General features: G+C 43.6%; 2 protein-coding genes across 12 annotated transcripts in view; one reads left to right on the top strand and one right to left on the bottom strand.

The window, feature by feature from the left end:
* VIPR1 (vasoactive intestinal peptide receptor 1) overlaps positions 1-40,961 on the top strand; it is a 114,664-nt gene extending 73,703 nt beyond the window's left edge. Inside the window, exons 4-13 of the mRNA XM_075044364.1 lie at positions 1,127-1,230; positions 5,699-5,799; positions 7,731-7,863; positions 24,000-24,153; positions 26,237-26,297; positions 28,686-28,755; positions 31,745-31,836; positions 36,702-36,831; positions 38,249-38,290; positions 39,806-40,961. Coding sequence (XP_074900465.1) covers positions 1,127-1,230; positions 5,699-5,799; positions 7,731-7,863; positions 24,000-24,153; positions 26,237-26,297; positions 28,686-28,755; positions 31,745-31,836; positions 36,702-36,831; positions 38,249-38,290; positions 39,806-39,997 — 1,079 coding nt within the window. The 3' untranslated portion in view covers positions 39,998-40,961. The remainder of the gene's footprint in view (positions 1-1,126; positions 1,231-5,698; positions 5,800-7,730; positions 7,864-23,999; positions 24,154-26,236; positions 26,298-28,685; positions 28,756-31,744; positions 31,837-36,701; positions 36,832-38,248; positions 38,291-39,805) is intronic.
* A 37,938-nt stretch (positions 40,962-78,899) lies between these two features.
* SEC22C (SEC22 homolog C, vesicle trafficking protein) lies at positions 78,900-143,188 on the bottom strand. 11 transcript variants are annotated; one of them, XR_012652676.1, is made up of 13 exons: positions 143,094-143,188; positions 137,756-137,853; positions 136,982-137,191; positions 134,637-134,800; positions 132,567-132,749; positions 127,394-127,512; positions 126,730-126,795; positions 119,319-121,002; positions 117,506-119,173; positions 116,827-117,413; positions 116,152-116,464; positions 79,281-79,572; positions 78,900-79,159 (listed from the first exon to the last, which is right to left on the bottom strand). XR_012652676.1 is itself a non-coding variant. In XM_075044318.1 (9 exons), the coding sequence occupies exons 4-9, from the start codon at positions 137,161-137,163 to the stop codon at positions 124,757-124,759; spliced, it is 915 nt and encodes a 304-aa protein (XP_074900419.1). In that variant the 5' UTR covers positions 137,164-137,191; positions 137,756-137,853; positions 139,362-139,428; positions 143,094-143,149; the 3' UTR covers positions 121,496-124,756. The 11 variants fall into 11 exon arrangements, 3 of the variants coding, with proteins under 3 accessions (XP_074900419.1, XP_074900429.1, XP_074900410.1); XR_012652675.1 differs by lacking the exons at positions 78,900-79,159; positions 79,281-79,572 and adding an exon at positions 112,821-115,106; XR_012652648.1 differs by lacking the exons at positions 78,900-79,159; positions 79,281-79,572 and having other exon boundaries at positions 112,821-116,464; positions 117,506-117,701; positions 117,944-119,173.
* Between the last annotated feature and the right edge of the window lie 991 nt (positions 143,189-144,179).

Raw genomic sequence — 144,179 nt, 5'->3', positions numbered from 1 at the left:
TGATTCACATGAGATGGACAGGGTAGGGACCAGTGGTCAGAGTGGGTGCTGAGGGAATTCCAATGTACTGCTGGAGTTATTGCTTCTTTGTTATTTCTGTCTGACAAACATCTGTCTTGGCCTTTTAGACTATGAATGTTTTAGGGTAAGGCCTATCCTAATCAGATTGTTGGTGTCTCCTTCTTTTGCTTGATTAATGTCTGTACAGCCCCTAGCCAACACGGGTTTGAGGTCCAGCTGGGACTGGAAGCAGAGATGTCTTACAAAATGAGAAATGCTTTTGCACTGGACGGGCCCCTTACAACCCTGGATGGACCAGGAAGCGCAGAGTACCAGAGAGGCATGTGAACTTCACAGTTCTGTCAGTTTTAGCCAAAAGAGAGAAACATTCTTATGTTAATTAAGGCGCTTTTTAGCTGGTTGGAGGCCCTAGGCACTCAACTTGCTTAAGAGTCCAGGAAATCTTCCTGCCTTTGAGTATACGTGTTAAAACAGGCAATACAGGTTGTCAGTATCTGGTTTTTCTCCCCTCATAGCCAAATTTTGAAGTGTTTGGTTCTCAAATAAGAGTGCAGTAGATTTTCCAGGAATCACATTTGATCGGGGCTCATCTTGTAGGCAAGGTCTGGGGTTTGAGGACCGCATTCAGTTCCCAGACCTCAGACCTTACCTGCGTAATGTGAAATGAGCACTTCATCTATCCTCGTCTTGGCTTCTCGCAAGCAAAGTGAAAGACGTAAATACTTCGCTGCTCTGTTTAGATGAAAAATTTTCCAGGAACAAAGGCAATATGACAATAACACACTCAAACAATATTGGTGCAGGGCCAACAACCAAAGGTCTGGGTACAACTGGCATTATGGTATCATTAGAAGAGATGCTTTGTGGGCACCTCAGTATTAAAATGTACTTGTTTTTGAGGTCTGAACTTTATGACCCAATGGGTCCCTCCCATTTGTGTGTTCTCTGTAATATGAACACTTTGTAACAGAGAAAAAGTATGAGAATTTTACTCTTCAGTGTTACAAGAAATGTGCTCTGGCATTTGAATCAACAAAAGGCAGACATCTGTTTAACAGCAAGCTGAATGTTTCTTTTTAAGTCATCCTTTTCTCTTTTCTTCCAGGGAACGTGACCAGGAATTGTACAAGCCAGGGCTGGACGGACGTGTACCCTGCACCGTATGCCATAGCTTGTGGATATGATTCCAACAGCACTCCAGGGGAAGAGGTTTGTAAACCTGGATGGATAGACGTCAAGATTTACCAGGGATCAATACCAGAATCACATGATCTTCCCGTGCCCAATTTTTTCCATTCCCACTCTGATTCCTCAAGAAGGAAGGATCCTCTTGAGGTTCCCTGGAAGCAGAGATCAAATGTCTGGTAAAAGAGATGATCATCCTTTGATTTCCAGGGGGTTGGCAGGAAATCAGCAACTGAGAACATCAGACCAGTGTCTTTGTGATGCCCAAAGATAACTTCAGGTGCTTGGTTTTCCATGTTCAACTTTGAAACAAGCCCTCCACATTTATATTTATCCTTAAGTAGACATGGTGATTCCAGTATTTCTAGGCCAACATAAGCACCAAAAGATCAAAAGGCATAAAAGGATATAACTCACTTGCCATCAGTGCTGCTCAACAGCTAAAGATCTAGAAAACTAGGGAACACAAAAAATTTTCATAGAATGCTAATGAATTTCGTAAAGAAATCCACAAACTCTCTGGGATACTGCCTGTGTGTAAATGAGTAATCACTGACCTAGGTATAATTAGCTTTATGGAGTATTGTCAGTACACAGGAAGGAGTTTGTTATTGGTTTGCTGCATGCTGAGACATGAAGGGTAAAGTCTAAAGAAGGTAACAAGTGTTGTTATGAGCAGGTTTCACCTCACCTAAGTAAAAGTTCAACATCTAATGTAAACTAGTCACATATAGCTGTCCCATAGTCAACAAGAAAAGTTTGTGCTAGAAAAGAACTGTATTTCACTGCAGCCGTATCTTTTTGTTAAACCTATGCCCATGCTTTTTTTCTGTTGTATGATGTATGTCAGCGTTTGTGAATGTTGGACATAGGAATCTCAATAATGAATAAATACATATGGTGACAGGTTTTTGTGTAAGGTCACACATTACCAAGGCCCTCAGAGACTTAACGGAGAATCTGAACAGAACTGAGCCAGCCTTAATAGTGAAAGAATACAGAAAATAGCAAAGGGAAAGTTGCACAAAGGATTTCAGGGCTCTACTAGAGAGAGCCTTAGTCTGCCTTCTAGGTCAGCTGTGACTTCAGACCCTCGAGTGGCCTATTTCTCAGATCGAGCTATGTGGCACCAGTTGCGCATCGCGAAAGCCATTATTACAGGTCTGCTCTGGGAAGGTCTTCCATTGAGAGCTCTGGTTTATGTTCCAGCTGCAAAGGGGATTTGGGAATTCCTGGGACATGCTTTGGCGACGCAATGGATTGCAGCGTTGCCAGAGTGCCTCGTTACCAAGAGAACATGTATTGTGTTCTTTTAATTCTCTCTTAATTATTTTCTCTCGATTTCCGCGGTTTTGTCATGCTGTTTAAGTCTAATTTGTGTGAAAGGTGGCTGAGGGGGGTGAACATGCAGTCCTAGCCTGTGAAGAAGAATAGATTTTTGTTGTTGTTGAATTGGCTGTCAGTTTGGGGAGGAAGAAGTAAAGGGAATAGAAAAAAAGAACAGCAGGCTGTATGGGACATGAGGTCCAGAACAGACTGATAACCTTCCACGCTTAAAACACTTCATGCACTTTTAATGCCTGCTGGTCTCAAGTCAGAAACAACAAGAAAAATATGAAAAATAAATAAGGGCATGTGTGTAAGATTTTAGTTGTGAATTCTGGCAGTCCCTAAGAAGCAGATGATGTAGGCAACAAAGTAGTGCACTTATGATCTTTGCAGTGATAATGATTCCTTCTCCAACCTGACCTTTAAAAAACACATATTAGCAAATGGGGGTGGGGTGGGGTGTTTTGCTGTCCCGTTGTCAGACATGATGCACAACTTGTCCCTTGTGTGCCTCCATCTGGTCAGAGAGGGGCCACCCCAGGCATCCCTACAGGCTCTGTCGGAAGATGGTGAAGAAAATAGACATCTCCACAGGTCAGCTCACCCCGCATTTCTCTCCAAAGGGACTTATTTGCTTTTACAGTGGGGGGAGCCCAGATGACTTTAGGCTAGGTGACATGAACCCAAAATATGTTTGGATGCGGGGCTACTGGAAGACTTGGTATCAGTATTTCTGTTCTTTTTCTCTTACAAATGTAAATGTTTCACATTCTAATCTCAGTTACCAAGGGACAAATATATGGTTACTGAAGAGAAACCAAGGAAGCTAATTTTCAGTTAATCTTAGTTTAGCATCTACCTTAACTAACTGTTCTTATAATGTTCCTGTGAAATTACGTAGAGGCTTTTAGAAGGTACAGAGAGAGTGATGAAATTGCCTAATTTCACTCTGTAAATCAGTCTAGCTAGAACGCAGGCATCCTGGAATGTATTTCCTTCACTTCTCTAAATCCCTCTTTTTCCTAATAAGAATATTTTAATAATCTGAGCTCTGAGTGAAATTCCAATTCCATTTATGATCTTGGGTCAAATTCTCTGCTTTGATATCTGTAAAATAGGAAGCGATTGTCATTAGCAAGTACAAATGAAGAGTGAGAACTCATTATGTGCTGTTTCCAGAACAGAGATGACCCCACGTGCTACATTAAAGCTGAATGCAGAGCCATCTCTCTGTACGGAAGAAGGATTGGTCATCATAAAATATAAGGGCAGGGAATTGTTTCTTGAATAACACCAAGATCTTTCTGTGCATAACTTGCTCCTGTGAATAACTCTAAGAAGCGAAAGGCCTATACCTGTATTCACACTGGAGAGTTTCCATCCACCACCCCACTACTGACATCTTCTATGATATCTCTTAATTTCCTTTCTCCCATTTCTCTGGTCTCCTAAATATAGTGTGGGACAACCTCTTCCTCAGACTCAGTCCCCTACCACGAGCTCCCTCCTTCTGCTGGCCAGGTCTTTCCTGGAACACTTCTGCTCTGGTGCCATCAAAGAAGGAAACTAGATGATGAGACAAAGATGAAATCAACATGAAGGAAGTTGACTGCTTTTATTGGGAAAGTCTCAGCTGCCTTTGGGAGTCCAAACTCAAACAAGACTGGAAACAAAGCTATATTTAGTTAGCTTTGGGTGGAATCTGCAAGACAGTGGGGTAGAAAGGTGGAACCTCCGCTGTTCCTTACTGCAGTGCAAGTCCCTCCATGCAGTGCAGATGAGCGAAGCTTAGTCATGACCATACCATACTGGGTGACTCCATCACCATAGCAGCCTCCTGGCATCATATGGGCGAGATCAGGTAAATAAATTTGCCTGAAACTCTTGCTATGAATTATGTGTTCAGAGTTAGTGACCCAAAGCTCTTAGTGAGGTGGATTCATTGAATGGGGCTGTGAAGACACCATGGTTTTGGCCATCTCTGAGATCTGTGGTCTGAGGAGCATTATAGATATGACCAGTGTAACCTTTGCACTCTCTGAAAGCTCTGTCTTGTTTTAACTCCAAGCTGGCTTGTGCAAATGCTAGAGGATTACTACTCGTCTCAGCCTCACTGGTTCTGTAAAGTACCTAGTACTTGTCAAGGACTATGAAAATAGCATATAAAAATGTCAACCCGTGCTGTTATTAAAGAGTGTTTTCCCAGACAAGGTTGGGTTTAGATTTTCTGTCTAAACTGCTCTTTGCGGTTTTGGTTGTTTGGGTTTTTTATAGAAAATGGTGACAAGGAGAGCAGAGGAGGGTCAATCAAGGGCTGGAAAAATAAGATTTTCCACAAACTGAGTTAGACTCTCATAAAAACTTGGATTTTTCATCGATAAAACAAATGTCCAAATACCAACTGATCTTTTGTCCTTTTTTTAAGCTGAAAATCAAAATATATTGATTTAGAGAGTTGCTGCAGAGCCTTAGGAGAGCTGGAGTTTTGTTGCCTTACTTCCCCATTTTATTTAGACCAGGATTCCCTGTTGGATTTAAGTCCCATGGTGCCTCATGCTCAGAGATTCCCTCTGTGTGCTGTCAAAGAGAAAAGTCATGAACTAATTTCCAACTTAACATATATTTCTGACTTAACATAGCTGTGATTTCAGTGAGAACATTTTGATTTTACTTGCTGAAACACAATGTCTGGCTTCCACAAAAGCAAACCAATTTCCAGACCAGTTCTGTGCTCAAACTTCCTTAATAAGATGAAGCTCGTCGTACTCACCACCTCAGAGACGACGTGTCAGTGTGCTGTTTAACTGAACATTAGTCATTCTTGTTCCACAAGATTATAACCATGTAGCTGTCTCTGCAAGTGTCAGATCAGACTCCTTCCTGCATGAACTTTTCCCTTGCGTAGCTGTAACCTGGTTTTGGAGTGATCCAAGCTCTACTGTAAGCGGACATGTTCTTCGTATTCACACCGGTGGTATTTGAGTCATGTACTCTACTGGATGTGATTTTAAAGGGTGAAGGAGCTGGAGGTTTTTTAAGAGAATGGAGTAGATAATTTCCTTGTCTCACCAAGAAAGTCAGTAAAAGCTCAGTGACAGTGTATTTAGGAATGCGTGTTGGCAGCTCTTCGAAAGACCTGTTTTGTTTCTTTCCTTCACATTAGCAAACGGCGTTCTATGGCACAGTCAAGACTGGCTACACCATTGGACATACCTTATCGCTCATTGCTCTCACGGCTGCTATGATCATTTTATGTCTCTTCAGGTAAGTCCATGAGCAAAAAAAGGTATAGGTAAGGGGGTGACTCAAAGGACATAGTGGCTGTTTAAGTTACAGGCTATGAGCGTTACAGGTGGATGGAAAAGGCTTCGGTCAAGTCAGAAGGGGACAGGGGAGGAAAGTTCCTCCATCTTTCAGTACCACAGTTTTCTGGTGTATGATTTGTGGCCTTTGTGTGAGAGTTATAACCCCAATCCAATTATTTAGGTGGGATTCATCTCACTAAATGTACATTGTTACGTGATGGATCTCTGTATTGGAGGCCATTGTTCCGTAATCTTGTTATAGTCCACAGAGACCTAGTCGGTATGGTATATATGGATACTATGGAGTGATGCATTTCTACTAAAGTAGGTATTCAAAATGGTACAGGTGAATCACACCCCAAAACTACCTCCCAAAGTCTATTGCAGAAGCACTTTCTGCTATAGCTCTGTGGTAAGACATAGACACCCAGAGCCATTTTAGACATGTTGGAGCCTCTGAGATGTGCACAAGCATAGCAGATACGATGCAGGACCTTCAGGAGACCCAAGCCCATATGGATTGATGGGCAGGTACTCTACAGCATATCAAATGTCATCAGATGCCTAGATTGCAGCAAATGAATTAATCCTCAGTCTCTGTTGTTTATAATAGATTCAGGCATCTAAATTTGGGTGCCTCCAATGAAGGAAGTCTGTATATAAGGTAATCTATTATAATGTTGTTTATGTATAGGGAGAACAGCAAAAAGCAGAACTCTGTGAGATGGAAGAACCTTCTAGATGTGATTTCATCTCCTCATGCCACTCTAATGGCTTCCCTGAAATGTGTGACATGGTTGTCCAATTTATGACAGTCTGGTCCAGACATCAGCCCCACGGCAAACTGTAGGAAGCAGCACACCTTCTAGGGTAATTCTCACACTCATACCAAGACTGACCTCACCCTTCAAGATCTTTGCACTTCTCAGCACACATGCTGTCTCCACTCCTCTTAGAAGGGAAGAGTGAATCAGACACTCATGCAAATTATCTCATCTCAACAAGGCACAAGGTGCCAGCCAAGCTGGTGAAACTGTCGAGATTAACACTCTTCATTTGCAGGAAACAGAGTAATTTAACTTGCCTTCACCTGCAAGTACAGTGGACTCGGCTTGGTCACATTATCTTGCCGTCGTCAGAGATTAAGAGCATAAACTCTGCCAATGCACAGTGACTCACTGAGCGGTGGTAATTTGATCATGTTGCTGAGTGTGGTCTGTTGTGGTTCTGATGATGACTGTACAAAGTACCCATTTCCAGAGTATTAGGCCTTTCACTTTAGCTGATGTAAAGTCTCACTTGAAAAAAAAAGACCCACTTGATCAGAATTCATCTTAAAATTATTAGTGGGCAAGGGACAGAAAAACCCTGATGTTATTCTCAATATCATTAATAACTAGCCATTTTAAAGTGAAAATATAGCTCATGTTGCTCCAGAAAGCCTGTAATATGTGTTAATTTTGGCAGCAGCTGCTAAGAATTTCTCTTCCTGAAGGAACACTTTTCTTTGAAAAGAATTATTTAAGTACAAACATTCTGTAGAAAACAGACCTTTATCATGAGTGCAGTTTGCTCAGTCAAAACCATTTCTTTTCCAGTGGAGAGCAGTGTGGTGGACCTGTTGTCTGTCATTCTGTATTTGGACCTTTTGTTCTGAGAATTGGAAAAGCTGTTGCTACACTGCTGCAGATGTATGGATTGCCACATGTTTTGTGGATTTAAAAAGGCTTAAGTGGATTTGCAGTGATTTACATCAGAACATAGTCTGTCTCAGGGTTTCTAATGTTTAATTGTAAGTCTGTGTTTCAGCAGAAGAAATATGTAAATAGATAAATAATGCTTTTGAGAAGACTTGCTATTAACAAATGTTGTTTCATCTCTTCCCGACAGAAAACTACACTGTACTCGAAATTACATTCATATGCACCTCTTCATGTCCTTCATAATGAGAGCTATCGCAGTCTTCATAAAAGATGTCATCCTATTTGAAAGCGGAGAATCTGAACACTGCTTCGTGAGTTCAGTAAGTAGTTGTGCACATTGAAGTTTCCACCTTATTCTGTTGCCCCTTAAACAATGCACCAAAAATTACCTTGCAAATGCATGAGACAGTACTTTGGGAAGACTACAAATTTTTTTTCTTACTTGAAAGAAGAAAAAACATGATTGCTGCATGTTAATTTGTATGGAAAAGGCATAAAATAAATTAGGAGGGTTAAAAGTTTATAGGCAGTTGGTCCCTTCTGAGGTCAAACCCCCAACTGGGTCTCTACAAGATTTTGGGGCTCCTTTCAGTCCTGTGTCCATCTCCCAGTCCCATGCTAGTTTCTTGGATATCCTGGTCAAAGGAGACTTGCAGTCCTGTGTTTAGGGATTCAATAAATCCTTTCCCTTCAGTGAGGGTGGGAGTCAGATCCAGATTCACATAACTAACTTCAGGTAAGTACCTATACATGAGCTACGCGTGTAAAGTGCAACCATTGTCAGCTGAGCTCTAATTAATATACTTACTGGAGTCTGGAGAGCTGTTCACCTCTCTTTGAAGAGGGCACCTGCATTTGGATAGTTCTCTGGGCTCCACTGATTGCAGTGACCAGATCCCTGCAGGAGTTTAGGCAGGAAATCTGTGTGTAGACATCCTTGTCTATTTTTCATCTGGATCTGTAGCCACACAAGCTGTCTGCAACTGAGATTTCCCCACTGGGATGATAAATGGGGAGAATAAAGGAGTTGGGATATTTTTTTCTCTTTCAAACTCAGTGTTGTCAGCTGGAGCACACATTAAGGAGGGAGAAGAGCTGTTTATCTAAAGGCCATATTGACGTAAGAGGACAGTAGTCATGAATAAATTTAGGAAGGAAATTGAAATCACCAAAATAAAGAGATGTGATCAGAAGTCAGCCAAAAAAAGAAATAAAAAAAAAAATAAAGGAACCCTCCATAATAAATTCATAACATTAGATGAGCTGCTCGCTGCTAATAGCAGGGGACTGGGCACAGCAGGCCAGCAGATCCCTTCTGGACCTGTTTTTCTATGTCATACAGCACCAGAAAAAGATTCTCTTTCCTCTTCCATTCACCCAGTTTCTTCCTTGCCTTCTGGCTTTTCTGTATCCTTACCCTGAGTCCTGTCCCTGCTGTTATAATGACCTTTCTGCTTGAGCACCTCTCAGTTGATACCAAAGAGCAGCCTGCTCCCAGCTTTTCCCCAAGAACTGTCTGCAGCACAACATGTTCCCATTGCAGTGACCCTCTGGTGGTTTTTTTTTTTTTCTCCTCTGTGGTTCACTGGGATCTGTATTCTTTAGCAATGGGGTTTTATTGTGAAGGTCCGTGAATGGTTAGAATGACATATAAACCGGAATAAACAATTGCCCGGTGTCTGCAGCCACAGATAACTGCCAATGCTAATTGGCAGAGGAGCCAAGAACCCAATGAGCCACGGAGTTCAAACTAACCTCTCACCCTGTGGGGCTTTGCACTGGGTCGTAACTGAGGCAAGACTGCAGAAAGCTGTATGAGAAGCGTTTGCTTCAACCGTCCATCCAGAAACACTTCTGTGTATTTGACTTTGTCCTGCAGAACCCGCAGCTCCTGGAAGCCAGTGTGCTTTCAGGCAGACCCATGGCTACCACCTTTGTGTGTGTTTCTCCCCATCAGAGGATTTTCATGGTAAATGCCAGCTCAGGGTGAATGGCTGCATGATACCCAAGGGTTATAAAAATATGTGGAACAAATCTGTCTCCACCACACGAGGCTGAGCATACCCCTCGCAAAATCTGCACCTGTCTTGACCCAACATTTTGGAGAACCTTTTAGGTATAGGGAAAAAGTACATACATGAAATGCAGTCAAAATGCACCTCCTAATATTCATCTATTTGCAGAAATAGTTATAAAATCCATTGTGTTTATGTGGGTTTGGTTGGGTTAGGTTGGCTTGAGTTACATTAAATAATTGGTTTGTTTGTGCTTTGAACTTGCAAGATAAAGTTTTGACTTGGGAGACCTGGGTTCTAGTTCATATACCAGGGCCTAGTACACAATTTACTGAGGGTTTTGTGTAAAATGGCTAGATAGGGCCTTGAGCTCATTCAGTCTGAGGAGAGATTTGAACAAACAGTTCAATTTACTGAATGGTCCTACCCCCACGCTGTCTTAAAAGAGGGCAAAACCAAAGCAATAACAGTGTTTTATTAGAAGAGAAAGTACTGCACTTAGTTCCTTTAAGGGAAAAAGGATAAAGGCACCCCTCTTCTACAACAGATTCAGGGCTGTAAAAACCAAATTAACAGAGACCTCTCCCAGCATTTCTGATGAAGGGACCAAATTCCTGAATTTGGCATTACCTGTTGCAGTAAAAAGACTTAAAATTACGTTTTATGCGCCAGCCATACAAAAATATTTTAAGCTCTCCACCAACAAATATGTCAGTGCTCCAATCAAGTAGGAACTCCACTACATGTAGGTGTATATGTAATCAAAAAAAACTTGTTTATAGGCTTTGCCACAATAGCATTTTTACTTAATTTTTCCTAGTGTGGGAAACCTCACTTAAGGTGTTAACTCTATGCTATTTTAAACTCAAGTAGTTTTGGATTACCATTGGGTTCAGCATGACCACCCTGAAAAATTTGTTGGGCATTTCTATGGGCCACAGACGCTGACAATGCAGCAGTAAGCATTTGGGGGCCAATGCAGCCAAAATACATGTGTTGAGCATCAAGGAAGCCGTCGTGTGAGCCAGAACATGCACCACGCACTGGGTGATGTTTACAGAGTGATGTGTGGCACCCGTAGCCTCCTTGAATTCCTTGGCCCTTCTTTTTTGATAAACCCACTCCTAGGGGGAAAGAAAACTCTTGCTGCTTGGGTGAAAAATTCAGCCTGTTTTCATGGGGCAGAAACCCTGAGTTGGCAAGCGAGGCTTGTTTTCAAAACTAAATGTAGCAGGCTTAAATTTTCATTGATCCCAGGACCTGCACAAGGTGGCCCAGGCTCTTTGTCCTGCACCAAGGCAACTCAGCAACAGTAGCTTTACAGATGTCCCTCACACCTTCTCCTCTCCCCAGCCGCCCAAATCAATTAATTAAGCTTGTTCTTAGGCACCATGGGGATGCCTCAGCTCATGTAGAAGCATGTAGACTGACCTTCAGAGAAAGCTGGCCCTCCAAAAGCCCGCTTTGGGATTTTCCAGTGGGAAGGAAAGCACTGCAGGGATCTTGAATTTTCTAGAGGGGTAGAAACAGCAGAGGAGGGTGATGGCCACATATACACACGGCATATTGCCCAAGGTACCAACAGTCCTTAGTAGACCAAAACCACTTTCTCTCTCTCTGTCGTGCCTTCAGTCATAAAGTATGTCGGTAATTATGTGTAACTGAATCATCCTGTTGTCTTAAATTGCTTAAAAATAGGCATATACTCAAGTGTATTAGTCAGTCTGGGCTTTAAGCACGGAGATGTAGAGGTGGTCAGGCTAGGACCATCACCAGGTGAAATCACCTACTCCGACTTCTTCAATAACTATTCATTTTGATTCATTCAGAATCTGTTCTGTCTCAGTACCTCAGTACTAGGTCATTTCTGATGGAAAACTTGCCACACATGGCTTTATTGCATCCAATGATTACTCATAGTGCATGAAAAATTGCGCCACTTTACAGCCTGTTTTTGCTTGCATTCTTCTGGGTATTTTTTTCACTGCCAGATTCAAGAGGCCTCCTTACAAGTTTTAATTTTTCACATTAGTTTTCTTAGGTCTAGTGACCTTCTGTCTTGGCATTCCCATGCTTTGTCTTCCCCTTTCCTTCTCTCCCTGGAGAAGACCTTGTGAAACACAGTAGCCAAAGCAGCAAACCTGGTAGAAGGATTGAACTTAACACTTCAATTGTCATTTCATTTGATTTTTGGTGGGTTTATGGATAGGTTTTGATATAGTTTCATTACTGTAATATCTGGATAGCATAATGATGATCCACTTAACCTTTCCAGCCTCGCTAAAGACAAAGAAGCCGACAGTTTGATATAAACAAAGATCAGGTTCTACAGATTGAATTCAGGCTGACTTTTTCTGAGCTCTGCAAATTTGCCTTTGCTGAGGATTCAGCCAAGGGACACTACATCATTTATCTTTTTTCCTTTTGCTTTCCAGTAAGAAAATCAAATTCCAACAAAAAATTCTTCTTTGCAAAGTAGGGTGGGACTTTGAGCAATTGTGAACATATACAACATATCTCATCTTTTCAGTGTGAAAAATCGGGGGTTTTCACGTGAGCTTCCTCAGGCCAAATTGATAACAGCTACAGGCCCCTAAATGAACTTTATATATGGAAGTTGAAGACAGATACATTTTCTTTTCCGGTGCACCCCCTCTGAGGCTACTAAAATCCATATTCTCTGCCTCATGTGGGAGTGCCCTGATAGGCAGGCTGTTGGAGACGTGGAAGAGTAGAAGCCTTTTTTATGCACTTGTATAAAAGTGAAATGAATATTAGAGACTTAACCCTTTCATTGGTTTACATCCTCTGGGGAAGACATCCACTCCCAGTCCCACACAGAGGAGGGATGAGCTCTTCTTAGCAGCACAGACCAGCATCTGCTGGACTTTGGCTGACTGGCTTGCGGAGAAAAGCCTGGCAGAACTCTGTCTGAAGACAAAGTGAATCTTTCCCTTGACTTTAACTGGAGTTGGGTCAGTCCCCAAAATGTGTAAATACGTCAGCTGACACTTTTTCAGTAGCTCAGCCCATTCCTGCAGAATTATACCTCTTCCCCTGAATTCAACGGGACCAGCCAAGTGCAAGGTGCTGCCTGAGATAAGGAAATGCTTTACAGTCTGTCTTGCCGTGGAAATGAGACCCAATGTGAAATGAGGTTCACCTTCTTTTGCTCGGCTGTGTAGAGTGAAGGAGACCCTCACTCTTCCCACCTAATAGGTAGCAGCCACATTTGGTTTTCATCCCAAGGAGCAGCACAAGTAGCAAAGGAAAAGTCACTGCTGATGTGAAGTATAAGTTTCTCACTGTGCTCTTCCACTCACGTCTGACCCGAACCACCTCACCCTGTCCACAAATTCCTGTGAAACCCGGCCAAATGGTTCCTGTTGGCTTCAGGAGATGGTTGTTGCAATGGAGTGGCTTCAGTTCTTTCTGAGCTTTTCGACAGCGTTTGGTTTCTACTTAGGATTCTTCGAAAGATCTCTACAATGTTGCTGTCACAACACAAACCTAACACACCCATCTCCTTGGTCTACATTTTTACCATAAGGTTAGATAAAGGGATTTGCAACAGCCAAACAACTTCTGCGCATTCTTCCCGTATCTGCTGATATACCCATATCTGCTGATATCTCCACATCTGCCGATCACTGCTACAATCTAAGTTTTACAGCAAAACAAATGACAGAGGGGAAGCAAACCCCTCCCTCCCAAAACTAGAGAAAGCTCCTGTAAGTGATACAAAGACATAAAAACAACAGAAAGAAAGCAGAGGGAAGGAATGGAGGCATTGTATGTTTGCCAATTCTCTTTCAAATATCACACCAGCGCTTTAAGGTTCACTTCACCAAAGGTATTGAGACACTTCTAGAAAGGACCAGAAAATGGAGAGGAGATGGGGAGAGAACAAGAGACAAAGAGGCTATAGCTACATTCCTTAGCAGAAGCCCTAACAGTGAAAATATTATGCAAAAGTAAAAAAAAAAAATAATTAAAAATATTGCCTCAGCTATGTTTCCAAAAATCAGTTCTAGAGTTAAATTAAGGATTTAGCAGCAAGTTCAGTGAGTGAAGGTTGTGTAAAGTAATGAGAAGCTACACATAAGAGGTTTGGGATGTTAACTGCCCATGGCCAGTAGCAACCACGTGCATGGGAAATGGCACCTAAAGTGTTTTAACGTTCTTGTTTGGATTTTGAAATTGTTCAGAGATTCCCCATCCAAGAACACGTTATCTCATCATCTCTTCTAGAACAGGTGTCTACCTGCCTAAGCCCTCACTGACATTTATGAAGTAGGCCTAAGTCATCATAATTGCTGTGGAGGTTATGGCAAAAAGTATCTTCCTTCTGTATTGGTGGGACAGCAGTTTACAGCTGCCACGCTTGACGCCTTGGTTGCTGCACCGTATCCTGCACAGGGACTCAACCACAACTGGGGCTGGCAGTAGCAAGTAAAGAATAAAAAGGATTGGGTAGAAGAGTTGTGGAGTTTGGAGCTGAAACTCTCTTAAAAGGATGTGGGATAAGAAAGAAACGTGGGGTTCAGCTCTGAGCTGGGGAGGAACAGAACACGCAGTGATGGAGAGTGAAGGAAACCTTGAGTGTCAGAGAAGCTAAAGGTGAAACATCATCATTCTGAGAATGAGAGGCAAAGAATGGCGCTGGGGGATGAAGATAGGCACTTGGTGTGTGGTGCTGGAAGCATGCCGGGCTAGGAAGTGAGGAAGGTTTGTGCCACGGGATGGGGATTCTGCTTTAGAGAGATGGGGTTTGTAACAGAAGGTGGGAGAAGCAGGGGGAAAGGGCCATGTTTCAGCTATGAGTTGGCCAACGTGGGCATCCCTACACAGAAGAGAAACAGGATAGTCACCAACTAGTCCCACAACAGAATGAACAGAAAGCAACGGAGGGAGAGCTCGATGGGAGCTCTGGCTGGGCTCCCTCCCTGGCAGCTGGCCACAGGTCAGGCCCCCAGAGGATGGGTGAAGGGACCATTCCTCCAAGGAGAAAGTATCAGATTCTGGGTTATGCCCCTCCTGCTCCTTGGACTGTTCGTATCAGGCAACCCTTGAGAGGGTCTAGACCATGGAGACCAAGCTCTAACATGCTTTCAGACAGTTTTGCTTGGATGAGTTGTCTCCTTGCCTTCTCCTTTGCTCCTGGAAATAACCCAGGAGTGAAGGCCGAAAGTTAGACTGTGGAAGAGCTCTGGAGCAGGAACTTTCTTTGCATAAGTGACTCCATCATTCCTGACACAGCGGTGCCCCAGTCACAGGTTGGCACCTTAAAGCAATGCATCATTGCCAATAATGAGAGAAAATGTGATAAGTGTGGGGAAGGGCATTATTAAAACTCTGATCATGTTCTCTCTTTAGTTGCTGCCTTGTGGTTGACTTGCCTTATTACGGAAGATGTGTTTAGAAGTGCCATTATTCTGTGATTGATGAGCATGAAATAGGGATATTTACCCCATTTACCAAGATAATTCTATTTTCGTGTCTAAACTCAACTCTGAGTCATCTCATGCAGAGGCTAGACCAGCTAGAGCTAATCACCATCTCAGAAATACTCACAACACTGCCTCCCAAAATCAAACGAGTATTCCTGAGAGACAAAATAGAAGGCCCAAGTCCCTCAAAGACTGACAGTTACATAGCCCCTGTTAAAATCACCTGAAGAGAAATGCTTAAATAGCCTTGAGGATCACAGTCATGGGGCTTAAACTTGCTTCTTATATGAGGAAAAGTAGACATAAGAGCTTCCTACTGAATTTGACAGATAGCATATTTGAGGAAGCCTGCGTGGGTAGTGGTCAAGGCGTAAAGTGCAGTCAAGTAGACAACTTTTTTTTTTTTATGTAAACTGGTACAGCTCCATTTATTTTAATAAGAGTTCGCAAGGTTTCTGCAAGTGCAGGGTCTGACCCTGCCATGCTGTGCTGTGTTGCAAGCACATGAAATAAAGATTGTCTCATATAACCTCCATAATAGCAAAGACAGACTTTTAAATGCCTTGCCATTTTCAACCGGCTTTCAGCTGTCATTAAAGAGGTGAAAGCACAAAGAAAGGCCAAGGTTATCTCATGGGACTTTGAGGTCCATATGGGCTGAGCTATTGCTAGAGAAATGATACTCTAACCAGAGAAATAATACTCTATCCAGGTTCGGTAGTGGTCCAGCCTTGATGCAAGTGGAAGTGGTGGCACAGGAAAGAGAGGTGGAGAGTAAGCCCAGTAGCTTCTTCCTAATGTCTCCAACCTTCCACCGTCTTGATGGGAGCAGGCAAGACTTAGCTTGCTGAAGCAGTGTGTGTGTTCATGTGTATGGCTGCACAGCACAGTTCATCAGTCTAGAAATAGCCATTCTGCTTTATGAAAGCGGTAACTAATCAACAAGCTTAGACACAAATCCAGGTTATAATGGCTTAATAAATTGCCTAATGACAGCTGACATGGAGTAAGTATTCCAGTGTGCGTTCTTAGGCAATGATGGGTGCATGAAAATGTAATGTATTGTGACCTGGAGGAAAGGGGGTTAAAATAAATTGAATTAATTTGCTATCGCCAAGGCTTAAGAGCACTCTTGCATAATGTTTCGGGGGCACCATTGATGCAGAGCAGCATGTTAACAGTGAAAATGTGTGTTTGAGGCCTCTTATCCCTGTTCCCGAGATAGATGGTGACCGTGAATTCAGTTATGTTGATCTGTCTGCCGTACTTTTTATAAGGTTGACTTACAGTTGAAGCCACTAAGGGCAGCAGAAGCTGAAGGGTCCGTCATCAAGACATAAGATTATTATTCCCATGAAGGTCTTTTCTTTGTTATAACTCATAGATGAGAAATTGCTTTAACCGAAGCTTTGAACTTGACAACTTAGGCCGTCACAAACTGAAGGCTACGTACCTCAATCATAAGCTATTTTGTTTCTATCAAGGTGGCATTTTAAGAATTTGTTTAGTCAAATTTCTTTATTCACAGATAGTCTTAAGTCCTCAACACCCAATATTTCCATGCATCTTCCAGGAAAATTTGCAGACCCACCCACCAGTGTAGCAATTTATCATTTAAAATTACTTGCTTGTCAGACTCCATGATAGGGAAGGAAGGAAGGAGTCAAAGGCACCCAGTTGATTTAGGAGGAGATTTCTTGTTTGAATAGACCTCAATTCCCCTTCATGGTAGAACATAAATCTTGTGTGGCTTTTTTATTGCTAACTTGTTTGAATCTAGTCTACAACTGCAATTAAATTGAGGGAAGAAATGAAAGTGATAGCATTTTGCCAGGCAGTCTTGTTTGTTTGTTTTTAATTTGGGTTTTTTTCTGTTGTTACACAAAAGGTTGAGTGTGCTAAGAGTAAGTTAACACTAAGAATAAGTTAACACTTTTTTCTTTCTCTTTTCCTTTTCCTTTTCTTTTTTTTTTCCTGTGGCTCAGCAGATTGGTTTGACCTAAGGGCTGATTTTTGTAGGAACAGAATCACCCAGTAAGAAGCTTTTTTATTTCTGTCAACAACTTCCATTGACATCATGCCAAATTTCTGCAAATTAGGCCTCCAGCACGAAGCCCTGTTGAAGTCGGCAGGGGCTTTGCCGTTGGCCTCCGTAGGGTCAAACCATTACCCTGTGTAACCAAATTGTCTCTGCAGAAGACTAACAACAGTAGCAGAAAGCTGAGATAACAAACTGATATTCCCATTTTCAGTTTGCCAAGTCAACTTCTGGAAATGTCTTCTCTACAGCAGTTTCCCTTGCAGGAGCATGGATGTGGCATGCTTTTCCACTCTTCTGTCAAAGCCAACTAGAGTAGTGAAAAGACGATATGTAAAAGCCAATAGTCTTGAGCATGGGAATGAGACAAGAAATAACCTGAGGCTATAAAAATACAACATTATATCTTAGCCACTTCCTCAGGAGAGGTCCAAGCCAGGATCAGCAGTCACTACTGAAAAACCACCTCTCTTCTCTCTATGAAGGCACCTTGTAAAAGAAGGTTGCTCTAGCCCCTAGTTGGAACAAAGATCCCCTCTTGAGTGGGCAAGAGAAGTTTTCTTTTTGTTCTCAGTAAACAATACTGGCTTGGGCAACAACTTCCTAGGGCAAAGCTCATTGAATATCCTCACCCTTCCTTTCTTAACAGAGGCAGTAATACCTAGGCCAGTACAGTATATCCACTCCTCCCATCAACATTTTTTTCTCTCAGAGAGTAACCAACCTTGTAAGAAATAAGTCTTACTCCTTATAAGAATAAGTCTTAAGGAAGACTTATGAGATAAGTGTCTAAAATGGCACTGTAGTTACGGAGATGTAGGTTTAGGCTAGTCCCTGTGCTTGAAGATCTTAATTTCAGGATTTCCAAAGCAGGCGGCACTTGCTCAGTGCTACCCCACCTTCCAGGTGTGCCCCAGCAACAGGATTATGAGTGGCATCTATCAAAAACTTTTAAATAAGATCGAGGAAGCCTCCTTGACCAGGCTGGGGAGAAGAGCAGCTGTTTCTGTGGGCAAATTCAGCATGAGTCACTCAGCCGCTAGCCCTTCGGATAGGTCGTGTCTTCTGGGCAACATAAAAAAAAAAGTGCTGGATAAACCTGTCACTGAGAAAATGAGTTTTCATCTCTCTTCTGTTGAAGAGGCCTGCAGAAATCTCTGTGTAAATCTCTTCTTCCTGCATCCGTGGTGGTAGCCCAGGTAAAAGGACCTAAGTACCATAAAGGGGATTTTGAGGCCTCCAGGTTTCATGCTTGATGATTGTGGCAAATCTGAGCCCACGCATTTGTCGAAGGCACTGGGGACTGGGCTGAAGGCGCTGTCTCAACTTCATCAATAATACCAGGAGCTGCAGCATTGCATGCGATGTCTTAAATATATCTTTAAGATGACGTAATTATGTCTTGGTGCCCTGGAACAAACCTTCCACACCACAGGAAGACGCAGAGTTTAAGGGTACAAGGGGGGAACGCAGGGTCTACACAGGGGTCACATCCATGTACAGGAGCGGTCACACATGGGGACAGGTCAGGGGTCTGAGATTGGGATTCCCTTGATTGGAGTGAGGAGACTCAGGCAGCCTGTTTACCTCGCAATGTATTCCCAGGCCAGCTACGGTGGGTCGGATGGGAATATGATCAATCACTCAAGTGCCCCTTTATACTTCTTTGATCTAAATCCTTCTTTGACCCAAGTCCTAAATGTGTAACACACACCATATCCCCAATAAAGAAGACCAGAGAGACTTGTGTTAGTGCAGCGATGCTCTGTGATGCGCTGCAGTGTTACTGTGAAGTTATTTAAACTTTTTTTTAGAGTTTTGTTGCATTTACAGGAGGCTGATGCATGCACGTGTGTTGGTTATGTGTGTCTACCTCCCACAAAACCTCAGACCAACTCCTGTCCATCTAAGCTGCTTATATTGAGCTAGAGAAATTCAGCAGCTGGTCAAGACTGACAATCCTTAGCAGTTATTAATGAGCAGGGATACCTTGAGCCGAATTATTACCACTGAGGAGTATGACGTATGTGTATTTAATATAATGCCAGATTCACGTCTGAGTTAATTACTGCCTCCAGCACCTGAACTGCATTTTTCTGGGCAGGTCAGCTGGTCACTACATCAGTTTTAGGAGAAAGATGGTTTTGTCGGGGCTAACATTATTTGAAAATATAAGGTGCTGCTAGGCACAGGGAAGAAGCCTGGTAGGGTTATTGCTCAGTCTTGTTTTTCCCACCCTAATGTCCCTTCTCTTTGCCTCTTTCTCAGAAAGTCTGGTTGTATCTTGAGTGCGTTCTTCCTATGATCTGACAAAGTGGGCTGTGTTTTTCACAGCAGCAGTAGCGCACGTATGCTGTGCTATTCCATAAAGCTCTGAACTTGACCCACTATTGACACCCTAAAATTCTTGCCCAGCTTCTCAACTAAGCACATTTCAACACCACACCAGCTTTCTAACCAACAACGTGCTTTGTTCCTACTCATCCGTCTCCTTATGGAAAGGACAGTGTACATTCCTAAGTATCAACAGCTCATTAAATATTTGCCCTAAAATGACTGCAGGAAGTACCCTTCTCTTTCAAAGCAAATGCGATGTCTTCTGCCCTTCTCTATTGCCTTGTTAGGCAATAAATAGGTGTATGCTCAGGGCAGCTCTGTCTCAGAGGGTAATAAATGTTGCTCATTTGGAAATGAAGTCATTTCTTTGAGAGCCATAGGCCTGGTTCCTATCCAGAAGGTAGGCATTCACACACGTGTTCAGGGGATGCTAAACACTCCATGACCAGCAAGACAGTATTTTGCATGCACTTCATACAGGTGTGAATATCCATCTAAACTACAAAATAATAGGAATTATTTCAAAGCTTTGTTTACATTTGAGGAAACCAGCCTTTCAGGGCAGTAGTACAGTGCAATAGGTACTTTTTTTCCGTGTCTGCCTATTTCAGCAAGGATTCTCCATAAAGGGCAGCCTTCTGCCATCTGAGCATGGGCATCTCATACCCCTTAAAATCTCTGCGAATATCCCAAAGGTCTGCACAGAAAATCCCCATGCTTCTGGAGCAACAGCTGGAAGCCCAACACAATACATGGCAGTGCCTAAAATGAGACTAGTAGTCTACTTTTAAGCAGCTGACTCTTGCACAGTGTCTCCTTTTCAGATAGTCCTCAATTAAACAGTCATAATTGTAGATGTGTACAGCATAGATGGTTGGGCACACTAAGGCAAGGAAGGGTTGGCCCATACAGTAGGTCTAAGACATGCCTCATCTCATCCTCAAGTGAACTTCTACAATAATCAAGATTAAATTTTCTTATTGATTATGAGGAATTTAAAGTGTTTGCTGGGGTTGAAGAGGTTTCTATGCTTCATTGGCTGGAGGCAGAATCCGTCGCAGTGGTGAGTCACTGACCTTCATTTGAAAAGTAAAGGGCCCATGTCTAATGGAGTCCCAAAGAGGGGAAGCAGAGATGATCTACTTGGGTGGATGTGCCACCTGCAAAGCCAAGGAAGACCATCTCACTGCAACACCTCATGTGGACATGAGCAGGGCAAGATCCCTGAAGAAAGAGAGGGAAATAAACTGTTGTAAATGAGATAGTGGAAGGGGAGAGAATAGAAAAAAGCAGTGTTGTAATGCTGTGTTTCCTGCTGAAAATGTCTTTTCTAAACATAGCCGGTGTTAGTCTTTCAACACTGACACATCACGAGGTCTGCTCTTTATGAAAAAAAGTCTTCTGTGAGATGTAATAGCTCATCTCTGCCTAGTGTCTGTCATCTAAAGGGTAAAGCATCTTATATAAATGTGGTTTTTATTTCCCAGCATTATAACAGCCATTCTGAGGCTGAATCCAATCGATCAGGAAGGTGGAGACCCATTTCCAAGTGCTGCCATGTACTAAGCTCTCTCAAAAGCCAGGAAGGGCTGTTTTCCAAACGTTTTGCCACGTTGGCTGTCAAAGAGGATTCAGTGGAAGAACAACACTACAGTCAACAGTGAAAATGCATCTCTCATAGAAGTATCTGGTCTGTTTTAAACTTACCCAGCTTAGGCAACAGTATCAAGAAGCCCAGGTAGCAAGAAAATACCATGATTTCATTTTTAAGACAGGACAGTGCACACAGATCTGTTCCAGTGCAGGACAACCCCATGCCACAGGGGATCCGTGGCTGCAATACGTTGTTGCCGGGTGCTCAAAATGGTGCATAAAAATATCTTTTCTTCAGGTAAAACAAAAAATGCGTGGGGTGGTAGCACCTGCTCCAATAGCCAAATATCCCTCAGCATGGAACAAAGAACTGATCTGCTACAGGTCCCCCAGAGAAGAAGTTACCAAAACCCTACTGCTGCCCATGTGCGTGATCCTCCTCAGGTCTGTGACAAGCCACCACCGCGTTAGGGAAGGAGGTAGGGGCAGAGACGACCACAAAAGCAATGGTTGCCAATACTGGGAGAAGTGGTGATGGACTTGGGCACCCAGACCTGGGGCTTCTGCTGCCGCAGCCTGAGTTCAACACGGCTTTCTTTCTGTGACGGCAGTAGATCTGTAAACTCAGGCTGGGGATCCCTGCCTGAGAGCCTCTGTTAAGCAGAAAACACATGAGCTTTTTGTGAGCAGCCTTTCCTGGTGCCGTAAAGTTTTGCGGTTCCTTGTGATGTGCTCCAGCCTCATGCCTCTGCCATAGCTTTAATGCAGCCACCCAGAAAGGATTCCCCAATGTTCAACCCCCAAAGCAAATCCAAGGCACGTGGTCGAGATGCATCAAAACTGCTCCCTTACACCTTGCGTCTCACCTGTGAGCTGCTGAGTTAGGGCCAAATACTGACAGAGTGAAACCACAGACAAATTCAGTAGCCCCAACAGGGCTGAGTACGCTCACACCAACAAATCCCCGCTAGCTGCAGCCACGCCAAGCAGGCGCTCAAGCTTTGGGCAAAAGAAATGAGGTGTGCCGATGTCACGCAGCCATATGCACACAATAGCAGGGAGAAACAAAGAGCATAGGGATGCCGTAGGGAAGACGCTGCTGCATCCCCAGCCCTTGTCAACTCAGCTCGGTGTCATCTTCCCTCCCTGGGAGTTAACTGTCTCCACCTTCCCTCATCACCACCCCGCAGCAAGTCTCTGCTTATGCCATCTGCCTCACAGGAGGGAGCTGATGTGCATATAAATTGATTAGCAGGAGCCCATGAGGGTCCCCAGTGTGACATACTAGCGGGTGCGAGGGGAGGGTTGAATTAATTTTGAGCGATCAGTGGGGACAAGTCCCTGTCTAAAACATGTGGCATCGAGAAAACACTTTCCACACTTCTCTTTTCAACCAGTGTGTTTCATAGCAACTGTTCTCAGCAGGAGAAGGGAGTGAGGAGGGGGGGAAAGTGTGAGCTTGTCGCTGGTGCAAATCAATTATTACTCTAAATTCAACATATTGGGCATGCAGAGCACTAGGGAAGAGCCACAAACCAAAGAGGGCTAGCAGCCAGAGTCTCATGCCTTTGCCCCAATAAGTGCAGGGTGTTACCCAAGCAGACTCACCAAAGGCAGCAAGGCTGTTGCCAAATCAACATCTCAAGGACGCTTCGACAGTGTGGATGTGTGTAATGATGCAACTAATGATGTCCTGCAAAACTGCAGCTGGACCTGATGGGTCCAATGCTGGGGCAATGGCCAGAGCTGACATACTTCTTTGGGCAGCTGATTTCTACGTTCAGGTGTTTTGCAGTGGGCTTGGTCCCTAAGCATCAGAGAGAAATTTCCCTTTTTTTTTTTCTTTTTAAGGTGACTGTTCCCATTACCTGTGCTGCAGTGAAATCTTCACACAGCAAGTTACTGTGTTTAATTATTCATTTCCATAAGAAAAACAATCCTGCTTCGCTTTTCAAATCTCTCCCCTTCCAATGCAATCAAATCTGTCCCTGCTCATCAGTGTTTGCCCTGCTTCTCCTTCTTACCCTTTTCTTTATTTTAAAAATATATATCCCAGTCCTTCTTCTCCTGAGTATTCACAATTCTTCGTAGACTTGACTTTCTTCAAACCCCTGTCTCAAACTCCTTGAGTTTTTGCAGTATCTCCCAGGCCATGGACTGATTACAATTGCATTTTGCTTTCAAGGGCTAATTAACAGACTTTTTTATTATTTTTTTTTTATCCTGGGGATTCAGTTTGTTCAAGTCAGAGGCTGCATTTCTTTGAGTTTAGGGAGCCAGGTAATGCTAGCAGGCAGCCCCACAGAGAATGATGGGGGAACCATGATGCCCAAGTCCCTCAGAGTATCGTTCCTCAAGATGCTGACTTTAGTGCCAAAAATAGCGTAAGAAATTCCCACCCATTCTTGTTTGCTCTCCAGTGCAGATCACTTCTACCATAGTGAACCAATGGTGCGTTGGCGGTACCAGAAGCCAGTCGCTGAGTTGGTCTCAGTTCAAAGTAGCACCTTTTTTGGAGGGTTCTTCTGAACCAGTGCAACAGTTTGCTCCACGACCCCACGCCTGGCAGAGAGGCTGGTGACTGCACATCAGGGCAGGACCTTCTGGTACCCTCTCCACCACTCAACCAGCTTCCCGCAGATGTACATCCAACACCCACAGAGAGCAGCACCACGCTGGGAGCGATCACGGTCCAGCGTATCAGTTTGTCACTGCTCAGCAGGGTTTCCAAGCTTGAGTGCATCTCCAGGCTCACACAGTCAAATGGCATCCAGACCTGAGCTGGGTTTCTCAAGGATGCACGCTGCACTCTCCATGCAGGGGTTAACGTGTGTCGAGCTTGTCCACCCCAAGCAAGGTTGGTAGGGCTTTTGGCTTTTTGTCATAGAGTTCATTCCGTAAGGGCTTCAGGTGCTGCAAAAAGCAATCCCAAAGATACCTGCAGAGCAAGGTTTACTGGTAATTCAGTGCGTTTACTATGGAAGCACGCTGCAGTTCACCACTGTTTGTTTCTTCTCTTCCAGGTAGGCTGCAAAGCCATGATGGTTTTCTTCCAGTACTGCGTCATGGCCAACTTCTTCTGGCTCCTGGTGGAGGGGTTGTATCTTCACACGCTGTTGGTCATCTCCTTCTTTTCGGAGAGGAAGTACTTCTGGTGGTACATCTTGATTGGCTGGGGTACGCATCTTCTCAAAACTGAATGCCAACCAGTGATCCCGACAGACATTTTTAACGGCAAATTAATCCACAAACCTGGGGGCTCAGACAGGGCAGAGATGTCGTATCCATGTTACCTTGCTGCCAAGAGTTGTTAGTGCAACCATGAGCAAGACCAAGTGATAGCCAGAGGGGTTTAACAGCATTAGCCTAAATCTTCAAAGGTATTTAAGAACTTTGTTTGTGCTAGGTTAATTGATAGTCGAGCACCTCAGTGTCTTTAAGGACTGTGGGCCTGAAACTCCTCATCACCTTTATAGTCATTTCGTCCTTTGATCCTGACTGGGATCCCAAAATTGGTATCATGCATTGACCTTAAACTGTAAGGATGGATCCCAGCAAAGCAGGACTCCTAGACTGAACCAGACACTGCAGTCTGTCACTCTCTCCTTGTCTTACTGAATTCAGGCCAGCTAGCTATCCTGAGATCCCATCATCTGTGTGCTGATGCTGATAACCTTGTGCTTACTGCATTCGTGATTTCTCCAGCTTTAGTGTGAATCTAGTCTCAAACACATAAAATAAAATGAAATAAAATAAAATAAAATAAAATAAAATAAAATAAAATAAAATAAACGCCAAGGGAGATAGAATTAAACTCTTCACAAAGTAACTCAGAGCTGAATTGCTAACTTATGCAAATTAATCCTACCAGATCAACGTCTCTCCTTTCTCCAAAGAGGAAACGGAGATCTCTTTTCCCCTTTAAGCCATTTAGCTGAAGATTTATGTATAAGTAAGCAAAATGGCTTTCTATTGCATGCTCTTGATAGCTGAAACTGAGAAATAATTAGAGCGGGGAAGAATCTTGAAAACGAAAGAAAAAAATAGAATTGTGTCATGTACAGGGGTATGCCTGGACTCAGGATTTGATCAGTTAGCCGTGGAGTAACTTCCATCGAAAGTGACAGGAGTTACGCTTGGGTTCACACTGCGGAAGAGAGACAATTCCGCGTGCTATAAGCATAAGAAGAGATGATGTTAGCAGGCCTTGTTTCAGATGCAGTTAATCAGGTCAGACCTTCTTTAAACCTGCCTGGTGCATAGATATCCTTTTTTCAGCACAGTAGAGCTGGCAGATTTTAAAGAAAGACATATGAAGCTAATGATTTTAAATCAAAGGAAATCTCTTGCACTCGTAATGTATTCTGAGGTTGCTCGGGTGAGGAAGGGCAATTCAAGAAAATGACAGGTGCTTGAAGGATCTTCTGGCCTTTCAGTCATCCATCATTTGCAAAAACATCAGTGATGGATCTGAAATGGATCATGCAGGAATTAATAATTTGGACGCACTTATTACAGTTCTTACTGTTTTTATTACAATTGCACTTGCTAATCACTAGTAATAAACAATACACAATACTGTGACTAATGCAGAACGAAGCGACGTGTCCTTTGTGGAGTATTTCCAATGTAAATCTAATCAAAGACAAGAGACAGAGAAAAGAGGTGCCACAAGGATGCAACAAGACCACCCTAGTCAGGCAGAAGATCATGGAGTGAGGAGCAGAGACAGGTTCATCTGGCCGACTACAGACATCTACACGTGAATTTGTCCCTCCAGGCTCCCCTTAGAGTCAGTGGAGATCCAGGCAATATAGTTATGGGAGTCCAAGGGCATATTTCTTGTCCTAAAGCAAACATCTGAAGTAGCTCAGATGACCTGTGTGTTAGAAGTACATATTTCTCCCCAGGGATGCTAACGAGAGCCTGTGGTGACTGGCTTAGATACAGGTGTCCACACTGTAGATGTCTAAAGTGATTCCTATTCCTTGCTTTTTCACCAGCAGAAGTTTTTTTGTAGGCACTGCAACAGGAAGATAAGTCTGCTAGGGAGCCGTTACGGGAAGCTCGTCTTACATGGCCACTGGGAAAGGCAACGTGTTGCTTGTTTGGCATGTGAGCATTGAAAACGTGAAGGATTTGCCCACTCGTGAGGGAAGGCATTGCCTCAGTCACTCGGGAGAGATGGAGAGTGGGGGAGAACAGCCCTGAAAACATTGATAATGATTTTTGACAGTGACACCATCTCTTCTCTTGTCAGGTGCCCCTTCCGTGTTTATCACTGCTTGGACCATTGTCAGGATTTACTTTTTCGATGTTGGGTAAGCCTGTGGACTCAATTATCTTTCCTTTATAATTTTTCCTTCCTTTATCTCCAAGGAAAGCCCTGCAGTTCTAGTAACCCAGCCATCCCGCTCTAACCCCAGAGCCACCATGAACCGGGAAATGCTCCAAGGTCTCCCTGAAGATGCAAAGTTTATGTTAATGTAGGCCGGTCACTCACCCTCTTTGTTTCCCAATCCCTTGGTCAGGGTATTTGCAGGGAATTTGTGAGCAGACCCTACCGGTCGCATTTGGCCCTGTGATCCTGTGTATAACAAAGATCCCAGCAGTGCAGCTGCCCTGTGCTCAGAGCAGAGCTTTGCATCCTGCAGAATTGACCCTAAATATGCTTATACAGCAGATACTTAGTAAACACACCCATTAGCTCTCCCACAGAAAAAGTCTAAAAACTCTTTTTTTCTTTTTCCCCAGGCAGATCTTAGTGTCTGTTCTTCATCCTCTTTAACCTAGCAGCAGCCTTTGATATTTTATGTAAGAAGCAGATAGAATACAGCTAAGTAAATGAGGCAAATATCAGAGCTTTCCAAGGATATATGCAAGTAAATAGGATCTGATCCTGCAATCCTCCTTCATGCTTTTACTCAAGCAGTCAAACTATAGTAATTGGAAAGGCTTTTATGAGAAAACACTCCGGAGAGTTACAGAATCAGGTGCTTATTATGTACTCGCTGTGCATGCCCTTGCTTCTTGCATTTGCAGCATACGGTTATCTCCATTTTCTCCTATGCATTCTCCCTCTCCAACTGTGTCCTGATTTGTCCTTATTTCAGCAAGAGAAACAGCTCAGATTTCTCATCGCTTTTTTTGATTTATAGTCATGCTAACACATTTCCTGAGGGCTACTGACTTCTTTTATGGTTTCACTCTATCTGCATAAAACTGACCTTATTTACTCTGTTAATAAATAGCCTCTACAATGAGATAGAGACCAAAGGATTTAACCAGTCTGAATACCAATTCTTCTTACTATATATTCCCACTCAGCTCCAGCAGTTCTTAATAAAAATACAGACTTCTTTGCATTTTCTGGAGGCTTTAAAGCTCTACATTTTTGTGCCAAATAAAACAGAGTGTGAATTTACAGGATATGCTAATAACACACAATTTTTTTTTTTTTTTGCATACTAAAATTATCTACAGAGAAAAATTACAGGAAAATAATCCAGATTAAATAAAACCTAATTATGTAAGATTGGTTAAACAACATTAAGCCCCTATTTAAACATTCTAACTCCAAATTAAAGTGACCTTCATTCAAAGTGCCTGAATTTATTTTAAAAATTAAGTACACTAGACATAATTAGGGCCACTTTAATTCTAAATGAAAGGGCAACATGCACCTGACTAAGTATAAGCATCTGTATGTGAGCAATTTGTTCTAGTGTCCTTTTATAGCTAGTGGAGATTTAGTCAGTGTAGTCCATGGAGTGCAATTCTTTTCATCCTAAAATTGATGCCTAAAATAGGTCTCAGGAACTGTGCCCTAAATGTGCCTCTCTTCTTCTACTGTTACCTGCGCTGTCAACATTTTTAATTAGATGAGCTGAATCCAGGTGGAATTGTCTACAGTAGGTTCCACTAGTCTATTTCTACATGAATGCAGACCAATTTTCATTAATGCTCTGCTAAAAATGCACCTTCTATCACCTGACTCTTGTGAGGTCTCCAGATAAATGTGTCCCAAGCAATATTACTCATTTCCACATCATTCCTATTCTGTCATTTCCTTGTTGGCTTTAAAATATAGTTCCAAATGACCTAGGTGAGCGGTGTGGTTTGCAGACAATTCTGACTTCAGGGGGAAATAAATCACGCCCTGGACCCTATGGACCCTAATTCTGACTAGATCCGTAGCTCAGATGCAGCTGGCTAGATTTAGTCGGACTAATCCCACCATAGGCTGTCTATCAGCTTTTTCAGAAGGGCATGGTTGGTTTTGGTTCTGATGGTGCCAATTGCTCTGTGCTTAATAAAACCCTCATCCATGATAGTGGATAGCATTGGAGGCTTCATGAATCTATTCTTTTGATAGCATTTCCTTGTAGCAGACCTCAGTGTAGGAGAAATTAAGTGAATCACCATCCTTCCCCACATTTACCCTGACATAACATCCTCCAAGCCATTCCATTACCAAGGGGCGAAGAGCTCAGAGCGTTATATCTGGGGCAACTGGTGCCTACCAGTGCTCAAAGACACTGCAAAGCAAGTCTTTAGCCCTTCCCAGTTCATGCACACCAGGTTTAGCCCTCTTCACGTAACCTACCATAGCTATCTGTAGCACTTGGGGAAACCAAGTACCTGGGAAGGTTACATAGCTCCTTGCTCGCTTTGCTTGATGTTTTAAGTCTGGTTTTGTTTCTTTTTAGGTGCTGGGAGGAAGTAGTGGAATCCCCATTCTGGTGGATCATTAAAACTCCTATTTTGGTGTCTATTTTGGTAAAGTATCAGCACATTCTGCTGGCTGCAAAGCCATCTTTAATACTAAAGCGTGGGGGTGAGGGGGTGTTGAGAAGTCTTCTGTAAATGTCCGTGAAAAACGCATTGACAGATAAAATCCCACTGTATACTGAATGTCTGTCTTAGGATGAGGAAGTTCGCCCTCCAGATAAGCATCTTTACCTCTAAGCATTGACCATGGGAAGAGTTTGATTGACTAAGCAACCAAGGTGGAGCTCATTTGATTTAACTTTGACCACCACCATCTCAGCTAGTCACCCTGGGCACTCTGGTGCGGTAGCCATGGGTGTGTGTAGCCAGTGGAGGCTGAGGAACGTGGTTAGAGATCCAGGAAAGGCTCATCTTGTCTAATGAATCAGTGGATGTCTAAATTAGATCAGATTAATTGTGCCATGAATGATTTTGTTTCTCTGAGCTGACCATATGCGGAGCCCAGGATGACTTGTTCAGTTGTAGATGTCAATACTGTAAATTAAAATGGGATGAGTCCTACCATAAATTTCTACCTAGGGAAGAAGAGGTTAGATGAATTCCCACATATATTTGCCTCTTGTTATAGCGTCCAGCACAAAGTTGGATTCCAGCTGTGTGTTTTTAAAGTAAGTTCTTGAGAAGCTTGGCTACTTTCCAGATAAATCAACAGAAGTGCTTGACTTCTTACTTCTCTGGATATGATCAATTCTGACCACAGAAACCATGACGCTTCTGAGGAACTCTTGAGTCATTCCAGCCTTGTTGAATATTACATGTTTTCTCTGTCAGGTATCAAGCCAAAAGTTAAAATCAAATGAACTTGAGTTAAACTTAGCTTTGAGTTTTCTTAAATGAAGTCAAGTATGTGGGAAAGGAAGAAAAAGAATGCAACAGAAATCAAACCAAATATATCTCTTTTAAACAGAAATCTTTTCCTAGACATACATTCTTCTTATTCCACGTACATTATGACCTTTACAAGACTTTTTTTCTGTAGTATTTGTCATACAGGGATTCCAAACTGAAACAGTTTGAATAATTACATCTTACTCTGTTCACCTCACTGAAAAGAAATACAATACTTAGATGACACATCTCAAAATATTTATATCATCATAGAAAGCTACAGATAGTATTTTCCCTTTCCCGAGATAAACTTTTGGTCAAGAAATACACCCTATTCTCCTCAGATCAATGAGTCTGTGTTTTCTTTTGGCCAATAAATCATTTCCTCATTGCCAGACAAAATTTACCCAGCAATTTCTGATTTTCCTTCCGCAGATATCATATAAATCTGTCACAAAGGAAGGGCATGATAACTGCTATCTGATGAACAGCAAGTTTCTTCAGGGAGGAATGCAACATTTCCTCCATATCCATAGGAATAAAGCATAGAACTCAATAGAAGGAAGAAATATATGTATTTAAGATACATAAGTTATATAAGATATATAAGATATATAACATACATAAGATATATTAGGTATTAAACACTGGGAACAGATCAGGTGCCTTTCATTATACTCTAGGTTGAAAAATAAGCAACTTCTTCAGTAGCCTGATAATAAGTCTGTACTAAGCCTGTAAGTCACACTCCACCTGACTCACCACTGCCCTGTGTCCATGTTTGCTCTTGACCACTACGAGCCAACACAGTCAGTATTTAACTGCTCTGATCTTACCTTCAGTGCTACAGCTCATGTGCTATCAATGCTCATTAGAGTAATTGGTCTAGATAATACTGGTTTGAACTGATAAATTTTACTTGCCACCAAGTCATACGCAAACCACTTTTATAAGCAAATAAATATGAACAGTAACTATTATAAATGGCATGGGATAGATAAAAAGTGATTAAGCAATGCATCATAACCAAGAAATACAATTAATTTCCAATCACTCACAGCCTTTGAAAAAAGAGTGAGTGTCTAATTGAGAGATGTGCTTCAGTCTACTTTATTCACCTGTTGTTGAGATAAATGTAGGAATTGCTGGAGGCAATTTTACAATCTGTTTTTGCAGGAAATCAGATTGGCTGGTTAACACAATCCCTTCCAGCTGTTGAGTCGCTAAAAATCAGAATCATTTGCGCATTCGCTAACCATGAAAGGATCGAGAAAGAGGTTGTGTGCCAAACTAAAACTAAACTAAGTCTGCAGAAATCTGTCATCGCTTTTCTATTGTATACCTTGCATGAATAACAGCATGATTCAATGGATAGGACCTCAAAAGCAAGGAGATTTGCATTCAGTTCATGCCATCTACTACACGCCACTAGGAAATTGCCATTCCTAGCTCTACACCTTTGCTATTAAATGAGGTTAACATTGCTTGAGTGTGTTGGAGGAGCACCTTGAGATTTTTTGAGTGAAAAGCACCATCTAAAATCCAGATATTAGCTAGACTCCTCTGGTCTAATGTCCCAGGAGAGAATGTTTTCCACTGTGTCGGTGAGGTCTATCCCTTGCTATCCAAGGTCTCCAGCTTCTCTCCGGAGAAGACATGCCCAATAGCATTGAGTAGAGGCCTGCTTGAGTGAATACTGCTTTGTGTTTTGTTTTGGTTTCCTTGGCTCACCGCCTCAGTCTTTGACATGCTCAGCAGCCGGTCCCATGTCACCGTCTCCTGAGGGCTTTGACGTCCGTCGCTCCGCTAACTCCCACGGCTCTTTTCCCACCCTGTCGTCGGCACTCCCCCGCCCAGCAGGACGTCGTGCATAGCTGTGCTCTATGGGTTTGACATCATCATACTTGGGATGTATGACACAAAGTCCCAAGCAGGCTGATGTCAGGCCCAAGATGGCTGCCATCCTGTGTCGGTTTACTATGTGCTCGCAGAGCGGGGTTCTCTGCTCATGGCTTTTTAACAACAGCTTGCTCCATGGCAAAAGTATTGCAGTGAAAGGAATTCCCCTCTAGCGATGGGCTCTCTTCACCGGAGAAAAATACTAATTTTTTAATTTCTCTCTCTGTTTCCTTTCTCCCCATCCCAACAGGTGAACTTCATTCTCTTCATTTGCATCATCCGTATCTTAGTCCAGAAGTTGCATTCCCCAGACATTGGACACAATGAAACCAGCCAGTATTCGTAAGTCCTAGACTTTTTCAACTGTATCGTATGGGTTTTGGGAAACCTGTTTGGCTGTTAGTTCGTTATTGCATCTGTCTGCACTGATCAGAATCAAGTATTTGTTAACTGAATAAAGCCAATCAGAAATCAGGTAACAGAGCATTTGCTAAAACAGCTGGCCATGTTTTACGTCAGTTTGAACAGACAGGTGAGAAGGCCTTCTCCTGGGATTAATGATGAAGTGAGAGCAACAGTAATGATCATGGGAAAAAAATAAGCTTTTTCTTTGTATATTCAATATTTATTGGATTCTGAAGGCAGAGGGACCCTGATGGAGAACAAAGAGTAGCTGTTCACAGGATATGGGCTTTTGTTCTGAACTGGTTATCCTCAGCTCCCTTTTTCAAAGGAGAGATCTAGAAAATTAGTACATTCAGTAGAATCTGTGGCAAATTTTCCTTATCCTAAAGCAGACCCCTAAACCAGATTGGATTAATCCAATGCCTTTCTCTTCACTGATGAGAGGTAGCACTGTCTCAGAAGCTTTGCTTGATGTAATGCTTTTATTGCAGGGATATAAGGTTGACCTTAATGGGGCTTTTTATCATGAACAACATACAAGTGAGATCAGCATCTGTCTCAGTGGCCAAGACTGATCTTAGTTGCTGTATTTTAAGAGTGCAAGAAATCTGTCTATCTGCATGGATTTATTTTGGCTTCAGTGCAAATAAAATAAAAGTTCAGACCAGCTTATTTTTGACTCTTGCCACTGTCCTGGCTCAGCATTTCAAATATCCTGGATATTTATTAAATGTTTCCTAGAAACAGTCCTAGAAAAGAACTGAAAAGAAAAAAGTCCACTGTCTACATGGTCACTGTTCATAAATCTTCTCTGTCTTCGGAGGGAGCTCTGCACTTAGGTACCCTGAAGACCAGCCATGACACTGAGTCTTCCTCTCTAGCGATGGTAAATTATGCATTCATCTGCCTCGAGAAATTCTCAGATTTATGAAAGGAAATTCCAGTATTTGACCTTAACTTCTCCCTGCAGCAGCCAAAGCCAATTACCTCTTTTTCTGTCATCACAACACACCAACATTACCAGACCCTGTACTTTCTGTCACCTCCCTTTATGTATCTCTAATTGGGCATTGTATCTTTGTACCCCCAGGATTGCAACAGCTTTGGCCAGGTACATAGATTAAATCAGCATATTGAAATATGTCCTAGTACTAAGCAGCAGCCTGGAGCAGTTGGCTCACGTTCATCTCAGTATAAGTGCTGCCAACATGCATCGGAAGGGTTATGCCGAGATTACTTCGGAGGTCATGCTGAGCTTTCAGTTCAGGGCTCTTTACTTCACATTTTCCAATGAAGTGGGAGCTGCCAGGAAAGCTCTTTTTGCTTTGTAAATAAATGTAGCATAGCCGGGCAGTAAGTCACATGGACTTCCCCACGCTGGCCTGCCAAAGAGGAGGTACTGCTGAAGTTCAAATGATCTTCACATCTACGGTTCCTCACCTTCCTTCTCCACCTGCAAAAACATCTCCGTTCCATTAGGGCATGAATCAGTTGCTCACTTATAGGTGTCCAAGCCATATGAGATGCTTTAGGACATTTGAGATACTTGCCTGCACCCGACATGTAGGACCCCGGACCTATGGGAGACTTGTACCCTTTTACAGTGGCAGCTGGCCACCGGACAGATTCTCTGGGTCATCTGGAAGTCTCCATTGACTGTATTGACTTCAGTGGGACATGAGACACCACACTTCCCTATGGAAATGAGTATTAAGTGTCCGAACCTGAAGGCTGGATCCCACCAAGGGCAGTTCTCATGTGGTCCTAAGTTTTTAATGTTTAGACAGCTATCTGTAGAGGCATCTGGGGTCCAGACCCTTTTTAAAATGCCATGAGGCACATGATCTGCAATTATAGGTACCTGGATCCTTTTGCATGTAATTCTCTTATTACCTGGAACGTTGCTGCTAGCTTCAGGGGTTTTGCCCGCAGGACCCAAGAGATCTTAGGAAGAAACTGCTGTTAATGATATGTGTGGGTTCCTCCTGCCAAATCCGAGATAAATATGTTTTAAACTAACAACATCAGGGCTCTCTCATTTGCATTTCTCCCTCCTTCTCTTGTTTATTTTATAAAAAAAATAACACGTTGACATGTTGACAGTATTGTTCAATTCCAACCGGTTTCAATTTAGCTGCAGGCTGGAAGTTCAGGTATGCTGCTGACTCACTCATTAATGCTACAGACAGTGAACTGGGCTTTAATGTATTGGAAACTATGAAAACAAGTCTCCCAAAACAGTTTTCTGGAAATGACAAAGACATGTGCAAGAATGGTACAGCAATATTTCAGGCAAATAGAAGTTGTTTTCTGCAACAGAAATCTTGAGCAAAATTAATCTCTTTCTATTCTGTACATGTTCATAGATCAATATTATCATCAAAGTTTTCTGGGTAACTTTTCCTTTATGTGTTCAAGGAGCATGACTAAAATGTTGGTTCACTCTTACCCACTCCCAAGGAGAGGAGTAGGTTCAGTGCAGGCTAGTGGAGATGTGTTTTCCCTAAATTACCTGTCACCATGTATATCTGTCAGAGAGGACAGGTCTAAGAAGTGTACCTTGTGCTGGGAGTGGAAGTAATGAGGTTTTTGAGAAACCATGGTTTCCAGCAGGTAGCTTTAACCAGCTTTGGACAATCTCCCAAGCAGTTCTGCCTGCTGCACAGCCAGGCTTTAGCTACCTGGGGAAAATTATACTATGACTAGGAAAGATGATTTTCCTCATTGCAGTGTTTTGAGGGGGTGTGGGGGGGTGTCTTTTAAATAGCACAGGGCTAGACCATTGGGCCTTTGCCTTGAAGCCAAACTGAGATCTAAAACATCACTCAATATTCTGGAGAAGCTCAGTGCTGGGAGCAAGAGACTGGTTTGGGGTGTTGTGCAAGCTGGAGGAGGGGGCTCCTAAGGTTTGGCATTTATGTCTTTTTCATTACCACAGTCCAGACAGCAGGGAAAATGCTATAACTGAAGCCCCAGTGTTGTCTGCAATGATAAGATAAAATTTTTGAATCCGTTGGAGGTTGCAAGCAGTGTCTCTATGAATACGGTACACAAAGGTAACATTGCATCAATCTCCTCTAGGTTGACTGTTCCTGAAAGATTGGGGAGAGAGGAGATATCTCTGCAAAGCCAATATTGATATTTACTGAACTATGATCTGCTCAGAAAAAATGAGTTGCTTTCTTGTATGTCAGGAGCTGGGGGAATTAGGGCTGGGACATACTAGTGCGGGTCACACTGCCAGACCTGCTTCTAAGAGCGAGGAACATACTACTCGGATGGTCACCAGTGACAGTCCTCTGGCAGAGCAAGACATCCAAGAGGATTCAGATTTTGGATCTACTCACTATAAGCAGGGATGTGCCTGCTAGTGAGGCATGTGGTGGGAAAGGCAAATTCCTGGACAATTCCTCAGCTTCCTACAGGCACTCATTTTGCCTGGAATGAGTTGGACCCAGCTGCCTTTCAGCCAGCAGGTAGTCTCTGGGGAGCCACAGCCTCTAACCACAGCCTTAATATCAAGCTGTCTTTGGGCCAGGCCCAGGGAAAACTGGAAAGGTCTGCTGGGAGATAGTGATGAGCATCAGCTGCATGAAGCTGGCACATCAGACTTCCCAGTGGGCTTACGCAGATGGCAAATAAATGAAGATGGTCTGAGGGGACTGAGCCTGATGAGACTTTGGAGGTGAAGAGTTTGCAGATGGAAGAACAAGTATTTCCAACATCCCAGCCGTAGCTTCAATTCCTCCAGAAGCCTCTGGGAGAGGGGGACACAGGAGGATGTGGGTGACCAAGGGAGCCACAACCCCCATAAGCATCGTTAGGCCCTTGATTTCATTTTATTTCCATCAGCTATGTTTTAATAATGATTATATTTAATAAATTATCATCTCTTCCTAATTAGAACTCTGATTACCCGGCCTGATGCCATTAAGCACTAATACTGTTCGTCCCCCTCCTTTGGAGACATTCATTGTGCGATAGCCTGTCATTATTCTGAGCTAAACATACCATTTGTCTCCCAGAAGCTGTAATTTTCAGACATCCCAAGCAAACAAAGACAGCACTAGATGATGATTTAGCTTGTAGAGATGTAAAAAGATCTCCGGTGGGAGGGGAAGAAGAGAGAAGGGAGAAAGAAATACCTCCATTGAAGTTACTAGGAATAAAGATGTCACATTTTATGTTGTCACCACATCTGAAATCACCAGCCATCTGCAATCTGCGGGCCAAGGAGAAATAATCTAGGGCTGATCACTCTGCCTTAGCTGGAGGCACGTATATATTTATATGAGAGCTGTTAACGAGGAGGAAAGCAAGCCTGTGGAAATGCTCCCAGCATAGTCCTTGGTTAGTCTGAACTGCCGTCCAGTGACTGTGCCCAGCTGAGGGTCCACCTCCACATGTCATTGCATCCCAGCCCAGGTCGTCGGAGGGATCCTGGGGAGGTTAGGCTGTGAGGAGCTATCTCAACACCCTCTGTTTCGCTGTACCCCAGGCATTTCTTCCCTCTGGGCAACAGCAGCTGCCTGATGCTGCCTCGCTCAAGGCTGCTGTTGAAAGGCTGGATGTTCCCAGGACCTCAGGGTAAGCAGCCTATATCACAGCTCCTAAGGGCAAACAAAGGCATTTAACATGCATGACACAGGCTACACCATCATGATCCAGGTCATCAGCAAATATGTACTGCAGCAAATTAAAGTTTCAGGGTTGCATAGGGCTCAGCTGCAGGATTTCTCATCAGCTCACCCTTTAGCTCCTCTTCCCTCTCCCCTTATGACTCATGTTTGTCTTTCCAACAGGAGGCTGGCCAAGTCTACCTTGCTGCTGATCCCTCTCTTTGGCATTCACTACATCATGTTTGCTTTCTTCCCCGACAATTTCAAAGCAGAAGTTAAGCTGGTCTTTGAGCTCGTGGTTGGGTCGTTCCAGGTAAGCCACCCTTTGGGCCACCAGTCAGTCACCAGGTCTGTCGGCAGGGAGAAGTGTAACAAGCTTGGCAAGGGAATAAGCAAACATGTGAGCTGGGTTTTTCCTGGACATGCCCAATACTGCTCTTATACCTTTGAGGAAAAAGCTACTCACTCCAGGTTGGCCAGGATGGAAGATAATTTTATGTTTTCCCTCCTGGAGTTCCAGAAGGAGATTCTCTCTTCTCATTTTAGGCATCTGAAAAGAAAATGAAACTCTATAAGTTAGTCTCCCTGTGCTTTTTTTGTACTCAAGGGAGAAAAATGACCCCCTTGGTTCAGTTTAAGCATTATTGACATGGTGTGAGATGAGATAAATCACGTTTGGGAGGAGTGTCTTTCTGGCCATTAACAGGAGCCTAGTCTATCTTCAACCGGTTGACTTGCATGAACTTTCTCCTCTAACCAAACAGTATTGTTTGGTTAATAAGCCAAATCCTGCCTGTAGGTCCTGCTCAAGCAAGATTCCATTTCATTGGCACAGGAGGCACCTTCCCCATGAGGATGGATAATGGGGCTGTCCTCTGCATTAATCTTTAGGAAGCCCTGATGAAGTTTGCTTCTTAGACCCCTCCACATGCTTCACTTCACTCAGTTCCAGTGTTGAGCTGTTAACCTTGGCCCTGCCTTGCATGAAAAGAAGCATTTATTTATGTATTTTATCCCACTGCATCCCTGCATTAATCATCTCTAGCCACTTTGTGTTCTCACAGCCTGCAAGCAGGATCTCTCTGTCACCATGTACCATACACACGTCAGTAGCATGCTTCGTTCAGTGGTGAATGAGTTAACATCCCTGTCTACATCACCATCACTTCACATCTGGCATCTCTCCTTTGAGAGATAAATGGATCTACAGTCATTCCTTGTCTTTAGTATTTGCAACCATAAGGGCTAGGATAAGTTTGGGGGGTTATCTTCAGTGAAAGCTGAGATTCTCAAAAATGAACTGTCACTGCAGGGGAGATGGGAAAGGAACGGTTTAGCCCTATACCACATCTAAGATCATTCTGATCTTGATGATGTCCTAGCGAGCATGTTTAGATCTCCCCAGTTTCAGCTGACAAGACCAAGCAGGAAAGGTGGGTCTAGTATCACATCCAGTTCCCTCTAATGCCCCAGTCTGAATGACCAAGTGCCCCTCTGAGAGCTGACCCGACTCCTGATGGCTTTAAACACCAGCCTGGAGCAATCTTTGAACTCACACCCATACATCTGCTGCAAGGTACCTTAACCAGTCTTCTCCTGCTCCTTTTGTAGGGAAAATTCAATCAAGTGGTTTCTAAGGGCACCTTAGCAGTCCCCCAGCAGCGTGCCCTTTCTCCAAGGCTGCAGTGAGTTTGAGAGGTGCTAAAAGCCTGTTCTCTCCTTTCCCCTAGGGATTTGTGGTGGCTGTTCTGTACTGTTTTCTCAATGGGGAGGTAAGATCAACAGTATTGTTTGGTTAATATTTGCAGCTAAGGCAAATTGAGTGCTTGTGGAGAGTGGATCGAGAAGTGTCCCATTCCTGATGTTACCATATTGGGGGGAAGCATCCAAGTCAAATCACTCACTCCAGAAAAAAACAAGTCAACCATTTGCCTGACAGTTTCCAGCACAATTAATAAACATATTAGGACTTTTGTGCACGCTGTAGTGTTGCTGCTGCTGAGTCTGTCCTTCACTCCTGAGACAGCATCAGCAGAACTCTTGCATAAGCCCTGATCCAAAAGGACCAGCTTCAGCAGGGAAGGATAAAGCCCATCTTCTAAGCCCTAGTCAAGCTTAGCGCCTCAATGAATCCTCCGCAGAATCAGGCCCACTGCCAAGATGGAGGCTCGTTAGTGCAGTGTTATTTTTGTATCATGCTCCATCTGCCCGTAAGAAATTCAGCAGAGACTGATTAAACCCGCATCGCGAAGGCTACCAAGTAGGTGTGAGCAGCTCAAAACTTGGAGCTGCTGTCAGCTGGAGCGCTTTCAGCTCAATAAACTGAGCACGGACAAGAAAGAAGCAGCTGTGATCTGGGTTTGTGTTCCAGCTTCCCAGGGAGAGGAAGAGTGTCCAGAATCACAATTTGCTCTGATGCTGCTTTCAGCCACGCTGATGCCATGTGTACATCACGCAGTGGCTTGCAGGGCAGATAGCCCAGCTCCAGCAGAGACCTTTGCCAGTAAACCTTCGCAGAGCAGGCCAGTACCACACAAACTTATTACTGATCCAAAACTGATACAGGCATTGACGTGACTTGTTAGGCACAGACCAGTGCCAGGTAAACATGTTTCTACCTTACAGGCATCGATTTTGCCTTTCCCACGTTTCCAGTCCTGGGGTTTGCATCCTGGTATTGTACTGTTTCTGTGCTTGCTGATCCCAGAGACCCTCAGACACAGCTGTTTTATCTAATTTATACTGTTATCTAAAAATTTGGACTGGAAGGCTGCAGGAGGCGACAGGGATGGTGGCCAGATTTGTTCAGGATTTGAATCTGGACAGTGTAAACCAGATGATGTCTGTAAACTCCCTGAGCAGGAACAAGTATCTTCTGTCAAAAAAGCACAACTGTATTGACAGCTTTACAAAAAAGCTATAGTTAAATCATTTTTATTTGGGCAAAAACACAGCAGTGAAAAAAAAAAATCTTAATTATAATCACAAAGCATAGAATATGTTGCCATTAACAGTAAGTAGTCTTGCACCTTCATGGTATCGGATAAGAAATTTCCTGTGCTCACCTTTCTGGTGAAGCTCAGGGATTTCTGCTCTAGTAGTTTACTGTCCGGAGTGTCACCTCTCTTCTATGTGGCTAAAAGTTCTGACCAGGTTGAGTTTAGTGACCTTTATAAAATAATTCTTGGCCCCTTGGTAGGTGGGTCACCTGTGACTGCTCACACAGTCAAGTCAGAACAATAGAAAATTCTCCTCTCCACTGACTTTCTTGTCTTTCCTCTTCCTAGGTCCAAGCTGAGCTCAAGCGAAAGTGGCGGAGGTGGCACCTGGAGCGGTTCCTGGGCTCGGACATGAAGTATCACCACCCTTCCTTAGGCAGCAACGGCACCAACTTCAGCACCCAGATCTCCATGCTGACCAAGTGCTCACCAAAGACACGCCGGTGCTCTGGCTTCCAGGCCGAATTCTCTCTGGTGTGATGGGGAGATGCTCTCCGAGCACTGAGCATCCAAGAGAGAAACTGAGAGACAGAAGGATCCCCAGGAATCAGCGATACAATGACAAATCCTTGTGAAATGACATGCTCCTCATGAGCCAACAGAGGACACAAAACTGGAAAAGCCACTGGCATCCAGAACAAGATCAGACAAGCCAGGAGGCAGAGAAATACTTTTCTTCTCCCTCTTTTCAGACCTTTCACTCTTACGTTTCAAGCCCTCAGGGGTTGATAACTATGAGTAAAGGTCCCGGTCACTTGAGGAGAGCCTGGGAGATCCTGATGTGTCATAAATAATGAAGTAGGGGGCAAGGGAGGGGAAAGCCCGAGTCCTCGGTGGCTTTACCAGAACCGGCATCTCTGAAACAGATACATTGCACTTTCTAAAAAAATGAGCCAGTAAAGGACAGAGGGAGCCAAGAAGCAGGGGGGGAGAAGAGGGGAAAAAAAAGCCAAACATATGAATGTGCCAAATGTCCCGTTGATAAGAGGTGGTGATAAGGCACCAAAGAAAGAGCTGGGGACACGGGGAGAAGGGACAGGAGGAAGAGGAGCGGGAAGGGGAGATGCCAGCACACGGCCCCTGCCTCTGGGTTTGACACGTGTGAAGACGAAGCTGCAGCACCAGGAAAGCCCCTCAGAGGATGCCCTGGTGCTGCAGGGTGTTCTGCTAATTGGCCACCCTCCTTGTTAGCAAAAGCTTTCCAAGCACCCTTGGGTGCCCTCTGGAAAAGCAGGTCACTGAGAAGGAACAGCATGAGTGCCCTTCTCTGCGCTGTGTTCATGACATCGTGTTTTGTTTGGTTGTTTTTGATGAACAGGAAACTCAATTTGCATGTATAAAAACCAGGTACAGATGCCAAAAGCAGAGCACGGCTGCGTTTTTCATTCTTTTTAAGTTTGCCCATAGATCTTGGTGCGTGAACGCACCCAGGATCATCAGGGATCAGGGGAAAACAATTGGTCTGTAATTCATTTGCACTTGCTTAGCACACACTGCCAGGAAAGGGAGATGTAGAACCCTGTAATCCTTAATTGAATCAGACCTGCCATAAGGAGCCACTCTCCAGATGAAAAAATTAGCGTCACAGCAGCAAGCAGAATTGCTTTCATCAGAACAAGGTTGTCTCAGCTCGTAACTGGCACTCCAGGAGTCAGGAAGGAGTGAAGGAGCTATTAAATTGATTTCTTCTTCAGCTTTTGTGAGGAGCTTTCATCCTATGATGAAGGCATTGTTAGATCTTTAAGATGTGCATGTGTATTTTACCTCTTTTCTGAAGACCTATTAGTTTCCATATAGGGGCAATCCCTATTTGATGAACGCACATAGATCCTGTTAAAATCAAGGGAATAGTTTTTTTTTTTTCCTTTCCTTTTCTTGGCGGAGGGGCGAAGGAGAGGTGTGGAACCAAACCCTGCTCAGACATGCCAGGCTGGCAGCTCGCAGAGCATCACACGCAGCTCACGCTCCCAGGCCCTGCATTTGAGACCTTCCCCGCAACCCCAAACTCAGTCAGAAGACAGCCAAGACAAGGACGAGGATGCTCGCGTTTGTGTCCCACCCAACTGCCTCAAATGGGGTTGCACCAGTTTTACACTGGGGTTGGGAAATCCCTGCCCAGCTCACGTGTACGCTTAGTAATTGGGCTGCTGTCATCCTGCTATAAGATGTCATAGCGCTGTCCTCGTGAAGGAGAGTCTGGGTCACCAATGCATGTACGTGGAAAGGAAGGTGGGCTCCTCTTCTGGAGTTCAGAGATCAAAACTTATCCACCTTATCTAACAGCACCTGGACGTCTTTTTCTTCATGATGAACTGCAGTTCATTGAAGGGAAGCATCTTTAACTTGGAGGGTTTGGGGTTTGTTTTGCTTGCTTGTTTGCTTGCCTTAAGCATCTGTGATTCACCGCAAACAAACGACACTGAGCCCAGGAGGAGAGTTTGCAGATCTGGACATCCAGTTCCTTTCTCAGTTCTGAGAGGGCAGTTGTTCCGTGCTGTAACCTTCCCCAGAGCTATACCTGTTATCATCTGAGCTCGATGCTTCCAGAGTATTTTTCCACGTGGGGGGACTGAGAAAAGCGTAGAGGGCTGAAGTCAATAAAGGGCATGAGATACCCTGATACAACTGCCGTGAAGGGTAGACATGCAGTCATGGGGTTTCAGTGAGCTAGCTCAGATGCTGTCACAGTGCAGCCATGACTACCCAGCCTGCAAAACCTGAGAGGACAGGTAGATATTGTGAAGATAGTCATAATGAGCTCCATGGTCCTGGAATTAAAGTGCTGATGAGACCCCAGGCTAGCCAGGTGCAAGCCATCTTTGTTATGGCTGCGTTACACTGCAACCATATCATTAGCAGTTAGAATCCAACACCGATGTGCCATAAGATCATCAAAATCCTCTCTTAGCAGCTCTCTAATTCCCAAAATCCAGAGAAACCAAGAGTGTGCTTAAAGTTTCCCCATGTTGCTTGCACTGAAGCCCTTACACCCTGACACCCCAGGAACAAGATTCCCATTGAAATCTCCGTGAGGTTCTCGGAGGCAAGGACCCTCTTTGTGTTTGGTGCTGGTGCTGCTCCGGTGAGTGCTTTCAGACCTGGATTAGGACTCACACAGAAGATGCCGGAGAATTCCCACCAGTACCACCAATTCTTCTCCTGTGCTTAGTTCAAAGCAAGGATCTGACCTAGCTCTGCATTTCGCCAGGTGAATGGCTAGCTGCAAGGAAACCCAGAAGCAGCAAGGGAAAGCTCGCTCTCAGCTTCCAAGTTGTTCCCCTTGGCGTGAAATGCTTCCTCTCACTGATTCAGAGTTTGGAAGCAACATCGGTCTGGGAAAGATTTGATTCATCAGGCTGCAAAGTCATTCACCCTCTTTATCTGTCATCGTAGCTCTTTATGCCCAACAAAACAGGCGGGCTGCAGAGGAGCACTGCCTAATCTTAATGCATCCACTGTGGTGCCTAATATGTGAACTTAAATCCCAGGTAAGCAGAGGAGGAGTTTGAGCACAGAGTTGGTGAGCATAAGTGAAGCACCATTGCCAGCAACCTCCTTTGGGAGGTGTGAGGGAAACCCTTCCCATCTGTTTTAGACAGCCTTGCTGGGGCAGAAGGTCAATATCTGTGAACCAGGGGCAGTGAGAAACCTTCTGCATTTTCACTCCGTTGTTCTTCACCTTCCTTTTCCTCTCCCTGTGCTTGTAACTCCATTTGCAGGAGGGACCTTCTGCTTTGCATTTACAGCTTCTTTTCCATTTGAGCCCTGTGCTAACCTGTGCCAGCACCAACCATACGCCAAAAGCAGCAGGAATGGGCTTGCCTTTTAGAGAAATGACAGGGAAAAATTTGACTGATTATTTACCAACGCCACAAGGCCTTCTGCAGACCTTGAGATGCATCACCAGACTATTCTGCACGGGAGCCTGAAGATAGGATGTAACTGAAACTGAGGGGCTCCTTCAAAAAAACGTTGACTACATTAGCATGCCGGGAACAGTGCCCCCAGGCTCCCTGCTTGCAATTATTTCATCACCGAACATGCAGCCACATCGCCATTATGCTGTCAAGGGTGTTTGAGAGATTAAATGAATCTGCTGAATATACCTGCTGTGACAGGCATGGCAATATCAGCTATGCAGGCAGTGCAGAGCTGCCAGCCCACCTGCGTTGGCCTCGTATTTCAGGAGAACAGAAGAGCCAGTGGTGAAATCAGAGCTTTTCACTCTGGGGATATGAGCAATCAAGTGAACGATGACACTCGGATCAGGTCCTCGTTTAAGTGGCTTAGTGCAGGAATTTGGCTCAATAACTTGGCCTCCTCTACTCTGTTTTTCATCCAACTCATCAATAAAACAGACTTCAAGGACCTCACTGCAACCCCAGACTGCTTTGTCCTGAATCCGTGCAGAATACACGATGCAGTGCTCAGAACTGCTGCTGTCGCTCACAAAGCATCGATCTGACCCCCTTAACTCTGGTGTAAGACAGGAATGGCTCCAGTGAAGGCAACTGCATTAATTTGCTGCAAAATAAGATTAAGAGGCATACCTGGATGTATTAGGCTTTTAGATACGTTTGAGGATCATGAATTTAGATTCTGCAACTCTATACAGAAATGAGGCCAAATTCTGATGACACTTGCACCAATCAGTTCATTTCAGTGACTCCCGAATTACACCACAACTGGAATTTGCCTTTAGAATAAGTCCTTTATCTTCAGCCTGGAACCGTTTACACCCTTTTTATACCACTGAGACATCAAACCCCTCCTGTTAATTAGTGACTCTCTATTTCAGTGATTAAGCTATTAAACAATTATTAGTAAGTATGGAACAATTAAAATTAAATTATTTTCTCAAGGTCTAGAGGTACAAGGTTCAATGCTAACATTAGACTGTAGATAATTTCTATTCAACTGGGACCTATATTGCTCTGTGGCCCTCTCATAAGGAGCAATAAATGAGAATATGACCATGTTTAGGGTTTAAAAAAGAGCAGTAAAGAAATTCTAGGCTGTTGCAGAATTTCAGGACATTAAGTTGAACTTTGTTGTTAAAATCAGATATATATGCAGCAGCACTGTAAAAAGCCCAGGAGACAAAACACCTGATTTTTTTTATTATTTTTTTTTCTTTCCCTAGGAAGCAGTTATATTTTTTCTCCAGGAAGGTGTTACTGGAGAAAAAATGTTTTGTACATTAACTAATCAGCAGATTTACTTCTTTCTCAATATCCCGCTTGGTTCCCGTTCAGCTCAGAAGCAATGAGTCGGGATGGTGTCTGTGTCACGGGGCTGTGCGAGCGAAGGGATTAAAACCAAATCTCTGCTCCAGTCTGATGGAAATACTTTCAGAGAGAGATGCACCTGCTGATTAATAAAAGACTGCTAGTGGTTTTTAAAAAGCAAAGTGAAGTTCCAAAGCTTAGGAGTGAACATCGCTTGGCTCCATGGCAGGGATTAAAGGCGTTTGGTGGGATTATTTTGTCTCCATTCCTTCCACCTTCACCACAGTGTTTTTAAACAAGGGTTTCTGCAGGAAATATGAAATATTTTCAGACTAAAAGGGAATCTCTCAAACTTGGAAATGCTGATATGTGTCTTTGTGAAGCTAATTTTATTCTGTCCGCACAAGTTCAGCTGGGTTCCATAAATGGCCTACGGAAATCCATGTGGTATCAGAAGCAAGGAGACTGAGAAGCAATGTTTCTTCTCTGGAAGATGAATCTAGGTTTAACACCAAAGCCCAGGTAAAACACGTTCCCTGCCCGCTGTGTCCCAGCCTCTCTGCTTTCAGGTAGGTCGTTTAGCTGAAGAAACGATCTTGACTGGGGTGTTGACACTGGGGTGCTTCCCCCCAAAGGCATCTCTGCACCAATGAATGTGCCAAACTCTCGGAGACAAGGACTGCGGTCCTGAGCTCCCTGACTCGCAATGCAGCTTCGCACTTTCCCCACACCGATGCTTATGGTGGCAAGGACCATCATGTTTCTTGATTGCAGATGACCCTCGAAGAGCAGGGGGCTTTTGGCCTCATCTATACCCGTATCAATTTGGAACGACTCTGCTGGTATCATTCTGGAACTAAACTGGTGTAATAGGGAAAAGAATTAAGTCCCCGACTGGCACATGGAGTCAGATGTCCCAAAATCCAGAACAACATGGCTTTCAATCCATTTTCTTTCAGTCAGTCAACTTTTCACCCCTTCCCCAAACCCAGTATTTACATACCAGGCTGATGAGGTATAATTACAATGACTGATCTTGTTTTTTCCCCTGGAGATATGTACAGTTGTAAAGTATGGCTTTTAGGAATTAGGAGTTTCCTGGGCCCACGGACCATCTCTTCCACCGCCTACTGTCGGAACGTCCTAACTCCTTGTTTGCTTGCATGGTGTTTGTGCTATATACTGAAGAGCCCTGGGTTTGAAACCCTGGTTATTTCTAGTGTACTGTGAAATCACAGGGAAGAAGACAGATATTGGGACTGGAAACTATGTAACAGGTCTGTAAGGGAAATAATGCCCATTTGGTTCTGAGGGCCAGGCCTTTAGGACATGCAAATTGGCATCAGCAGAGCACTGGTGTTTTATACCCCAGTTTTGTGTATATTGTAAATCTGTACCTAGAATAAATCTGAATAGTACATTTAAAAAAAAAAAAAAAAAAACCACATACTTTTGATACAATGATGATGATAAAATAAGTTCGAAGAGGCACTTTTGAATTCAAAAGTGCATTTTGCAAACACCTCAAGTTGTTGTTCAGTAGCTGGTGCCAACTGACTCTTCTCACTCAAACTGTGAGCACCTCTGCTCTGCCCTTCTGTAAATAGGCTTTGACAGCAAAGAGTGATGAAAACTGGCTGTGAACAGAGAATCACTGTCTCTGTGGACTTGTACGTACCTGGGTGCTTGTGATGTATTCTTCATACCAGTGAGAACAGGCTGGCTTGCTCAGCACAGGTGAAGTCTCCACCTTGTTTCATGGCCTTTTGCCCAATATTATTTATTTTGTTCTGACTCTGTACATATGCAATGAAGTGGCTATTTTTTTCCTTTGTATTTGGTTCATCTCCTTGCTTCAGAGGAGGTTCTTCTCTGTGGTTGACACTGCTGAAAACAAGCAATAAAACCATTGTGAAGACATTGTGTTTAAGAAGTTCCACCTGATACTTTGTTTTTCTCAGTCCTGAAAAAGACACAGACAGAGGAAGAAAGGCTAAGAAGGAGGTAGTGAGCTGATAAGGTGGTTGCCTAGAGTTAGGCATAATGATCTCATACGTGTAAGGTTAGCCAGATAGACCAAATCACTCTCAAAATGGGAGACCTCCTTTGAGAACATCTATGCCAGCAGAAGAATCAGTACCAGCCCCAGCACGAGTGATCCCCAAAACCACCACAATGAAGGTAACACCACTGCCTGAGCTACGTGGCTGGACCCGATGTCTTTTGGAGGTAGGAGTCATGCATGGAGGTAATAATCATGCAATTACAAACACACTATGGTTCTTTTGCCACGGTCAAGAGAGGTCAAGTGATTCCTGTATTTGTAGGTACGTACACCCATGCACGCACATGTACATGTATTGATTGTTACAAGTGTAGGGTTGGATGCTGGAATATCCTCCGTCTCTCTATACTGTGCCATTCAAATTCATCCCCGTGCGAATCCCCCCCAGTACCCTAGATGGGCAGACCAAAGCTAAGGTCTGTCTTTTACATCACAGACCGTAGCAGTTCATAACCACCCTCCATAAATAGGAAAACCCCAAAATACATGAAAAACCATGTTTGTTCTCATTCCCTTCTGGACTGAACACACTCAGACTGCCAGTCATCTAGGCCACATGGTAGGAGAACCTGCGAGCAGCTTTTCGAAAGCAGATGCCATGGGTCCATTTCACCTGCAGAAATCCCACACCACTGCAAAAAACCAAAATGCTTTACCCATAAGATGCACAAATGAGCTTCCATCCAGTGCTCTCCGCAAATGTTTGGCATGCATAATGACCAAGGGCGTCTTACAATGCAGTTTGCAGTTCAAGGCGGTGGTTTGACTTGGGCTTGTCACAACCAGGTGATTCCACAGCACTGGTGGTGTAAATTCATAATCTGAGCATCATGAGAACATCCTGCCTGCAGCTCTTACAACTAGACCCTCGACCCATCCACCTCAGTACTGCATATGCATATACAAATACAGTACATCTGACTGTAGCAATAATTATACAAGTGGGTAATTAACGACTTGCAGGTGAAAAGGGAAGCACAACAGCCAGGTCTGGGGTTAAGCATCCTGCTGGTTAGTTGTTAGTTTAGCTTGCCTTTGAGACATAGGTTAAGTTAGTTCTCTGAATGTGTTGTTTATCCACCTCAAAAGGAATGCCTTGATTTTTTTGAAATGCAGAGTTCATTGGATATTTTCAATGTGAGTACAAATTTGCCTATTTAAATCTCTTCACATACTCTCTGGGCTGAAAGTAGCTCTCGCCATGGAAAGAAATGGACTGGTGTTTGAACATGAATTTTGCAAAGCCTCCAGATCTCTGCTAGTTGATTCCAAATCATCAGCAAGCCACTTAAATTAACACTCCTTTCAGGCACAGAATTGCCCAGTAAGGCTAATGAGACTTAACGCTCTTCCTTTCCATTTTCACTGCCCCTGCATGGAGCTGGTAGTACTGCAAAGCTGGGGTCTGTCTCTGCCTCCTCGACGCACTGGGCACGCCAGGCACTGGCATCTTGTACGCTGGTCCCAGGAGCAGCCTGCAGGGACTGTGTGCTCATCCCTGGCAGTTTTCCCACCCCACCAGGTGACCAGATACCTCCTGAGCCTCGTATGGTGACCTTAGCCGTGCAGCTTCCTCCAGCTTTCGCAAGGGTGCTGCATCTGCCCCTGCATCACATCTGTGTTTCATCCTTGCTGGGTGCCCAGTTCGTTAGCACTGTCTTTTCAGGTCTTTATTGCTCAGAACAAAGCACGAGCCTTCCTCTGTGTTGGAGAAATGCCTAGCAGGCAACTATGAGTGAACAGTAATTATTTGTGTAAAAGACACATTATTTAATGCACATGAATATTAGGCAGTGAAAATAGATCGCAGTGAGACGTCAATGAGCTTTTCCTTGTCCATGGGGCCAGTTCCACAGCTCACCCCCTTTTTAAGCTGATTCGCACCCACTGTTCACACTACTGATAAAGGCCAAATGTACAACTATGGATGACAAGTCTTTGCTACATATGTCCCTCCTTTCTGCATGGATTAACCATTTTCATTTAAAAGCAAAGGGTCTAATGCTCTGGGCCATTCTGAGAAGTAAAGCTGTTGCATACTGACTTTCACTAGATCCTTCTGTGGATTAAATCAGAAAACAGAAAAACAGGTTACAAAGGCTGGGGAAAGGGAAGATCAGCCAATTGCATTTAGTCTGTGTCTAGAGGTGATGATAACCACGAACTGCCAAAAAAATGTCTTCCATATCAGGAACTCCAATCACTGCGCAGAAATTAATTAGTGTAAGTGGCTTTGATGAAGGTCACCTAAGAAGTCTGAGGCAAAAATCAACCCAACCATCTTCAATCCCTGCTGTGTGTCCTCTGTGCAAGAGCCATCCTTCCAGGTTTACAATGAGCATAGCATTGCTTTTCTTAAGACGCACACCACACACCATTATTCTGAATTTGATAGAACATGTGATCACATATGTCTGGAAGTTTTTGAGCTTGACTTTTAGAGCTTCTTTGTGTAAGATCAATGGTGAAGTTGCTTTTCATGACTGCAAAAACATCATTCTCTATAAGAAAGAGCCATGACTGAAAATGGCCAATGGCATCCTTTTCCTTTGATCCCTTGTGGTTTCCATGGCAAAATGCCAGGACTAGGACTTTTGTGATCTCCATGACATTAAAGCAATTTCCCGTGTAGTGAATCAATTTTAGCCGTTAAATTATCTTCGCTCCACATGCAACCAGTTGCACTAGCTCCCTCCCACTGGGGATATAAAGTTAGAACTGTGGCTCAACACAATCCGCAGAAAGAGTCCAGCTGCCCCCAGACAAGTTGAGAAAGGCTCTGGATAGTCCAAGACTCACAAGGGAGTGTGGCACAATGAGCCTAAGCACTGTATCGCTGCTGTAATACCATACACTTTAAAAGCTTTAAAACCTCTTCCGATGCTGACACATGCTCGCAGAGGAATCATTCCTACTGGTAGAAGTCCCCATGCATTTAACGTTCTGTTGGATCATGTGAACAAAGCCAGGTAAGCTGAAATGTCATCTCAAAATAGCCATTTCCCAAATAGTGGTATTCTCAGAATCAAACTGGCCTTGCTGCCAAAGACCAGAGAAGACAAGAGGTTTGTGCATGTGGCATTAGGTCCCCCCTTATGGTGCTCAGTGATGAACCCTCTCCTAGAGTCCATCCCTGCTCCATCACACTACTGATTGAACCTCTCCCCTTGGAGATATCTCCACTCTGTCCAGTTGGGATCAAAGCCTTGAACCCTTATCACACCCAGCCTAAGAGTACAGGAACTAATTGGCATGCTGAAACCAGTCAACATCACGCCTGCTCTTGGTTTTCAGAGCAACTCTACATAATTATTGCACACGGACTGGGACAGAGGGAGGGAAAGAAAGGAAAACAACATCTGACTTGTAAACCTGAGGGATGGTGTGCTTGTTGGGGAACCAAGAACAAGACACTCCAAAGCACACTTCATTCTCCAAACATTAAGAGGACAACTACTTCAACTCAAAACTTCAATAGCTTGATAGTTAGACATCCTGGGTGACAAACTGGAATGCTGTCACTTAACAGCAGCTCCAAGTCAAGGAGAAAGGAGATTCAAAACAGGGTCTCTAGCCAAGATGTCACATGAGTGAGCACGGCAAGCACGTCATTAGCTCTGGAGAGTTCTCCACTTTTCTAGCAGGTGACACAAAAGTCCTTAGAAACAGGGAGGGTTGGGTGGGAGCTGGGCAGTGGCTTTTAAAGCACAGTGATGCCAATATGTGATGTGAAGAAAACCAGGGTAGAACTCTGTCATACCAACACCCATATATTTGTCTATCTTCCCCTTCCTTTTGGCAGGTCCTGACAAATGGTTGCACCTCATTGTCACTTCTTACCTGAATGCACATGTGAATCTTATTTTACAAAGGAAGGAGAATACTGCCAGCAAGACCCCAATACTGAGTTGGCCACTGCTGCCAAGAATCTGCCTCCCCCAACCCTTAAAGATTTACTATACTGCGATGCCTAATCAATGGCTGTTTCTTATCAACCACTTAACTCTGAGCTCTTTGGCATAAAGCAGTTACAAGCCATAATATTTCATTACCTCCTATCTGCTCCCAGCCAAAAAATATGGGGATCTGATAGAAACATGGCTTCAGTGTGCAGTGATGAAGGAATTTATTACATGTAATAAATTTATGCTTGTAATGTGATTTCTGGCTTGGACTGGGTGCAGCTTTTCATTGCATCCCGTCACATATTTGCCACCAAGTCAGTGCCTGTGTGATCTAGTTCTCTGCAAAACTCCAGCCCTTTCTCTTTGTGTCCTATTTAGTTCATAGATAGGAGTCTAAACAGAGGGCTCCTGTGTCCCTGAGACAGCAATAAGCACAAATGCAAGTTACCCAGCCTGGTCCTCCTGCTGCCAAAGCCTATCTGGCCTTATCCTCTTGGTTGAGTCTGAATTTACCCCTTTCTTGGTTCATGGTGGTCACATTTCCAAGGATCTGTTTGTAAATTAGAAGGTTATTTATGATCACAGTCATTTATCTGACCTGGGGAAGAAGTCTGGACACTTTTCTCCTTTCCTGCTTCCATTACTGGCCAGGCACCAGCAGTTTCTGAGAGGATTACTGTCATTCTGGCCAAGCTGGACAAGGATAAAGCTTGGAATCAAAATTATAGAGTACGCCTCAATTCCAGGCTCTCACCAGCTCCCCCATCTCAAAGGAAAGCTTTGGCATTCATCAACTGGATTGATTATTAGGACTTGTGTGAATAACTGATTGCATTTGTTTGGCTGCTGAGGAGGGAAGGGAAAGAAAAATACCTATGGTTGTTTGAAAAAAGAAAAAAATACAACTGTGGTTTATTTTGGACAAAATGTTAAAACAGACATATTACAGGTTTTTCTGCTGAAAAAAAGAAACATAAAAATATCATTTGAAAAAAAAACACAACTGTGATATGAAATGGAGCATTTCACTTCTGCCATTTGAAATTATAAAAAAAAAGAAAAAGAAAAAAAGTCAAGATAAACTCAAATGTGCTCACAAAAAAAGAAGAAAAGACAGCACTTTCTCCCTTCCACTAAATCACCTTACAGCCAGAACAGCTAGGTAGAGTGAGAGCAACTACTTGGCTCTTCAAGATCGAGTCCTTTTACATTAAGCATAGTTGATTGAGATGAATTTATTTACTGGGGTATTCAACAGAAGAATTGGAAATCCCTCAGTTCTTTCTAGTTGTGTTATTATGACTTTCTATAACTGGAAGAATCTGGGGCTCACGTGGTAGTGTTCTCCAACCCCTTTCCCAGCCTGGTCAGTTTTAATCACCAGCCTGGAGAGTTGGGCTCTGTTTCAGTAGATTTTGCAAATGGTACATCTTTTAGATACACAGTCTTCTTTCCTTGTGTAGGACGTGGCAGGTTTGTCTCATTTACAACTGAAATTAGACATTTATTCAAGCTAGGAAAGACTTAAGATAGTGAAACAAAGCATAACGTTATACAAAACAGCACAACCCAAAGAGCTGGAACCTGAGCCACCCTCTCAGAATATTGTATGGGCTAGGTTAGTAACATCTACTGCCTACGGTGGCAACTTGTAAGTAAAACTAAACTTACTGGAAAGCTTAGCAGAGTTAGTTTATCTACAATAATCTTTCCACATGGGTAATGTTTCCAAAATGGTGACCAAAATTCATGCTGGTTGCTGCAATATCCTGCTACATCAGCTCACTTCTATGTACATGATGATTAATTTGTATATAGTTATAATACATGTAATTTTTGTGGCAGATTAGAAGCATAAGGGTTGCATCTGTGGAGCTAAGCAAGGATATGAGTCAATGGGCACCTTTCCTATGTCAACAAAAGATACATACTCACCAACTCTCATTATGCAAATGCCAATCTAATTACATTGCAGAATATAAATTAATGGAACATTCTTTTGAGAGCTGCTCAGATCCATAGTAATATTGCAGTTCATGAAGTTGCCCAAGCCTTGAACAAGAGTGAAATTCTTCAGATTCAATATTATCTGAAGTGCTACAGTCTGATCACAGTGAAAAAGCTTTTTAGGTGTTATTAAGTCAAAGAGTAATGTAGTAATTACTCTGGCAAGAGAGAAATTTCTAGGGAGCATTTGAGACAGGTTCCAAGTGGATCACAGACACTCAGTTAGAACATATCTCTTGTCAGAAGAAAAACAAGCACTTGAAAAAGCAAAGGATTTGCAAAGTGCTGGTGAAGTGTAGTATGACACAGAGGTATGAAGCACTCCAGCGATGAAGATAAATGACAACGTCCTCACTATTGTACAGAGAATCTGGCTGCAAAAACTCATTAACAAAATTTTTTTCTTTTTGTGAACCAAAAGAAAAGCAAATTAAAAATAATACAGTGCAACCTGGGGAGGTGGACAATGAAGATTCCCATTATCCTGAACTCCCATTTAACTCTGTTCTGAGCCCCTCAGATGTGAGCACTTCAGCTACATAGGTTTGCTTTCTTCATATAATCTTAACACGGCAGGTACAAATTCCTAGCATCAGCCAGGTGAATGCATCTGATAGATCCCATTCAACTGTAGGTTGAATTTAGCCACCAAATGTGGAAAAACCTTCCACCCAACATCTCTCTCCACAAAGCCAGTCTCTCTCCGGAGGCAAGAAGTTGAAAAACTACATTTCATTGCACATAGAGCATCACTGTTTTCTCCCTGTTAAGTGGACCAGAGTGTGAAAAACTTTTGTCAGCTTTGTAAGCAGAAAGCAAAGAGCAATTGTTATTGTTGTACTGACTTTCTGGGTGAAATTCCTCTCACCCAGTTTTATGCATCTATAATGCAGTTGTTAATGCCAGAGCCACTCATTTGAACTCCTTTCTAGGGAGCTCTTGTCAGTGTTGTTAATTCAGTTTAGGGGAAAATTCATCTGTCGAGAAGCAGCAGATGAATTGAGGCAACTGAGAGACATAATACACTCAAACAACCCCAGATTGTCTAATTTAGAACTTTGGAAACTAAAAGACAGAGCAGACATCAAAATTACCAATTCTTCTGTTTGAAAGGGCTAAAATGTCCACCATGCAAAGACCTCTTCTCCCAGAATGTTTTGCATGCAAACTGTAAAGAAGGGATTTAGAGATTCCCAATGGACGTGAACTGCTCTGCAAAGGTCTGAGCTGATGACTACGGAGGCATTGCCAAGGGCAACCTGGATGTTCAATGAATGGACGGATTATGAGCAACCAAAGCTGTCCTTGACCTTCTGAGACACAGCTACTCTAGTTCCTGTCAAATCAGTGAACATAGAAATTAGTAGCAAGCTCTTGTGAACAGAAATGTGTATTGTGGGAGGAAACGCCAATAAAAAAATATGATAATGAAAAGGAAGATGCTACACAAACTCATTTCAGTTCAAAGCTGGAGGAGGAAAGTGGCAACAGTTATAGTTTTGCTTGAAACACACACCTGCATGCCTCACAATATTCTTTCCTTAAAAATATAATTGTTGTTTGCTTCTAATATTGAATATTGAAGACAAATTCTTGTAATAAGAATCTTTTGGTGACCACCGCATACAGAAACCTTGAGTATTGTAATATAAAAATATACTTATGACCAGAAAGGACATTACTGTTGTTAAGAACAAAATTGCCCTTACTACATTAACACTTAGTGAAGGTTACCGTTTGTAAGTAAAATATAAATACAGAGTTTTTCAGAAAAGTAGGGAAAACATTTGCTACCTCCAGTAATATACCTGAAGCTTCTGACCTTGGCCCATTGACAGTACTCTTTAGAATAATCTTTTGGTCAATGTGGCTTCAGCAGAGAGTGAATTTAACCATGACTCTGGTAAAGAGATATTAGCTGGGATAGAACAACCACCAGGTGATCATTAACACAGTAATTTTCCTTGTAGGTCATAAACAGTTCTTTCTCTCCCCAAAGATCAAATGAGAACAAACCTGCACTTAAATACATTCAGTTTCTTTACTAACGGAATATTAATTTTTGTTTTTCATGGGGATGTTTGGGAAGTTTTGGTTTAATGTATTGAAATTGCAGCTGCATATGTTTAAATTATTTATGCACCCAGACACGTAGACTGTGATTAAGTTTCTTATTTGGTTGTAACACAAAGTTCATTTCTTTTGCTGGTTGATTTAGCATGAAGAAACCTTCCCTACGGGTCTGCTTTACAATAAATTGCTATTGGCAGACAGAAATGTCAGGTTTACCCTCCAGATGGGAGGAACAACAAATCAGACCTTTGCTTGTTCCATTTTTTCTTCTGCACATGTGACAAGAGATGTGTGTTTCTCTTTACTAACTCTGTCTGATCTCAAATGTAGAGTTATATTGGGGCACTTTTTCATGTATGAATTTCATGGGCACCAAAAACTGAAGTAACGTAGCTCAGGGTCTGTGAAACTTGCTAAGATTGGCAAACTTCTCAGGCCCAATTTTCAACTTTACTATTAATCTATTGAAGCTGAAATAATGTTGTTTTGATTTCCTGGATAGCACTTTTATAGTGAAGCTCTCTTTATAGTCACTGGAGATTTGGTCAATATAAGCAATGTACCAGCAATATAATCATTTCATCTCAAGCAGACAGCTAAATTACATCAGATTAATTACACATCAGTAGGACTCCGTTGTGTCTAATGCCACATGAGACACCCAAAGTGTTGTAGACGTCTACGTGGGAACAGAAGATGTAACACAGGACTTACACACATCGCTTTGTAAGGACAACTGTTTTCCTGGAAAAAAAAAAAAAACACAGCATCTACAATGACTCTTCAAGCCTGTGTTTAGGCAGCTGAAGAATCTCACCCAAAGTGCCTGTTTCTTGCCTTGAATACAAAGGGTTTCCTGGGACTACCTCAGCTGGAGGTGTCAACAGTGGCAGTGTCTACTGCTAGGCCAGGGCAGTTCACCCACTGTTGGGTTTCTTGCTTTATTGTGACTGTAAATGCTACATAACAAAGAGTCTTTTTTCTGAGGGTGCAGAATATATTAGTCCGAATCATAATTTATTGGTAGTAACAAGGGACATGTCAGTACAGTCCCAGGTTTCCAAGGTCCCAAAGAGAAAAAACTTGCCTCAAACTCTGGATAAAGCTGGCACTGTGGGAGAAACAGGACCATAGCCAAGATCTAGCCAAGATCCATGGCTTTTAGGATGTTCACACTCCTACTGATTTCCTCCACCTTCTCCACTGCCTCCATCTTCCTGGACACGAAGGTACGGCCTTTAGCTTCTTCACTAAGGCTCAAATCATTTTTTTCCTGTTCCTTCTGAATGACTGTCTGGAAAAGGTAACTAATAACAAGTGCTGCTTGCTCCTGATGGTACAGGGAATGGTTAACCGCTACCACCTGCATTTTCATCGCGGTTTTCAGAGCCGCTCTCATCGCCCCCAGTTCAAGTTGAACTGCGATATCTGCAGCTGGTGAGTAACCTGCGAACCTATGAATTTTATTTCCTTGCTTATTGTTATCAAAGAACTTAAGTGACAGTGCTAGAATTGCGTTTTTTCCCATGCTTTATTTTCAATAGACTGTTAACTCTTAAGAGGATGTAAACACTCTTGCACATTACATCCCTGCCCATAACCACAAGAGACGGTGTGAGAGGGAGAAGTGGCTGTTCTCAGATTTGATGACCTTGCGTAGTCGAGCCATCACACTCAAAATGCCAAAGCCAGATGAAGACTGCATGCCACAGAAGGAGGATTTGTCGCTGGGAGTTTTTCTCCTGGCTCAGTTCCTCATACCATCTAGGAACATAGTATGCAAAAGGGTCAGCCACCTTACGCAGCAGATGTCTTTAGATAGCAAAAATGTCTGTGGCCCTGCTTTGCCTTTCCCTGCTGCCCTTTCTCCTTGCAGCAGCCCATGTCAGTGCTAATGAAGCTTCTCCAAACCAGCTCTGGACTCCAAAAAAAAAAATCATCACAGGGTGTAACTGCATGGTATCCACAAAGCTATGGGATGTCAGAGAGAAGCACAGACGGGGAAAGGTGTTCCTGCTGAGGGACAAGCTGACTGCAACCTCACCACTGCCCTCGTTGGCATGTTTGTACCTGCGTTACTAAATAGAAGGCTCAAGGGCTCATTCTCTGCCCCTGAGAGAAATGGCCTTGGACAGCTTGTGTCCTTACAGATAAACTTTCTGATTCTGCAGGAAAAAAGTTACATTTTCCATATTGCCGTCCAGGAACATTTCCACAAACACATCCCCCAAAAAGGCCATCTGCGAGTCAAACACTTGAGATTTAGATATTTCCCAGTTTCCCAGTGACCGGTGGCACTTAGAGCAACTTCTAGATCATGCAGAAATTCAGAGTGTTGCTGTTAAAGGCTTGACCCAGTGGCAGCAAGCAGTGGCTCAATCGTGGCTGCTAGGAGTGCTAACCTTGAAATCTAAAGGAAAAAAGAATTAAAAGACACTCTGAGAACAGAGCAAGCAATCAAAGTTATAAAATGTCAACCATGTTTCACCATTTTTTGTCCCTTTGTTTTCACTCAGCCCCCTGACCCTGCTTTGGGCTCTTGCTGCAGTTATCTCCCCTTTATCCCAGGGCACCTTTTCACAGCATCTTTTGGGAGTGTTAGATGTTTGTCTACCAAGCAAAAACAGAGAAACAAGGGCTGTGAAGAGCCATTCACAGATCACTATTTGGGTTTTTTATATGCCTATTTGTTTTACGGTGCCTCTAGCTTCTTACTAGGCTGGATAACCATCATCCTCACCCAGCCTCAAAGTCAGCCTTGGATTCCCTGACTTACAAACCCCAGCAACAATAGCAAATATCAATATCTTTCTCATTTTGTGCAACACTGGTATGAGTGTTGTCTCTATTTGTGCTGGGCTTCACCTCATCCAGCTTTCTACACCTCCTCCTGAGGTCAAAACTAGTCTTTCCCTTTATTTCTCTGACTACTGGATTAAGGTCTTCCAGTGCTAACACAAGCTTTAAGGTATATACGTGAGAGAAATGTAGTTTCATAAAAAACATTTGCTAGCATTATAAATAACTAAATGGTGCCACTTTAATGCTACTTCATTATTGATTAGCACCTAATCCACCTGAAAATCTCGTCAACAGATCCATTCACAGAGCACAGCAGTATTTAGCAGGAGTAGAGAAAGTCAAGCCTGACTGGTTTTTAAAGCACAGGAGAAAATGAGCCTTCCCAGTCTCTTTCCCTAGGCACCCAGTATGCCACATTCACCATCACAGTGTGTTATTCCATTTCTCCCCTTCTGCCAAAAAATATTTTGGCCATGGAAGTCAGGCTGAGAGCAGAAAAGGGACAGTACTAGGAAGCCCTGGGCATGGCTCTGTTTCTCTCTCCTGAGTACAGATGGAGCTAAGAAACTCTTTTCTTAACATAGTTACCCCATAGAGCTGCCTAAATTTAAGCCTACAAATATGCCCCAAATCTTTTGATAAATATACAATAGGTATCACTACTTAACACTATGCTCACCTCGTTTTCTTCTTTTGCTCATAAATTTAACAATTTGGGCTAGACACTATTTTCAATCCTAGTTTTCCTCTTGAGACTAATGTTTTTAGAGAGAACGTGTGTCTAGAATGGTTGGGCAAGTTCCAATAGCGAGGGCAGCTTTTTCTTCCTTAATCTTGCAATCTGTTTCTTTGAGGGATTCCTAGCCCTGCTGCAGAAGAGGGATTAGAGCCTGAAGGGTGATTGATGCTGCAGGATGGCGATTCTGTTTTTCCATCTCCTTCTTTTTATAGGCTAAGTTATTACCCACTGAAATGATTGCGTTTCGAAACCACTTTTAAAGTTGCAAAGTCAAACCTGCAAAAGTTAGGCAATGCCAGAATATGAAGGATACCTGTCTGTTGGGCCAATATGCAATAAAGAAGAGCAGGGGCTGCACATTCGTATGTATGAAAAGGAGAGAGATATTTGTGGAGCCACCCAGCGATGTTGGCAGCACAGTCTGTCCATGCACTGAACCAGGCAGGTGCAGGGAGAGGAGAAACTGGAGTTTGAAAGCACTAAGGCCAGTATTTCCAAACTCAAGGGCCTTAAACGAGTCACCCTAAAGGATATTACTTGGAGGACCTGAATAATCATTTCATCTCTTTCCCAGCCTGTTTTGCTGGATTTAACCCTGAGTTAAAAAATGGGAGTTTGACAACCCCAAGAAGAAGGAACAAATACTCCCACATCTGACTGCTCATGCTGCCTCCGAGGTGAAAACCGAATAAACAAACTACAAACCAGACCAATTCATTTACATGCTTTTTCTGCCTTGAGGAGAGCCTAAAAGAAAGGAGGCATTGCAGAAGACTGGAGTGAGTCACTGCACTGCCTGCAAGGCTGAACAAAGCTGGGATCCCTGGGTCTGTGAACTATTTACTGCTAAAAGTAGATTATAAATATAAATATAAATGTATAAATGCATATGTATAAATATAAATGTATAAATATAAAAATAAATAAAACATATAAATATCATATAGATTCAGAGCTGTACCAGGAGGAGATCCAGGATTCAGTTCATCGGTCCTACATGTAACAATACATGAATTTTGCTGCCTATTTCTGAAAAGTTTGGGTAGAGAATAAAAAAAAATCCCTTAAGCCACAGAGAGCAAGGGGTGCCCTACTTCATGCAAGGTTAGACTTGTTCATCACAACTTATTCTGGTGGCACTGCAGACACCATAAAGACAGCTCAGGGATGCTGTTCATGCCATCCGGCTGTCTAAGCAATACACTGCATACCGTTATGCCCTGGGTGGTCTGACAGTGCAAAGGGGGGCCAGAAAGAACTTGGAAAAAACAATAAGGCTACGGCTATTGCAATAAGTGAAATGGGTTCAGGATCCTTCTTCTGGTACTAAGGCCAGCTGGCTTGGAATGGCCCACTGCTATTTTATTAAAGTCTTCTAATTTCCAAAATATGAGGCTCCATGTAAACACTTTGTCAGGAATGAGCCACACTAGCTCCCCCCAGAGACATCCCCAGAAATTCTTTGGGAAAGTGCTATTTAGCCCAGGCACAAGGCACACCAAGGAGTATCATAACAACTTCACAATATAGATGATCAATTCCAGCGCCTGGGAATGTTCCCTGGCACTTTGTAGACAGAGCCTCAAATGTTAGCAGGACTATGGAGGTGGTTAAATCCTATCTGCAAACCTGTTTTTACTGTAGCAGGGTCACAGGTCAATGTACCAATGCCATTGTGGTCTTTGCAGTGTAAATGTGCCTGGAAAAATGGAGACAAAAGACCAGAAAAATGTACTTGGACAAAAGGAAACTCTCTTTGCCAGAATAGCAGAACATGCTTTGGAGAAGGAGCTGCAGGGCTTCAGTGGAAGTCCTGGATTCACTCTATGCTGCCTCTCTACCAATGCTAAGATGCTCATCAGGTTTAATACAGAGATGCAGCACAGGGCTTCCAAGCCAGAAATCGCAAAGTGCTCTTCGAGAGACGTCAAGACTGCAGCCCTTTCTTTTACACATAAGGAAACTGAGGCTTGTGCAGGGACACGGAGAAAGGCCATCTCACAAACAAGCAGAAGAGCAAGATATGAGCCCCCCCAGGTCATCTGAATCATGTGCAAACCTGTTCATCACGCTGTGTCCCCATCGTGGCTCACTTCGAGTGAAAGAGTAATTCCTGCATTTATGAACAGCTGCTTGCTGTATAGTTCACGGGGGAGGGCGGAAAGTTTTTTTCTTCATTCTGCAATGCCGTGAAAATAGAGAATGAGAGAAGGACAATGAATTAATAAGCTTTGATCTCTTTTTCAAGTGCCTCTAACAGCTGCCAGGCCCTCCTCCTCGTTTTGGGCTCTCGGCCAATACACTGCACCTCGTCAGCAAGGAGAGAGCAGCCTCTTCTGCATATTAATGTCTTACAGCTTCTAGACGAGCCAGGCTGCGGTGAGGAGACGCCTCTTGCAATGTGCTTTTAATTTCTATTATGCAGAAAGGGTGATGTGCCGTGCAATCTGTCGGGAGATCACCTCCGTGGATCCCCCTGAGCACAAAGGCTCAAATACAGCCTTGGCACTGCCAAAAAGTGTGCAAAGCTACAGCTTGCACCAAGCCAGAGAATGTATTTGCTGCTTCTACTTGTCAAAAAAATTCTCTAGGTGCCAGGTTTGCAGCTGAAAAATAGCCCACGAGGGCAATGAAAGCACCCAGTGCTTACCTCCTTCTCACTTGCCATGGCTACCTCACAAATCTGGCATCTGAGCTATCATTGAAGGATTTCAGGTCATTGTATTTGGGAAGGATCACTTTTGGTAAAAGTTAAAATTGTCCAAGATTATATACTAAATTGGTGGTAGATCTAGGGACCCCTGGCTTATTTCCACCACTTGGGATATAGCTCCTGGTCTGATTCCTACCGAGAAGTCTACTCTTCGGAAAAGTCATGGGCAAGTTGGGTCTCCAGTCTATCCTTGTGCTAAACAAGATCAAGCTGGGTTCAGTGAAAGAACAGATTATCTTCTGTACCAGATAATTTTATTTTAGGATACAGCAGCTTCCTTCAGTTCCAAGGCACACACAGAGGGATTATGGAGTAACGCCAGCATCCCAAAATCCCACCGGACCATCCTGCAGGAGATCTCCCAGCTTTGACACACCTGCCTTGCTTTGGGTAAGGACTACCACAAACACAGATTTGTTCATTCATTTCTTCCCTGCTATTGCTGAGCACATGAAAAAGGCCACTGCCGACTTTTTTCTGCACTGCTGATAACATTTTGAAGCAGCTGCAGCTTCACCACTCATTCACGGGCGGACCTGAAGCTGAGGTAATTGTCCTTTTATTGCTGAGTTTGGAAACCCTCTTTGCTTCCATTTGAGCAGCGGAAATGTTTATTGCTACTTCAGCCGGTCGCATCCGTTGCAAGGCATGGGGGTTTCATGAAGGGCAGGAATGTAAATGAGATTATCCACAGGGCAGCTTTTACAGACAATGGGAAATCAAATGTGCTCTTTCCCAAAGGAGAGCCGGTGGGTTTTTGGGCACAGACCTGATTCTGTGTGGAGCTGAGACCTTGCAAAACCCTTCGGTGCTTCAGTAAAATGCTTTTACATCAGTAACTGTGTTAAAACTCTCTCTTCATCTGCCGTGTTAGCAAATTTATGCAACAACACCAAATGTCTACAAGTGCTGAGAGTTGTGGCAGCCTGCTTAGACCCTCAGCTCTGGCCCAGACACTGGCTCCCCAGTGTAGGAGCTCGTTCACTGGTGGGACTCCATCCTCCAAGTGGTGCAGCCACGTCCCAGACCTCTTCCAGAAGACTTGGTGCAAAACAAAGCCTGCTTTGCTGCTGAAATGACCTACCTTGCTGTTACATTTCGCCCGTTAGCTCTTAATCCATGACAACCCCAGGGACAAGCAAAGAGGAGGTAAGAAGTCCAGGTCAAGAGGTTGAATTCCTGAAAGGTGGGATTCATCTCATCTAACTGCACAGCTCTAAAAGACATTAATTCTACATTCTTCACAGGCCACCTCTGGACCAGAGGAGAGAGCTGCCTACCTGCCAACTCAAAATAAACTCTGCCAGGTCTCAGCTGGGGTGGTTGAAGAGTTTTCCAGAGGCTTCTACCTCCATCTATTGTCTCTACCAAGAGCTTAGAGCTCTAGCAAATTAAGTTGGACTAGACAACAAGGTCATTTAACAGATATAGATGAATCCCACCCCAAATCATCAACCTGTTCCCCTTTCTCCATCCAGTCCTGGAACACACCATTTGATTTTCATCCCAGACTGAGGATTCAGCCCTGTGGGACACAGTTCAGGAAACCAAAGATGCTTCTATGAGCTGTTTCCCAGGCTCCTGCATCTGAGCTGTGCAGCAAGGTTTCGGGAAGCGAAGCACTGGTTTCCTGAGAAGGTTCTTTAATTGGGTGTTACTTAAATGTTTCTTGGGTTTGTTTTTCTGCTCGCTACTGCTGCCTATATAAAACTATGATTACGAAAGTAAAATAAATTAGCCATAGACACCCGATCAATTAGAGAAATTGCTGTCACAGCTACACCAAGTAAAACAAAGCTCAGACAGAGCAAGCCTGACAAGCCTCACTCCTGAGGCCTTGCAAATTCAGTGCAAAGCTTATGGTCTTTTAGTAGCAATGGCAATACTGTATTACAGGGCTACATGGTTACATACTGGGCATCTTTTTCCTGTAATTTCACTATCTGAAGCCTTCCAGATCGCTCATCTTTGATGATTTTTAATCAAACCAGACAGTTCATGGGGGTCAGCTGCAGGCATGGCACTAATTGGAGCTCTGGCTGAACTTGGCAATGTTGGCACTGGCACCTCAAAAGAACATTTTGGCCAAGTGGAAGCTTAAAAGCCCTCAGTAGGCTCCTCATGCTTTGTTTTGATCCAAGCATGGTCACGACAGGGAAGCCTGTCACGCAATATTAACCACAGATCTGTCTGGATAGATAGATCACACCAGACAAATGGATCTATCTGGTGTGACTCACTTAATGAGATGTAGACCTCCCCATCCAAGTCCAAGTTCCTCCTCTCAAACATTAACAGAGAGCTAGTCTGTGTGGCCAGCAGTGCGATTCAGCGTATCTTGGTCAATCTACGTGGTGCTGCAATGATCTCTGTGGGCTTACCGGCTTGGATGCACCCCTAATTCCAACATCTCTTCATGAACCCTGTCTTCTAGTGTTGTACCTGAATGTTTCTTATCCTCTTGAATGGGCAACAGAGAACATTATCTCTGCTGCTGCCCTCAGATAATGGGAACTCTCATCTAGCTCAATTAGCACAAGTCATGCTTTGGAAGATAATACCGATACCAAATTTAGCACTGACATTTTCTCCTCTATTTATGGTTTCATTCATTGAATTAATGGCACTCACTTTTTTCCTTGGGTGATTAGTGAGCTCTCAGCAAGAGATACCATATAAAAGTGCTCACTCAAAAAAAAAAAAAAAAAAAAAGCCTAAAATCTCCCTTGATATTTTTTACTCCAATATTTATAATAATGAATCAACTTCCATCCGACTGTCAGGCATCCCGCTGTAAGCCTGGTAGCTACACCACACGAGGGCATTCAGATTGCTGCCTGCAGGTTTTAGGCTGGGATCAAGCTTTTAGCCTCAGACAGCTCAAGTGAGGGGTTTACCCACAGGGACACTGCCCAGCCTCCTTCCTGGGTGTATATTTACATGAACCCCAAGCTACTAGATGGTTTCCCAGCATGCCAAATTAATCAGGCTGTGCAAGAATGGGAGATAATTGAAAACCTACTTTATCAAATCCGGAAAGTCTACATTGGCTTGTGAGGTTGTACATGTTGCCATCAGCAGAAAAACAGGGGCTTTTACAAAGACTTTCTTCATGGAATTTGGATCAAGATTCAACAGCAAAATACTGTGTCCTGCAGGTAACAAAGTTAATTTTGAATGAGATGGCTAAAACACCTCTGCCTGGAATGGCTTTGGGTTTTTACAGCATCTGACTATATCCATCAGGAGTTAAGCACCAGCTGAGCATTAATTTTGATGACCACAGTTTAAGGATAAGTCAACCAACCTGATCTGCTGGGAACCCACCCCAAATCATTTTCCAAGGAACTCATTAACATTTCTCTCCCTTATCAGATAGAGAAATTGGAGTCATCAAGAAACAGCACAACTAGTTAAAGGCTACCCAGTGGTCAAAGGTAGGAATAAAAACTGTACCTTCTGCACTGTAGTCCAACCATAGTAGCCAGTTATAAGTAGTCTTTCCAGTTATAAGGCAGAAATGGTCTGGGAGGAATGCCTGGTGAGTCTCTCCATTGGCCTCATTAGGATTTGGATCAAATATAGAGGCTAATCTTTCTATGTTCCCCTATGGAGCTATGCTCTTAAATGATTCATATAGATGAGGTGCACACATTAAATTTGCAATGCTGTAGGCATCAATATGCTAGAAACAGCTTTTTATTCAAGCAACCTGGGCAAAACCCTGATTCTCCTATGGAAAAAAAAGAATGCTAAAGGAGCTGGGATAAAGATGATTCTTTTAAGTACACATCTAAAGAAAGGCAGAATAATTTTGGATGTATCCATGCCCTCTATTATTCACTGGAAAAGGTCTCATCTTTTGTGTATTTGTAAATACACTCAAGTCCATGATTATGCATTGTCATGACTAGCTTGTGATGAACTCATCAATCATCTGAGCTGCGCTGGAATTAAGCTGAATTTTGCAAGTGACTTCTTTGTCAGATAAAAAGGTGTAGAGCAATCTCTTGCTTCTTATATTCAGGGAATTAGCCATATAGGTAAAAAAAAATCCACGGAGTTAATCCACTGGTGGTTTGACAGCCCAGCTTTCCAAGCCTTGGAAAACCTTGAAGTATCTTAATTCATACCTGAACCCCACCTGTAGGCAGCGTTGTTACGGACACGATCACCGCTTTTGAGAAACAGACTTAGTTCAGCTGTCCACACAGAAGTGTCTGTTGCCATTTGAGATGTTTCAGGGTATCTCACCAGGCTCCAAATATGGCTCCAGAAGGACGCAGGTCTCTTATTGCATCTGCATCATAACTTCCATCCTCTTATGGATGCTTTGGATGCCTCCATATACCTGTTCTGAAGGTCTTAAAGAAGATGAGAAAACAAAACTAGTATTCTTATAATTCACAGAAGGAATGACTAATGATGTAATTTGGCAATTACATGAACTGTTGACCTTGAAAAAGGTAGGTATTAACATCAGATCTCTCCAGATTGTGTTCTGTGCTGTTACTAGAAGCAAATCCTTCTTTCCTCGCACACTCCAAAGATAAACCCTCCAGAGCGGGTTGGTGCACTGGAGAAGCCTGACCTGAGAAAAAAACTGGAGAAACTCTCCAGCAATGCCTTTACCAGCAACCAAACACTAGCACAGACTCACCCATACATCGTTAAACCTTTAAAAAGGCTCTTGTTACAGTTTTGGTGTAGGGCAACTTGCCAGCCAACACTTTCCCAGTCATTGTCCAGGCACAGTGAGGAGTCACCGCGGGTCAGGGACCATTTGCTGTTTCACTAAGGGATGTCCCTTGTGTCCATCTGGAAAACGAATATACTCAGCTGGCTGAACCAGGGCTATGTCCATGTTGGCATCATGGCTAAAACCCCATTCCAGACCCAATTATAAATACAGCCAGTGATGTCAGCAAAATTACAGTTTAAGGTCTAGAGTATCTTCAGTCTGGAGACTCCAGGGAATAGAAAACCCCCAAAAAGGTTTGTATATATCTCTGGCAAGCCAGGCAGACCTGCTTGGACAGGCAAAAACCCCACAGATTTTTTTTCCTCCTAATTTCAACAGCAGGAAAAAGCAAGTTTATAGTTGCATCTTCAAATAGAAGTTTCTAGCACCTAATGCAAAATATGCCACTTTCCCGTATAAATGCACAAGTCAAAGAGTGGAAAAAATACTTATATTTCATAAGTATACAGAATAATATGAAGTTTTACTTATACAGTAGCTTTTCATCAGCTGCAGCCACAGCCTTTCATAACACTTATTAATAGAGCTCCAAGAGCATTGCTTGCTCAGCTTGCACATAATTCGGACAGAAAAAGAAATCATTTCAAGATAAAACAAATTTTTGTTAAAAAAATTAAAGGTAATCAATGGTTCAAAAATATTGTTTGGAGGTAAATAACACTTTCAGTCTCAGCTTCAAGTGTTTTCTTTCAGGGATTCTTTAGTCAAGGGTTTTTTGCTAAAATGGCACCATTAAAATTCAAAATTCCATTCAAATCAAAAAGCTGAAAGATTTAATTCTGAAAAGCAGGAAAAGGGGAAATTTAAGTGCTTTTCAAAATTGCTATTTGTCTGATTTCTACACAAATAAATTGACAATAGCAGCAATTAGCATTCTGGTGCCTCTAAATCTGAATGTCTCCCTTGGAAAAAAAGTTTTAGCCATAAAATGTTGCCCATTTTTTCACTACACTGTTCCTTGACTAGGAATATTTTCAGAGAAGACACCGTTTGCTAACCATACAGCATCCAGAACTACAGGAGAACAGCTTTTCTGAGCAAACAGGATGATTCAGAACTGGAAATGAATCACAAATATACTTCAAAGAAATATATAGTGGTATCACTAAAATCTTGACATTTCCACAATAAGGTGTTTGCAATATTGCAGTATTTAGCAGAGAGAATTTCAAACCAGCAGTAAATGCTAGAGCAGCCAGAAGTCCATGTCAAGACTGTAGTGGTCCTTAGTGTAATTACCTGAGTGAGAACTCAGCCCAATGGCTGTTGTCCTTCTGAGAAGTGGCTTTTTCATTTTAATGGCCATTAGACATCAAAGCTCTGGACTGATGCCTGGTCTGAGAGGCAGCATTTCTCCTAACCTGTGCTCCCTCGCACTGTGTTGGGTCTTTTTTTTGATCACTCCAGGGAGGCCACCTCTTACTTAACACCTCCCCTGCAAATACAGACCTACCAGCTCCTCCATCATGGACCCAAGCTGGACAGAAATCCTGGATAAATGACCCTTTAGCACATATATGTTGTGTCTATACTATATGCGTGGTAAGTCCTGTGTATCCTGGACTTGTTGGATTCATTACCCACACAACGTATGATCCATCTGACGTGGGGAATGAGTCTGGTCCTCCAGGGCATGCTGTGTTTGCTGGTGTTACGGAAATTATGCATGCCAGCCACCATAACAGGGTTCGACTCTAGGGTTCCGCTGAATCAATAAGCCGAAAAGAGATTCTTTCTATAAAGATCTTTTTATTAATAGCACTGCGGCTCGAGCTGGGTGCCTCCAAAGAGGGACCTCGAACAAAGAAATCCCTCGACAAATATACCTTTATAATCTTAAGCCTGGGGTTAAAAGTCATTCCCTAACTAGTGCATATCAGCTAGACAGTGAAGATTTCCACCACTGTTACTTTTCTGGTCCAGAAAAGGTTAAAAAGCTCTCTTCACTGACAGTAAGAGCAGCTTAGTCTATTATGCTACAGATTGATTGTTTCTTTAATTATATGCTGTCACTCCAAACTTCACAGATTTTCCAGATATATTTCTTTCTTTTTATATGCACCCACATGTGTGTAGATAGATCGATAGAGAGATACATTTTGTTTTAAGTTCAGCATCAAACTGCGGGCAGAAATGACCCCAGTCACACTTGAAATTAAAACTACTGGAAGCTCCTGAAATACCTTCTTCAACATATCCTCCTCTTCCCACCTCCTTCTCATCCCCCTCCTAAGTAAGTTACAAAAGAAACACTAATTAGCTTCCAGCATCAGGCACGTCTGTATTATATGCTGCTCTCAACTGACAGATACTGTACAGTAATTGGGTCAAACGCACAGATGCTCAGAATAACCAAAGCATAGTGGTTTTGCCTGCAGCTCTGTTGGAGGAAGAGTGGAGAATTTCACAGTAAAGGAAGACCCAACACAGTTACTTGCAGCTTGACTGCTTTAAGGATGCTTGACTAGAGCTCTTTACTAGCATTAAAGATTTATGAGGATTTTTACAAAAGCTTGCAATATCTGACTGATAGAAAAATCATTTTGTCCTTATAGAAAAACCATCAGGCTGAAGGATCACAAATTTTTTATTAACTTCATACAGGTAGCATGCCTTTCCTCTGCCACATGAATCCACTCTTCACACCCGTCATCTCCAAAACTGAAATTGGAGCATCTCCTTTGGTGAACATATGGTGGCATCATTAAGATCGTCACATTTTTGGGGTAAGGTATTTGCAGTGTTGCCTCTACTTAGCACAGAGACCATCAAAATAACCACAGTAAACCTAACTAGTGCTGGCAGTTCATGTCGACAACGTGCTGGGCTGCAGTGTGAGCACTTACACAGGCTGAAGGATGCGAATCCTCTCACCTGCTGGCAGCAACTAGTTAATTACACCATGGCAAACTAAGAAGGGTGCAGCAGCATGAAAGGCCAGATCCTGAGATAAGACAGCTCTCACACACCAATGTCACAGCAGTATATGTCAGAGTAGCTAGATAGAAGTCACCTTGGGTCTTCAGTGGTATAAATGGATGCATTTCCTCTGCAAGCTAATACCCTTATTAGCGAAAAGCAGTGCCTGCAGCTGGTGTTGCCCTGCCAAAGCCTGTAGAGTTGTGCTAGTTTATGTCTGCAGGGGTTTGGAGCTGGATTTTTAGAGCTGGAGCATTTTCAGATTGGGTTGATGGACATTTCTGTTGGACGTGCTTGAAAACATGGCTAGTCACACGATGCTGACACTTTTCCTTCTTTCTAGATACAAAGGATCCATGAGAACTCAGATAAAAATCCTACATGGTGCTACCCCACTAACTTTCTCTGCTGCAATACTACTACAGGATGGGTTGGATGAGTTCAGCAAGGAGAAGGAGATGGTCTGTACAATCCTGAATAAAAGGGTTCCATGAGGTGCTTTTTCTTGAGCTCCATTTGTGTAGAAAAAACCAAGCATGTAAAAAGGGCTTCAGAGAACCAGACATCTTTTGAAAGGAAATGCAGAGAAGGAGATGGTATCTGCTCCTGGTAATAGGTCTACAGAACCTTAAAATCTTTCAGTCGGGAAGCTTGGCCATTTATCCCATCCCAGGGAGACAGCTAAGCACCTCATGCAAAAAGTCATTAATGGGATTCCCCCTTTTATTCTTCAAGATAATGCTTTTGGCCAGACAAGAGTGTGACCTACATAATAATCAGCCCCACTTTCCTCTTTAGTTCTGTGCACTTGTCTTGTCCAAGCTGTTCAGCAGGATTGTTGCAGTCTTTATTGTTTCCAGTTTAAGAGGGATGCAGCTTCGTGCCTGGCATACAATTTAACGGAGGCAGAGGGACCCTTGATCCCAAAGCAAGGATCTTCAATGCTACGAAGGCTTGACACACCAGACACACAGATCCCAACTTCAAAGAGCAACTCATCATTATCTGCACAGCAGTTGGGGCTAGTGCAGCTTTTGAAGATGCCCACCAAAGACATTCCAGCCCTAAATGAAATAAATAAACACTCTCCTGAGATGATTACTCTTTGCTGATCAAAGTCCGAGTGGGTGCATTTGGGAAAATCCCAGAGCCGGGTTCGCTTCATACGCAGTCCTGCTTTTAACAAAGTGAAGGATCCACCGGGTTTTTACCCACGGCTTGGCACAAAGGCAAGCTCATAGCCAGGAGAAACAACCTTCCCTGAACTGGCGAGTGGAAAGCGGTGTTGGGTCAGAACCGCCAAGTCCTTCTGTAAGGGGACCTGCTACAGGCACACAGAGCCTAAAGAACCACAGAAGTAGTTTGGGAGTTGTTCAGGTTGGTTATTTTCCTAATCTCAGACCAGGAGGCAGCTGAGACAGACCTAGGTTCTCAGCAGTGAATAGGACTGAAACCCTCCAGACTCCTCACGTTGCTTCTGACCTGAGATGCGAAGATCCCCACACCACAACTCTAATGGGCTGTATCTCTCAAATGATCTATTCGGGATGTACCATGCCACAGCTTCAGTCCTGCCTTCTCGAGCCCCTCCGTGTCGCCCCCAGCACCTCTGGCAGCAGATGCAGCTCAGCTGCCTATAGCTCATGGGCCAGGGACCAGCCAAGGGGCAACCATGAGGTATCACCCTCGTTACGGGTCGGTGCAGGGTCAGCTCACATTCAACGTGTGAGACGCGACAGGCCTGCAAGGATCGGCACAAATCAGCGATGAGCCTTCGAGAGCCTTGTTAGACATCGCTGCTGGCTGGAGCAGAACGGGCCAGAAAGCTTTGTCCTGCAGGAGAAAAGAGAGGCAACCTAAGATTAGATATACCAGCCCTCATGAAAGGTATTCCCAGCCCTCAGGACAGCTTTTTTCTGCTGCAGCAGTGCCCTAGAACTCGTGGCCAGGCTTTGGAAGGAGACCTTCTTTATCTGCTTTGCAGCAGCAGTGGTCAAAACTGATGTTATCAGGTCAGGCAGAGCCTAAAACTGATGTTATCAGGTCAGGCAGAGCCTCAGCGAGAAGGTTTGATGCCTGGCTGTACCCATCCCACCAAGGCTCCCTGCAGCTACCACCACCTCTCCGCTCACCCTCCAATGCTGACCTACAGCCCAGCGGCTCTTAAAGGCTGACAGGACCTGCCGTGAATTTGGCGCCTTCCCCCATGAGTTACCTTGAGCAGAAACCTCTCAACCATGCCACACGCCTGGAAGGACTGCGAGGACCCTCACTGCTGCTCAAAGGATGCTAAGCAATCCCACCCTCAACCCCATCCACCTCTCCTAGGTAAAAAGCAGGGTTGAGACGAGGCACAGCAGACTGCTGCCCCTCTCTTGTCCAGATTTTTGTGATGCCGCCAAAAACTAGGGCGGCTACGGGCACGTTAGCTGTGTGCCTAACTTCTGCTGTCAGTCCGCAAAGAAATATCAAAAAGGCAGTTCCTGGCGCTGCTAATTTCCCAGGAAAATGAGCTGGACTTATTTCTCTCTTACGGCTGTGGGTCTGCAGGCAGTGCCTATACCCGAGGACACCGGCTGCAACACAGAAATACCCCGTGTGCCACCAGATCACGCTGCTCGTGCCCATACAAGTTGGGTGCCCGGAGCCACCCACTGCAGCCAAGTGCATTTTGCCATTTTTTAAGAACACGACTCTAGAGAAAAAAGCATAAGCTGTTGCTTTCTGCATGTTAATAAGCATGATACATATGCATATAATATGCATATCATTCTGTGTATCGGACATGCAGCAGTCTCTAAGAAACAGAAGCACTTTGAATATAGAGCTGTGTTTTCTTACACACTTCACCATTTATTACCTAACACAGCCAGGGCAGCAGCCCCACTTTTATGAGGACCAGGTACAAGGCAAGCCTAAGTTTATGGCCGCTTTTACAAAATACTCTTAAATCCCAGAATGCCCCAGGCACCTCCCAGTGCCATTTTTCCCTGATCCTGCCAATTGCTCACTTGATTAAAGGCAGGGGAGTATCCCATTAGACATATAAAATGAAAGATCACGTGCAGTACAGCAGCACATGCACATACATTGGGGAGGAAAGGGATCTGTAATAAAGTGAGTTCGCTTATTTTCTTCCTTTTTTTTTTTCTTCCCCTTTTTTTTTTTTGTGGTTGTGTGTGTGTATCTATTTCTTCTGGGTCATGATAACTATCGAAAAAAGAGGAAAAAAAGTCTTTGCTTTTTTTCTTAAAAAGAAAATGTCTTGATAGTATGTCCCAACTAAACCCCTTTGGAAATCTACAGCATTTTTTGCCATGGGGAGGGCTGTTACAAGCCTTGCAATCCCTGACAAAGCAGAGAAATGGAAATGCTCCAAATGCCATATAGCCTGTGATTAATCTGAAAGAAGAACATCAATAAAACATGATCTGCTTCTCTTCAGCTGGTAGAGACTCATAAATAATAAAGCTATAAGATGTGGAGTCCAAAGTGGAAAGACTTTTTCAGTGTCAGAAACAGTAGGAGAAAAATCTCTGAAAAGGATGTGGGAGAAGTTAATTTAGAAGCCCCTGTTGCTTGTTCAGTGCTCTGCTTCCCTTCACGCCCTTCCCACCCGAGCCTGCCACCTGCACAAAGCATTCACCACCCAGCCTTGAGCATCACCTCAGATACCAGTGACCCCCTGGGAAGAAGACGTCACCTAAATTACACCCGGAGGCTTTTCCCACCTATACCGTCCAGTTGCTACGCAAATCCGAGTGTCGATGCGCTCATCACTTGTGTACTGCCTGTCTTGCAAAGCTTCTAACATCTTCCAAAGTCTGTGCTAGCTCACATTGTGTGTCACTAAACAAACACCACGTTGACAGAATGATGTCAGAACAAAGCAATTTATTATATGTAGGTTGAAAATTATAGGTGTGGAAGAAAGCTTCAGAAGTCCCCGCCACATCTGGCAATCCATGGGTATAAGCAGTTTTATTGGGTTTGTGTGGTAAGGTTTGGGTAGCGGGGCGGCTACAGGGGTGTCTTCTGTGAGAAGCTGCTGGAAGCTTCCCCCATGTCCCACAGAGCCGATGCCAGACGACTTCAAGACGGACCCACCGCTGGCCAAGGCTGAGCCCATCAGTGACTGTGGTAGTGCCTCTGGGATAATATACGTAAGAAGGGGAGAAAACACCTTCACAACAGAAACTGCAGCCAGAGAGAGGAGTGAGAAGATGTGAGAGCACCAGCCCTGCAGACCCCCAGGTCAGTGCAGAAGGAGGGGAGGAGATGCTCCAGGCACCAGAGCAGAGATTCCCCTGCAGCCCATGGGGAAGACCACGGTGAGGCAGGCTGTCCCCCTGCAGCCCAGGGAGGTCCACGGGGGAGCAGATCTCCACCTGCAGCCCGGGGAGGACCCCATGCCGGAGCAGGGGGATGGATGCCCCCAAAGATGGCCATGACTCCATGGGAAAGCCTGTGCTGGAGCAGGCTGTGCCTGAAGGACTGCAGCCCGTGGGAAGGACCCACACCAGAGAAGTTGGTGGAGGACTGTCTCCCGTGGGAGGGACCCCACGCTGGAGCAGGGGAAGAGTGTGAGGAGTCCTGCCCCTGAGGAGGATGAAGCTGCAGAGACAACATGTGATGAACTGACCACAACCCCCATTCCCCGTCCCCCTGTGCTGCTGGGGGGAGGAGAGAGAGAAATTGGGAGTGGAGTTGAGCCCAGGAAGAAGGGAAGGGTGGGGGGAAGGTGTTTTTAAGATCTGATTTTCTTTCTCATTACCCTACTCTGAACGGACTGGTAACAAATTAAATTAATTATCCCCAAGTTGAGTCTGTTTTGCCCGTGACAGTAGTTGGCGAGTGATCTCTCCCTGTCCTTATCTCGACTCGTAAGCCTGTTGTTCTATTTTGTCTCCCCTGTCCAGCTGGGGAGGGCAGCAACAGAGTGGCTTTGGTGGGTACATGACCTCCAGCCAGGGTCAACCCACCACAGCAGTACATAGACCTTTGAGGTCTTCAGTCTCTGTCTCTAGCCATAACACCCCACTTCTTCCAGCATGGCCTTTTTCTACAAACCAACTGGATTCTAATTTTCCCCACTGCAATGAAGGGCAAAAATTTACCTGGAGAAATATAGGTTGGCTTTCTGCTGCCTGGGGAGGGGGACATCTCGCAAGGCTATGCTCTCCTCCATAACCAGCATGGAGTATATTAGTAGTAGTAGTATATCTATTAGTACAGCATAGCTTCGGATAGCAACACACACAGCGACTTAGCAGAGCATGAATAAACATAAGAGATAATAGACACCCCGCCTTGACTTCAATCATGTCAGCAGAAAATGGTTAGCAAGGGGTAAAAGATTCAGGAGTGAAAACCGAGGCATGGACTTTCCCTGATCGTAGGTCAGAAAGCAGAATCGAATAAAAGATTAACAGCTTGACTTATACAAAATAAGATAACTTGGTGCTATAAAGAGTTACATGGATGTACTTTGCAGAGGTGAAGATTGCTTAGTATTAGTAACATCCAATTGTCTTCAATAGACTAATGTCATTTTATATTTGTGATAATGAAATGTGCTGGCACTGCGGCATGGAGCTTGTGTCCATGCTGACGTTCCTACCTGCAAAGACCCCAGCTCTTTGGAAACTTAGTCTCTGAATTTGAGTAAGTTCAGGAAGATTTGTTCTCTGCTGATTCTAAATGATCTTCAAAGACAGATTTGAATCTAAATCTTCATTTTTAATCTAAAGCTTTATTTCCTTTGGCATCTATTTGGATCTATTTGGTGTTTTTCTCTTCTCTTCTCTCCTACCACACATACAAATTTCACAAGTGGCGTAATACTGTCATGTAGGAATTCTTTGTGCATTATTTGAATTACTCTTTATTTACTAATTAGGATATATTTAACATTTTAAGCAAACATTCCTTTCTTTCCTATTTGTTTGAGAGACTTTTCTCTGGAGGGTTGCTTGAACTCTCTGTGTTGCTGTATCAAGTCTGGGGGGTACAGCAAGATCCAGAAGCCTTAAAAATCCACCGCTGCATCTGCTGCTTCCCTCGTGTTTTTGACAGCGATGGTTGGACCCGAGCTGCAGTTTCACTATCTCTTCAAGCACGTTATAGTGCAGTCTGCAATCAGCCACTTAGATCAGTTCGGAGCAATCGAGAAGCCACCACCTTGGACTATCTCATGGTGGACTCTGAAGAGCTATAAGTAACATAGTCAGCTAGGCTAAACACAGGCAGTTACGTTGCTCCAACATGTTGGAAGCAAGTGGAAATGAAAAAAAATGTAAACGTGCCAATGCAATGCAAAATGGCTGTGTGTACATCGCCCCAGGAGAGGTAGGTGAGCTCTCAGCTCTGCTGCCCGTGGTTTTCTCCTTCACCTCAGGTGGCTGGTGACTGTCCTCTGGCCCAGCACGACCTACCCTTGCTGTTGCAAAAAGTCCATGCTCCTCCAGCTGTGGGGTTCTCCTAATGCCTAATGCTAAAATAGCTAAAACAGTGTTATTTTCTTGAACAGGCAGCTTCCAGGGAGGTGGACAGGATGCCAAGTTGCCTCTCTGGTGTCACCTAACACATTCAGTTTTCATGACTGCTTTCATTCTTCAGGCGCTCCCAAAAATCACTGAGGTTTTCATTTTTAATGACTACTGGAAATGTGTGAAAACTTAGAAGGACGCCAGGGTGGCTAACCTAGACAAAAGGAGGTGGCTGATACGGAAAAATAATAGCAAAGCCAAAGACATGAGATTGGAAGCGTATTCCGTCTGTGCTGGGAATCCTTTCTGGGCCTGGCCCTCAGCAACAAATGGGAAAGAGAATAAGCCAATGCACTCATCCATCATCATGACAGTATCTATACAGACAGCACTTTTCATCTGAGGAAGCTTTATGCATTTATCATAGTAACTGTCCCCAGAATTTGCAATACACTTCTCAGCCTGGTATCTACCCATCACCCTCAACCCTCTCTGTGAGAAATAGATAAATGCACGATTCAAAGGAAGCTGGAGTGCTGGACAGTGAGGGAGGCAGAAAACAGCTATTCAAACAGCAAATCAGCCCTGGAATTAAAACACATGCAAATGCATTCGTCCAAGAGGGTGAAAATCAGCTGTCTCCACCATTTCTGGTGCTGGACCCATGAGTAGAAGGGAGGAATGATGTACTGAAGGGCAGCACCGCTCCTTCTTCCATGATGGGATGCTCTTCAGGGGCCTTCGTGCTCTTCCCAATGAGACCCACCAGCCCATGCTCACAGCAAGGAATTCACCCCTGGGGACAGTGACAGAGACGTGGCACCTCCCAAAACTACCACGTAACTGCTGAGGAGCAAGGACTTTCCACGTGCATGCCGTGGCAAAAGTATGCTGATCTGACTCATATTAGCCAGCAATAAAATGTGTTGAACCCATCCCAAACTGCCCTGCATGGACCCCTCCTAATGTTCACGAAAAGGTGCTCATCTAATCCATGGCCACGTCTACACTGGGGCAACTGGAGGAGTCTGAATTTATGAATCCTGCACTATGGGATCCCATAACATCCTCACAGAGGCTGAATGGGGTCCTCCCCATCCAGGACCCTATCTCTTCTTCCCTTACCAGGGAGGCAAGGCAGGCAGCTCCATCTGTTTATGGGGAAACATTTCCCTCTCTGGCTGTTTGAGGGAGGGACAGCATCTACAGGCAAGACAGCCTTTATCAAGTCGAGTTGAGGTTATGGTAAGGGAGAAGTGGGTTTTGGGGGTTTTCTCTTCCGTCCTGGCCATGCTGAGGAGAAGAATTCAGTCCCACCTGGTTGCCCAGGGATAAGCTGGAAGGAAGAAGAAGAGTACCGCTGCCTGTTAAGGCTAGGCACAACTGACTTGAGCCAGGACTGTCATACAAGTTTTAGAGTTTGATCAAATGTAGTTTTAAAACAGTCCTTAAGCAGAGTTCTGCAGCCACAAAGAAGAGTGGAAGGCATGAAGCCCTTGCCAGAGGGTCCTCTGGAGCTGCCCTCCAGGGTCACCAGAACTGGGGCCCCAAAACTGCTGATCAGCTTTTGAAACAACTCCTGCGTGGCTCCAGACCCTGCTGTCATGGTTTCCTCTCCGAGGTATGCCCGTGCTTGGCAAAGGAAGGGACTTCTCCTCTTCTTCCATCCTCTCAGGCTGAACACTGATGTCCTCACCCCTCCCCACCTGCCCCACTATACACCCAAACCTCCTGGTTCTTCGTGCTTTTCAGCTTCAGTCTCAAAAACCTCCTCAACCTCCCCCAGAACAAGCGAATAGCCAGTTTTTCAGTATCTCTCCATCGCTGGATGTCTTTAGGTATCAGCTAGATTGGTATCAGTCAGACACTTCTTTGGTGAAGAACTGATAGCCAGACTCGCACTCTTTTTTCCACCAAGCACATCACGAGTCTTTCCCCTGCTTGGTCTCAGTTTCCACGGTGGCCTACAGGAGCTTGTTATTTTTCTCTTAGTGGTGCTCAAACAGCTGCTATAAACAGATGCCCTACTAGAAGGAAGTCTCATTTTATCTGTGTAACTTCAGCTCCGATATCGTAACATCTGAATAATGTATATCAGAGCTGTGATGTCTACCATCCCTTCAGCTCCCTATTTGCCCCGAGTTCCCTGTCATCTCGGCCTGATGCAATCAAAGAAATAGCACAAGTTGCTTTCCTAGCTCCTGGGTACCACCGCTGAAAAGTCTCTGATCACTGTTAATAACGTTGGTTCAGCAAGGCCCAAATTCTAATGCAATTAACAGGGGAGTAACTGAATCAGCTTTATTGTGTCTCCACTGGGGACACAGAAAAATGCCTCAAGACCTATTGAGGCCATGTGTAACTCCACAGGCTTAAACAGTCTTCCACATGCCCCCATATCAGAAACTGCGAGAAATTCAATCACATTTTTCTTCCCAAGTTGCAGCTTCAAGGTGACTTGGTGACCTATGGCTGGAAATCTTTTTTACAAAGGCTCTTGATTTATTTTGATTAAGGTGGATAAGCCTATCTTGTATTCCCAGCAAAGAAAGGTGGTTTAGGATTGATATGCATCACTGTTAGGTGTGCCTCCAGTGGTATAAACACAATTTCCACCATGTAGCCAAATGCACTTTGAAAAGCAGGCAGGAGAGGACTGGATGGAGGTTATTTAAATCCTTTTCTGATTATAGCTCTCAGGAGGGAACTGGTGGATGCTTATTCAGCATTTTGGATGTTTGGTTTCTCCTCTCTGGTGTTCGCTTTTTCCTTTTCCAATTTTATCTCCACTGATGGGAAAATAAGGAAAAAAGGAGAACAGGGCAGAAAGAATATGAACCTTGAACCTCCACCCCAGGATGGGTAAGCAACCTTCATTGTTGCATTCATTAGGTTTTGGTTGCTTGACTTTTATATTTTGTGGATGTTGAATGTGTATGTACACAAACAATGATGAAGAAAAGTGACTGAGCAAGACAGACTCTCTCTCTTTCACAGAAACCACTTATCATCATTCGTGGAAGACTGTATCTTGCTTTTATCAAGCTAAATGTGAAAGTTCAAAAAGTTACCCTTCTGTGCCTAGATAATAACCAGCCTGAGAAAAGTGTCACATTTAAGCAGACACACTAAGAACAAGATTCTTCTTTGTCCAAAATTGTGCTCCAACATGCCTCATATATACCAAAAAAGCTTTTGCAGTTTTGTTGGTATTGACCTTTGGCAATAGCCAGTGCAAGCTCTAAAAGGAATTGACTTATGTCATGACATAGCTGAAATACAAAATTAATTCAAAGAAATACTTATTGGGTCTAGAGGGAATGTACCCTTCTTGACCAGCAAGCTATGGCCCAGATTAGCAGGGGGGCTACAGAGATCGTTTGCTTAAAACAGGCGCAGGAGGAAAATCCAGCGCACCTCAGATCACTAAATTTCAGAGTTCACAGGTGAGAGGAGGGAGACAACAGCTGATACCTGTCCTCTGATGTCATTTTAGCAGTACGAAGCCCAGCATCACGATGTCAGCATTTGAGACCATCATCTGCCCTATTTCCTAGGTGTGGCCCGCCTGGAATCGGTCCATAGGTTATACCAGGTGGGATTCAGTTCACCCAACATTGGTGGACTCGGCAGTGTGAGGTTTACAGTTGGACTTGATGCTCTTAAGGGTCTTTTACAACCTAAATGGTTTTATCACTGTCTCTAGTGTGGACATCTCCAGCTGGGCAAAGCACTGGAGGTCCCAGTCAGTGGAGACAAATGGGCACTTCTGATGACTGGTTCTTCTCGCCTGTTTTGGATGCCTCTTTAGAACAGGTTGAGCTGCATGGCTGCCACGGCTGCAGTGTAGAAGGGGTGGACCACACCATGGTGGAAGGGTCTGTCCAGTCAGGTGAGTCCCAGAAGAGGTGAGAGGTTTCTTCCTTTGCCAAGTTGAATGCCTGGAGTTGCAAATTCAAGCAACCTTGCACCACAAAATAAAATCCTTTTCACTGTTATTCATGTAATTTTCAGTATTTCAGATGATCAGCCAGAAAGCTGATCTTCTCAGCATAAACTCACCTGCAAGCTGGTTGACTGGGCTGGGGATCCTCCGCTGGCTCCATCCTGAAGCAGGTGATACTTCATATCTGCCAAACCACAAGGTGACAGCTACAGGCACCATGATGACATTTTGGCCACCAGGCTTGACCTAATAAAGCAGAAGAGGCAGGAGGAAGGCTTTCCAGGCCCACCTCGGGGTCTCATGTAGGAAGTCTAAAACGCTGATATTTAAGCCTGAGCTTCTCACCCCAGTCTCCTTCTATAGTCAATAGAGGGAAATGGGCACATCCAGAGGGCAATTCGCCTCACCCTAAAATAAAAAAGACCCCAAGGTCAGTCTGAACAAGACCCTTTGGAAGGGATTACTCACGCACCGCTGTTGGTTATAGGGGGACCCCAGCGTGAGGAACTCAGATGCAGTCATCTGACTTTTAGATGCTTAAAATTAAAAGATACCTCCCTGTCCCTCCCCACCATATCACATGAAGGGACCAGACCCTCCTTTTCCATGTGACTCTGACCCCACACCACAGGACTGGGGCGGGTGGAGAGGGAGCATCCTTCTTCATCTCTGAAGGGAATATCAGACTCTTTCCCACTCCCTGCACTTGGGGCAACCTGCATCTCTGTGCTGAGGACGGGTGGGGGCTCAGCTACAGCAAAAGAAGCACAAACTGAAGGTTAATGAGAAACAAATGACCTTCCTGGCAAATCAGAACCTGATTATCCCAGCGGATCACTCCGCTAAAGCAACTGGGACTTCACGAGCTGAGGCCACGTGTGTTTAGGTTACCTCCGGAGCCCTCGCTCACGGAACGTACGATGAAATCCAGTGTTTCCTAGAGAGCTTGGGCGGGTTTTTTTCTACCTTACCTCAGGAACAGGTTTGTAAGATCATCTCAATTGCATAAGAAGCTGATATTGGCTGAATCACGCCAAATCAAGGAAAAGCTGTTTCCTACCACACAATTCCAACAGTGGAAAGTCTGAATGTCTCTCCGTGCAGTGAGATGATTTCAGCCCGAGCTGGACTCATTACAGAATCAGAGAGACTCCTGAGCTCTGCATTCGTTTATGCTCAGAGGCATTCACTAAAAGTTCATCTCTTTTCCCAGTACCAGGAAAATCACTTCACTTGTCAGCGAGACAGAGCCTTTTTGATCAACCTGAGACAGGGTGTCTTACAGTAAATATCTCACTGCCTGCAGCAAGGTGCAATCTGTACTATTTTCCAGGCTTGATTTCCTTTGTTTTCCACCCTCAGGTTCTTTCTTTCACACAGCAGCAGTGCAGACTGGGACAATTCACACTCAGTGGGAGCCCATTAGGTAAGTTTTCAGCCCCTGTGAGCCTTTCTACATTTTTTTTTTTTTTTTAATCTTCAGAAAAGAATGAGAGCCAAAGAGAATAACCTTTGCTGGACAACTTTTTGTTTGCATTTGTCCCTAGATGTGCTCTAGGCACTTCTGTGTGTAGGCTGGTGGAAATTTCAGCAGTCAGATCTTGATCTTAGTCCCACGTGTGGGAGACAGCCCTGCCCGCATTGTACTGGGATTTGGAACATTTGTTCTAGGGAATGGAGAAGAACAGTGGAGAAGAACAGATGATACCAACCTATGATACACTCATGTTACCGTGTTGTTCTCCTAAATGAGCAATTTCAAAACAAAAGGAAAAGCATTCTTAAAGAGTTCAGATGTTTTGATGACATTTTTGAAAGAATCTACTTCGACCCACACAAGCTTTTAATTTTGAAAATTTCCTTAATTGCTCTATTGTTATCTTAATGCTCAACATTTGATCAGAGCACTTTGATTCAAATGAAGTGCTTTATTCTTAGAGTTGCCAGTAGCTCAAAACGTCACTTTCCCTAATTACTCTAATTGCAGAGGCAGGGCAATTTGCCTGCTCAATGCAGAAGGTATCAAATGGCCTAGAAGTCAGAGCTGAGGCACACAGGTCACCATGACTTCCCAACCGGGATAAAAGGAGCATGCAATTCTATAAAGTTTGCTCTTGTGAGAGAGGCAATGGAGATGGACACGAGAGCCAGGGTTCAATTCCAGATCCTCCCTTAGGCTTTCTGGGTGGCATCCATCTCAGTAGGCGTAGATGCCTCTATCTGAGCTCCTCACCCCATATAACATCAGTCAAGGGAGCAATTCACCTCATCCTAAAGAGGACGTATATATAGGTCAAACATATTGCTCCCTTGAAGTACCAACTTCTCCCCTAAATCCATAATCGGAGCCTAGGGATATAATTTAGTTGCCTGAAAGCAGGCTTCTAGTGCCATTTGGGACCCACAGGTCTCTCCCACTGTGTGTCTAGCTGCCACTGCAGAAGACCCTGAGTACCTTGTAGGTCCTGCCAGCCCCATAGAGATGTCTCACATACCCCAGGTCATGGAAAAAGGCACTAAACACATAGGTTTAGTCAACTGAATAGAGCTCATCACAAACTTCTGAAGATGAAGAAAACAATAATTCCCTTAGCAGTTTGCTCTAGTAAGTGAATCACCCTCACCATTGATATTTTTCTCCTTGCTATGCTGTGTTCTTCTCTAGATTAAAGAACCCATTAGCATCCAATATTTCCGTCTCAGTGATGTACTTTTAAAGACAGCAATCAATCCCCCTATTGACTGCAGCAGGGTAGATAGAGTTTGTGAGATCTTACTGTAAGACCTATTTTCCAGTTCTGAAATAATTTCCATGAGTGGTGGAAATAGGCAGAGTGGGGCAAAAATAATCTTTGAATGGAAACTGGAAATTCACAGGACTCAGAATTGCAAGTGTACAATAAAGCCTTCTTAAAAACCAATTTCCATTTCCTCATACCATCATTCCTAGCACTGAATGTCATTCTTGCATTCAGGAATGAATCTTGGTCCATACAATGCAAAGAGTTTCCCCTTACCTCACATCTGCTCTTAGCTATCACAAGGCAAATAATCAAGGTGAGCTCTCTAAAGGAGTTTCTAGCGCCTTCTACATCAGGCAAAACTGTTAGCACATGAAGTTCTGAGTTCCCTTGATGCCAAGGGCACTGGGGAAAGGGAGCTCTGCTAAACCAGCCAAATAGTTGAAGGGAAAGTCATTTGTTAAGTCACCCATATTGTTGACTTTTTTATTACCATGCTATCGACCTCTACAGCTTTCAACAGGAGGAACAGAGACTTTTATTACAGGCATCAAGTAATGCAGGGAAGTAATTATGTTAATGAACAAGACAAACAGAGATTTGTGAGGCAGAATCAGGGGAATTGGCTCATGCAATACATCAGAGCACATTTTAGCAGGGCACAGGTGACAAATGTCCTCCTGACTGATGAAGGAGGGAACTGAACCACCAATCTCAGGATCAGAGGTGCAAGCAGTTATTGCTGCTCGGAAAAAAAAAAAAAAAACGAAAGAAAAAAGAAAAAGAAAGAGAAAAATAAAAGATAAGGATTGTAGAGTACCTTGCCAGAGACCTGTAAAACATGTGCCATCCATGGGTCCAACCTCTAAATTTTATCTGAAGGTCATAAACTTGCTGGTACGTGGCTGAATCACACCCAACTGCCTAAAAAACATCATCAGAGACTGAACTACCCTCTGGAAGTATCTGCTTCTCTTGACTGATATAGAAAGAGCCTGGATGACTAATTGAAAATTAGCAGCTATCTTTTAAACATCTGACATTAGATGAAATGTATTTTCCCCCTACTCTTTCAGTAGGAAAGATAGGATGGGCAGAGAAAAGGAGGGTCCTGTTATACAGGCTATTTGGACCACCTCAGCTTAGGAGTATGAGTATCTTACTGATTTTCTAACTGACTTTTTTTGTGTTTGTTTTTGTTTTAATGAAACATTACAGACTTAACTTTAGAATCTATGCTCCATAAAGTCTTCTCCCATTAGACAGCTCTTCCCTCTCCTGCCTGGATGCAGAAGAAAGACTAATGAAACTAATGAAGACTAAAGTCTTCTCCAGGGCACGTGCATTTCAGCAGCCCCCTGCTCTCCTTCTTTGTCAAAAGTTTCCTGACAAATGGGATCCAAAGGAGGCTGAAAATCATCTTTTTCCCAGCCTAACCCTCCACAGCAGGCATCACATCAAGTCCAACCGCTCCAGCTGCTAAGTGGGAGGAGGACTCTGTGCAATCCCTTGCACTCGCCTCCTGCCGGCCCGTGCCACCCACGCAGAGCCAACGGAGCAGCCCACGGTGGTCTTGCTGTCCCCAAAGCTCCCCAGCATCCACGTCGGGCTCCCAGTATCTTAACAACCTACTTTCCATTCCCCGAGACTCGCTTGGATGAAGGGGGTCTGCATTTCATGGGGCTTTGATGAACAGCGCATCTCTCTCTTGTTTTATTTCATAGAGGATACTTTCAGGGTGTACTGGACACCTCTGGCAAAACAGGCTGCCTGGGGGCACTTAAAAGCCAGGTGAGGAATTAGTCATGGTGAAGATTTTAAATGTATGAAAACTCTCCTTCTGGCGGACTAAAAGCTACACACTTGGTCTATTTTTAATGCAGCTGGCAATATATCAGCATGAATATAAATACAATGTTTTAAAGGGTGACAAGTTATAGAACAAGTTATCAGTCCGGAGTTAATCAATGTGTTCTTGGCTTGTGCCAGTGTGAGTTGTCTTAACCTCTTTCCTCGCTTCACATTTGCTCCCTGCTGAAAGATCACCTGACAAGTCACCATCGCTCAGCTGATGGATGGCAACCTGTCCACGGGTCCAGCGCAAAGGTTGTACTGTTCAGATCCCTGCAATTAAAGCTAATAAACACCCGTAAGGCCATAGGAATGCAGGACTTAAGCATGTCAAAATAGCTCATTCCTATAAGCCTTAATGATGGTAGCATGATTGAGATGAATCATTTTAAATCCAGAAGTGCAATTCTGAATGTCACTCCAGTCCTGTGTCTTATACTGTTGACTGAGGTGTAAGTGGGTATCTGAGCCGTTGATTGGGAAAGACTCAAAAATCATTCTAGACACAATGGTGCCACTGGACAACGCTGGTTACAGAAGCGTACATGTCTTAACCAAGCTGGCACATGGGACTGGGACATGCTTTAGATCTATTTTTGTAGAGAAAATACAATAGACTATATTGCTATGATGTTGTGCTGTGGCCATCCTCTGCTCACCTAGAGGCTGGATGCTCCTAGAAGCTGGGCTGAGCTTGGGTGAAGCATCTTAAAAAATCACTGGTCCCTGGATGCTGAACAAGGAGTTGCTACTAAACACCAGGCCAAAGGTACGTAATGGTTTGGAAAGACTGCTAACTATTAATAGAGTGTGAGAGAGAAAAGGGGGTAGGTTGTCTTCCTGACAGCACATCAGCCTTTGGGTCAGGTGCTATAAAGCTGTCATGTTTAAGAAAACATTACCTTCTAACCCAAGTGGTTTTACAGGTGTAAAATGCTATGGGAGAACCTGGTTTAAAGTTCTCGTGTCCCACTTTTCCTGGATGGAGGAGGACATTCCCCACCACAACTCCACGTGGTGCTGGGGGAAGGTCTTCACAGGGCCAGGGCAGTCTGACCAGACGTCACGGAGGCCAGGACATCACCCGCTGTGCACAGACCAGCCCTGGGCACAGAACTTCACGTAAAGGACACGCAGGCTCTTTCCTCCTCCTGAGGAGGACCACGCTATGCAGGAGTCCCTGACGTCCCTCCCCGCCGGGTTCAGCCCACGTCAAGATTTGAACGCGCCTCCCTGTCACCCACCAGGACACCTCAACGCTCAGCATCCACGTCTGGCAAAGAAATTGAGCGTGCCGACGAGAAACCGCCAAAGTCGGGAATCACCTGAGAGCAGGCAGCACAGCTTCTACCTCAACCATAAATCCTCCTCGTTTGGCAGGAGGGATGTGAGCTCTGATTTCCTGGACTAACACTAGCAGTGAAAAATCAATTACACTGAGGTCCTTTAAACTTATCAAGCAAATGCATTAGGAGGTATATGCTGTCTGGGCATACACAGAGGCAGGCAGCTGAAAAAATAAGAAAAAGGGGTTGCAGAGTTTGCTCCTGATGGATTTCAAACATATATTCAGAACAGAAATGAGGGTTATACTAGCGTTCGCTCTCCAGAGAATAACAGCAAGAGGTGAGTAACTGAGGAGAGCTTTGTCTACATCCTGATTTTTCAGGTTAAACAAGGAGCCAAGACAAATTAAAGGAATTAAAAATTATGTGCTTTTGGGGGGTTATTGATTAGGGCAAGAAGTCGACTGTGGCCATTTCAACCTGAAAGATGTTTTCCTGTAAGTCACCACGGCGTTACCAGCTGCAGGGATGCTGCTGCGCTGGCACGTGTCCTTTTGTCAGGAGTGTGCCTCGAAGCCACAAACCCCGTGCTGAAAGCTGGCACTGCTGTGGTCGTCTAGAGAGAGAACCGATGCTCTGACACTTGCCTGCAGATGCTGGCATAGATCAAGGCCTCGCTGATCTAGGCACAAACTACATAAAGTAACAGAAAATTCCTGCTGAAAAAAAATCTCCTAATCCAAATATAAGGTAGAAAAATTGAGAGGAGCATGGTCTTCTTTTACAGACTGGAAGGTGAGGCGCAGATGGAGTGTAGGATTCCCCCAAGGTCACTTAGGGAGTCAGTAACAGAACATGGGAGTAAATCCAGATCTCCGAAATGTGCTGCTCTACTGAAATCTTGAATGTCCTTCTTTCCAGACATGGCACACACATGAAACACAAGTACATATCCACGCTTTGAAAATGCAGCTGCACATCAGCTGAGTTTCTCTTAACATGATGGGACTTCCCTGAAAGAGCAGGGTAGCAGAAGCTTGTGTTGGATCTCTGTAGTCCAGATGTGGCTTGGAGGCCAGATTTTACTTGTCGGAAAAAAGAATGCATTCAGAGGGGAGGTGAAGGCTGCAAACAATGAGCTCTTAACCCCAGAAACAAGCAGTTTTATAGAAAAAAAAATTGAACTCATAATAGGGAAACTGGGATATTGTAAGGCAAGATTCTTGCTGTCACACATAAACATAAAATAGATGCTGAAGACCAGAAATGCTATCACTTCATGGATGCAAAGAATTCAAGTACCATTATTTCTGCTTGACTTGCGCCTGACAACACAATTTTCCTCCCAATGCTTGTTAATGCCAGCATAAACAGAGGCCCACCACTGACACACACTAATAATGCTAATAAAAAGCATGGTTGCTTGGCACACAAAGATCCTTCCGAGAGCTCCTAATAACTGAGAAGCTGCTGCTATTACCACTACAGCCTTTATGAATGTTAGTCAAAGCACCTCTAAACGGAGGGAGTAAACTGCAAGGGAGCCATATCATCTCGGTTGACTTTATGGCAGCAATAACTTTTCGGTTTCTAATCCACCATTATTTCAAATGAGAAACTCTCTTAGTTAGAGCTCAGAATCTCTCATTCCTTTGTCACGTTGCCCTTCATTTTACAGCAATTCGCAGGTGGTCACGTCACTGGGGTATGTGATAGTCCAGAGGTTTTGTGCACTGGTCCCTACAATGACCCAGTGACTGAGGGAAATGCCCTTTCCCAGATGATAACATGTCTGTAGTTGTTTGCTAGGTCCTGTTCTCTGACTCTGGGGCTGATAGATTTACATCCAAATAGAAGAAGTTCATGCTTCTACCCATCCCTCACATAATCACCCTCATGACCCTCCACTCACAACCCCCATCTTCCCAGACCCCCCATCTTCTCATTTCCTCCCTGCTGATGCAGCCCAGCCCTGATTTATAGGTACCTTCTGCTTCCACCAACTCTGAGAGGCACAGGCTTAATCACAAGGGTTGGTTGGGGCATTTCTTTCTCCCTGCAACATCTTTCCTCAATCCTTCTGTTCAACTAAGACTTTTTCCTCTAGCCTCATGCCCCAGCGAGCATCCCTCCTGTTGATGCTAGCCAGAGGTCCGCCTTTGCTCAAGACAGCCTTGTAAGCACTTTGCTACAGGATGAAGGTTAGAGAAAGACCAAAGTGATTCTGATGAGAAATACCTGCAGTTACAGAGCCTCAGGCTGCAGCCTTGACAGATCTAAGACCTCCTTAGCACAGTACTGCATTTATTTATGGAATTTGTGATACACTTCAGGATAAAAGGTGCTATATAAATGGAATATTGCTAGGAATTATTAAAGATTCGGATGATGCAAAAATCAGGACTTTCAGCGGCTTTTTGACTTCATCCCTTATCCCCTTCCCTGTATCACTGCACCCTGCAACAAATGCAGGGGTGGGCAGAGTAAGGAAAGGTGTTCAAAGGATACCAAGGGGAGCGGTTATGTCGGTTCAGTTTGTGGAACCTGTTAAAGAAAAAAAAGTGAAAGTCTCTTCTCTTTCAAATGGGACTAAGAAAAGAAAAAAAATTATTGGAAATTATTATAAGGCCTGGGCAACACAGTGTTTGTACCAGTGTAACTAGTGATGGAAGTGGACATGTCTTCTATGAAATCTTGTCCTCCAGAGCCCCTGTGTTGTGAAAAGGGCCAGCATGGCGCCAGTTTGACCAGCATAGTTAGTTGAGAAGGGCCAGTATGGTATGACCATCTACAAGAAGACATTTGAGCTGCTGGTTATACCCATTTTGGTTGTGCAGTATGCTTTCAATACACCAGCATAGCCCCTAGTGTGGGTGCAATTACAGCGGTGTAATTACACAATTTCTGCTGTGTGCATCAAGCTCTGGTGATGAAACATAAGACCTCAGGCTATAGGCAAATGACAAAAAGAAAAGTATATGGCAAAAAGAAAAAGTCTTCCAGATCCAGCTGTGCTGGTGAAAGATGACACAAACCACCCCACCATGTTTCTTCTCCCACTTTGGATGAGTCCACTGGTGGTTGGCCAAGCTGCTTGCATGGGCCCTCCAAAATTGCTGCAGGCAAAATCAAAGGGATTAGCTCAGCTGAAGTGATTTAGTAGGGAGTTCAAGGAAAACACACTGCTAAACTGGAGCAGCCTTAATTCTCTCTCAAGATGGAATGAAGCATGTAGGCAGGTGACTATTCCCTTGACCTGGGAAGGCCTGGGGGAAATGTCCATCCACAGTCTCCTTTTACAGAAGGGGCACTTTGGTGGTCTGAGTCAGTGTGTCTGTTTTCTGCAAAATCAGATCTGACTCTTATGAGAACAATGTGCAATATGCACCTGCATAGGTTGGGTTTCCTACATGGGTTGGATTTTCCTTCCCAAACTTGCTTTCGTCAATAGAAAGTATTTTTCCCCTACCTGAAAACTTCTTTTCTTACTGAAGACCAGTCTTTGAGAGGAAATTCTCACCCATGTGTTATGGTCACAGTCTTACACTGTTGTATCTCCTGTGTACATTTTAGTCATTTCACAATATTCAAGAAACCTCTTGGTGCTCTCAGGTGCCAGGCTGCAATGTAGCAGGAGTAACAGAGACCATCACAGAGGAGGTGTTGGGAAATAGAGTGATCTCAAAAACCTGACCAAAGCTGACAAATGACAGTAAGAAGCACTTAAGGTCCTTACAGTCCTCATAACCGAGGGCTTCACCAAGTTCAAACCTTTATTTTCACAACCCCTCTCTAAAAACAGTATGGTACTCACTTGGCATAAGAAACTGAGGTCACGTAACCTCTCCAGTGAAATAGGATGTTTCTATACCAGTAAACAAATAAAGGCACAGACACTTCCCAGCGATCATCCACCTTATCAGCATGGGCTGTTGCTCGGTAAAGGGGTTTTCAGAGACTATTTGATGACACATGGGAAACTGTAGGGACAGATCTGGGCTACACCAAAATGAAGGATAACAGCAAAGAAGAGATTCACTACAGTAAAGAAGACATTCACTACAGTAAAGAAGACATCCAGTGCTGGACAACAGAGTGGAAAGAGAGAAGAGAACTTCCATGAGTGAAGGGAAGGACAGCCCTGGTCCTTCCCAGAGACATCAGCTCGATGCATGCATGTGAAAGCACTGAGCAAGCTCACCACAAGGTTGTGTTCTGTGTTTCGGGATCGTGGCTTATGAGTACATGTGCATGACTGCAATAAAAGCTTGAAACACCCCCACACTTCTCTTCTTATCTAAATGTTTTTGTTTCTCGCTCCGAGGTAAGCAACATATCCCCAAACACCATGTTGATGTTGCTGGTGGGTCAGCTGCCAGCGCTGTGCATCGGGCAGCTCCCCGGTCACGGAGGAGGGTAAACTGCGGATGTAAAGATGTAACCAAGACCCAAGCACAGCTGTCAGATGACATAACCACACCGTTTCAGAGCAATCTTGGAGCCATTTCCTCCAGCCGTGTTTTCTGACCACAGCTTTAAAATAGAAAGCAGACATCCTCTTGCTATTGAGAAAAGAGACTGTAACTTTGAAGACTGGGGCAGGGGGGAGGAGAAACAAATAGCCCACTTAAAAAGAGAAAGGCAGCTGACAAGAACTGATGCTGCCCGAGATATGAAGCGGCTCGCAAAATGCTGACAAAGCTCCCGCTTGTCTCGTTGCTCCTAAGACTGATAGAAACCTCCGAGAAATGAGCCTGCCCCTTTTCTTGAGGGGGACTGAGGCTGGCAGTGCCCTGAGTTCAGAAACGACACCTCTCCAGCAGTCCCCTGGAAGGATGCCCCTTGTTTGGTCCCACAACCTGCAAGTGCAACAGCTGAGTTCAGCATTGGGGCTTTCAGCTGCCTGCAGCATTTATTCACCCCTCCTTGTCACACACTTTAGCTGGAAGAGATACACGCCGCTTCTGAAAATCGTGGTACCAAAGGGATATGAATCAACACGTCCTGAGTCCTGGGGTCGGGACAAACCCTCCTCACCACCGCTCCTTCTTGCTGCGGAAACCTCAACAGCACTCAGTCCTCCTCCTGAGCGTTGCAATAGGGACGTTTCTCTCCTAATGCCCAAGTGAGGGCTGGCTATGGGAGCAGAAAGAGCAAGCAGCTTCATGCCATAGCCCGCTCCTCTCCTTCCTCATCCCACGGTGGAAGCAGCCTGGCTTTGGCTTGTATGTGGCAAAAATCCAGAGAACCCTTGACCCAAAAGCCACAAAAAGTTTTGGCCAGAACCAGGCTGGCCCTTGTTCTGCAAAGGACTGGAGAAACACTGAGCATCTCTCTCTGTACCACCACACAGCCATGTGGCTGGGATCCAAGCAACATTTCCTAGGAATTAGTGGACAATTCAGAAAAGGCACCACCGGTCCCTTCAAGCTACCTCTAATCCCTGGGAAATGCAGTCTAATATGAGGATAACTAGTGCTACCCCAAGTTAAATGAGCCGTGGCTCTAAGGGATTTACTTTTGTACAGAGCACAGCTCAGAAGGAAGCATGGCCCAAAGATGCAAGTGGTCAAGGACAAAGCCATGGGTGCAGTAGGAGAACATCTCGCTGTCATCCAACACCGCCATAATCCTGCCCCTTGTCAAAGCTTTCTGCACAGTGCAGGTGTAAAGGATATCATTCAAAACCACGGGGCAGAGATATACTAGAACACTGAGGACGCAACAGATAAAATTTCTGGCACCGGCTCTACGCCACTGCATCCCTCCATCCCAGTGAAGGAACCTGGCACCAAGCCTTTGCTGGTCCTGGTTGTGATGTAGGTCACAGGGCTTTCCGGAAAGCAAAGAAATGAAGATATATCTTTTGGCCATGACCATTTAATAACATTATCAGAGACCTGCAGAGCTGTTCATCAGCCGTTTGCCTTTCTTTGGCATTCCCAGTCATAAAAGCCTAAATCCAGGCATCACTCTAAGGCTAGGCAAATCCTCCCCGGTACAAGAGCAGCCCACCCAGTCTTCAGCAAAGTCTGACAGGCTAATTCGTTTCCAGACCCAAAAATGCTGAGGACAATTGCTTTTTCCCTACCAGCAATAAATGCCTCCAAGCCATGATACCCTGGACATAAGCTATAAGCTATGGTCAATCAACGTGAGGTTTTAGAGAGCTCATTCTCCTTTTTTTCCCCCTTGCAGGCTGCGTAAAAGTGACAACTTTGGTTTTGCTGAGGGCATGAAGGGAGCGAGGCCACATACACACTAACCAGCGAGGTACACGCAGCTCCTATTCAGGCTGGAGTTTGATCCAATTCCCTTCCTTCACATACACCATTAATAAATTCTTTTGATCTCACAGTACCCATCAGATGGGCTTTTGCAGACCATGGTAACAGAGCAAAGAAAAATGACAGTTGTTCTTCATTTAGAATATAAAAAACTGGACATTTTCAATGCACTTCAGAGCTGTGAAATCACTCGATTTCTTCTTTTGGGCTGGTTTTGCTAAAGAGAGCAACAGAAAGACTAAGAGGAACTTCTGAGTTTCCTCCTAAGTGAGAATGCTGCCTTTAATTATAACAATCACACACATCGACGAAACCCAGTGCAGCTCCCAGGAAAGTCAAGACCAGCTCTCCCAAGTCATCAAGAGGAGTGGAGCAGATCTGCAGAGCTGAATCTGCATCCAAGGGGCTGTATCCCAGCTGATGCAGAGGGAAAACAAGCTCGTTTCAGCTCCCCGCCTTGGCTTTTCCAATCAGTGTGTGGCAGTCTGGATGTTTAAGAGGTCCCACCTCAGTCAGGATGATGTCAGTAATCACAGGGACTTATTTGCAATTTGAGCCACTTTCTATTTTGCTTGAAAGAGTTAAAAATACCACAAGCAGATGCAAATGGAAACACGGATCTCTCTAAGAAGTCATTTACATGGCCCAAAGGTCACACTTTGCAGTCAGAGGACAGTGATGCAGCTATTTTTAAAAGACTGCTGAGAAAGAAAAAAAAAAAGAGAGAAGATACAGAAGCTGATAACCACAAGGATGATTCATAGACATGAGAAAATTCCTTACAAGAGCTAAGAACTGAATCTGTTCAGTTAACAGAAGGAAAAGTTAAAGGAAACTTGACCGAGGTGTGTAAATGCCTAAGGGGAAGCTAACCCTGGTTACTGGTGGGCTCATTAGCAGGACAAAAATTAAAGAGTGGAAACTAAAGCTGGACAAATTTAACTTGGAAATCAGAAACACATAAGGGGAATGGAGCTGGACTGAGTGAAATGGCAGGTTCTTCCTTTCTGACACCTGCAGATGCAGAGAGGCGACTACTAAATGAATATGCACGGGTTAGGGGTTAGCTAAATACAATTTAAGCAGAAATAACCAGGTGAAAAGCAGCGACCTACTTCATACGGTCCAGATGTTGCACCAGTACCTCCACTGTACTAGACCTGCCTTTGGCTCACAGAAGAGGCACCAAAGTGTTGGGATCAAACTTTTCTGAAGTATTGAGAATCTTGTCATGGTTGCTGGGTTATAAACACATTTCTGTGTTTACATCAGGAATAACCTGGTGAACTGCTCCACTATACATTTATATCCTTTGCTGAGCATTTGGCATTCTTTGTATAGTCCCCCTGCCACGGCAGGCTTCTGCCTATCCAAATATTTATGTGGGTGTCATCACCAGAGTGTCTGAACATTTACTTTTCTTTAAACAACCTACCCTTAGGTGAAGCAGTTTTGTTCCTGGTCTTGAAGAACATCTACATAGGGATGCAAACCTGGCTAGAGCACTGTCACTCATGCTATAACATAAGCCAGGCTTTTTAACAATTCCAAGTAGCCTGCATTCCTATTTTATTCCTTTCAAGAGAAACCAGGTCAATTCTGTTTCATGCTGCAGAGACTGCCTACAAAATAAAAAAAAGAAGAAACCCTGTGGTGAATATACTTAGTGCAGCAGTGCCGCACCTGACTGCATCCTTTCCTTACGTCCTTTCTCTGGGGAGAAACACTATAAACTGGCCCCAGTATTCAAGACATGAACAAATCCAAATTAACCCAGTGGCAACCTGTAAAACTTGTGGTGCCTGGGCTTTATCTGGGCACCAGAGCAGCACAGGGACAGTATTTATCACTGACGTACCAGCAGCACCATTTCTGCCCACTGACCCATGAAGACTTCGAGAAGTAATCAGGAAAATGGGGTGATGGCCACGGCTTGGTGTCAGCTTCAAGGTCAGCTAATACAGGCACTGCTAAATACCTGCTGAGACAAATATTTATTCCAGCTTCTCAAAGGCTGCATTGCACACAAATATGCACTTATGCATGTACCAGTGCGCTTCGGACCCTGCCTACAGTAGGTTCCTTAAAGGCATCCATCTGCTCTTTCTTTGGGGAAATTCAAGAAAACTGTGTCAAAAATGAAGTGACGATGGACTTGAGGTCTCCTGAGTGCCTGGTGCAGCGTGGTGTGACCTCTGTTATCCTGCTGCTCTCTGAATGGCTTTTATAATACTAAGGGAGAAAGACCCAGCCTGGCTCAAGAAGAAACGTCCATGTCTTTGAAAACCAAGAGCCAGATTTGATACAAGAGGCCTTGCAATTATATGATGCTCTGAGACAATCAGGTCAAATGAAATATGGGCAATTCCTGGGTTCAGACTAGCCAAAATCAGCAGCTTCTCCAGCCCGAGTGCCCAGAGTCCATCACTGCCATTTTCAACACCTCATCCTCAGGCAATGATGTCGTTCATTCCTTGCAATTCTCCTGTCCCTCATTCACCACCCGAGTTTGGTCTCAGGATTCAAGTATCATTGTCTACCTCTAAGGGCACTTCACTTTTATCCAGAGCAGCTTAAAACACTGCGGTACGAGCTTGAAACCAGACAGGCTCCTCCAGGGGAGACGGGCTGTTGGTCCCTCACCAAGAAATAACAGCTCTGAGCGGGGGAAGAAAGGAGAAAACGCAGCATGCTGGCACCCAAGACACAAGAGATATACCACTGAGTATTTTCATCTGGGTATTTCCTTCTGGATGCTGCAAAGAGCACCCAGAAGGAAATATCCAGAAGGAAATTCTCTTCCAAAGGGCTAGAAGCTTTTCATATTAAAGCATTTGAACTTTTCAGGGTTTAATTCAATTTCTCATTGTTGAAGGCTCAGGCAAGGATGCAGGACATGCTACAGCAGAACTGGTTGCAGCAGTTTCTTACCTTCCAGTCCTGGTGCTGGCTTTTCTTGAGGCTTCTTCTTGGAGGCAAAGAGTTCCTGCACTGGCTTGATCCCACTGCTGATCCCACCCATCACCAGCTTAGCTAGGAAAGCACTATTTGAGATCAGAGTTTTGCAGGAACAGATGCCAAATGCCATAGATTTGGAGCTCTTAGTCCTTGTAAGTCTCTGCAGCCCCCCTCCATGGACATCATTTAGCACAACAGTGAAGTCTAACCCTGTTGGATATACGGTGTGGATATAAAAAGAAAAAAAAAAAAGGTGAAAACCAACACTAATATTATCTGCTGCATTGGATTAGGATTAGTGGCAAAAAAGAGGGTTTTGAGGCTCTAGTCCCTCATGACTGACACCAGGGAGGACACAAATGTTACATGTTGAAAGACAAATTTCCTGTGGGGTGTTCACGGTACCCGCCAGGTCTCCTCACCTGGTGGTGTGATACCACAAGGCCGGTGAAGACGAGACATCATTTTCCAAACCAGCCTGTCGCAGTCAATCAAAGCCACAGAGAGCAAAGCAGCACCAAGATTTTTGTGTGTGGTTGTTTGCTTATTCTGAGTTGGCTTATTTTTTTTCCCTTCCTGTTCCCTCTCAAAAGCTGAGTTTTCGCACATCAACCCCTAAGAGAGCTCAGGCGAGGAAGGGTTTGTTCCCAAGATCAAGCCACCATGGCCCTGCTTGGTTCACACACCTCCTTTCATCTCGCTCCGGCAGTGCTTCCCACCCTCCTTCCCTGCCTGTGTTACCGGCACCGAGGAGAAAATCTACAGAGCTTCATCTCTGCTCATCTCCCTCTCCTCCCCCTGTAATTCCCCTACCAAAAAACCTGAGTTTCATGTCCTCCCTGTCGGATGCTTGCTGCCCTCTTCAAGAGCAGGGGAGCAGCGACTCCGTTTGTGGGTCTGCTCCCCTTTCCCCAGCTCTCCCTTTTTCACACACACATGGGATCACCCTCCCTTATCCATTTTTCATTTCTTTAAGCAGCCGCCAAAGGAATATTTCCTTTGTGAGAAGCTTAAGGAATTTTCTGATTTTTCCAGCTTGAAACTCTGTGGATTTTCTGTCCTGCTTCCTCCATCACCACCTAATGGCATGCGAGAAAACAACAGTTGGAAAATTCTGTATAACCGGTATTATGGGAGCAGGTTCCCATGGAGGCACCTCGGAGACTTTGTGTGCAGCTCTGTCACTGTGGATTTACTCAAGAGACCAGAGCCCATGCACGTACCCCTGCCAGAATAGTCAAAACTAGTCCTGCCTCACCCGTCTACAGACAGAGCAGACTTTCCCAGGGACACAAATCGGACAGTAAAAAAATTATTATTTCCATTTTACCATAGGGAACAGAGACCCAGAAGGGCAAAATGATCAAAGGGTGGAGGCAATGCAGCGCGGGGAGGAATTAATTCAGGTTCTTCATTGTTGCAGAAGCATACGGAGCTCTTGCCCTGCTCCGTGTGTGCGCGTGTACCCGCTTACACTGATGTTCGGTGCCAGTCCAGGACTGCTGAGTACAGCCAGGCCCTTCCAAATAGATCTGTACAGACATTAAATGGCACTGGGCAAGGACTTTCTCGCTCCCCCTTACACCACAGCAAAGCCACCCGTCATAAGGTCCAGTTCTCATGCAGGTCTTCACCTTGATGACAAGGAGTTACCTCATCTGCCCTCACTTACCCGCCCACGATCAAGGCATCTAAGCTTGAGCTGCTTGACCTTTTTATTTCCCGCAAATATTCCTCCCTTTTGCATTGCTTCTAGCCACGCTTTAAATGTCCCGTTCAAAAAACACTCAAAATATAATTTTCCTGACATATTCCTGCAGACAGAGGTGGTGCTATATGGTTTATGCCGTCTCCAACATGCAATATATCAGTAAATCCTGCACTTTGGTTCAGCGGGGATTTCTGGTGCCAGGAAGTATTTAGTGCTCTAAGACAATTCTTTAATGAGGAACTTAGGTGCAAGTTTAACACCAAGAAGCCTGCCCAGGTTAGCAATGAAACCCTAATCAAGAAGAGACACTGTGAGATCTATCTCCAGAGGGGACAGTACTTGTGTCATCGAGAAATACAAAGCCAGAAGTTATCCATCTTGGCTCTTTCTCCCTGCAAAACAGGGTAAGAACACATATTTTTAGCAATGAAAATTAAGCCTAACTCAGGAATGACCAGTCTCCCTTACCAAAACCCCAAAGCTGTAGGCAGACAAGGCTGTGTCCAAGCACTCCTGACCATTGACTCCCTCTAACCCAACCACACGCTTTGCCCCGAGAGATGGATATTTGTCTCCCTGGTTTGAGTGTCAGCCCATGCTAGACCAGTCACCAGCTGTCCGGATAGCAACTTTTTTTGGGGGGTACTTCTTGGCATCCCCAAACTGAAACCATCCTCTGGCAGGCACAAGGAGAGCTGTGCCTGGCTGATGGGCAGCTCAGATTTGCACTTTTGGGAGGTAACAAAACACTACCTTCCTCCTCAGCGTGCACAGCAGCTAATTAGAGCATCTCCCCTCCAGAGATCACCCAGGCTTAAACATTTCCCTGGATTAAAAACAAAAACGTCGCTTGGCACTGACAGGCACAATAAAAAGAGATGCTGACAGGTCTGCCAGAGCTGAAAGCCACTGGCAATGTAAAGAAAAAATCAGGATATGTGCTACGTCAAGGACGTCTTGTCCCTTGAAGGGTGAAACACAGGGAGAGAGCTTGCTTTGCTACAGCTAAGCCTCATTCCAGGCCTTCAAAGAGGGAAATCATCCGCCCTCGAGAGCCCAACTCCTTTACACATGGGTAATGGAAACTCAGGACTCTACTATAGGTAGCTCAAGGACCAGCATAACAAAGCTGTTGATTCTCTTTCCACCTCCACTACCGCACAAACCCGTGACTGTGGCTTCTCACCCATGCCTCAGTTTCCCCTGTTTGAAACCCACAGTGTTGATCACGACTGTGGAAAGATCCTGATGAAAGTGAAACGTGGTGATGAGTGCTGTTAGCACTGGGCTCAACACCCTCCCATCACAATTCTGCTCTGTTCAGGACCCCCAGCTGATGATGATGCTACAGGAGGAAGAAACAAGCAATGTTTAGGGACACGTGTGGCTTCATTCAACACTCCTTCAAGGGAAGGCACCTGCTTTTACTCCATCCTCTCTACATCTCCAGCAAGAGAAATTTTATCTTGTTTATTCATTAAAAATATTTGTGGTGCTTTGCATCATGCTTGCTAATGCAGAGGAGCCTGTTCCATCACCCACAAACAAGGTTAAATTTGCTTTCTCCTAACACCCAGTTTCACAGTTCTAGTTGCCTTTTCATAAGGACTTTGAATTACAAGTTGTCGCACTTCACAGGCAGGGAAGGAGCAGGTTTTCCCTGTTCGGTCATGTCTGACATGGGTATTTGCTCCTCACTTGTTAGGAATGCAGAAGGAAAAGAAGCAACACATTTACTTTGGTCAAATAAAAACTAGCCTGGTTCTCCCCTGTCACTACAGAGCAAAGAGAAGGGCAAGTACCAGCACCCTGGTACCTTTTATATTCACTTTGTACAGACATAACTGATAGTGAAAACACAAGGGCAATCCATCGCCTTCTGTTTGCTAATGGCATGCAAATTTCTGTCACCTCAGGACCCATTATTCTTGAGCTCAGCTCTGCAGTGTTAAAGTGTAAATTTACACCCTCATTACCAAAAGTTGCATGGGGCTGGTGGAGCCCCTGGTGGAATTTAAACTATTTTACAGGCTGTTTCGGTTTTTAGCTGCCAAGGGGCTGCTGGGGATTTGGAGTTCAGCATATTCCTAACAGCCAGGCTTGGGGATGAGAAACAGATGTTGTGATGGATAAGGTGAGGATTTTATCTGGCAGCTCCTGTTCTCCCCAGTGACACAGGGATCCTCACACCAGCCTGGAGACTCCTCGTCCACCCATGGCTAAGCCAGCCTTACACATAAAATCCAGCTGAGCACACATTGCTATCCCCTCCTTCAACATAAACCTTCTGAACCTTGATCCTAGGGCAGGCTGCTTTTTCCTAAATCCAACATCAGGAGGCACATAGAAGGTGTCCCACTCAAGCTTCCTTCCTCCTCTTTCTCATTTGTTTCTGAGGGGTCAGAGGGACTGGTTTTATTGTCGGGATAATTATTGATAGCTATTCCTGTTAACCTCTAGACACAAAGCCCTTTCTGGGATTTAACATAAGCTCTCTGGACCCAACTAATAAAACTGGATAATATTTTTCCCATGCAGAATTTCAGTTTTCATCACCAGCATTTTCATTTTCCCTACCTCTACTGCTGCCGTCATCATATACTTGCACAACTCTCCTGACACCTAGGATTGGACTCAGAGGTCAGCTTTAACCCTGGCTTGATCTTGACCTGCCACGCTCTTCTCTAGGATTTCCTTCCCTTCCAGGCAAAGATGAGTAGGCAGCCCAAGGGCCTCACTCTCAAAGAGCTCCAGCTGCAAATACCGAGCAGCTAAATCCTGCCTCTAGCTCGCATGCAGAGACCTGCACATGCACATCCGAATGAAGCTGTCTAAATCTGCCAAGTGGCTCCCACTTTTAAAGTGGAGTCGGTTGCTTTCACGCAGATATAAACCATTTTGGACATCCAAGATATTCCTCCTGACCTCCAGCTGCCTTTTTAGAAGGATGTTGGTTTCTTGTAAATCTTGTGTCCTACCTGCCAGTCCCATGCAAATGTCTTGGATACCATCTCAAATGGTATTTGGCAGCTCTGTATAGGCAATTGAATGACACCTGAGATTTGCAGGATAAGGGAGCTGAAGTATGTGCCACTGGTGTCTCTTTCTCTCCTGTAAAAGGAGTCCAAGGTGACCAGTTAGACTTGAAGTTTAATTTTTACATGTTAGGTAAGATTAATCCTCTGCTGAGAATGCTGGGGTTTGGTTTTTAGCTGTCTTTGAAGTTAGAGGGAAGGGTGGGTGCAAGACTCGCTGATGCTCAGACACAGATGTACTCATCACCCTGAGCACTGGAGACTGAAACGTGATGGGAAGGGACATCAAGAAGCCATTTGTCCACCTTCTGCTCCAAGGCTTTGTTAGTTCTACCTAAACCATCCTGATAACATTTAATGTTTCTGATAATGTTTTTCTAACCTTCTTCCTCCAGAGATGGAAGCCCTTCCCCAAAATCCCTTCACACTTTGAACTACCCTCACTATTAGGAAGCTTTTCCTCACATTTAACTAAAACTCCCCTTTTGTAGCATAAACTTATGATTTCTATCCTTTTCCCTTTGGATATGGATAAGATTTTATTCCTTGAGCTTATACAGCTACCTATTACCTTCCTGAAGATAATAATATCCCCTCAGCCCTCTCCCCCAACACTGAACAAGTCTATTTCTTCTATATGGCAATTGATCATACAGTGCTCTGACACTCTTAATTCCACCAGATCTGAAAAACTGCCCTTCATCTGATCCAGCCTCATTCACAGGACCTTTCCTTGTCTCCCTCATTCCTTAAATATCTGTTCCTTGACCACTCTAACCTTGGGAATCCTCAGGATGCACAATGCCCTTCTCCAGGGACATGCAGTAGGAGAACAAAAAGATGATAAACATCTTTCAGAGGTTTCAAACACCAAATACTTTTTACTCCAGCTATCACAAGCAATGTCAGTGAAAAAGTAATTTCACAAATCCAGGAGAATACTTCAACCATCCTTATAGTATAAATCTACAGTGCTCAGGGATCCGAAGGGAATGATTTACTGTCAAGTTAGCTAGTTTTACGCGATGAGAGATACCCTTCAAAGTCAAGGGCTTGTCAGCTGTTTGGATATGATCTCTTTGCCACCTCTGAGTGGCACTTCTGGAGCTATACCCATACTAGCGAATTAAACAGCGCTGGGGAAAGTTTCCAAGCACTGAAACTTGTCTGTTCCATTGATGGGTACAAGTGCCCCTGGCAGGGATTTGGCTGAGGCCAGACAGTTCCCAGGCACAGTTCAAGACTGATCCCAAAGTACAGGATATATAAGCAATGTTCTATATGCTATCAATTTTATTTTCCGCAGAGCCAGCTCCCTCTGGCTCCATCCACACAACAGAGCAATGGCTCTTGGGTTTCCTGCGGCCCAAAAGTGCGGTTATTTTGTTGAGGTTTTTTGTTTGTTTGCTTGCTTCTTCAGTTGAATTCGCATAAAGTAAAGCAGTGGGCTGTACTGCAGTCCAGCAGAGTGGAGTTTGCATGGCAGGAAGGTGAGGGGTTGGGGTGCCTGCCCTGGGGTGGGATGTGAGGACACAAAAGGCTGTTGAAGAGTGTAAGTAAGTGGGATGGGGAAAGAACCAGGAAAAAAAAAAAATTGTGGGTTGAGATGAAGACAGTTTAATAGGACAGAAAAGGAAGGGGAAATAATAATAATAGTAATAATAATAATAACAATAATAATAAAAGAACTGGAATATACAAAACAAGTGATGCACAATGCAATTGCTCACCACCCACCAACTGATGCCCAGCCAGTTCCCAAGCCACAGCCCCCAGCCAGCTTTCCCCTTAGTTTATATACTGAGCATGACATCATATGGTATGGAATATTCCTTTGGCCAGTTTGGGTCAGCTGTCCCGGCTGTGTCCCCTCCCAACTTCTTGTGCACCCCCAGCCTCCGCTGGCAGGGCAGTAGGAGAAGCTGAAAAGTCCTTGACTTAGCATAAATGCTGCTTAGCAACAACTAAAACATCAGTGTGTTATCAACATTATTCTCATCCTAAATCCAAAACACAGCAGTATACCAGCTACTAGGAAGAAAATTAACTCTATCCCAGCTGAAACCAGTACAATAGCCCTGGAAGACAGTGCAGGGAGAGAAAGACTATGGTGGGAAATAGCCGCAGCAGTGAATTATTCCCAAAACCATGCCTTGGTCTTGGAAAGGCGTAGCTGGAGATGTCCAAAGCACAGCCCATGAGTGAGCAAGCAGTTAAGAAGCTAGGACAACCCAGCCTCTAGCACTTGAGCTCAATCCCCAGCCCTTTTATTTTGCAGCCTACAAGATCCATTTTGCTTACCACAACGGAAAATTTTTTCAGATCAACTCATCTTGCTGTTCCCTTTTAATGTAACAATCTCCCTCCTGGGTTTCCACCCACACCCACGGTACACACATACTTGCACATGCCTCTCGCACACGCGGCAACCCACATGCCAGCTTTGGCAAGCAACAGGCAAACACACCCAAACAAATACGTGCCCAACCGCCCTCGTGGTCCACCCAAGAAACCTGAAGTTGCTGAGGTCACCTCTTTTGCTAGCTTCCCAGTTTGATCAGATCACTCCCATTTAGCTTTCTCCGCTGAGTCCTCATCCATTATCTCATTTAATTGCAGCATTTCTGAATCAATGCGGTTTCATTGATTTCTAAGGAGCTGCTCTGGATTTACGCTGGTCAAACAGATCGGAACCAGTTGGCAGGTTTGTTAAATGTTCTCCCCTCAAATCAATACTTAATAGATGAGAGGGATACCTGAGACTGGATACAATTTCTCCAGAACGGAAGATCCTTCATTACAACATGACTGTCTGCTTTGTTTCCTACAGCCAATTTGCAGTCTTTTAAAATGATAATAGATATAAGTTAAATCAAAACAAAGCAAAGATCCCATATGAAAGATAACGCAATAGTGCTCTTGGCAAACCTCCCTTTGGAAAGATAAATGGGTTTCATCACTATTTTTGAAGGATTCATCCAAGTTCTAGAGGGAGAAGTTGTAGTTTGAAAGAAAATTCAACTTATTTAAGGGGGGGCACGGTCCTGGGCAAACTGCTCTAGGTGGCCCTGCTTGAGAAGGAGAGGTTGGACCAGGGACCTCCAGAGATTCCTTCCAACCTCAACTGTTCTGGGATTCTGTGACAGCTCCCAGTACAAACCCAGAGAAGCAAAGTATTATCATATTATAAGATAAATCTTCACACTGCTGCCAGCTCATGAATATGTGTCAGTCTTGCGGTACCTGTGGTTTTTCTAAAGCTTCAGATCTTGAAATTGTGCAAGAATGTAAGTAGATGCAGACTCAGCAGGCCAACGCCATTGAAGCTTTATCCCCTCTTGTGATTTCTGCTTGGGATAACTGGTGGCGTGAGGAATGATCCCACTGTCACCTAGTCCTCCCATTCAAACCAGGCTGCAGCTGCTTTGAGTGACTTGACTTATAAAATGGTAAATTGACCCTAGTAAAATAAATCCAAAGGTAAGGCCCAACAGTAGCAATAAGAAACAGCTAAAGAAATAACTTCACTTACAGAGGACGAGCCACAACTGGGCTGGACTGGCTTTAGACCGTGGTGACAGACTAGACTAAAAAAGCTCCATATAAAATAGGAAACCAGTTGAATGAAACAGCCCCATTCAGCAGATCCCAGAGGAACCACTTGGCCACTGCCATCCCACCAGGCGTGTGAGTGCTTACTGATGTCTTTGGCATGCTTGTGAGAAAGCTCTGTATTTTGACGGAGATGCATTTTTGCACGCAGTGATTTGAGAAAAGAGAGTGAATCACTGGTTGAACTCCTTCTGATGTTCTCCACATCCCACAGAGGAATGCAAACTGCCAGCTACAACACTAGCCGTCATCTGGGATTGATGTACCCGTACAAGTAAGAGTGTTTCGGTTTGTAACTTGTTGATCTTTCCTTTAAAAATACCTATTTGAGGTTCCTTACCTCTTGACTGATGGATTCTCTCATCAGTGGTGGCCTCTCAGCATTAGCTAATCGCTTTTCTGAGTTTCGCAGCATAAGCCAGACATTGCTAGAGTCACGCAGACAAAGAACATATGAGGATGAGGCCAACACAAGGCCACAAAAGATGTGGGATTTTTTCACACTGTTACTGCTGTCATGAAGACATTTGGGCAGCAAAGACATTCTCCAGAGCTTTGAATCCAGAACAAAGTGGGAAATCACTTTTAATGTTACTATAGGAAACTTTGAAGGAAATCAGACCTCTGCAAGACAGCTACTGCCATGTACCTGTGAGAAAAATGGGCATTTCTACTAGCACAGAGGAGATTTATCTGGTTATACTATCACTGTCATCTGAACCAGACAATACAGTTGGGTTTGGCTCAGTGCAGTAGCTTGTCCTTCCATCCACACCCATTAGAAGCACAGGCTATGGGAAAAGAGAGCATCTTCACACACAAAAGCCTTTCACAGTTGGCTTTGCAGCAGCTCAGCTTGGCATGGGGACAGTGAGCTTGGCTTTCATTAGAGGAAATGTTCCAGGAGATGATGGGGCTAAAAGCAGGAGTTATTCTGGGAAATTCACACAAGCTTTGGCTGTGGTCCTAAAGGAAGAAGGAAACACAGGGCAGTAGACTCAATAAGGAAAGGAGCAAAGCTTCACAACACAGAGGTTAGCTTTAAACACAGCGACAGTTGGGTTTTCCCGGCTGAAACACAGGTTACTAGGATGGATGGAGCGAGAAAAGGCTTGTCCGGCTACCTACCTGCCTGCCACCACACTTGGAGCATCACCTAATCTTTCAGAGGGAAAGATCCCTAAAAGCACTGTAATCCTGCAAGACACCTGTCCTGGTTTTGGCTGGGATAGAGTTAACTTTCTTCTAGTAGCTGATATAGTTCTGTGTTTTGTTCGGTATGAGAAGAATGTTGATAACACACTGATGTTTTCAATTGTTGCTGAGTAGTGTTTAGTCTAAAGCCAAGGATTTTTCAGGTTCTCTTGCCCAGCCAACAAGAAGGCCGGAGGGGCACAAGGGGTCAGGAGGGGACACAGCCAGGGCAGCTGACCCAAACTGGCCAAAGGGGTATTCCAGACCATGTGATGTTATGTCCAGTATATAAACTGGGGGGAGTTGGCCTTAGGTGGGGGCAGATCACTGCTCGGGAGCTAACTGCGTTGGCAGGTGGTGAGCAATTGCATTGTGCATCACTTGTTTTGTATATTCCTATTCTTTTATTATTATTGTAATTTTATTATTATTATTGTTGTTGTTATTATTATTATTATTATTATTATCATCTTCCTTTCTGTTCTATTAAACTATTCTTGTCTCAACCCATGAGTTTTACTTTTTTTTCCCCGATTTTCTCCCCCATCCCACTTCAGGGAGGAAGGGAGTGAGATGCTGCGTGGTGCTTAACTGCTGGCTGGGGTTAAACCACGACAAGAGCATACGAAGCCATAGGAGTCTCTGGCTGGGGACAGCACATTGCAGCCAGTCCTCTCTGGGTGTGCAGTGTCCCAGTAATGAAAAGCGGTCGTGCTACTTTTGAATGGCTTTGGTGCTGAGCTGCTGCTGGTGGGAAAGTGTCAACAGAGAGAGTTCATCTGTCACAGCGTATTGCAAAGCTGGCCCCATCCAGCTGGATGTCTCACTTATGCAGGTGTAAATCCCAGCAGCCCCATCACTGTCAGTATGTGTTACTGGTTTATCCCAGCTGAGATTCCAGCCCTTTATTTTTAACTTAGATGCATGAAAACAGGATATGACCTGAGCTACAACCGTTACAGACAAGTGAAAGGTTAACAGAAGGTGCTAGAAAAATAACCAGACTTCAAGAGAGAAGTTTTTCAAATAAACCTGACTTCAGGTTGCCTCCAGCTCAACAGAAAAGACAGAGATTAATTAAATTCTCCCAATAAAATCACATGCCCAGTTACTGCCACGATGTGAATGAGACTGGAGATATTTTCTTGGCTAGAAAGAGCAAGTTTATGTTGGCCACGTCAGATTTGCAAGATGATGGACCTGTGAAATATGGACGCACACAACCTCTTCTTCCACACATGCACACAAACATACCCTCTCATGGATACGTATCTCTGTACCTTTACATACCTACACAGGGCATATATGTCTCTGCTCGCATGTCTTCGTGTCACCCTGGGCTTCCTCCATACCTCACAGAGGTCTGCTAAATGCAGTAGACCATTATCTTGCCATAAAGCAGCCATCCAAGCAGAGAAGATGAACATGTACCTCCAAAGTGCTGATGTGGATGGCCACAGGTATCTATATAAAAAAAGTTCAGTATGCAAAAAAAAATAATACAGTGAGCATCTGTAGGAACAAGCAGAAAGTCTCTCACCAATGGAGCTGCTATTATCATCAGTGTCCTGGACTTAAGTGCACCACACAGACCACAATCGCCACAAAGCAGGGACTTGTAAAACCGAGTTTCCAAAGACTAAAGTTTAAACATCCCCCCAAATGATTAAAAATGGTTTAGGTAAAATATTGGCGACACCGCAGGAGAAGATTCCTGGTTTGCCACAGGAATGGATGTTGTAGCCAACTTATCACAGATCCTGCTGCGATCTCCGTGAGCCCGAGCATCGACCAAATCACGGCACATCTGCAACGTTCAAAACGGCACCAGGAACAGAGCACCCTGCCTGCGGGTCGCAAAGGGCTTTGAGGACACAGCGACCGCCTGGAGTTTGAAATGTCCCTTCTGACCCATTCCAAAAAGGAGCAGTGGTTCCACCTGACCCGGCTGAGATGGTTCCTTTCCCCATCCATTGTCCCGGGACAGAAGATCTGGGACTTCAGCAGAACATTTCTCTTGGTGATGTCTCTCAAATGCCAAACTTTAGAAAAGAGACAATTTAGGTTCTGATACACAGGGCTCAACTCATTTGCCTAAACACAGACATTTAGTGACATCTAAGCAATGTTGGGACATCTGAGATGTCCACACAGGACTGGAAGACAACATACAGGAGACCCAAACCCTCCTGGGCTGGCAGCATGGAACCAAATAGGAAACCCAAGAGCACCTCAAATGACATTAGACACCGATATTCAGACAACCGAATCTCAGTATGACTAAATTAGGGAAAACAAACACTCAAAGACACAAATTTACATGGCTTTTTACCAGAACCACATTAATATTCAGATGTTTATCACACCACTTATGCCACAAATAATTTCTTTTTAAGCGTCGCTTTTATATGCTTTGTAGAAATCTCTTTGTAGAAGAAAACCGGCAATTATGTTAAGCTCTCTTCAAGTAATTCAAGCCTTTATCAGCCCAGTTCCAGTGTCTGCCTGTCTAGGATGTGTACTATCACACTCTGTTTGATTTTATGAGTCTAATAAGCAATCTTCATACTGACAGATATTGACTAAATTTCTGGATAAAAAAGCAATGCATCCACATTGTCAAAGAGCACTCAAGATGCTAAGTGATACAAAGACTATCAAGCAACTTTTAAATTTAAAATCAGAGAAGTCTCCCTTAGTCTTTAGAGATACACCGCCCAGTTCCTTCCCTTCATGTGTGAAACAGGGCCAAAGAGGGTGAGATCACACTTTTTATTAGACCAACCATCATACCTGAAAAAAAAGAAAAATTTCTGAACATACAGTTCCTCCTTCAGACTGAAATCAAAACGTAAATATTGAAGCTAAATATAAGATAAGGGGAAATGCTCCAAATCTAATTACGTTGGACATTTAGGCACGTTGAAAGAAGTAAGTAGTTAGCAGCTGCAGACCTCAGGTAAGGCTATAAGCTTATTAGCCTTGATGAGACAAAAAAATGATGGGATGGGGAGGGAGAGAGTAGGAATGTAATTAATTAATTATTTATTTATTGCCTGCCACTGCCAGGGGGAATGAGATACAGTATGGGGGGGCAGGGGGAAGTAATATACCATTAAATCAATGTCTATTGATTTTCCACACCTAGTAGATTTATATATTTTACTTGATAGGCTCGTATTTCAACAGATTTTAAAGGTCTTCCCTGGGGATGAAGATTGAGAGATCAGAGACAAAAGGGTCATGCCTTGAAAAATATTCTCTCATGGGCACCAGAGCATTTCTGCTGGTACTATTTTGCCCATCTGGCTCATTCTGGCTGTTTTTTCATCTTCACGGGGTCTCTGGCAGTACTTGGTGCTCTGAACAAAATCTATCCCCTTCTGGGGTGTGCTTGGGCAGGACTTGGTGGATTTTGGCAGGCCTGTACTGGTACGTTTCTCATGGGTATGTATAGATAAGCTTTGCATTTGGTTCCTCCTCTCCACTGGGCTCCTGAGCCTGCACTGGTCCATGGGACATCTCTAAACTGTGTGAGGAGGCATGGAGAAGACTTTTAGGAGATCTTTTCAGTGAAATCTTCTTTTAGGGCATGTTCTTCTGTGAGGATAATTCTTTAATGCTTTTCTGGCCCCAGCCCTAGCATAGTTTGATATGCTGAAAACACAGACGCACACATAGACATCTAAGAGTCATCTGCTGCTGGGTCTTCCTGGTTTGCATTGCAGGGAAGGTTGGTTGGATATTCAGGCAGCTCATTTTGAAGGGGAGATCTATTTCCCCGGACAAGCAGCTGAGTGGATTTCCCTTGCAGACCAGAGAGGTGGGTCCCACAAGTTGTCTCTGTACAATGAAATGTGGTGGCTTCCCCAACCCATATGGCCTCAGCAGTACAGCACTTCGGTGGGGTTTGGGTGGTCAGTGGGTTTGAAGGTGTCAGTGGTATCTATATCTGCTATGGGGGTGTCCTGCTTTTAGCTGGGATAGAGTTAATTTTCTTCCCAGTAGCTTGTATAGTGCTGTGTTTTGGGTTCAGTGTGAGAAGAATGTTGATGACACACTGATGTTTTCAGTTGTTGCTAAGTAGTGTTTAGACTAAGTCAAGGATTTTTCAGCTTCTCCTACTGCCCAGCCAGCGGAGGCTGGGAGTGGACAAGAAGTTGGGAGGGGACACAGCCAGGACAGCTGACCCAAACTGGCCAAAGGGATAGTCCATACCATATGATGTCATGCCCAGTATATAAACTGGGGGGAGTTGGCCAGGGGAGACCACGGCTCGGGGACTGGCTGTGCATCGGTCAGCGGGCGGTGAGCAATTGCATTGTGCATCACTTGGTTTGTATATTCTATTATAGTTGCTATTGTTATTACTATTATTTTCCCTTTATTTTCTGTCCTATTAAACTGTCTGTATCTCAAATCATGAGTTTTACTTTTTTTTCCCGATTCTCTCCCCGATCCCACTGGGGTTGGGGGGGGCTTTGAGCGAGCGGCTGTGTGGTGCTTAATTGCCAGCTGGAGTTAAACCATGACAGGAGGTTGTCTGCGTGTGGTGATTTGGAGCTGGTTGTTTTTCATGCAGATTTTGGGGTCCAGAAAGCAGATACGGGGATAGTGGGAGGGAGAAGGAGGACAGGGAGTATGAAAATGGGTCAGTGACAATGCAACGCTAATAAGAGTGACCGAAAGTAACCAAGATATAAGAACAAAGTGTTTCATTACTGTTATAATCTATTACATCACATTTAAGATATAAAGTTAGGGTATTTGTTGTGCCAGTTATAGTGCAGTCAAAGGTAAATTTGGCCACCCCAAAGCTATGCTCATGCTAAAAAGTATCACATGCTGCCATCCTGACTGCCTTTTACCTTCCTAAATCAGCTGAGCAGGAGGATAATGAATTGCTGGAGAGGGAAAGCAACTGTACACTGAGCAGTTGTTTCATTTGCTTTCTCCAGCTTATGAATCCAACTCTCCAGTGGCACTTTGCCCAGTTCATTTTACTTTAGCAGCTGGTAAATGAATAAGTGATCAAGAAGCATTTCCAATAAATGTAATTACTCCTCTGCTGGGGAGGGTTATGGCAAATGCAGCCCAGTAAGATTTTATATGAAACAATAAAAAGGGAGAGGAAGAGATTAAACAAGGCGGCTTTTCTCAAGAAATTCCAACTTAACCTGATTCTCACAGGTTAAAGGAAACCACCATTCAGGTCCTAACCTGGTGGAAATGAAGAAACAGCTCCTTTAGCCATGGAGAGAATTTCCTCCAGTGGATCTACACGCTCTGCTGTTGCTGTGATTTCTCTTTAGGGGAATAAGTTGCTGGTGGAAGTAACAGTGATTTTAATGCAGCAGCAACTGGAGGCACCGCTGAAAAGAGGGTCCGACTGTGCAAGGCGCTGTACAAACCACATTTGCTGACACAACGGCTGTGGATTTTGCCCTCAAGCATTTGGGCACTGAAACTATGCCCGGCTACCCTGCAATCTGTTGCTTGCAGACTCCAGGCTGCGATCATAAAGTGTGGCCTCTCTTTGGGCAAATATGGTATATGTAATAAAAACTTACCTGCCCTAAGTTCACACAGTTCAAAGGCAGTCCTGAAAATCCTGCATTTACGTAAAGAAGAAACAAAGGATAGGAGAAAGGAATAGCTGCTTGGAGATCAGATTATTCCTTTGTGTTCAAATGTGTCTGAAAAAAATATTGCTATTCCACAACAGAAGCAAAAAAAAAGCTAAGGTGTTTTGTTTTGTTTTTTAAATAAATCCTACTCAGGGTCGTTCAAATGTTCCCACAGCAATAAAAGGGAATGTTGTATCAAGATTTCAACTTCTCTTTTCTTTTATTGCCCAACTGGAAGCTTCAAAATGCTCTGTCTGGTGTTTTTGAGTGAAATTTCATCAGAACAGGCATGTTCCCACTGAACTCTTCTTTGACAGAGAATAGCCCAATGAAAAAGTTCTGCAGCTGTTTTACGTAGGAGGAAGCAAGACACAGAGAAAGTGAGAAATCCCTGTATCCTTTGAGTAGACGACAAGAGCCTCACGTTGGTGTCGGATCTATGGGTCTCAAGGGGGGCTGAGCCTGGAGAGCAGATGCTCCAATTCGCTTTTTTGAGCTCAGACACACTGCTAGCCACAACGACTGATTTCTGTGCCCGTCTGATGGAGCCCGAGCACAGCCCTAAGTGACCTGCCCGGAGTCACACAGGCAATCCTTAGAGCAGGAATTGAATGCAGGTCCCTTCAGCTCCACAAATGTGTCAAAGCCTGTCAATCTCTTTGGCTTATGGGACTCTCTTCTGAGACCTAGACTGGTCACCCTGAAATGGGAACCCTTTAAGTCTTCAAATTGGAAAAACATTATCAAATTGAGTAATGTTGTAAGCTGGGTTCAGTAAGATAAGTCTTAGAAATCTGTCCACAAATGTAACCTATGTACCTAAAGAAAGGGGCTGAATTCTCAAAGGTGCTCTGAAATTAATCCTGCTGCGCAGGTTCCTCAATAAACATACAGACTCCAGGTCCTCCTTTCATGTTCCTCAGGTTTCAGCTTTCCTCCCATCTTCACTACACTTAAATCCTCCGTTCTTTTCTACTGGTGCAAAGAGCGGTCAACGCTCCCACCAGCCAAAGGCCATGTGGGACCTGGCATAATTTCCCTTATCTCTGTGACCCTTTAGCGAGCTCTCAAATGCCATCATAAACAGTGCTCACTGATCCTTGGTGTAAATGTTTTGTACTCCAAAGTTACTGCTGCTTCTAAAGCCAGTCTGTTGCATTCAGCACCCACAAGCCAATTAAAATCTTTGGGACTTGCCTGGCTTGCCCATTTCCCTTTGTTTCTAACCTCATATAATGTCACAGTTTCACAGCTGAGATCCTTTTTATTGAGCCATTCATAGCCATCTAAGCAGTTGCTCTCAGGGACTCTAGACAGCTCTTTTGTCTTTTAATTGTGCAAAAATCTCTGCATCCATCACACCACAGCTCCCATTTTTTGCCTCTACTCCTCCATATTCAGTCTTGACCCTGTCATAAAGTAGGTTTACATTTTTGCTACTGTAAAGTAACTAAAGTTACCAAAATAACAGAACAATTTAGTTTGAAGGAATCGCAGGACATCTCTAGTCCAACTCCTCCACTCAGTGCAGGGCCAGTTTCAATGTTTACCAGGATGCCCAGTCTTGTCCAGTCCAGTTTTGAATGTCTGCAAGGATGAAGATTACACAACCTCTCCAAATCCCTGTTGCAGTGTTTGAACGCTCTTACGGTGAAAAATATTTCCTTATGTATTGTTGGAATTTCACTTGTTGCAACTTCTGTTTGTTGCTTCTCATCCTTTTGCTGGCCATCTCCAATAAGAATACGGCTTTGTCTTCTCCATAACCACTCATTAGGTAGTTGAATACAGCAATTACATTCCCCTTAGCAACCCCTTATTCAGGCTGAACAAACCCAGTTCCCTCAGCTTCTCCTTCTACGCCATGAGCTCCAGCCCCATAATCATCTTGTCTCAACTGGACTCGCTTCAGTGTGTTGATGTCTTTCTTTACTGGGATGCCCAAAATCGAACGCAGCGCTCCAGATGCAGTCTCACGAATGCCAGCTGGAAGGGAACCATCCCTTCTCTTCATCTGCTGGCTACACTCTCACCAGTACAGCCCAGGATGCTGTTGGCCTTCGTCATTGCGAGGACTCATTGCTGATGCACGTTCAACTTGTCCGCTAAAATAAACGGGTCCTTTTCTACAGAGCTGCTCCCCAGCCAACTGGTGTGGAAATCAGGTTTGGAACTCAATATAGAGTTGACCTTGACCTTACTTCCCAAATAACCAAGAAAATCCTGCAGCAGCCTTCAGTTCGATGACACCACAGCACTAAGCTAGCTAGGTTATACCCTACCGCAGACGTGCCTATGTGAACCAAAGTGGAAATAAACCCCTGATTTAGTAATCTTTGGTCCTAATGTGATCCGCATTGCCAGAAAATCTGGGGACCTTACAGCCCTCACAAAAAGAACATATATTTTTATTTTTGCAAACACTGTGGCCATCTATCTTGTGCCCCAAATGGTGCCAAGACTCTCAGAGAAGAAGTCCCTTGAGAATCTGCTTCTGCCAATGACATACATTAATGCCTGTTCTATTGCAAACAATGGACAATTTTCTGCTAGCTAGAAAATCAATCCCACCTGCCCAAGACTGTTCTGGATGTGAATAAATAGAATGGATGGGAATAAGTAGAATGGGAAGGGAGTCCTTGCACCGGAGGTTTCCTGGACAGCACAACACGCTGAGGCAGGTGGGTTTCCAAGAGGTGCCTCAGCTGCTGACGACAAATGGAAATACAAACGTGCAGGTTTTAAAAGGCGAAGCCGTAGCCCATCACTCATTTAAAGCATCACCACGTTGTTTATAATGCCATGACCTTTTCCGTTATTGAATATGCTCATTGCTACAAAAAGGATTGATTTTCTTCCCAGGCAGTGACAGATGGACAGATATGATCCAGGGGGAAGAGCTGCTTATTAGCCTGGGTCAAAGATGTTCTGCAAGCCCTTTTCCTTTTTTGCCCCCATACCCAAGTGTGTCTGAAGCCGCACTAGGTACCATGATTAACCAGCCAAAGCCCGTAATTACTCAGTACATCAAAGGATTTGCATATTATTCAGCTGACCAGCCAACAATGGATGACTTTATTTGCAACCATTAATGTATTAAGTATTTCAATTTTTAAATCGATCTTAAAAGACAGTGGGGTCCAAACAAGACTGGACACTCAATTTTAACTACTTGAGACTGTCAAAACAGGGGTTGAGACCAGTTATACCCCTGACTTGAAAATCTTTATGTGATCAAACTCTCTGATCACAGCTTACTGCTGTGATCATTACTGTTGCTGTTTCTAGGCCTTCCAGGACAAAATGTGTCTTGAGTTGAACAAAATATTTCACATTCAGGATGTTTTCCTTTTGACTTTTATTGAGATTGTAGCTGACAGTGAAGTATCAGTTCGAATGAAAACTGCGGCGTTTCAAGTTTTTAAAAAAATTAAGTTTGGATTTTTTCTGTTTGTGACTAAAACAACAGAAAGAGTTCAGTTCATACTATAAAATCTCCTCTTTTTTTTTTTTTCTGAATAAAATATCCAGCAAAAATATTGTGCTTTGTCCTGACACATTCCAAAATATTTATCAGAGGGAAGAGTGATAAAGAACTAAGGGTTGTCCAAATTCAACCCAACAGGCATTATGATCGACAGATATTCCTGTGTTTATGGGTCACCTCTTTAATAAGCATCACTCCCTGCCATCAGATCAGCTCAGTAATGTGTCAGCAAACAGAAACAATTCATTGAGCTTCCAAATGACCAGAAAAATCAAATCAAATCAAATCAAAACCTCGTTTCTCTACTAATCTGACTCGCTCGCCTCCTCGGTAATGAAAAGACGTGAAGACCTACACGGCTGTTTGTCAAGCACCAACCAGCACGGCAGCAGGCGACCAAGACTCAGCACAAGCTGGGAAGCAGCAGGGTTTAAAGAATAACCCGAAATCACATAATCACGCGGTGTCAGTAGTATTATAACGAAGCAGGAGTCGCTGGTGGTGGCTCGGGGCTGCGCAAGCGTTCCGCGGACAGAGGGAGAAGGCAGCTGCGTTGAGTCGTGGCTGGGAGAAGTGCCAACGCGAGGCGCCGAGGTGAGCACCGTCCTCTTAGCTCGGACGATAACTCTCCCGATAAAACTGAGACTAAGCAACACAGTCCCCACCACACAGGCCACCTTTATTCAAGAAGACAGAGGCTCGCTCTTTGCTGTCACAATTAACGCCTAGAAGTCCTCCGGAGAGTAGGAGCTCCCAAGAGTAGGGATGAAGGTAGGGCTGATAGCATCCAGGGGAAACCAGTGCTTCCAGTTGTGTGTCATACCCTTACACACCCAGAGAGTCATTTAGGTCTCTGGTACAAAGCACGTTTGGGCCTTTTTTGGAGGCTGATGTGGCTCAACCATCAGAGAAAAATAATTATCTCGGGGCATAGGAACAGCACCGCGTTTCTCCCGTGCATAACACACAACAACCTTGAATCCCACTTGGGGAAGGCACTGGTGTTGCCCTGGTTATTGTAACCCTCCCAGAGACATATTATAAACATGTAAATTGCAAATTCATTAAGTCAGATTCCTGATAATCAGGGAAATTAATGTATGGACAACACCCAGAAAAAAAAAAGGTGGTTATTTTTTTCTAAATAGTTGAGGCAACTTTAAATAACAATCTATGTGTAATTATGCAGCTTCATTACCAGCAGGCCCTAAGGTCACCTTTCTAAACAGGAAGCAAGACCATTAAAGCAAAAGCAATCCCCTCAGACCGTATCGTAAGTCATAAATCTGACGTGCTACAAGTCAGCACCATTCCAACACAAGGTTAAATCGCTCCCCGCTGCCGTTAACGCCGGCTGTTCTGCATGCGTAAGGTCATATGTTTCACAGCCACAGAACAGCCAGATGATGCCCATGTTACACGAAAACAATGTCCTCAAATTACTCTGTGAAGCCTTCCTGCTCTTTCTAAATTACATTAATGTTTGATTTAGAGTGAGAGCACCTTCAGGGAGGTCAATTTGATTTAGGGTTGTTGGCTGGGATTTTTTTTTCATATTATGCAAACTAGCTAACCTTTGCGAAGCAACTAAGCAGCATCCAGAACCCTAAACCACAGCATGTCCTAGGGTCATAAAATCACACAGACGGTGGTTGGAAGGGACATCTAGTCCAACCTTCTGCTCGAGGCAGGACTGAAACCAACAGTAGTTCACATCAGTTATGGCTTTGCCCAGCCAAGATGTGACAGTCCCTGGGGATGGAGAAACCCCAACCTATGTGACCTCTTCCAGAGCTGCACCTCCCTCCCAGTGGGATTTTTATCTAGTGTCCAACCTGAACCTCCCAAGCTGCAACAAGTTGCTCCATGTATACTTTCTGCTACTAAGAAGAGTTTAGATCTGTATCTCTGCAGTTTTCCCAAGGGTTGTTGTAGGCTGCCATCACATTGTCCCTTAGACTCTTCTCAAAACTAAACAAACTCAACTCCCTGACCTGTCCTTGTAGATCACAGGCTTTTGCCCCTGGCCACCGTGATGTCCTTTCACCAAATCCTCTCCACTTTCTCTACGCCTTTTGGACTAGAGAGCCCAAGCTGGACTCAGTATTTTAGGTCCCATCTCAGCAGCAGCAAGTAGGGGTGCAGAGCAGGATCTGCCAATGCAGAAGAGGTTAAAATCAGCCTCTAATGGTGGAGAATCCAGTTTCCAAACAGTGGTGAAAGTGGGGGCTTGCTTGGCAGCCCTCCGGCTAACTTATTCCTCTGCAGGGTGGAGGTGCCTATCCAGGCATATCCCTCCAAAATGCCTTTGGGAAGAGGCAGCGTGCACGGCTTTCATTCCAGTTTGTAATGAATTCCCTTCCAGAGCCAAGTTCTTGTTTAGACATCAACTGGCAATTATGGGGTTTATTGTTACTGGTTAAACAAGGGTGAGCAAACAGCTGGGAGCTGTCTGAGCTGTGTCACGATGGAAAATGGTCATGTTTGGTCGGTGACCGGGGAGTTTGGTTCAACGCTTGTGTCCGAGCCACTGCAGAGGACGTCGGGTGGTAAAGCGGCTCACAGAGAGCCTCCCATGGCTGTTCCCAATGGGAATAATTCCTATAGGGAACTCAGGTACCTTCATGGCTCCTCATCCAAGCAGGAGCAACATCTCTGCTATTGCCTGACTCGCCATTGCTCCAGCCAGCAATCCCCAATTATGGTCACGATCCTTTCAAAGCAAGCTGGCAGGTGGTTTCCAAGCAAGCTGCTAGCAGGTAAACCTGTATAATCCACACGGTGCATGAGCACACTTGGGAGTTCAGGGATTTGTCTAACAAGCATTAAAACTGCAGCTATCCCCTTGGCAGGAGGATGGTACCTGGTACCATCTGCCATCTGAGAACTGCCCCTCTCTTTGCCAGTGAAGACATGGTGCACGACAGCCGGTCACTCGCCATGCAGTGATCCATAAGAGATTTAAAAAAAAAAACCAAAACCAAACCCCACCAAACTATAGGGGAAGAAATTGCTGAAAAAGCCTAGTATTTTTAGCTGGGAAAGAATTCTATTCCTGACCACACAGTGATATCAGACATAGGTAACTTCAGGTAGATACCAACACGACTCTTCTCCCCAGCCAGGCAGCTCCCCTCCACCCCTCAACGGCACCAAATTTACTGTGGGATTAAGCTGGGCAAAATCCATCCTGTTTACCTGGCCCAGCCTCGGCACTGAGCTGTGTCACGTCCTCTTGCAAACACACAGATTTCTCCAGGAAGAAGCACCCAGTGTCACCTCCCCCTCCACGTGCCCTGGGGAGCACCCTGGAGATCAGGATGACGTTGGAGCAGACGTAACCAGGGTGCAATCTACCCTGCAGTCCCACTTGTCCTGGTTCCTGCTCTTCCCTGCCTCCTTTTCTTCCAGTTATCCTTTACGTCTCCATGCTGCCCTCTCCAGCGCGCTGGTATGTGTAGGCTTGCGGTGAGGTAGGTCCAGTTTCTTCTTCACGCCAGTCCAATTTCCCCTGCCCAAAAGGGGAGAGAATACAGAAATCAGCACCGCTGCCACCAAAAAAGGCAGGAGGAAGATGAGGTCGTTATAAAAACAAATTAATCACAGAGCATACGCTGCTGGGAAGGAGGAAGGACTGATGAGCTCCTGCGAGGTCCCTTTCAGCACCAGCAAAGCATCTCTCAAACCCAGTTTGGTCACTGGAAGCAGCCTGGTGACCTCAGTTAGCTCCAGCTCAGGCTTCTCTGCCCAGCACTGGCTTACTGGATACAGCCCAGGACAGCCGGCCAGGTTTGAGGTCCTGCCTGGAAGCAACCCTACGCGTCCTCTCCCCCCACCACCGCCAGAGCTGCCCACGGCCATCCAGGTACCCACCTTCCCACTCCACGGCAAAAGGTGGCAGCATCCTTTGCCTGTTTATTAGCAGAGTTTCGGAAACCAGGTTTTGCCTCAAATCCCTTTCCATCTGACTTAACTTTCCAAGCAGCTACCGCAGATGGATTAAGTACCAGAAATTTATGCGTGTATGCCTCCAAACTTCTCGCTAATTAAGCTGCTGGTTTCTCCTCTCAGAAACCCTCCAGTTTCTTCCTGAATCCCTCAGGCCGAGAACAAAGCCCTGATGCTCAGACCAGGAGCGTCAATATTTAGCACAAAGAATGACGCTTTGTTCCTTAAAGACTAGCGAGACAAAAAAAAAAAAAGCTGCTGCAGTGACTTCGCTTTTGACAAATTGGTTCCAACCTAGGTAGGTAAGTGGATTTGCAGCCCTGAAGTGATCCTCCTACTGTCTCCAGGGTGTTTTATCTCCTTTTCATGAATCCCACAGCAAAATCTACTGGGAGAACCGTAGCATTTGTACAAGCAGGTAAAAAAATTGGCAGGTTCCCCGAGTCAGCTGTTTGGCTTCCCTCCCAGCCTGGGTGCGCAGCATTAGCTTGTACACTGGTGCCTCCCAGTGCCTGCAAGACAGAGAAGCAGAAAGCTCACGAAGTAACGCTGAAGATTGCTTCAATTTTATTTTTTTTAAATCCAAACGCTCCTCGCTAGGTACCTGCTCATGCTTGGGGGGATTGGGAAGCCCTGCGTGAGCGTAAGGAACAGCCAAGGACGCGCGAGTCCTGGGAACGGAGGCAGTGAGGCTTCTCCTGCTCGGTTTTGTGTATTAACCGTGAAACCACAGAGCTGCTGCTTTTCGCCTGCTCCCTCCGACCCCTGCATCCACAGAGCAAGCCAGCCTCAGTCAGCAGCTTCAAAGAAAAAGAAAAATGACACTACGAGTTAGGTATGTATGGGCTAGACACAAAGCAGAAGCTTCACTACCAACACGGGACGCATCGCGGGAATTTTGGCTTGTGAGGCCAAACCAGCAACCCAGCTTGACGACGCTGTCAGCTCTTGAGATGCCTCAGGCATGGGAGGTTCCTGCTCTGCGTCATCTAAATGTTCCTCGAGTCTTAAATGAGACCTGTGTGCAGGTGAAAGGCTCTACCTTGGGAAGAGACCCGTCTTCTGGAAGGATGCCCCAGCTCCTGGCTGTGCTCACAGCCGATACGCCCAACTCCTGCCTTGTCCTGCAGGAAAGCCTGATGCTCTACATACATTCGGGTCACACCTATTACGTGAAGACAGAAAAACCCAAGGTGAGGCAGATCCTCTGCCATCCCTGCCACCCAGAACCACGCTCAGCGGCTGTAGTTGTACTGCTGCATCTTCCGAGCGCAGCATTTATTCCCCTTCAGGCAGGGCACTCTGCTGTTGAAAGCCTGATGTGACATTTATGGGCTTTTTCAGCACGCCTGGCACCTTCACCACAGCTCAACTTGGGGTTTTTGGCCTCATCCAGCAGGCAAATACAAATAGTTTGGGGCCGATCCATGCCAGAAGGTCTGTGCCCCCAGCTCTCACCCAAGGCCACAGCAGGTAGGAGCCTCTTGTTTGTTTTGTGCGGTGCATACCGACGGGCCCTAATATATTTCAGAGCTGAACTTTCCGCATAATTGCTTTTTAGTGTTTCCCTACAAGAGCCCATGAAATAAGGGATTTTGTATGTTAATGTCTTTCCTTGCACAATGAAAGAATAAATCTCAGCCCTGCGCAGCTGTATGTCATGCTATACCGACTGGTGCTTTACATTTTAATGGTCATTATTTCAAGCCTTTTACCGTTCTTGTATCGGATGACATTTATTCCACCAGAGGGAATTTCATATGCTTCTGTGTTTTGCTTATCATATACTTTAAGTGGGAACAGAAAGCAAAGACTTTTAAGGGCTCTTTGTTTTGTGTTACCATTTAATTACTTCTAAAATGGTTCATCCAAGCAGCCTGGATCAGCCTTCCCAGGGCTAGAAAAAATGACTCAAGGGAAAGACCTGCAGCCTCAGGGATGGGGAAACACCTCCCCTCTTAGCTGCATCTTCCCGATTAAAAATTAGCTTAAGCCAATCTAAGACATGCATGAGCTCGAGCTCATGCTGTTATTCACCTCCATAATTTGGGAAAAAAGAGCTACTACCATATCTGGTGGGGGGCAGGCCCAAGGAAAGGGGATATTACCTTTTATCTGCCCTCCCGCAGAGGTTAACAGCTTCTCTCCTTGAACAGCCCTTCCAGAAGTGCCTGATGAATACAGTTGTGCGATATCACACATTTGCAGCATGGGAGAACACAGCAGACACTATTCACTCCCACTCCATGGTCCTCATTTTGCCAGAACAACGCTTTAGAGGGAAAACATTGCACAGCAATTGGTCAAATTTAAAAATACCACTTTGTTAAGCCTTTTGCAAAAGAAAGACTGAGGGAAAGAGGATTAATTTACACACACACGTGTGTGTGTCCCCGCCCCGGGGAGCTCAATCACACCTTCTTCATTTCCTGCTGACGTGATATTGCTTCTTTCCAAAACATTCTCCAAAAGGTCATATACCTTTAGCAGAGATTTATTTGCAGACAACTAGGAGGTACCTGTAAAAGCCGACAGGCGTGGAATAAAGCCTCCAACCCCTTCAGCCTGCATCCTCGGCAGAGGCACCTCACCGCTGAGGTTAAGACACACAGTCGATGGCTTTTAAAAGCAAATACCACCGGAGAGAGGCTGTTCAAGTGTCCCCACCTCCCGCCTGCCCCTGGTTTTGAGCTTGCTCCGAGAGCGGCCTCGGACACGAGCGCTGAGCCAGCCAGCACCACGAGGAGGTAACGCCTCTGAAGACAGAGCTGCTCTCTTTCTTGTGGCCACTGTTTCCTCCCCCCCCCCACCGCAAACAGTTTTTACATGCAATTGGGTCACATTTGTAAGTCAGCAGGCAGCAGAAGTTGAGTTACTTTGTTTAAAATAAAAACATGTATTTCTATCACCTTAGGAGTTGTTCCTCTTTTGGCACAGGGACCCTCTGATCCTCCCACCTCCTTTTATCAGCATCTTCAAAAGAAGAAGGGAGTTATAATTGCTTTTCTCCCCTCACCTTAGAAAAAAAGGGAAAGGCTGCTGTTCTTCTCTATTGGCATCTTGAGAAAAAACACGCTTTGAGCAATCATTTATTTACAGAACAAAAATAACATCTAGATTTCAAAGGGCAGAGCAGTTCAGAACAACAAGGCACTCTCCTCTCTCCCCCGCCATCAGCTTTTGCTTATTACCACCTACTGTCTGCACAACCCGCTGTTCTGCCTCTTTCCTCATTACAGGAGCACATGCAGGCTTCTCTCTTTCTCTTTTCAGAACAGCAACGAGTGCTGCAGGACTGTAACGATCTCAAACCTACTGCTGGTATTTCTGTGCCGCAAGCCAGCATCTGAACGAGCTCCAAGGCTAAGAGGCCAAGTCCAGGCACAGAGTGGGATATATTTGTAAAGCAGAAGAGTAAGACTAAAGAATTCACAGTTCTCCCAGATCCACTTTACCCACAACTGCCTTCTTGATAAAGAAGCTGCCTTAGAGATTAGAAAAAAAATTCACTTTTTACACAGTGGAAACCAGTGGAAGAACGCAGCCCTTTACCCATCATGTTTTGCTTCTGCTACGGACATCTAGGTATTGTTCCTGTGAAGGACCAGGGAGCAGAAAAATGGGAAAAACCCAGCAGTTCCACAACCCTGATTTCTTCCGGCTTTTTTTTACCTGATTCTTTGGTTCCTGATTAGGCAGGGTCCTCTATGAGTCCTGCCATTGAAAGCATCACTCTCCCAAAGCACATTCGTCGATACCTGAACCCACCACATTCAGATGGGGGGAATGCTGAATTTTCTGTCGTGTAAAGTCATTCATTTCTACAAAGCCTGATGAATCAGTGTCTTCAGAGCCTTTATCAAAGGTGGCTGAAGTGAGCCCAAAAAGGTCCATAAGCTCTTAGCAGGGACTGACTGGTAGGACTAATAGGCCTTGTTCCATTAAGTGACTAGGCTGAAAATCTGACAGCAATCTGCAAAATCTCCACTCCTCATTGCCAAGCAACTGGAAAAGGACCTATGGGACCATGGTACATCTTACTTCACATACTTCACCAGTCCAAAATGCAAGTTTTTCAGGAAAAGCCATGTAACATGGTCTCTGAAAGTAAAGAGCAAGACTGTTAAAGCTACAAAGATTGTATCACAGCCTACTGCAATCTGTTGCTTTGATAAGCAAGTTTCTATCTACATATTTATAAATACATAAATATAGTTCAACTGATGAATCAGTCACTCTTCAGTTTGTAGATGACTGAATAAAAATCGTACCTAATTCCCCCTGAACAGAAAAAGCCAGTGTGCACCCAGGTAGATTAGGTATCAGAGAGCACACCATCTCAGAGAAAGCCACCCTGAGTTCATACAGGTATTTCCTTCTATAAGAGACCACATACAATCCAGCATGCTCTACAACAGCATTTGAAATCACTCTGATTTTGAAGCTATTTGTTACAGAGAACAACTGAGTTTATTTTTAAAATATTTTGAACACTGCCACATGAAACACTAAAGATTCATATGAAAGTGAAATGGCTACTCTACCTTGTTTCTAATATGCTCAGCTATTTCAAAACTATAAATGAAGACAACCATTACAAAAAAAAGCCATTTATTAGATATATGTACATATATACATAAACATGCAAAACGATTTTATACACATTTACACAGGTTCCATTATTAATACAGTGCAAAAATGTCTAAAAAGGTACCAGCCCACCTTCTACAAACTTAACAGGTCTTTGGGAGAAAGAAAAAAAACAAAACCAAAAACAAACCCCAAACCAAACCCAGAGAAAATTATCAGCTTCATAAAGTGACTAAGCACTGCAAATCTTTAAATTAATGAAGTTTATTCTTTGCCAATTTTCTTACGCTGAGATGCTGGGTGAGGAGAAGAGTTTCCAAAAGACTTATCTTGAAAACTGACAGAATTAAGGAGATGCAATTCAAACTACATTAAACAGTTTAAAGTCAAACAAAGAGGAATGGATTCCTGTCTGGGGATTTGATTCAATACAGGCATAGTCCCACATTATGAGTCAGATTTCATGTACTCAAACTGCAAGTCATTCTCTGTTATTAAATCTTAAAGCACTGAGATCAATGTAAACTATTCTACTCCTCTTGCTGCTTCTCCAGAAGAAAATGTTTATCTGTATAAATACCATACAGATATAGAAGCCATTCTAAATACTAACATTAAAGATAAAAAATAAAAATAGGTCAAACTATGCATGCTCTGCCTCATCCCAGAATCACAGTCCAAACCTATAAAGTGCGCAGATACTAACGCACTACATTAATCCATGCGGATTCCTTAATATGGTTTACAAATATTACAGGAAAAAAAAAAAAGGCTGCAAAGGGATTAAGACTACCAGCAAACCAGAGCTTCGTTCATTTAGTAGGAAAGATCTAGTCGCATCCTCCATCTAATCCATCAAGCAAAAACAAAATTACATGAAGGCGGAACTGAACCAAGTGGTTCTGTTTGATTTTACTGAAACATTTTCAGGAAAAGAGAAAATATTAAACAAAAGCTAAATTTAATCTTCATCCACTGTAATTATGTTAATTACACAAGCTATCTAAACACCTTGTTCTACCACTCTTATTGCAGAGCTGTTGCTAACATCAGCTGGCATGGGGATGTATTTGTTTTATGATAAAGCAAACAATCAGATGCTCAGGAACCATCAGGAACATTACAGTTTCTTCCAATCAGCTCAATACAAGGATGAGGAATAAAAAGCAGGTAACGGTTCACTGGCCCCATGCCCCAGTTATAAATGCTCTACGTCCCTTATGCTATAGCAGGCTAGCTTTATCCAAGCCTATGGAGAACCAGTAAAGCTCTTTTCGACTCTTTAACCTGATGGAGGCTAAAAGGGTAGGAGCTGGGAGTTGGGTCACATCACCAAGTAAAACTGGGACTGAACAGCATGGAAACTTAAAGCTTGTCAGTAGTAAAACACCCACATCTGTGGGGTCATCTGGGTGTCTTAAAGACAATCGTTGAATTCTGGCTTCATTTCTCCACTTACACTCTGGCAGAAAACTGGGGTAATGACAGACAAACAACTTTAATACACTCCCTTGTAACAGAATAGTATTCCCTTATGACACACAGCTCTAGCTGTTTTCTTAACTGGCTGGCTAGAATATTCCTCCATCACTCCTACTAGAGTATTCCACACAGTTTAAAGGAATTAATTATGTTATTATTACAGTAAGTGGGCTAACATGGGATGGAAGAGAAATACCTACATTTTACTACTCTGGCACCAAGTCTCTTGATGTCCTAGAAACTGTTCAGGTTGTGAAGGGCTGCCTATCGATGCCATTGTCGCAGTCAGCTGCAAAAAAGTGCTTCCAAGGTACACAGGTTTCTGGTCTAGTAGTCCGCCGATACACGTAAGTGTTTGTACCACAAGATTTCAGGAAAATTCACTGAGATGCAAGGAAGTAATTTTGTTAAGCATTTCTGCAAACTCAGGAAGGCAACTCTGCATCACACTAATCTCTTTGCAACCACTAGAAGTAGAGACCATGTGAGAGGAAAATAAATCTTTGGTGAGAGACGTTTGGTGGAAGAAATGGGGCGACCAGAAAACAGTTTCCCAAGAAAAAAATGAAGAAAATCTAGGACCACACTTCCACAATAACACACCTACAGTTCTCTACATCTTCTCAGTTTGAGTCTCTATAACCCTTCAAGGACAGCTGCATCAAAATGCTATGCATTTTTTTTAACAGACAGCTTAAATTAGTCATCTATGTTCTAAAATGCCCATATGCACTTCAGTACATCACATACAAGAATACCTAGTGCAGCAGAGGTTATGAATTTCAGCTCTTAAGTACTATATTCAAAAGTGCACACTCATAAATTCATCTTAGTGTAAGAACTCAACACCATTAACTAAAGGTGTTTTATATAATAAAGAGAACCTGCTCTTGCTTTCCATTACTGGAAATGGCTTCCTACTCACCAGCTATGCATTTTTTTAAAAGGTGAAGGAGTCAGTGGCCTATCATAAGTAGGCTTGGAAGATTTATTATCCATACAGACCAAGCAAACATGGAATTACCCTTACACTAAGAGTGACCTCAGCCAAGGAAATAAAGGCTACTTGAGCTGAAAGAACACTTACATTCACTTGGTTTATTTTATGCTGCCCCAAGCGCATTTGCAATTAGCCAATGAGCACATACTTAACTATGATGCACTGTTTAGCCAGGAGATATTTATAGCCTTTATGGTTTTTAAGAGAGCCACAGCCTATTCCTTTCCTTCAAAACCTAGAAAAATTACCCTGAAGCTCATCCTAACAATTTTTCCCACTGATATTGAACTCATCTAATGACGGCAAATGACTCCTTTACTTACATTTACCAAGAATCTTAACGCTTCACAAATTCTATAGACAATAATGCTATCCACCATTTTATCTTCATTTTACTATACAATTTTAATATTTTCGGAAGCATTGGCAGGGCGAGACATTGATCTGCCAAACTGTTACAAAGCCAGTAAGACAAATGGCAAAATGCTGTCTAGATGGTATTAGTCAAGGAGTAAAAGCCTGTTTATGGTAAGGAGAACCTCCGTCTGTTGATCACACCTGACAAGATCTACCATGCACAATTACCACATGCCATGTTAAATACAGGTCCATTCCTCACTGTATGTTTGACACGATTACTGTATCCTACTTTATTTCAAGCTGCTTTGAAATATCCTCCTTGCAATAACCTTGTCACAAATCTTTAAAAATACTCCAAGCTATTTTTGGCCAGTTCAATACAAAAAAAGTTGTAAAAATAGAGTAGCAAACCCAAAGTCTTTTTCATACTCCACAGTCAGGCTGTTTCTCCATAAGTTGCCTTGTCAGTATCTGATAAGAAGAAAGAGATGCCACTCCTATGTGAAAGGCTATTTGCCAGAGGTTCCGTAATCCGTACAAGTAAATGTTGCATAAACAAACAGAGAAAAAGAGTACAAATGTCTTCACCTTCCTTGTTGAGCTGTAGAAGAGGTACAAATAACACTACAAAAGGACCAGAGAGACAGTGTTAGCATTAAAATATGGACATATAGACAAGAGCCATAACTGGGAATTGCTGGCACATCTATGCTGCTTGGATGTGCCTGCCACTGCAGTGACCACTACGAAGCTCAAAGCTTCTCTTCAACTCCTATGTTGAAAGGTCCTCCAAGAATAGCCGGAGTGGTGGCCTCAACCCAGACCCTACTGGGTAAGAACAGATATCAAAAGAAGTCTGTCAGCACAACTGGCATCCCTCCTGCCTGTCTCAGCCTGGATTAAAAGGAGCCCAAAAGCTGAGCCAGCTTTCAAAAAACCACCTATGACTTTTGCAAGACAAAGGCTCAGAAGCTGGAAAACAGTAAACCCAAATCTGCTTCTGCCATATTTGTTCTTGCGATAAGTAAAGGACTTCATTCTCTAGACTTGACTTGGTAGAAAGACCATCATTTCTGTTAAGAGGTTTAGCTGGGGTTTTGGGCTCTTTTTCTTTTTAAATTCAAGAACAGGTGGAACCCCATTTGCTAAGCATGTGTGAAGAGCAACAACCCGTACAGGAAAAAACTAAAAACTCACAAAGTGCTGGCAGAAGAGTTACTTTTTTAACTCAGGCAGTAACAGATCATGCTTTCTCACTTAAGGTCACAGTTTCCAACTGTGCTGATGACACAAGTAGAGATCAGCATGTAGAAAGCACTTCACATTTGAGCTCAATTTATGCACAAGCATTTTGTGAAGACGACTGCTATAGGTCAAAAGGATAAGAGAAAACTCTTCTTTATTTAGCTTCTCTAGCTTCAGGTAGTAACTGGAAAAAAGCAGGACAGGGCCTTTCTTTGTGAAGAATGACTTGCATCAAGTATTTAGATCCAAATTAGTATCTCTATCTTAAAGCTCTGCTGTGAACAGACAGAGGTGTAAGAAGGCTGAAACACACTAAATTGTATCTATTATGATACAATAAATAGCCTCTCTTCAAGTTTTAAATACCATAGATAAATAGAAGTCTTCAGACAGTGGTGCCCAAACCATTACCCAAATGCAACAGTACTAAGCACTGAATACACTGCAGGCATTATTTTATTCCTTCTGTCAACTAGTAACCCAACTACAGCAGCTTCCTGCGATGGTAGGCTAAAAATTGAAGATTCTGCAAACAACATCTTGCCCTCAAGTCAAAGGTTGTGGACCACTGTTTTAGGCATTTTAGGAACCTTTCAAGAAGAACCCGTTTAGAGCATACAATATTTTCCTCATTCAAACTCTTCTGCATAAGGAGGTCAGAGAAAATAATCCATTAGGAAAAAAAAAAAAAAAAAATCTAAGGAAGTCAGGAACCACATTTGTCTCAAGAATTAAATGTAATTTTTAGTGTAAATTAGAACATTTTCAATAATGTGGCTATCCTATACTTGCTTAGTCTTTCAAGGTGGTTATGCTACAAAAGCCCATCACTAAGTCTGCCCCGGTCAGAAAGACACTGTGTCTATCCCTTTGGGAAACAAACCATCTTTGGGCTAGCACTTATTTATCACACTCAGCCCCATCTGGCATGTCAAAACATGACAGCACTGAAAAAGCTTGCAATTGCAATTTGCCAAGGGTTAAATTATGCCTTTAACTGTATTTGCGCCCCTTCACTGGAATACCTCAGTGAAATCACCTAGATAGGATACTAAAAACCAAACCGTTCCTCCTCTTAGCTGAAAATTATTTTGTCTTCTATATTGTAATATAAAAATAATCAGAAAGCATTTTATTTACACTTAACATACCTGAAAAACACAGGCTAGAAAAGGTAGAAAAAAAGCTATCACATTTCCAATTCCTTCATGGTCCTCCTGTTTGGATTAAAAGAAGTGACAAAGAACTACGTCAGATGCAGTTTTTAGCAAGTACTGCTTGATATTTTAGAACACTATATTTCATCAAGTACCTCTCATCCTAGTTTATGTTGATTGACTGTAACAGTGTTAAGCAGCAAGATCAATATAATTGAACAAGATACCAAGAATTGAGGCTTATGTGACAATTCCTGCTAAATAAAATGGTGCCACCACATAATCAGGACACTTTTTTTTTCCTTTTGAAAAGTTGTTTACAGTTTCACATTTGTTTAAAAAAAATGTACACAAAAGCACCTAGAACAAAATACAAGAATGGGAAAAAAAAGAAAATTCAGTCAGCCTGGCAAGACTAAAATATTTCTCCAAATCTTAATCTCCCTAGAAAAGAATAAAATGCAATCTGCTGCAATATACAACAAAACACATGAAGTCTAGCGGGTGAGCAATCAATGGTACATTCCCTGGATGAACAAACACTTCCTGTGGAAAGATGTATGCTCTACTAAGAAGCAGAACAGCCACCCTTAATCTAGTTACCCAAATAACTCTCTCCCTTTGACTCATTTATAGGTTTCAATTCAATCAGGCTTACCTGAAATGAATACTCTGCTAGATGAACTCCTCGAATGAGATTCAAAGCTCCACACATGATGTTCAGAACAAGGGACAGAATCCCCAGGGGAGTCACACGCTGCATTCTGTAAGTAGGGACTTAAAAAAACAAAAACAAAACAACAACAACAAAAAAAAAAAAAAAAAAAAAAAACTTACATTAGTGAAAGTTTGCACTACTACTTTGAATCTTCTAACATAAAATGACTCAAATTAGCTTATGCGGGTTTTAAACATTTTCAAAACCTTTCATGTTTGCTCCAGAGAAGACCAATTATGAAGAGAAAAAGCTTTTTTTTTTTTGTTGTTGCATTACACTGTTCAGTTCTTCAGACATCCAGAAATCAGCAAGAGCTCTAGAGTATTTTTTTAAACAGATTAAGCAATAGAATTTGTCTTTTAGCTATTTGGCATTAATGTCGTCTTTTATGGTGCACGTAGATACTCTTCAACTGTTTATTAAAGCAGATTAGCATACTTAACACTCTTCACAGGTCAGTAGAAAAGCTAGACTTTAAGCACCCAAAGGCCTGAGAAAGAGCTTAGATTCCTGACACCCACAAAAGCAAGACAGTAATTCATCTCTTCCTCAATTGGTAATTATGTATTTCTTCCCACTGACAGTTTGAGGGTTGTCTGGTATACAGCAATTTAGTTTCACCTGCAGTTTCCATATGGCATTTGGTGCCCTAATGAAGCAGTTGCCAGAATACAACTGTAGGAGCCAAGGCCTTTGATGCTCTGCTGCTAGAATAGTTGTTGAAGGAGTTGTCAGGAAGATACTACCCAGTCACAGCGGGGAAACGTCTGTAACAGAACTGCTGCTCTTACCTCTGGGCCTCTCAGACTGACAAAAAAACCATGATCAAAACTGGGGTCTAGGAATTCAACTAGATGCTAGAGTTTTTGGCCTTTGAGCCACATTTTACAGTGCTTTACAATTCCCTTTCTCCCAACCTGCCCATGTTTCACACGTAGCGAATTATCTGTCTCCTTCCTTTCTCACCTTCTCCACTACTACTACTTAACACCCACACCCCCAAATACCATTTCTTCAGGATGGTTTAAATGATACATACCTAATTAAGGTCAAAGCAATTATTACAAATGTGTATTTAACTTTGGAATCTGCCGCTTCTAATACAGGGTTTCAGTTGTCCAAAAGCTCACCTATTTTTTCCCCTAGCTATACTAGCTAGCCCAACAATAGATACCACACCTAGATACTCACCCACATTTCATCCCTGCCCTCGGATCACCACAAGTAGAACAGTGTCAGCGTAACAATAAGAAGGGTAATTTGCAGCTGAGATACCAAATCCAGATCCTCTCCTGCACCAACATCCATAAGATATAGGAGAGAATGAATGAGCCCTCAAGAAGTCTCCCCAGCTCTCAAGATCTTGTGCCTCCTGTCCAGATGTAGCCAGCTCCTGACTGCTGTAGATAAACTATGCAACACAGCAGACATTGTCTCTGGCTTCGTTTCGGTGACAGATGAAACACCATAACAGCTTAAAATATTGCAGTACTGCATGGTTTAAGATAGGAAAACACTTGCGTCTTCTCCTTCAAGAGAGATTTTGATAGATGGATGTAAAAAAGTCTGCTGCCAAATTAATATAGGGATATAAAGTATCTTTTATAAGTGTCTGTGTAATTAGTTTTTGGCATGCACTCGTACCTCCATAATTTCATCTCCAAAGCTGCTGCAAAAGGAACTGTATTAATTCCATTTGATATATGTCACATTATGTGGCATTAGTGTATATTATTGTCATACACATGTTCATGTAAATAAATGGTGCAAGTAACCCTATCATTCAAAGGCAATTTTGCTTTTTTGCTATACAAGGAAATATAAAGTCCAAACACTGCACTGAATAGAAGCTGTACCAGCACGTTTTTTCATTCACTGACCTGAGTATTCAGTTTCCTATTATTTTTGATAAATTATATAATATTGCAGCTTTGTGTCTCTCTCATGGAAATTTCCTAATAAAGACTACTGTTTCTTCTTTCTCAGTTTCTAAGGTTTACTTCAGAGGCACACTGTGTCTCTCAAACAAAGAAAAATTATCAAGCACAAGTGTCATTCAATGTACAGGATCTTGCAAACTACATATGTCAAGAGTTTCCAGTCCCCAGGGAAGAACAATGCAAGTTTCAATATGTTGCTTCTGCAGCATGGAATATTATGTAAAAGTTACATATTTTTTTGTCCAGTAGGATAAAAAGAATTGCTATCACAGATGCAGGGGAGATTACAATATCCAGTTACTTGGGGTTCAGATTCTGTGAAACCGATCTTTAAATTGTTTGCTGTGGAGCTTTATTTCTGCTGTATCATTCTGAGGTTTAATTCACAAACTGAAATTGCACAGAACAAGTGAGATGGGTAGTGCTAGGGAAAAATTATTACACTTCCTTGTGTGAATTCAATCATATTTTTATAAACAAAATTTCATACTAGAATTGCTTGTTACATAAAATATAGGAACAAGAGAGAACAAGCACTCTTAGTCCAAGATGGCACAATTTTGCACAAGCACAATTAAATGCTAATTGGGTTTCAAACTGATTTGATTTCCAAGTAAAAAAGTTGTGCACTTCAGAGTACAAGAACCATACAGAAGATATTCTGGGGATTGTGGATTATCTAGCACCCAGGAAAAATGCATCTGCAGGTTTGAACACGTACAGAACAATTCTGTGAAAACACCCTCACACAATGAAGAAATTGAAACTTCTGCCTATAAAAGATTTTCTGAGCAGAGGCCTCTGGCTATTTAACCAGAGACTGACATGAATGCCTGTATCACGCTCCATTCTGTCTCTTCAAGGCATAGCACAACAACGGTTTAACAATGAGTCACATTACTCAGAGCTCCAGATAAAGACAGCACCAGGAGTGAAAAACGAAATCAGACTCAAACACTTTAAAATAAAATACAAGCACACAAAAGACAGAGATGAGAGCTGTCTTCAAAAAACACCTTAAAAAGGACTCCGTGAAGGACTCCTCATGAGCCTACAAAAGACGAAGAACAGTCATCAAGGGGTGCATGATGCTGCATAATTTAACAGCACGCTTACTAGATGAACAGCACAAGTTGTTCTTCTACTTCATAGAGCCAATTCTGATGTGAAAACTCTCCCTCTTCATATTTCTTCTGTATACACGCCCCACTGTCCTCCAGAGCTTTATCAGCTGTGCCCATATTGAGACACAAGGTGAGGCTTTTGCAACAACAGCTGAGGTTGTGTAGATGTTGATCAAGGATACAATGCTAGCATCTTTATAGCAAGAATTGGGCTGTGTTTAGTTAACAAAGGAAGGAACAAACAGAAGAAAGAATGAAAAAGACAAGAAAAAAAAAAAAAAAAGCTCTTGTTCCCATATATACTAACAAGGATAAAACTGCCCTGACTTTTCGGACTCCTTTCACACTAAAAAGAAGAGCCAGGGGATGTGATCACACAGCTCAGAAGAAGACAGGAACCAGTGACAACCACATAGGGAGACTGACGTTTTGATCAATCCAATGATTGATCTATCTTCACTATAGAATATAGATGCAATTAAATTCTGTTCTCCTGCAACCATAACACTTCAACGTATGCTCAAAAAGTCTCCTATATAGCAGAGCCATAAAATAAATAACATTCATACAGGAACAAACGCTATCCACACAGCTAAACTTAGAGGAGCAAAGTAGGGCTGGTAGGTAATGATGAGAGGAGAGGGACATAAGCCAGGAAAGCTGACTCCAGCTGAGGGAACAGATGATCATAAACATGATCCTTAAAATAAAGGCAGAACAATCTGTAAGAGTATTTGGGTTAGACCAGAGAGAACAGCAAGAAATACAAAGCCAGATGGAAAGTAAAAGAAAGCAATTAAGAATATGGGGGAACTGAATATGTATTTCTGATCTGTGGACGCAGACTAGCTTGCAAACATTTACTGGCACTGAAACTGTACACATTAGTGCAAAGAATTTCTAACCCCTGCCACATCATGAAAATATTTAACCTTCAAGCACATTTCTGAGGAGCACTCACAAATCTGACTGGCAAATAAAATGTTTTCAATTCTATCTTTTCTTCCTCCTGGCCACTGCCCCTCTACATTTTAACGTAAAATACCTATGTCAAATTAGATTCCAGCTCATCCATCAGAAACAATAAGACTGAGCAACTGGAACTTAATTTTATTAGTGCTTCGTAAGCCAAGAACAACAAAAAAAAGAGGAAATACAAGTTCATGGCACTCCAGCTGCACTTAAACCACCATGCTAACAGGATTAAAATAGGGACATGGTTTAGTGGTGGACTTGGCAGTGTTAGATTTACAGTTGGACTCGATGATCTTAAAGGTCTTTTCCAACCTAAATGATTCTATGATTTTATGATTTCATTTCGCAGAGAAAATAGGCAGGCCTTTGACTACGCAACTGAAACAAAAATAAGAAGATACCCATTTTACAATAAATAAGTAGAGGTTAGTACTTGCAAAAGCAGGTAAAACGTCAGTATTCGTTACAAGAAGGTCCCTTTTGTGTTGCTTATACAGATGTACATATCCTCTTTCAGAATTTTAGTCAAATGCATTACATTTTAAAGAATAAGGTAAAAGGAGAAAGCAAAGAGGGGAGAACAACCCAAAACAGACAGTCTGGGAATAAGAGATTTACCCCAGCTCATACTCTTCTCATCTTTTCTTTCCTCAAGGCTGAAGCAACTCATTCAGACTGTAATTACATTTCTTCTATTAGAGTTTGCAACAAGCAATGAATTAGTTGAGCTTCTTTTGTCATCAGAAATTTAACAAACAACTACTTTAAAAGCATGAGAATTTAACATGGAAAATGCCAAGTCCAGTTACAACCAATTGTCCATACAGAGAACCTGATCTAAGGCTGGGAAAAAAGACACTACCACAAGTCCTTAAAGGCTCCGATGCATACCTGCTATAATCTAAAGACTGTATGTTGTTTACTATGCTAGAAAGGCAGACTTTTTTCTTGGGTTTCATACACGATATATATATTTCTCAGTACAAAAGGAACCACTGCTGTTACATGTTTTTCTGTCATTTGCAAAGTCAGGTTCAGGAAGTCTACTGTCACCTGTGCGTAGTAGTAACTTACCAACCTCCACATGAACACCTGCATGCCCACCATTTGTTATCCCATTCATCAGCTCTGTATCCTCCAGTTTCAGCTGAACCGGGGGCCGGAACTTCAGCTCCTCCTCAATCTTCTCCCAGTTGGCCTTCATTTGAGAGCCACTTGCACAGTTAAAATGGCATTTCACTTTCTGAATAACATTATCTGAAACAATATAAAAACATGCTTCAATCAGCTCTGCAAAAGTTAAGTGCCTTAGATAATTATTAATCAAATCATGGCATTCTTTTCTGATTGCTTTTCTTTTCTTCCTTCATTTCTTATTATTTTCAGGTGTAAAATTCCACCACTGGTTAGGGAACAAAAAATACCTCTCCTAGGTATTTTATATCGCACCCACTCTCTTCTGGACACTTTAAATCTCAACATACTGCCTACCAGTGGACTGAAAACAAGCTTTCATATTCCCGGGTTGATGTAACACATATCTTAAACTACCCATGAACTACCACTGTGTTTTAACAATGTCAATGATCAGGTTTTTTCCAGCACGGAGATAAAATAATTCAGCATATATTTGAGTCATGAAGCAATTCTGACTGGCAGAGGCAATTCCACAGTGATTCCACCAACATCCAAGCCACAGATCTACGTACAGATCACCCTACTTCATCTCTCACACTTTAAACTTAATACCATTTGCAAGCAAATCCGTTTCCACAAATGTGGCTGCTGGTTTGACAGGAGTTGCTCTGAGACTAAGTAAAGAATTTGTCCAAGTATGAATTACTCGCACCTCCGGAATGAAGTACCTCACTGTGGATACTGCTACTTCCTATTTAATTGTGCAAAGATATTGGCAAATTCAAGCTATTTCAAATGCTTAGGAAAATAAAATGCAGAAACATTTATTTTGCTAAGATATCCTATGAGTAAAATCAGTGTCCTTAAGATACTGTTACACTAGCAGACTTGCATAGGTTGACCCAGCTAGTACTGGATATGATAAATGTGTAATAGGTTAAGCCTGAGTTTTGAGACCACACAGGAGGACTTTATGTTGTGCTAGAATACACAGTGCCATAAGCATTCTTTAGTGAAAAATCCTGTATATTACCTTAAGTCAGTCTGCTGTAATTACCTGTAACTACCAGGGAAAAGGCTAAGATCTTAAGAAACAAGTACATCTTAGGTGCAAACACAGGAGGGAGAAAAACAAACAAACAAAAAAACCACCACACATCAACATTAGGTAGACTCATTAACAAAATACTGTATAATAGTAATTTTTTTTAAAAAAATGCATTTTTTCTTTAAAAAGAGCCTTATGCAATTAAAAGAGGCTAGAAATTCCCAAATTCCTACTCAAGTTAAAAAAAAAAAAGGAGTCATTTGGATCTCAGCATAAAATTACATCATGACTGGAATGTGCCCTGCAGGGAATCCACCCAAAATACAAGATGGCTCTATAATACACTTTCCTTGTGGATTTCTCAATCTTTTAAGCATGGGCTTAACACTATTACCAAAATCTGGATAGAAGTGTGCTAACCCACCGCCATATCTTATCCTTTCCCAGAAAACAGCTTCTCATTGCAAAGGAATTGCGTTTTTCAAAGGTGCAAGGTTCAGTAGAGCAGCTGCTACTTGGCAAGAAAACCATTTATATCAGGTTAAAAAAGAAACAGTAAGCATGATTATGAAGTATTATGTGAATCTAAGTCATGCCAGAAGTAAAGCTGCCCATAATAATCTATTCTGTCTCCCTTTTTTCCTGTACCCATCTGTCTCCACTTGTCAGATATTTTTTTTAATTAAGTTAGAAAGTGCTTGAGACGTGGATTTCTTTTTCTTTTCTGCTTGTTTATTAATCACCATAGCATTTTGTTCATCTATTACAGGGGCTCTCAGGAACTGCAAAACCAATAATCTAATAGTTTAATGCAGTTACAAGATCTCCTCCTACACATACATGCAAAGGCACACACACAGATACACTTTTATGATCAGGCTTTGGCCAGAAGACATTGTTTAACATCATAAAAGTAGCAGACAAAGAATTCTTACTATTAGAAAACAAAAGTTACAAACCAAATTCAAGAAAAGCATATGGTCTGGAAGCTAAACTGATGCTTGTTGTATCGTAGGAAGCAGCAAATTCCCACTGAAGCTCTTCCAAGAAGCAAAACGCCATAATGGTTGAGTAATTGCTGGAACAGATTGCCATGCAGGCAATATCCCCAGAAGAAAGGAAACTGAAATAGAAAAAGAAAAAATGTAACATCAACATTAAAAGGTAAAAGAGTCATGCTAAACTTGAGAAGTAAACTGTGCTTTCTGTCAAAACAAAATGTACAGGCTGCACTGAAAGAGCAGACTGCAAAAAATATATTTTTCGCACTGCTGTAATAGTCCTGCAGCCCCTGTAGATCTAACGCTTATTCTTACCTCATTCAGTATGCCTTAGCACACTAAAGATCACAACACAGATTTTATTCAATTGCTACATCAGTGAAAATTGATATTATTTTCCCAGGCTGGTTTCACATCATGCTAAAGAGATGGCCAGATAACATCACAAGCAAGAAGATTTTGAAAGAAAACACAGTAGTTTTCCACAAACAAAAGTAAAAACAAGCAAGCTCATTCAACAGGAAGCAAGCAGATGTATTCCTTGCTCCCCCTGAATATGTCAACTTCATATTAACAGCAAGATATATTTGTTAACTTGCACAAATCAAGATATTCAAACACTGTTACTGCTAAGTCATCTGTAATAAAGACAAGTTTGTGTCAGAAACAGCACAATAAAAAATCTACTCCAAAAGGGGTCCCTCTAACACTGAAGTCATATTTATGCATAAGTTTCTCCTTACAGATGGACAAAAACTTCCAGGAAACTTAACAGGGCATTCATCTGACCAAAATGTAGGTGTGTGCTTAAGGATGAGAGAGATCACTCTCATCTAGGCTTCATTAAATAAAATGGGAGTCAGGGCACCAAGTTCAGATGTCAGCACTCATAATATAGACACTAAACTTCCACAATCCCCACCATAATTACGGATTTGTAATTATCTCTGAAAGAAGACCAAGGAAATCTTCCCTTGCAGGTTAGCCATTTGTTAGCAATATTTCAGTATAAAACCAATGTTTTGAAGCTGAAAAATTACTCTCTCTGTATTTTCTCTTTTCTACTATTTATATATTTCATCCCTCTTATATAGAAATACTTGTGGTTTCTATTTTATCACATTTTCATTTATTCATTGTACTATGTACTTGGGATTTATGGTTTTGATTAGCTCCGTTACAGCCTAGTTACACTGGGTACATTCCCTAAATTACTTTTGTCCCCAGCTCACAGCTGAGGAACAACATCATGCCTGCGTAAAACTACCTTTTCCCAGTTGTCAATAATTTATAGCTTTTTTGCCACATATCTGTTTGTACTCTTCTCATTTCAGAGTCAGATGCATAGCTACTTCTGTAGAGACTACAGAAGATTAAAAGCAGCAGAACATGTTAGCATTAAAGGGCACTTTGAGGGAAAAGGAATTAAAATGCTAATCTCTGCTTTTCCAATTGAGTCAGTGTAAGTTCATGGATCTTCTTTCTCCAATCTCTCCCCCAAAAAGGGATACTTAGTTTTAGCTCAGGGTCTCTAAGTTTTCTTACTTCTGCTAGCCAGAAATGCAATCACAAACTAAAACTCATTTTTAGAACTAAACTAGAATGAATAGTAAATGAAAATTCTCATCTCCAAATGAAACCTTAATTTCTTAAAATAAAGACAAGCAAATCCTTCTCCAATAAATAAAAGCAAAGATTTACAATTTCTCCATACTGGCTATTGTCAGTATGCTTCAAGCCTCCTCAAGACACACCCATCAGCCAGAGCTTCCAGAGACTTGAACCCTGCTGGTATTCAGAAAATGGAGTGGGCAGTACATAGAGGGAGTCAGGGCAGTTCTGTGCAAGCCAGATCAGAACTGTAGGGGCCGGAAAGAAGGCATCAGCAAGACCTGACTATCCCTGAAGAAAAGGATTTGGGCTTTAGACTAAACTAAGTAATTCTTAGGCACTAGGATGCCGTCTTAGAAGGTATTTGTAGAAGTCCAAGATACTCCAATTGCTAATAGTAACAAGTACTGCCCATCAAGCAGAAAGCATTTGCTACAAAAAGTGACAACTAAAATAAGCAATTCTTAACATATGCTTACTAAACTAAACTGGGTGGGAGCTGTGTGCCTGTGGTGCTGAGAAATAAGGTTTCAAAATACTGCTTCGAGGTTACAATCTAGACACGCATGCTGGGATTTCAGAGTTCAGTTAGGTGCATAGAACATACCTAATCCTTAAAGTTCAACTAATCCCCAGGACAACCATTTCAAAAATTAAAGTAAAAAAACAAACAAGCAAAAGAAGGGACTTACTGTATGCTAAGGTCACGTCCTTTTGCCGTGCCTCGACTTGGATACTGAGCCAGAATTGAGGACAATGCCTTTAATCTCTTTCTGCACTCCAGAAAGTCCTGGTTGAAATGAAAATCTGTGGAGGCTGAGAGGGGAAGTCCATCCCTCACCCGCACCACACAGGCAAAGAAGATCATGGACATTCTCCACTGGAGTACTCATGAGGACAACCTGAAAATGAAATATTAAATTAGGTTAATGGATATAGCATTAGTTACTTACAAGCCAATATGCTAGCCAGAATTATGTCAAGGTAAGACTTTATTCACCAATGCTGCTGAAGAGTACCTCTCGTAACACCACTGCCATTGAAAGGCAATCAAACTGTTCTCAAAGGTCACGGCTGCATCCATTTTTTCCCTCTCAGACAAAAAGGTGAGGCAGGGGATTTGACAGGGGAATTATCTACCTGAAAAATATCACTATTATCCCTCCTTCTGCTTTACCTCAAGCATCAGAAATGCTGAGCAAAGTTTTAAAGGTATGTGCGGAAACTGGCTAAGTCCCACTGACACACTGCATCTTCACTTGTGTTGCAAATAGTTGCATTAGTGTTGCAGTTATCTGATTTTCTAGTATAACACACAAATACAAAAATAAATTTTAGGCTACAGCCTGTCAGGCTCTTTTTACAGAACCAACTAGGACTAAACCTAGAATAAAAGTTGCCCTCTCTTAACTTCTTACTCTTCAACAGGTCACAATATCCCATGAAAAGTTATTGTTGGGATTTACCTGGTACATTCAGAATACACAGGAGATCTGTCCTTCAGACATACCATGAGTACTCAGTGCAAGATGTTAGAAGACTAATGCAGCAGCTCACATAATCTCTGAAAGATAACCATAATGAACATTTTAGAAGACTAACTAATGACCTTTATGTATATAAATATTTACAAGGTAAAATCTCCTGTGCAGTGATCTCCAGTGCAGTGGGTACACATAACCTAGAAAGTATTATGCCTAAAGGAAAACAAAAAACTCTTTTTATATCAATTCCGAGATGCATTCAAAGACACTATGAAATGATATGCAAAACGTTTCTGATGCCCCAATCACTGTTAAGTCATCCTAGCTTCCTGTGAAAGAGCAGCTCTATATCAGCAGACTTTAAGTGATTATCACAAGTGAGTCAAAAAAAAAAAAAAAAGTATTTACTCTGCTTCAGGCAAACTACCTAAACGAAACATTAGGAAAAAAAAAAAAATCACAGCGTGAACTCAAACTTTTGATAAAGGGAATGACTGCTTTAAACAACCCCGTATCAAACAATTCATTACGATGCTCAAAGTTTCTTTGAAAAGTGTCTCATCACCAAGTGTTTCTCCTATCTAAGAAGGTAAGAGAGCAAAGGCTTCTCTAATTCGGGCATTCATAAACCCTCTTGCCTGTAGAGCTGCTGTAATGTCTAATAAGGGTTGAGTTCTTACCACAAGTGGCACTAAGAGAGTCTCGTTTCGGCTCCACAGGAATCATTTCCACATAACTTGTAGGAGCTATCCCTTTGTCAAAGGTGGCTGCAGTTTACCAGCACATTAAAGCAACTAACAATTGTCAGAGGAATTGCCAGAAAGCATAATTGCAAATAACTTTTTTCCTTTCAAAAGGAAATTAAAACTATAGAAGATTACACATCACTCGAAAAGTGTTATTTTGAACTTTTAAAATGGAGATTAAACAACAATTACATGTTAATTTTTTTCCACTATCCCTCTCACAGTTCTTCTCCAGTAGTCAAACTTCTTCTCCAGTAAAATCAAACTAAGCTCACTAACTTCCTTTCAGCATGCATCAAAAAGGCTTTCAACAATAATCAAGATTATTACACGTCAACTTGAAACGTCACATCAATCTTCAATGTGTTGTTCGAGCAGCCATGAAAGAAACAGTGCAGAAAGCTGCTTAAACTTTAGCATAAAAGTGAAATGAAAACAAAAAAGAAAATTGCCAACTCAGAAATATTAACTTTAACACAGTCAACTTTTAAGTACAGTTGCTCAGAAGAGCACAGTTTTATGGTCATTGGTTGGGAATGCTGATGAAGTATAAGTCCAAAATATCCCACTTGACAAACACCGCAGCCACAATACATTGAACACTCTCATTTACCTTTCAGAAACAGCCAGAAGGTGACCAGGAAAATGGAAAGGCGCTAAACTTAGAAACCAAAGACATTTTCTAAAATGTACTCAGCCTATGAAATTATTCAACTCACTATGCCGCTAACAGCAAGAGTTTAAGATTTTAAAAAAATATATAAATTCATCACTAGGGATAACATCGCCTATAGTTAACCAGCTGCACATAAAAAGGTATACAACTTCCAAGACATACAAACCTTCATGCTTCAGGGCATAAGGCTTTCACCAAGTATCAGCTGCCCATCAGAGTGATTCTCTTTTCTCCTGTGAAAGATCTGGTATCAGTCACCATCAGGCAGACTTCCAAATTAAATGCTAGACTTCACTGGAAAAATGAGCCAATGCTCCCTCCTTGGAGAATACACCTGCTGTAAAGTACTATCAGACTATCACTGCTGTATTAATCCAAAAGGCTTGATTTATTTTTTTTAAATCTACCTGCCCGTGAATTTTTAGGTTTGCTGCCTAAGGAAATAAGGCTTATAAAACCAAGCTGTAAGTGCAAGTGGGATAGATAACTTATGTACCTTTTGGTTTTGTGAAAATAGGTAAATGTGTATAAAAGGAACAGAGAGAAAGGATGATGCAGTGACTCAAATCTTAACAGAGAGCAGGTGAGCACAACCTCAGGGCAAAACAACTGGAAATGTGTTCATTGGTTCTGCTTCTTATAGAGCTCCCAATTACATGGTGTATAGGTAACACCCTACTCCTGAACAAAGCAGAAAGGTGTGAGATTTGAGAACAGTACCTGCAAAGACTTCTGAGGAGTTTAAAAAAAAAAAAATACAAGTTTTTCATATTTCAGGCGTTTATTTATTTGAAATGTAGCATAGGCTTAGCTAAAAGAGGTAAGAGCCAACATCACTCTGCAGAAGAGAGCAAAGCATAAAAATAAATTCATGCAACTGTTTCACCTGTCTTCTACGTAACTCTTATCACCAAACACCTATCACTCAGACTTATCTAGACCTCTCCTTTCCTTTTCCACATTCCCCCAGCCCACCTACTCTGGCACTGCACCTCAGTGAGGCTTTGGGTTTTCTTTTTGTTTTTTTTTTCACAAGCCTCTTGTTACTTGCACATTAGAAGGCACTTTGTGCCCATGGCAAGTAACAGTTACTAAATGTCAATTCCCTTCAAAGTTTAATTACTTGCAAGCCAATTTTATCACATCAACTGTAAGTGAACACATACTATCACAACTTACTGGACTGATCAAGGTGTGCACATAACCAAGTGAATCCATGATCCTACTATTTCAGAATGACCTACCCTTTCCTCCTCCAGTCTCTTTCTATCTGCATATGATTAGCAGCCCAAAGTTTCTGCAACTGACTTTACGTGGCAGGCCTTTGAACTCGGGTCCTGAACTTTGACAATGTACTTGTGTCTTTTGATTAAGCAGATATCAAATCTTGCTGTGTTCAGAATTAATAATATCACAGTGCCAGTAAAACAGCTGGCCTGACAAGCAGGCAAAACCTTGAGAAATATTTCAAGTAATTGTTTCAGAAGAACAAGTTATAATTTATGACTTAAGTAAACAAAGGGGGTTTTTTTCATTATTTGAAGCACCTGTACATCTAACACTTCAGAAGAAAACTGTTTAGTGTAAGACTTGCATAAACAGTACATATTTACCAGTCTTATGACAAACAAGGCTCTTCAGGGTATTCCCACAGTAGGCATCTAAGAAGTTATCTGAAGCTCAGCTCCTCCATCCCTCGCTTCCTAAGTAGCAGCCAACTCTCTCTAGTGACTAGGCAGGGATTATTGAGGCAGCCTTAATCAGACTTCTTCACTTCACTACACTGTTATGCAAGCTCCTCCATATAAGAAGATTAGTCCCAATTCACAAGCGCCACACCTCCAAATGCTAGACAACCTCCTACTTTATTGTCTGTACTTAGAAAACAGAAAGAAGAAGCTCAAAAGGCTATGAAAACAGATGCAAACCAGTACATAATCCATGAGCGGAATTATTTTACAAATACTGTTCTTTAAGAAATTTAAGAAATTATTTTATCTAACCATCAAAAGCAGAAAGTTTCCTTCTCAGAATGGCATAACACTAACAAGGAATGTCTTGCTACCAGGATCTCTCTCAAGCATTTGTCATCTCTCCCTGTTCAGCATCACATTTCCCTTCTTTCTAGAGGTGGCACATGGGACGGTGTCAACATCCAACAACATCCAACTATTCTGTTAAGTTCAGATCTTCCTACTGAAGGAAGAGCAGAAAGCTTTAGGGAATGTTACCATGGTCCAGGAGGCTCCCGAAGCAGCCTGTGAAGTTTTTTGGACACGTGATAGCTTGATACATGGTCATTAACTATGGCACCTAATGCATCTTTCCTCAGGTGGGTAAGCTTCAGAAGGAGTCAGAGACAGCTACAGGTTGGATGCCAGAATACGAAAGAGATGCAGGTTGACTCAATCAAACACAAAACATTTAATAAAGCTGCAGCTCAAGTGCTGGTTTCAGTCTCAACCAACAAGAAGAGAAAAGAAACTGAGATATGGTTCATGAGGGAGAGTTACTACTTCTCTGCAGGATCAGGAGATGGATTTTTTCCTCTTCTCGTATATACAAAAAAGCATATCTGAAATGCTGTTACATTTCTCATCTTCTAAGACTGCAGTAAGAGTATCCATCTGCTTCTTCCCAACTGCTCTCCCTCAATGCTCACAGCAGTGCTGACCAAACTACAGATGTCACAGACCTACAGTGAACAAGAGCCACGCTCCAGGTTTAGCAGTGAATAAAAACGATTTGAAAGCATGATGCTATCTCAACTTTTAAAAGAGAATTTGTGGATATCAAGAGCCTATAGGCTCCTATAAACCCTACATGCTTTATTCTTATCCCCAAAGGGAAGCAGGTAGAAAACCCTTACCATCACAAATCTGCTGTCTACACATACTCCTATGAATTACCAGGCACAACACCTGTTACACAAAACTCAAACCCCAATATTCAGCTCCCCCATCAACCGCAATACCTCAATCAACAGTCCTCCTAACGCTTGCCCAAACCACACCATAACAATTCTGTAAGGCTCTGAAGCTCTTCCCCTACCTTAATCTCTCAGAAACATCAGCCACCTTTATCTGCTCCTGAATACGGACCCACTCCCGCCAACCTGTACCCTGAAGCCTCCTAAAGCCCACCAGCTCATCTCCATACCTTCACCAGCCCACATACCCAAGGACCTATCCCATATCCATCCTGTTCCACTCACCACATTACACACGCCCAAACTCTACTCACCCCTCTCCTCCCCCACATTAAGAGTCCCCAAACCCCCCAAAGCACCTCTCTCCCACACTCTTCAATAAACCCAGACACCTTGAAAGCCACCGCCTTCATCAGGGCACTCTTTCTTACTGACAAGCCTCCCCATACACCTCTCAAGCACCCAGACACCCCCAAATCTTACTTCCATCCCACAGGTCCCAAACGCTCACATTATCCCAGCTCACCTCAAGACATCCCCAGCCCAACGCAAGCCCTCCTCAATGTCCCAAGTCCTCCTCCCCCCACACCCTTCAAGCACCCCAAGGAACCCCCAAATCCTACATCCCGACTCCCAACACACACATCACCCCCTGCTCACCCCCACCACATCCCCCAAGACCCCAACTCCCCTCACCCCCTTCCCCACACCCTCCTTCAACCACCCTAAACCTTACTCCCCTGCCAGAGGACCCCACACCCTCACATTACCCCAGCTTACCGCCTCAGGGCCCATCCCTCCCCCCTCCAAGCTCCCTCAAACACCACACACCCCCCGGAGCGGCAGGACTCAACCCCGCCCCGCCACCCTCCCCCGTCCCCGGAGACCCAGAAGGGGACTGAGGAGGAAGAAGAGGAGGAAGAGGAGAGGAAAAGCCCCTTCCACCCCCGGGACCCCTCCGCCGCTCACCTTCCCCCAGGCCGCTCTCAGCGGCGGCGACGGCAGCACCACAACACGCCCCGCCCCGCCCCGCCCCCTTCCGCCCACCGAGACGGCGGGTAGAGTGTCAACGGCGCGGGGCACGCCGGGACGGCGGAGGCCGGTCCGCGGCCCGTTAGAGGAGGCGCCATCCCGCTCCACGCACCCACCTCACCCCGGGTGAGGGGAATGGCGCGGGGGTGGCGGTCAGGCCCCGGAGGGCCGGGCTTGGTTCTTGGTCCGTCGGTGGTGGCTAGAGCCAGGCCGCGGGCTGTGGTGATTCCCTGGGGGCTCCCGCCGGGCCGGGGCCGCGGCCCTGAGGCCTACCGCGGCCCGCCGCAGAGCGAACCGCGGGCGGCTGTCACGCAGGGTCGGGGCCGTAGGCTCGGCCTGAAGATGAGCCCCAGGCGCGTTGTGGATGGGCAGGGAGGTCAGGGTGTGTGGGTGGTGGGTGCCGTCTCGGCGGGGAGCCCACGCAGGAGCCACGGGGCGGGGGTGGGGGGTGAGGTTTTGGACACCAAGTCGAGCGTGAAGGACTCTTACCAGGCTCTTCTGGAAGCCGTTGGTTGAAATAAAACTTAAGCTCTCTCGCTGAGTCCTTGTGCTTCAAGAGGAACTCTGTACTGTTGCGCGTCCCAGGTGACAGATGGGATTCTTTTTTTTGATTAAGAGCTGCTGCTGAAGATGAACTGGGGTTCAAAGTAGATTATCTTCTTCCTTCCTTCTGGTGGTGCCAGGCATAGGAAAAAAGTCAGGAAGCTCTGTCTCTGGAAGGATACCTGTGCCTCATTGCGGGTGTTGCGGCAGTAACACACCGCAAACTGTCTTCTCACAGGACATTCATCTGAAAAAACAGCAGAGTAAAAAGTGCAAATAAATAAATATGTTACTGAACATGGGAACCCTGAATTCACAAATCTTGACATGGTGACATTATCCGAGTGTAATTAAGTTGTTGCTATTTTTAAGCAATTAGGGTTAGGGTTATCCACCATGTGCAGTGGATAACCATTGATGTTCTGCTGTTGCTAACAGCTTCCACTCCTCATCAAAACATTTCATCATGCTGGTGCAGGT

This window comes from Buteo buteo, chromosome 2, assembly GCF_964188355.1.
Source record: "Buteo buteo chromosome 2, bButBut1.hap1.1, whole genome shotgun sequence".
Classification (NCBI taxonomy): domain Eukaryota; kingdom Metazoa; phylum Chordata; class Aves; order Accipitriformes; family Accipitridae; genus Buteo; species Buteo buteo.
This window is presented reverse-complemented; position numbering and strand designations above follow the sequence as displayed.

Coding starts and splice junctions, on each gene's coding strand:
- SEC22C (XM_075044309.1), bottom strand. CDS start 137,163: ATGTCCATGATCTTCTTTGCCTGTGTGGTGCGGGTGAGGGATGGACTT. Junction 134,801..136,981: donor GGACGTGACCTTAGCATACA/GTAAGTCCCTTC, acceptor TTTCTATTTCAG/TTTCCTTTCTTCTGGGGATA. Junction 127,513..132,566: donor AGGTGTTCATGTGGAGGTTG/GTAAGTTACTAC, acceptor TGTTTTTTTAAG/TCCCTACTTACAGAATGCAG.